The sequence below is a fragment of the Lutra lutra genome, chromosome 6, assembly GCF_902655055.1.
Source record: "Lutra lutra chromosome 6, mLutLut1.2, whole genome shotgun sequence".
Classification (NCBI taxonomy): domain Eukaryota; kingdom Metazoa; phylum Chordata; class Mammalia; order Carnivora; family Mustelidae; genus Lutra; species Lutra lutra.
Window position 1 is genome coordinate 61,533,512 of NC_062283.1, and position 138,233 is coordinate 61,671,744.

Genomic DNA, 138,233 nt, shown 5'->3' on the forward strand with positions numbered 1-138,233 from the left:
CACCAGCCTGTGCCCCGAGTTTTTCTGGCCAGGCCCAGCCAGTCCTGTCACCCTCAGCCCTGGCTTATGTCTTTCTCCCTCAGGTCCCTGGCACAGTGGTAGGGTGAAAAGGGCTGATCCAGCTGCACCCCTGCCCTCTCCCCATTCCCCACTCTATTTGAGACTGTCCCTTGTCCCAGACTCCCTCCTCCTTATTCTAGGCCACAAGCCGCCCCACCACCTCACATTCGGTCGACTCTCCCCAGCCTGTGTCCATCTGTGTTTGGCTTGGCTTGGCTGTTTGTCACCAGCACCTGCCTTATATCTGTGCATTCTCATTTTGTTCCTGACTCTGTGTCCATGGCCTCGTGGCAGGGCTGGGACTAGGGAGAGGCCAATGAGGCACTTGCCTGCATTGCAAATTTTAAGGGGACACCAAAAAATTTAGAGATCAAGATAAATAATATTTTACTGAGATTTTTTTAAAAAAATCAAAGTAGGGGCGCCTGGGTGGCTCAGTGGATTAAGCCGCTGCCTTCGGCTCAGGTCATGATCTCAGGGTTCTGGGATCGAGCCCCACATCGGGCTCTCTGCTCAGCAGGGAGTCTGCTTCCTCTCTCTCTCTCTCTCTCTGCCTGCTTGTGATCTCTCTCTCAGTCAAATAAATAAATAAAATCTTAAAAAAAAAATCAAAGTAAATGCAAAAAAGTGATATGATGAACAAAACACCCACATTTAAAATAAAGACAGGATCCAGCCGTCTCAGGACCAGACTCGTCTCACTTCCCTCACTTTCCTGGTGGGTGTGTACTCGAGGGTGAGAATGAGGGTCAGGGTCCAAGACTTGAGGTTCACTCCGTCCGGGCTTGGTCTTCCCAGCGTAATTTCCCAGAACTCTGCCTCTACCTTTTGCTCCGGGCATGTCTCTTACCTGGAGGCATCTGTATATGGTTGGGGGGGGGGTGCAGCGGGGGTGAAGGAGTTGGGGGGTGACCTCCAATGTCCGTTAAAAGCATCCGCTCCGCGGGAAACCGCAGAGCCGGACCCCGCGTATATCCCCACCCCAACCCAATTAGGGACCCTAACCCCACCTCTCTCCGCCCGTCCCCGCGGGGCGCGTGGGAACCGCGCAGCCCCCGCCCCACCGCCCAGCGGCCGCCTCTGCTCCCCGCGCACCTGCCGGATATGCAGGAGGAGGACGGAAACCCCACCCCACCCCTGTCCCCGTCCTGGCCCTCTCACCTCGGGGCTGGGGCCATGGCGGGAGCTCGCAGCCCGCACTGGGTCTAACCGGTCTCCAATGTCGCTGCCGGAGGGAGAGGGGCCGCAACTGGTTACGCCGGCGCCCGCCCCGCGCTCGGTGACCCGCTCTGTCCCGCCCCGCGCCGCTCCGGAGCGAGGAGCGCTTTGGGAGGCCGGCGGCATGGAAGGCCGGGATCAGACTGCAGAGAAGGTGCTCGTGACCCCGGAGGGGAACGGCGTTAGGGGACCACGAGCTGGAACCCCCTTCATTTCGCCCCTTCCCCCAGGTGGCCTTCCCGAGAGGGTCGAGCACGTGCACTGGCTTTGGTGGACCCCTGGAGGAAGCAGATGGTGCCAAAGGGTGGCTGGGCTGGGGTTTGGCGGAAAGCCCCTCGGGGCTGGGGGAGAATGGGCGCGGCGCGCGGTTCTGGCCTCGCTTCCCCCCCCCTCCCCCTGGGCCGAGCTTCTGAACGGTGCGGGCTCGGGATGGGGGTTCTGAAAGAGGCCCACATCCCTCATTTCCCCACTCTGAACCTACAGCCCAAGACTCCTGGAGGGAGGGAGGACTATTGTTTGGGAACAATAAGCAAATTATCCGGAGGCTGAGTGCAAATGAATCTGACAACTCTTGTTTGACCCCTTAGGAGCTGCTCTTTGGGGAGGCGGAAATAATGGGGCGAAGGCCTCTGGACACTTCCACCCCACTCCATCTCTTCAGGGACACAGTGCCCCTCGGAGGAAGCATTTCTACACTGCTCCCCTGGGTGGCTGCCCGTGGGGTCTCTTAGCAAACAAATCTCCCTCTTCCCACACCACTGGGTGAGAAGAATCTCCAAACTGACTCAGGAACTTGGCGTTCTTCTCCTTACCTTGAGCTGGCCAGCCAGACCTCCAAATCGGACCCAAGACTGCTGGGTCACAGTGTGACATACTGACTGAAGTTACACAAGAGAAACAACCTTCACGAGATGAGGACTGCGGGACAATGGGATAGGAAGCAAAAGGAACTCTTAAGTGGTTTCCCCACCCCACCCCCCCCGCCCCCTCTCCACCTCCTCCCCCACCCTCTGGCCACCTTAGACTCTCTCCCTAGGTAGGAGCCTAGGAACTGCGTGGGTGACAGGACTTTCAATGGCATCCCAAGAACTCCAATCAACAAATGTTTATTGAGCACCTGCTGCATGCTGGGCCTTGGGGCAAGACTGCCTCCCTAGGCAACCAAGGTCCTATTTAAGGTAAATCCTGAGTCTGGAAGACAAACCGTCTGGGTTAAAATCTTGCCTCTCAAATACATTGTCATTTTTGCCTGTGTAAGCCCTGTCCCTCCCTGGATCTCATGTCACCATTTGAGGCTGGGGGAGGAGAGTCACTTCCTCCATTCCCTAGAACCAGATGTGAGTAGGAAAGGTGTCCTTGGAGGAGGAATTCAGGGAGGGGGTAATGATCAGTTTTATGCCCGCTAGATGCTGGGTATCCTTGCAGTCATTCCTGCTGGCAGTGGGGAGGCATTGCCGGTCAGACCCTTCTTGTGCTCAGTACCCCCCCGCACCGTGTCTTCCGCACACTGGGTAGGCTGCGCTGTGTGACGGTGCTGGGACTATCATGCTCCAAAAGAAGGGCTTTCGATGATACAGCCAATGTCAGGGATCGCGGCCTCATTTGAGGGGAGCTAGCCTCTCCCGCCTCTCCTGGTCGGCCACTCTGGAGGCCTCCTCCGCGTCAGGTGGGTGTCTCTGGCTGAGGATGAACAACACACAGCCCAGCAAAGCCTCGCGAACATCCTGTGAGCCTAGGCGGCGGGCCAGTTGGCGCAGCAGGGGCAGGAAGTGCCGGCGGGCCAGGCGGGCAGCAGGCAGCAGCAGGCGGGACAGCAGCGTTCGCAGCAGCAGTGGGAGCAGTGGAGCGGGCATGGCTGGGTCAGTGACTGTGAAGGCAATCCAGACTCTAGGCTTGCCCCTTTCCTGCTCCAACCTCGCCTGGCGTAAAACTTGGGGTTTGCAGGCTCCCCCCTATGCCACTACCCTTATGCTCCCCTCCACCTCGATTTATGGGTCATTTCGGCTTTCCAGAGGCCCTTTCTCTTAGCAAGGTAGCTGGGGCAGGAGGATTCTTACCACAGCGCCGATGAAGACACCAAGCCAAGGGGAGAGTAAAGTTGAGACTAGGACTTAGAGTTTGCCCTTCCCAGCCTCCAGGGGCTCCTACTGTTCACTAGATTTCCACCCCCCCAACTCCTTTAGCCAGTCTCCTTCCATCCCCCACCCCATTCACACCCTCAGGCTCCCTGGCATTCCCCAACTCTTCTCAATCCTGTAGGATTTCTTCCATCCCCGGGCAATTGTAAGTTTTCTTCTGAGGCCCCCTGATCCACCCTGACCTGACACTTACAACCCCCCCAATCCCGCACACCCACCGATCAGCAGTAGCTCTCACCAGTCAGAACCGTGGTTCAGAATGAATCTCTGGCTGAATTTGCCTGCAGGGACACTGCTGTGTCACCGGACACTACAAGACTGCCCCCACTGAGCTCAGTCCCACCCTAGGATAGCTGGCCTGGGTGGGGGGAGCCACGAAGAGACAGCTGTGTTCTGGCTCCTGGTATATTGAGGGGCGGAGGCAGCTAGGCTGGAAGAAGTGGAAGGAACAGATGCAGGAATTCTTCCCGCTGGGTACAGAACCCAGACTGCACTTTCTAAGGGTATGACCTTAGGCACATGGATTCTTCTGGTTTCTAGTCCCATCTGTTAACTCACTCTATTAACTCAGTAAGTGGGAGTTAACGGGCAGAGGGAACCGGAATGGAGCGATGTGAGAGACCCACTTGCCCAAACCACAGAAGCAGGAAGGCTGCAGGCTAGAGACTCTGGCCAAGAGGGGCCTGCACAGGTAGAACAGGACCTGTGGGCTGTCTCCTGCGGGTAGAGGAGTGGGGTCACCGTCCATCGGGTAGCTGGGCCCAGTTGGACACAGCAGGGTGGCACTCCCACTCAGGTCAGGAAGAGGGAGACCCATTTTAGGACCCTCTTTACCCACTTTTGCCCCAAGATTAAGTGAAGTACCCAGAGATATCTTGATACAGAGACAGCCTGGGTTGGTTTTGTTTTTAAATACCTCGTCCTCCTACTTCCTAAAATGGGTCTACTTTTGGCCTTTCTGGACTCAGAAGAGATAATGGCCATCAAAGGGTTTTGGAAGCTTCACATCCTTGAGAATAACATTTATCCACATCCCACCGCCAGTCTCCATTAGTACCATGACTTGTCTAAAACTGTCAAAGACCTTGAAGAAAAAAAACAAATAACAAACATGCCTGTCCCACTTCTGCCTGGAGGAAGCAGGGGAGAGGAGCTAGAGCACAGATTTATTGACATAGTGTTCCTCTCCTTCCGGGTGCTTCCCTAGCAGATGTGTTGGCCATGGGCCATCCCTGGAGCATGGGCGGGACATACACTGAGTCTGCACATGTGCCAATCCTGTGAATTCATTGCCATTATTATAACCATCGTAAAGATGAGGATACTGAGGTCCAGAGTGGTAAACCAACGTACCCAGAGTCATGCAGCAGATAAATGAACGGCATGATCTCCACCCAGACCTGCCCCTCCCTCAGGCCTTCTGATCTCTCTAAGTGGCAACTGCCACTTTCTAGTTCCTCTGGCCAAAATCTTGGACGTTCTCTTGACTTCTCTCTTCCCATCATGGTTCACTACCCATATTAGTAAATCCTGGTAACTACTTTCAAAATATTCAGAATCTCACTACCTCACTGATGTCGCCATGACTGCTCTTGTCTGAGCATTCATCATTCCTCACCTGAGTTATTGTAGTAGCCTGTTAACTGGGGTTCCCATTTCCCCTTTCCACACCTGTTTCTCTTTTCCGTATAGAGACCAGAATGGTCTTTATGAAACATGAATCACATCCTGCCTTCCTTCTGCATAAACTATCCAGGGGCTCCCATCTCACTCAGAGTTAAAGCCAAAGCCTTTCATGATGACCTACAAGGCCTTGGTGGTCTGACCTCCCTTAGCATTCTGACTCAACTTCTATCCTATCTCTGTCATTCTGCTCCAGCCACACTGGATTCTTTGCTTTTCCTTAACTCTGTCAGATATATTTTCTTTTTCTTTTTAAAGGATTTTATTTATTTATTTATTTATTTGACAGACAGAGATCACAAGTAGGCAGAGAGGCAGGCAGAGAGCTGGGGTGGGGGGGAAGCAAGCTCTCTGCTGAGCAGAGAACCCGATGCTGGACTCAATCCCAGGACCCTGAGATCATGACCTGAGCAGAGGGCAGAGGCTTTAACCCACTGAGCTACCGAGGCGCCCCTGTGTCAGATATATTTTCTGCCTCAGGGCCTTTGCACCTACTGTTGCTCCTTTGCACAAAGCTCTTTCTCCAGGTATTCACCTGGCTCTACCTCTTACCTCCTTAAGTCTTTGCCCATATGTTACCTATCCTCCTGTTTAAAATTATACTCCTCCACCCCATCTCCTCTGTCTCCTCCCCATCCAAACCTGTTTTACTTATCTCCACAGCAAGTCATTATCTGACATGCTATATATTTTATTTTACTTCCTTGTCTTGTTGCTTAACTGCCTCCCCCACAAGACTGTAGGGACTTACCTCTGTTTTAACTGCTGCCGTGTCCTCAGTGCTTAGCAATAAGCAATGTAAGAATAGATCAGTAGAGGTTCTGTGATGTGACCCAGACTCAGGTCTGCTTGTCCAGAGCCTGTGCGGCAGATCCCCAGAGCTCCATTGATCTGAATACACTCCTAAGATGTGAGAACCGTACTTGCTATAACAGCTAGAGAGCCTTTGGGAGAGGGGGAACCGGCCATAGGAACCCAAGGAAGAGGAAGTCAGACCTCAGTGGTTCCCTCTGCGACCCCCTGAAGTGTGTAATTTTGAGGGCACCATGGAGTCCCAACCAAGCACTGGTTCACATAAGCCACTGCTGTGACCCCTCCAACCTCAGTTTCCACAGCTGTGAGATCCCTGGACCCTGGACCTGGAGCCTGAGGCTTGCCCCATCCCCCATCCTCCATCCCTACCCCCCCTCCCCCACCCCAGCAGAGTGAGGGGATACAGGGCCTGGGCTAGTGAGGCAAGTAAGGGAAACAGGATGTTGTCTCTGTAACAATGGGGAACCCCGCAGGGGGCGGGGAGCAGCTGCCTCCACCTGGGCGGGTCTAGTCACAGTTTACTGTCAACCCCCTTATCCCCCTGGGATTAACTCCCCCGTCCACCTCCTTCCCACTCTCCCCTGGATTAATCCTTCCCCACACCCGTCAGCCTGCCCCAGACATTTTCCCCAAGGTAGAAAACCAACGGCTCTGCTAAGGATTTCCTCAGTCTTTCCTGGAAAGATAACCATCCTCTCTGGCAACAGAGCCGGCACAGAGCAATTCCTTCTAGTTCCTGATTTAGCCTATGTAATGGATCCTGCCTGCACCACCCTGACCTCTACCCCCCACCCTCTGCTGCTGGGGAGAGGCCAGCAACTTTGAGGAAATTGGCCAAACCTCCTGTTCCTTAAAGTCGATTTAAAAAAAAAAAAAAAAAAAAGGATCTGAGTGCCAACTTGTGAACCTGAGGCCTGTGGACTGGACAGTATGTGACCTCTGCAGTCCTCCTCCCTGCTCCTCTTCCCAAGACCCTCAGGGCCATCTAGGAGTGTTCTGGAGAACCCCCGCCCCCCGCAATTAGGTGTCCATTACTGGGCCATCCATGTCAACAGCAAGCACTGGAGTGCAAGCAAGTGTGTGCCAGGCCTGTGCAAGGCACGGAGGACACGGAACAGATACACTGAGAGTCAGCAGTTAGTGTGCCAGACAGGCAGCAGGGCCGGGGGTGAGAGCTGCCATATAGCTAAGGGCTTTGGTGGGTGTGTGTAAAGATTTTATTTTTATTTGACAGCAAGAGAGAGCGAGAGCAGGAACAGGAGCAGGGGGAGTGGGAGAGGGAAAGCAGGCTTCCTGCTGAGCAGGGAGCCCGATGTAGGGCTCAAACCCAGGACCCTGGGATCATGACCTGAGCCAAAGGCAGATGCTTAAAGACTGAGCCATCCAGGTGCCCCCCCCCTTTAAAAAGTAATCTCTACACCCAATGTGGGGCTTGAACTCACAACCCCAAGAATAAGAGTCACATGCTCCACCCACTGAGCCACACAGGCGCCCCAGGAAAAGACTGTTCACTGAACAAGTGGGGATAGCAATAACACCCTCTAGGAGCTGTGCTGTATGGTGGTCCTTTTCTCTAATGTGGGACTTACCATAACTCCTGCCTCTGACAGGATCAAGACATGGGAAATTACTAGGTCCAGGGCTGATTCCTAGAAGGGATCCAGTAGACAAAGAGTATCCTTCCTTTCATCCTTTGGTTTTACCTCTGAGTATACCCTGTGTCTGAGGCCAGCCAGTGGGCTGCTCCTTGAAGGCCTGCTGTGACGCACCCTGATGCCCATGACCAGCCCCTGAGAGTGGATGTGGCTCAATGAAAGCTTGAAAAATTAATGGAGGCCTGGGTCCCCTTGAGGCCCCTGGCTCTGTCAGGTTTCAGTGTCCTATTGTCCCCTCTCGGGGATCAGCCTTGGCCTGGAGCCCTTCCCATTTGTGGGAAGTTGAGAGCAGTGTTGACCCCTGCACAAGGAGCTCTGAAAAGAAGCCAGGGAGGCCTCCTCAATGGCGGGGGTGCTGAGGGCACAGTTGTGGAGGCCAAAGTTGTAGAATTGGGAGTTCAGCCGTATTCTCTGACACAGCTCCTCTCGGCTGGTGACGATAGTCCCTCAACTATCTGAGTGGAGCTGTGGTGAGGGTCAGAGGCCTGGATATGGTGACAGCTCAGAGAACATTCTGGGAACTTGCAGCTCCTCCGAGGTGAGAGGTCAGGCCCTTGGGAGGGACAGTCCCATACCAAAGACCACCGTTCCCTGCCCACCAATTCCAGGCAATGATAGACCCCTGAACAGGCAACTGGGTAGGAGAACACATACTAGACTTGCTTACCAAGCATGAAGAAGTGGGCAGGGAGTTGGGTGTCGCCTGAAGAGTAATTAGAGCTGACAGGTGGGGCCCTACCCTATCTGCAAGAACAGTTGCTGTGGCCTGGGAGAAGGGGGCCCTGTACAGAATGCAGAAGAGAAGAGCCTGTAGAGAATGCAGCCCATTGTCCCCACCGAAACAACTGTCGTTCTCCTCAGACTCCGCTGATAGGACCTGAGGTGGGAAATGTGAGCTCTACCCCCAGCTGACAAGGCCTCACGGGGAAGTCAGTTGTTGGGGCAGGACAGCTGCTGCCTGGACGGTGGGAAGGAGGAGTGTGGACCCCGAGGCAGGAGTAGGAGGTGAGGAAGGACGTGCATGGCATATTTGATGTGGGAAGGGAGAGTGGCAAACCCCACAAACCCCAGGAGTAAATCTAACAAGGATAGAGCAAGACCCTAGAGGTGAATGCAGCACAATTTTTACAGAGGGACCAAAAAAAGAAGACTGAAATATATGCATTAATGTGCCAAGGTAATAACGGTCAGGAAAGTGTCATGTTAGACAAATGTTAGTTCTCTCCCAAATTAATTGGAAACTCAATTGATTCCAATTAAGATCCCAAAAGTGTTGATCTCTTCCCTTTCTGGAATTGAGCAAGCCGATCAAAAAATTTATATGAAAGAAAAAAGGACCCAGAATAGTCAAGTCAATCTGAGAAGAAAAAGAAGAGATAATACCAAGTGTGACCAATCTGATAATACGAGAATTACAACGGAGTGACAAAACACAAAAATCGACACAGTGACAAAGGAGCAGAATAGAGAATTTATTTTTTATAATTAAATTCTCAGGGTGGAGTTTCTGGTCAGAAGAGGAGGGGCAGGGTGAGAGAATACAGGGTTGGAAATGGGTCTGGGACAGTTGTCCATCCATGAGGGGGAAGGTAAATTTTGATCCTCTGGATGAACCAACTATAAATGTGTGGGGTAATTGGTTAGCTTAGGTGGTAGAAAATGCAACTCTATTTTTTTTTAAAGATTTTATTTATTCATCTGAGAGAGAGAGAGAGAGCACAAGCAGGGGGAGAGGCAGAGGGAGAGGGAGAGGGAGAAGTACACTCCCCACTGAACTGGGAGCCCGACATGGGCTCTATCCCAGGACCTGGAGATCACCACCCTAGCCAAAGGCAGACGCCCAACTATCTGAGCTACCCAAGTGCCCTGGGCCTGCAACTCTTGATTTCAGGGTGGTGAGTTCAAGCCCCACACTGGGTGTGGAGACTACTCAAAAATAAAATCTTTGAAAACAAACAAACTTATTCCGGTGGCATTAGAGATCTGAAAGTAACGCTCTGTAATATAGGAGCTGATCTTTAGGAATTTGGGATAGTAGAAGAGTATAAAGAAAGTGAGAAGGCAGTCCCTCACAGACTGGGGAAGACTTTTGCAACCCACATAACTGAAAAAGATTTAGTATCAGTCATAAAGTACCTTTTTTTTTTTAAGGTTTTATTTATTTATTTATTTGAGAGAGCAGGAGCAGAAGGGGCAGAGGGAGAGGGAGCGAGAGAATCCTAAGCAGACTCTGAGCTGAGTGTGGAACCCGGCATGGGGCTCAATACCGCAAACCTGAGATCAGACCTGAGCTGAAACCAAGAGCTGGGTGCCCTGCTAACCGAGCCACCCAAGTGCCCCAACAGATTTTCACTGTGGAAGAAACAGCTTTTTATTGGAAGAACATGCCATCTAGGACTTTCGTAACTAAAGAGGCAAAGTCCGTGTCTGGCTTCAAAGGTCCAAAGGACAGACTGATTCACTTGTTAGGGGCTAATGTAGCTGGTGACTTCGGGGTGAAGCCAATGCTTATTTACTATTATGAAAATTCTAGGACCCTTCAGAATTCTGCTGGCTCCACTTTACAAGTGGAACAAAGCCTGGATGATAACACATCTGTTTAAAACAGTTTAATACTGTGAATATTTTAAGCCCATTGTTGAGATCTACTGCTCAGGAAAAAAGATTCCTTTCAAAATAGTGCTGCTCATTGCCAAGGCACCTGGTCATCCAGGAGCTCTGATAGAGGCGGACAAGGTTAATGTGTTCATGATTGCTGACACAACATCTACTTTGCAGCCCTGGGATCGAAGAGTCACTTTAACTTTCAAGTCTTAGTATTTAAGACTTAGTATTTAAGACCCCATGGGGTGTGGGGGTGTGCGCATCTGGGTGGCTCAGTTGTTAGGCGTCTGCCTTTGCCTCAGGTCATGATCCCAGAGTCCTGGAATTGAGTCCCGCATTGAGCTCCAGGCTCAGTGGGGAGTCTGCTTTTCCCTGTCCCCCTGTCTCTCCCCCTGCTTATACTCTTTCTCTCTTTCTGTCTCAAATGAATAAATAAAATCTTTAAAAAAATACATTTCACGGGTGTCTGGGTGGCTCAGTTGTTAGGCGTCTACCTTTGGTTCAGGTCATGATCCCAGGGTCCTGGCATCGAGCCCCACATCAGGCTCTCTGCTCAGCAGAGTCTGCTTCTCCCTCTCCTTCTGCCCTTCCCCCCAACACACTCTCTCTCTGTCTCTCTATCTCTCTCTCGTGTTCTCTCTGTCAACTAAATAAATAAAATCTTTTTTTTTTTAAAGGGCATTTTTTTTTTAAAGATTTTATTTATTTATTTGACAGAGATCACAAGTAGGCGGAGAGGCAGGCAGAGAGAGAGGAGGAAGCAGACTCCCCACTGAGCAGAGAGCCCGATGCAGGGCTCGATCTCAGGACCCTGAGACTATGACCTGAGCTGAAGGCAGAGGCTTTAACCCACTGAGCCACCCAGGAGCCCCTAAATAAATAAAATCTTTTAACAAATCAACATTAATAGGAGTTTGGAAGAATTTGATTCCAACCTTCATGGATGACTTTGAAAGTTTCAAGATTTCAATGGAGGAAATAACTGCACATGGGGTGGAAATAGCAAGAGAACTAGAATCAGAAGTGGAGCCTGAAGATGGGACTTGCTGCCGTCTCATGATGAAACTTGAACCAATGAGGAGTTGCTTCTTATGGGCAAACACAGAAAGTGGTTTGTTTGTTTGTTTCTTTCTTCCTTCCTTTTTAAAAGATTTTATTTATTTATTTATTTGACAGAGAGAGAGAGATCACAAGTAGGCAGAGAGGCAGGCAGAGAGAGAGGGGGAAGCAGGTTCCCTGCTGAGTGGAGAGACTGATGCTCTCCCAGGACCCTGGGATCCCAGGACCCTGGGATCATGACCTGAGCTGAAGGTAGAGGCTTAACTGACTGAGCCATGCAGGTGCCCCAGAAAGTGGTTTCTTGATATAGAAACTGCTCCTGGTGAAGATGCTATGTAGATGTGGAAATGACCACAAAGGATTTAGAATATTCCATAAACCCAGTTGAGAAAGCTGCAACAGGATGTGAGAGGACTGACTCCAATTTTGGAAGAAGTCCTGCAGTGGGTAAAATGCTATCACAGCATCATGTGCTGCAGAGAAATCATTCGCAAAAGTAAGAGTCAGTTGATGTGGCAAACTTGACCTTTCTTTTAAGAAACTGCCTCAAGGGCGCCTGTGTGGCTCAGTGGGTTAAGTGTCTGATCCCTGGTCCTGGGATTGAGCCCTGAGTAGGGCTCTGTGCTCAGCCAGGAATCTGCTTCTCCTTCTTCCTCTTCCTCTGCTGCTGCCCGTGCTCCTGCTTACTCTCTCTCTCAAATAAATAAATAAAATCTTTTTAAAAAAGTAGTTTTTAATGAAGATATGCACTTTGTTTTTTTTAGGCAAATGCTTTTGCACACTCACAAGACAACAGTATAGTGCAAACATAACTTTTAGACGCACCGGGAAGCCAAAAATTCATCGGACCCACTTTACCGCAATGCGTGTTTTATTACAGTGACCCTGAACTAAACCCGCAATATCTCTAAGGTACGCCTGTATTGGTCTCTCCAACCTCTTATCCTTTTCCTCTGGGTCTCTCTAACTCTCTTCATCTTTTTCTCTCTCTTTCCCTCCCTGCCTCCGACAGATTTCTGGATCCCCAGAAGTAAAGGCGGTGTAAGCCGGCAGATAGGGAACATGATGCTAGGAGGCAGGCCTCTGGCTTCCGGCTGTTCTTCCGGGGAGAGGGTGGGGGAGGGGCGCATCCTCTTTTCTACATTCAGTTTGTCCTTGGCTGTCCAGAAATGGTCCCTTTCAGCCCTCCCTCCTTTCTGTGGCCCCCATAGGCTGGAATTGGTGTTTCAGGCCAGGGATAAGGCTGGCATCAGGGGAGTGGTCAGAGGACAGGTCAAGGAGGGAGACCAGACCTCTACCTGTGTGAGGGGACCTTGCCATGTCACCCCCAAGGCCATCCAGGGGAGCATGGCCTGTGCCCTGAGTCACAGACCCAGAAGGAATATCAGTGGCCACCAAACCTTTATCTCTCTTCTTCTGCCCTTTGTGAATCCAAGTGGAGAGCCCCCACCCAGGCTGGCCTCTTCCCTCCCTGCTCTTGCCCCCGTCTCTCTCTCGGTAGTAAATTCTGAAAATATGGGGGAAGGGACTGGAAACTCAGCCAAAAGGGGCTTGGAAGACCTGCCGTGGTGGTTTTGGGGACCAAACATCTTCAGTAGCACTGAAGGTAACTTCATGTAAGTTATAGCGAAACAGGTGCCGTTAAACTCTGTGTAGTTAACTCAGAGGTATTTATTCTATTTGAAGCTGATTGACAGAAAATATGGGCCTGGTTCTTTTCTATGCTTTAAACATGTTGTTATTCTTGGGATAGATAAATAGATATCAACACAAAGATCAACGTACAGAATTACCATTAGAGTTAGAATCGTTCCAGGAGAGAGAGTGGTTTTATTCAAAGAGGGCAGCACTCTGACCAAATAATACAGCTGTATTATATATTATTCAACAGAGACGCAGTGGTGATGGTTAAGCAAATAGGCTCTGCCCCAGGGTTCAAATCCCAGCTCTCTTCCACCTCCAATGTGGAATCTTAGGCAAATGAATCATTAATTGCTCCGTGCCTCAGTTTACCTTTCTTTGAAATGAAGCTGATTTGGGATGAAAAGGCGTTACTAGGGGTGCCTGAGTGGCTCAGTGGGTTAAGCCTCTGCCTTCAGCTCAGGTGATGGTCTTGGGGTCCAGGGATCGAGCCCCGCATCGGGCTCTCTGCTCAGCAGGGAGCTGCTTCCCCCTCAGCAGGGAGCTGCTTCCCCCTCTCTCTCTGCTTGCCTCTCTGCCTACTTGTGATCTCTCTCTCTGTCAAATAAATAAATAAAATTTTTTTAAAAAGGCATTAATACCAGTGAGATACTAGAACGGTGCTGTAAGGACCTATTTAGAAACCATCCCTGCTCCCCTCCCCCCAGGGGATTTACTTGGAGACAAGTCCCGGAAACCAGCTATAGGTAACAAAGCCCAGATACAAAGGTGGGTCAGGCCAGGTGGAGACATCCGATCAGTGGGGGGATGCATACTATCTCCCTGGTTACCAAGGAGTATGGGCGCAGCCCTTTGGGTGCCAATCCCAATCAAGGTGTAATAGGCTGGTTCAAATGTCTACTAGGGTCCATTGTAACTCAATTGGTCACCTAGCATCACTGTGGAGTTTCCTGTGTATGTTACAATCTCATTGGCCACCTGTGCACATGGCCTTTGCCCTTAAAAGCTAGTCTGTGAAACAGAGAAGGGTCGCCCTCTCTTGTAAGAGGTGCGTCCCTGAACGTTCGGTTAGATTCTTGATGCTTGGTGCGAAATAAAGCTTTGCTTGACCTTCGCTTTGTATCAGTCTCGCTCCTTTAATCATGGACCCATTATTGGGGCATAACATATGGGTCCTCCGTCCGGGATTAAACAACGAGAACTGAGCCAGCATCAGAATTTCTGGGAAAAGCCTCGAGGTAAGATCTCACAGATTTTACTCTGGGATCCACCGATCTCCAGGTGCTCTGTGAGATCGGTTGGTCTGTCTGGGTGGAGCTCCGGGTATAGCCCACCGGGCTAAAGCCAGACGCGGCCATGTTCCCCAGGGCTGGAGAGGATGCGGGGAAGCCCCTTCCCTCCACTGGTAGATCACCAGGGGGTTCGAGTCCCCCTAGACAGGGGGTTCGAGTCCCCCTAGACAGTTAGGGGGTTCAAGTCCCCATAGGCAGTCAGGGGGTTCGAGTCCCCCTAGGCAGTCACCTAGGCGGTCAGGGGGTTCAAGTCCCCCGAAGTGGTCACTGGGGGTTCGAGTCCCCCTAGGCAGCCAGGGGGTTCGAGTCCCCCGAAGTGGTCACTGGGGGTTCGAGTCCCCCTAGGCGGCCAGGGGGTTCGAGTCCCCCGAAGTGGTCACTGGGGGTTCGAGTCCCCCTAGGCGGCCAGGGGGTTCGAGTCCCCCGAAGTGGTCACTGGGGGTTCGAGTCCCCCTAGGCGGCCAGGGGGTTCGAGTCCCCCGAAGTGGTCACTGGGGGTTCGAGTCCCCCTAGGCGGCCAGGGGGTTCGAGTCCCCCTGGACAGCCAGAAGATCAAAAGTCCCCACCGGTGGCGCGTTCTGGGTAAGAACTGCTGGGCCTGCGGTTGTCTTCGTCTTGTCTTTTTGTTGTCTGCTGTGCTGCTTGTTGTGTTTGAAGGAATGAGGCAAACAGAGAGTAAGGGAACTCTGACCCTTAATGGCTATAACTGGAGCCAACTGGGGTTAGTCTAACTCGAGACAGAGACTTTAAAGAATATTCCCAAGCAGCTGCCGAAACAACTTTGTTTTGGGGACATTCCTTGCCCTCTCTGGCCCGACGGAGACTGCCTAGCCCCTCCCCCTTGCTGGAGAGCATGGTGTGGGCTCCTCTCTTGGAGCTGATGAGCCCTGGAACTGGGAACCCTTCCTCTGCCTCCTGGTGGCACTTTTTTTCTGTTCTTCACTGTTGGGAAACAAGAAGAGCGCCCCCTGGACCTAACACCCCCCACTCCGGATCTTCCCACCCGGGTCTCAGGTAAACATTCGAAACGGAGTGGGCCCAGGTGGAACGTAAATCTGTATATGAACTAAGTTAAGTTTGTTGGGTTAATTAAGATAAACATGTCTTTTGAGTTAACAGTAGTAAATGCGAAACTTCAGAGTTTTTACTTAAGGTAAAAAAAAATCTGTTAAAATCTGTTGAAATCTGTTAACAAAGAGATGACTAGAACTGATGGCTAATTGTCTGTCTCAAAGTTTTAATGGGTAGTTGTTAAAGTAGCTTTCAAAGTCTTTGCTAACCTGAAACTTCAACCAAATGGGATAAAATGCTAGAGCGCTGGTTGCTGGAACTAGGTTTGTGCTTTTGAAATCTGTTGGTAAACATGTTTTGTGCTTAACTGATTGATAAATTTGCCATCTAAAGAATTCTGTTGTAACAGTTCACAATTGATTTATATTTAATCTTCAGTAGAGGTTAAGGTAATTCTAAGGGTACAAAATTCTGCTAAGTGTAATAAAGCCTGATGGAAATAAGGGAAACAACTCTGTAGAAAAGTAGGAAATAAGTAAAAAGGAAAGACACTGGTATAGAAAAGCTGGTTTTCTCTCTGTTTAAAAATGCAAAGTTTTCTTCCGTTAATTGAAATGTAAATGGTTTGCCTGCCCAGAGTTGTAAATGAGATCTCTTTGGCTCATAAGTCTTCCTTGATATGTTAAGTTACTGATAAACCTTGGGTTGCATTTGGGTAAATGCTGTAATTATTCTAGAGTCTCTATACATTTCCTAAAATTGTAATGTTTCGATAAGGGTCTTCACTTGTTATTTAACCATATCTGTTCTGAGTTTTTTCATTTGTAATTGTTTTAGTTCTCTTGTAAGATGAATTCTGCCTTAAAGGAAATTCATATGGGAAGACTTTCAGGACAAATACAGGTCTTTGATATGTTAAAATCCTGGGAACTGAAATGGGTAAAGATTTACAGAAGTCAGGGCTACATTCGGACTAAACCAGAATTCGTAACATGGGAACTAGATGAACTGAAAGGTTGTAATGTTGTGTCTCTTAATGTTTTAAACATGACTGGTTCTGTAATGTTTGCTCCTCTAGACTAGGGAACCTTTTCATAAGTTACCTGTAACTTATAGAGATGTAAAGGTGTTCATTTGTAAACAAATCAAGGCATTCAACTTTTCTCTCTATCTGAACCCTCTGAAACCAAAAGGGCTCAATAAGTATTCTTCCTTGGCAATCAGTCATTTGCATAAGTTCAATAAGAATCTGTTCTCCTTGTAACAGGACAGCATTGGACACTGGTTATTTTACCAAGGCTTTGACTGGAATGTCATAATTTTTTTAAAGATTATTTATTTATTTATTTGGCAGATAGAGATCACAAGTAGGCAGAGAGGCAGGCAGAGAGAGAGGAGGAAGCAGGCTCCCTGCTGAGCAGAGAGCCCAATGCGGGGCTCGATCCCAAAACCCCGGGACCATGACCTGAGCCGAAGGCAGAGGCTTCAACCCACTGAGCCACCCAGGCACCCCTGGAATGTCATATTTGAAAAGACTCAGATATGACCAGCTTAAAGGAACTAAGGTTGACTTTGTAAAACCTGGAGCCGTAAAGCCCTTTGGAACTGTTGGCCTGATACCTTGCTTACAGAGTTCCCAGCAGCCTCACCAGGTGAGTAAAGAATGTCACTCCCTGGTAGGAGGAGGAGCCTTAGATTACTTTGGGCACCTCAGGAAGAGGAATTCACCCAAATCGACAGGTATTACAGGCATGTCTAATGGCAACTACGTGGCTTGGCTTCTGGCCTGGAGAGGCTACTAAAAGTTCAACCTAGAGATTCCTTATAAAAAGTTCTAGCAAAGCAGATTCTAAAAGATCTATATGATTACTCACTGTTCTTGCTGAGCTTATGTAAATAATTAGGCCAAGTTTGTTAAAACTGGACTTGTTTTTCAAATGAATTAGTCCTGATTTTATCTCTGGAAGTGGTTATTTTAGAGAGAAAAATTATGTTTTAATAACATGGCTTTATGGGTGTTAAATTCTAGATTAGATTGTTATTGAATGTTTGTTTACCTAAGCTAGACAACTTAAGGTAAACTTCAGAGAAGTTGCACGATAACTCATGTAAACGATCTTGCTTTTGCCAGTCAGTCAGCCCCAGATATAAGGAGGAAACTTCAGAAAATTGAAGGATTTGAAAGGAAGAATCTGACTGAGTTAGTGGGAATAGTAGAAAATTAGTAAGCCAAATACATCAGGGCACTCATTTGGGGACACGCAAGTTTAAAGAGCTTATGGGCAAGCAGTTTTAGGTTTCTAAATTAGGGCGTATGGCTCAAGATACGGTTGATAGATGTGTTCAATGTCAGGCGGTAAATGCGGAAAGAACTAGAATGGGAAGAGAGAAAAGAGAAAGAGGTTGCTATAGCAGAAATGACTGCTCAGTCTGTACTCCAGTCACTGCAGGCATTACAGTCTGTCTTAAAAGAGCCCATACAGGGATCCGGACTGCCCACACGGGGACAGAATCGAAGTGGAGCCACATCCTCGCCAACCCAGGGACTTAGTTTGGATGCGCTGCCTCCAAGTGGGAGGCTTGGAGCCTCGCTGGAAGGGACCGTTTACTGTCATCCCGACCACCCCCATGGCAATAAAAGTAGAAGGCATCAGGGCCTGGATTCACGCAGGTCATGTCAAATGAGCCGAGGACGAGAACACCCCCCAGAGGTGGATGCCGAGAACACCCCCCAGAGGTGGATGCCGCTGCCAATGGACCCAGCCGATCCATGGACTAAAACTAAGACTCAAAAAACAATGAGTTCATTAAATTCCTTGTTGGCCCTGTTGTTAAGATATAGGCGGGAGGTATAAGCAATTGCTAATAAAAAAGGGGGGGCTTAACTTACTGTTTGTGGCAGCCATTAAAAGGAGGGTATAGAACTGGCTAAAAAGTCAAAGATTTGACTAGTCTCCAAAGAAAAGGGGGGAATGTAAGGACCTATTTAGAAACCGTCCCTGCTCCCCTCCCCCCAGGGGATTTACTTGGAGACAAGTCCCGGAAACCAGCTTTAGGTAACAAAGCCCAGATACAAAGGTGGGTCAGGCCAGGTGGAGACATCTGATCAGTGGGGGGATGCATACTGTCTCCCTGGTTACCAAGGAGTATGAGCCCCACCCTTTGGGCGCCAATCCCAATCAAGGTGTAATAGGCTGGTTCAAATGTCTACTAGGGTCCATTGTAACTCAGTTGGTCACCTAGCATCACTGTGGAGTTTCCTGTGTGTGTTACAATCTCATTGGCCACCTGTGCATGGCCAGGCCCGACCGCATGGCCTTTGCCCTTAAAAGCTAGTCTGTGAAACAGAGAAGGGTCGCCCTCTCTTGTGAGAGGTGCATCCCTGAACGTTCGGTTAGATTCTTGATGCTTGGCGTGAAATAAAGCTTTGCTTGACCTTCGCTTTGTATCAGTCTCGCTCCTTTAATCATGGACCCATTATTGGGACATAACAGGTGCCTGCCCGGTAAATGGTATTAGATATTAGATATTAGGTTTTAGGTATTAGATATTAGAACGGTGTCTGCTCAGTGAACGGTAGTACTGTTTTTTATGACCTACCCACATCTTATTTTCATTCATCATGTTGCCATTTGCAAAGTATTATGATTCATGTATGTGGTCCTTATAATCTTCTCCTTAATGTTCTCTTCTCTAGACAGATGAAAGAACTAAGGTTCAGAGAGGACCTCTGTAAGAGTCTGAAAAAGGTGGCAGGAAGACAGCAGAGGGAGAGGAGTTTGCACATCAAACGCAGGAGGGTTCCAATTCCAACCAGGCCACACTGGCCCTACAGGAGGCACCTTAGGTGGAAAACTTCGAATGCTCCAAATGGGGAGTGATCACGTTGGCTGGGAAACCCATTCTTTCCTTAGTCAACAAACATAGTTAGTGTTCCTGCACTTGAAATACGTCAATGAAAGATAGCCCTGCCCACCCCACCTCCAGGGTTTCAGTAGGGGAGACAAAGGATAAACAGGAAATCACAATAGGGATTGACAATTGTGTGCGAGGGAAAGTGCCTGGCACCTTATGAGGCCAGGGCACCCAGCCAGCATGGAGCAGGGTGTGTGTGGAACTTCTCAGAGGCGGCCTCCTTCACATTCCACAGAACTTCAAGTTGAGGCCTGGAGGAGTGGCAGGTTTGGGGTAGGGTGTGGATTGGAGGTGGGGGTGGAGCTTCAGAGAGGGGTCAAGAGGAAAAGGAGGGGGGGAACATTTGATAAAAACTGGGCAGAGGATGGGCAGAGTGTGACACACATTCGTGGGAGGCCTGCAGGAGATAGCGGGAACAAAGTCCAGGTGAGGAAGAGCTTGACCAGAGAGAGAGGCCAAAGAATGAGGTGACTTCAGGAAACGTTTGGTGTTTGCAGGGTGTGGGCTGGAAACAGTGCTTGGGCGAGTCTTGGCCCTCCTGACTGGAAAGTGGGATCTTTCTGGGGGATAGGCTGATGAGCCCAAGTTTCCAGTAAGGTGAAGGTGCTTCTGAAGACCCATGAGATGTAGAGTCTGACTTCTCTGGTAGGAGTGCTGGCAGCAGCCAAGCTTAGGCAGGGCAGGGCAATGTGGGGGAGGGAGGTCCAGGAGAGAGGTTTGCTGCAGTGGGCATGGGCAGGAGGGGCAGCCCCTACCCTATGGAGATGGAATAAGCAGAAGAAACCCGAGAGGTGTGAAAGTGCAGGGATAATCAGTTCCCAGAGGGACTGGGTAGATTCTAGAAGTTTCTATCATGAATAAATACACACTCAGAGGCCTTGAGAAGCAGGAAGAGGTTATCCTGGGAGGTAGACTCACAGGTGAAGGTTGGTTTTCTTCTGTATGCTTTTCTCTATTTTCCGTGTTCTAGTGAGACTGTATAACCTGGGAAGCCAGACCAAGGACACGGTAAAAGTTATTAACACCCAAGAGGAGTCCTCAGTATAGAGCCAGACATCACCAAGAGGTCAGATGTCACCAGAAAGAATGAGGAACTAGACGGGCTTTGGAATGGGGCTCTGACAGGGAGCATGTGGCCTGAGGAAAGCAGTACTGCCAGAGGGAAGGGGGAGGTGAGGTCCACGTGGCAGGCATGAAGAAATCCCAGGGAAAGACAAATGACAGGTAAAGGGGAATATTTGCAGCCCCTATGGCAGACAAAGGCAAATCTCCCTAAAATAGATATAGCTCCTAAAAAATTTTTAAAAAAAATTTTATTTATTTATTTGACAGAGATCACAAGTAGGCAGAGAGGCAGGCAGAGAGAGAGAGAGGGGAAGCAGGCTCCCTGCTGAGCAGAGAGCCGATGTGGAGCTCCATCCTAGACTCTAGGATCATGACCTGAGCCGAAGGCAGTTGCTTAACAGCTGAGCCACCCAGGCACCCCCAAAATTAACTATTTTAGAAAAATTTTAGATTTACAGAAAAATTATGGAGATAGTACAGAGAATTTCTGTATCCACCATATCCATCTTCCCCTATAAGTAACATCTTACCTGAGTAAGATGTTTCTTACATCTTTACTTACAAATGTTTATTATAATTAAGGGCCAATATTGATACATTAGTATTGACTAAAACCCATACTTTGTTCAGATTTCCTTAGTTTTTACCAAATATTCCTTTTCTGTGCCAGGATCCCATCCAGGTTACCACATTATGCTTAGCTATCTTTTTCCCTTAGACTCCCCTTGGCTGTGACCGTTTCTCAGACTTTCCTTGTTTTTGATGACCTTGATTGTTCTGAGGAATACTGGGCGGGTGTTTTGTAAAATGTCCCTCTAGTGGGATTTGTTTGATGTTTTTCTCACAACTAGACTGGAGTTGTTGGGTTTTGGGGAAAGAAAGCACACAGTTAAAATGCCATTCTCATCACATCACATCAAGGGTACATGCTATCAACATGACTTATTACCGTTGATGTGGACCTTGATCAGCTGTCTGAAGCGGTGTTTGTCATGTTTCTTTTCTCTCACTTTTCATACTGTCCTTTTTAAGTAAATATTGTAGTTATTTATTTGAGAGCAAGACACAGAGCATGGCTGTGGGGGGAGGGGCAGAGGGAGAGGGTCTAGAGAGGGGATCCCAAGCAGACTTCACACCCACCGTGGAGCCTGGTGTGGGGCTCGATCTTATGATCCTGAGATCATGACCTGAGCCGAAATCAAGAGTCAGATGCTTAACTGACTGAGCCACTCAGGCATCCCTAAAAATTATATTTTTAAGTAATCTCTACATCCAACGTGGGGCTCAAACTCACAACCTCAAGACTGAGCACATATGCTGTACGGACTGAGCCAGCCAGGCATCCCCATACTGTCCTCTTTGGAAGGAAGTCACCAGGTACGACCCACTTGAGGTGTGGGGAATTATTTTCCACCTTTGACATACTTTCATCATTGTGGGTTTTTTGCTCTTGCTTTGAGCATTTCCTTACTTTCTGGCAAAAGATGCTCAGGGCTCATCTTAGACCTCTCCTGCAGCAGCCCTAGAATCAGACATTTCTCCAACAAGCCCCAGTTCTGTTTATTGGAGCTTGGCATTACAGACCACGTGTTGGGTACTTGGTGTGTTCAGTGCTACTGGAGAGTCATTGCTTTGGGTCCTCTCAGTTTCCAGAGTGAGGAAATGCATTTATGTATACTGACCCTCATATGTACATATATCTATAAATACATTGTATATAATCATCTTTATCTATATTAAGCTGAACATGAATTCATATTGCCAACTCCAAGTCTAGTTTATGGCCATATAGGAATATTTAGCTTCTTCCCCTGGGTTATCTGTAATATCCCAAAGAACTAGATTTTTTAAGTGAAAAAAAGACAGTGCAGACTGATGAGTATAATTAGCTACTTTTGTGCAGAGGGCGGAGAAATAAGAATGTATCTTTGTATTTGCATAGAGAAACTCCAAAAGGTTGTATAGAGATCTACTGAGAGAATAGAAAGTGTACATTCACACGGGAGCTTGCACCCAAGTGTTCATAGCTGCATTGTTCATAATAGTGGGTTTGATGGTTTTACAACAATGTGAATGTATGTAATGTCACTGGACTGGACTTAAAAATGGTTAAGATTGGGGGGGGGGTTGTCCCTGGCTGGTGCAGTCCTTTAAACATCCAGCTGAGGTCATGACCTTAGGATTGTGGGATTAAACCCCTCATCAGGTTCCACACCAGGCAAGGAGCCTGCTTGGGATTCTCTCCCTTTCCCTCTGCCCCCTACCTGCCTCTCAAATTTAAACAAATAAAATCTTTAAAAAGATAGCTAAGATGGGAAATTTTACATTCTATTAAAACCATCATTTAAAAATGTACAAAAAAACTATTGTGTTCATTTTGCTTTACTATTTTCCCCTCAGAATGTTTTCAGGATCTTCTAGCTGTTTCTGTGTGGCCTCCCATCCACTGCTTCTAACTGCTGCATATAATCCATGGTTTTTGTAGCACATTTTATTTTATTTCTTTTTAATTTTTAAAAAAATGTTAAAATATTTTATTTATTTATTTAATAGAGAGAGAGAGAGAGAGAGAGAGCACGAGAAGGGGAGGGGTAGAGAGAGAAGCAGACTCTCTGACGAACAGGGACCCTGAGGCAGGGCTTATGTCCACGGATCCTAAGATCATGACCTGAGCAGAAGGCAGACGCTTAACCAACTGAGCCACCCAGTGCTCCAAACAGTTTGTGTGTGTGTGTGTGTATTTTATATATATATATATATATATATATATATATATATATATATATTTATATAAAATATAAAATATATATAAGTAGATTTACTGTGGTGATCATTTCATTATATATATATATATACATAATATACATAATATATATACACATAATATACATTATATATATATATATATGTATATATATATATATATATATATAATGAAATGATCACCACAGTAAATCTACTTAACATCCATCACCATACATAGTCACACAGTTTCCTTCTTGTGCTGAGAACTTTTAGGAACTGTTCTCCTTGCAGGGTGCCTGGCTGGCTCAGGCTGTGGAGCATGTGACTCTTGATCTTGGGGTTGTGAGCTCGAGCCCCACGTTGGGTGTAGAGATTACTTAAAAACAAAATTTTTTAGGGGCGCCTGGGTGGCTCGGTTGGTTGGGCAACTGCCTTCAGCTTGCGTCATGATCCTGGAGTCCCGGGATCAAGTCCCGGGTTGGGCTCCCTGCTCGGCAGGGAGTCTGCTTCTCCCGCTGACCTCTCTCCTCTCATGCTCTCTCTCTCTCTCTCTCAAATAAGTAAATTTAAAAAAATCTTAAAAAAAAAAATCTTTTAAAAAAAGAGCTATTCTCCTAGCAACTTTCAAACCTATGATACAGTATTATTAACTATGGTCATGATGTCGTGCATAACATCCCCATGACGTATTCATTTTATAACTGGGCATTTGTACCTTTTAGACCCCTGTCACCAATTCTGCCCAACCCCTATCCCCACCTCTTATAACCACCAATTGGTTCTTTATATCTTTGAGGTGGGGTTTTTGGTTTTTTTTTTTGCCTTTTTGTTTTGTTTTTAGATTCTGCATATTAGTGAGATCCCATAGTATTTATCTGTTGTCGTCTGACTTGTCTCACTTAGCATCATGCCCTCAGAGTCCATCCACGTGGTTGCACATGGCACACTTGAGACCCCATTTTCTCAGAAACTGAGGACGAAGCTATGGTGATATTCTGAGGGACCTGAGAAGTTGGGCTGAGGGTTTGCCTTGGATGTGGCCTCATCTTTCCAGAAAAATGGGAGGCCAGGGAGGGGGTTCTGAAGGAAATGGGGGCAGCAGCTGTGGAGAATGGCGGTTAGTCATCAAAGTGTGAGGTCTAGATTGTCGCACAGCCTCAGTTGAGACCACCCAGCATGAGCTGTGCGGGTTGCAGGCAGCAGGGGCCAGGGCTTCCCCAGCAGGACCCTAGTACCCCATGCTCTGAAGAGAGAAAGCTACCCACACTGAAGGCCGGAAGAGAAGAGCAGGAAGTGTGGTGACATATCCTCAAAAGACAGCGAGGACAGAGTGGGAATGGTGTTCTGGGGTGTTAGGCGGAGGGAGGAGGCAGATGAAGATGCATACTGGGCAGCTGTCATATGGCAGAACTCTGGGTTTGGGGAGGGCTCACATGACAATCCAGGTGAGTAACACTCCCTTTGGTTTTTCACACAAATTACAATGGGGCTCCTTGGAATCTACGTGTGGTGATGGTGAGTTTAGGCCTGGGGAGTGCTGACTGCATGCCAAGCACCGAGCACACTTTCATCTCAGTTGTCTGCATGACACCCCCTGAGAGAGCCACTGTCGCCCCTGTTAAAAGAAAAACCACAGGCCCAAAATGGAGTCACTTAGGTTAAGGCCCCACATCAGCAAATCCAGACCTGACACCTAACCTTATTGCAGTTTTGACCCCTCCCAGGAATGTGACCTCTAAGTAGTCAACCTAGAATTTCCTGCGCAGCACTAGGAAATTTACAGATAGACCCATTCCATTTCCCTTGCCTAAAACAATACACTCTGCTAATTACTTCCTTTTTCGGCTTCCTCTCTGCCTTTACAAACCTTTCATTTTCTATAGCTGGATGGAGCCTTTTTTTGTTTGTTAGTTGGGATGCTGCCCGATTCATGAGTTGTTCAATAAAGCCAATGTGATCACTTCAACTGCTGTTTAACAGATTTGGTGGTCGTTGCAGATTGAAGAAGACTGCTGATAGGCATGGTGTCTGCGAACCCCTTTTTGAGTTCACTGTCTTTCTCACCATTTCTGAAGGCCATGGGTAAGTCTCTTTCAGTTGGGAGCTGGGCTCTCTTGGCGATGAGCTCTGGATCTAATTGGTTTCCAGTCCAGGGCTTAGTGGATCAGCTTGAGCTGACAGGTGGTTCCAACTGAAACCAGAGGCCCTAGCCCTTGGTTCAGTCTGCAGGTCCTCGGTTGTTTGGAACTTCTTGCCCCAGGTCCAATCGGAGATCCCCAAGTCTGCCTGTGGAGTTGCTGGTGGTGCACAGGGCCTTGCTACAGGCCTGTATGCAGTGTTGTCTAAACCCCAGCCCTTGCTTCTGTCCTCAGATGCCATGCTGGGAGCTGCTGGTGACCGCCATTGTCCATTTGTTTGGAATCCATCTGCATTCCCATTGTTTAAGGTCTGCAGGTCCAGTCCTCTGCCCAGTCCCTAGTTCTCTGGGTACTGCTGGTGTCCACAGTCTGTTTCTTCAGTTTCTCTTGGTTTCTGTTAATGGGCTCCTGGGGTCAAGGCTCATGCTTTGGGGGTCTTGGAGGCCAATAAGCCACAGAAATTGGTGGGCATGTGGCGAATGCTTCAGAGTTGTTAGAGCACATGCCACCTGACCCAAAGATCCCTGTGTCAGGACAAGTTGGTCACAGAATGGGTTAGATCGGCACTAACCGCCAACCTCAAGAGACTTCCCGTGCAATGAGGTGACACAGTGTGAACCACGACAGAACCCCAACTCCACGGGGCATCTTTCTAAGGGACTAATCTGGCTTCGAGAAATCCAAAGGCTAAACTGAAAAACAAAACAAAACAACATAATAGAAAGAAGTAAATAAATAATGAAGGTGGACTCCTTCACTTCTTTCTTTCTTTTTTTAAAAGATTTTATTTATTTTTTTGAAAGAGAGAAACACAGTGACAGAGAGAACACAAGCAGGGGGAGTGGGAGAGGGAGAAGCAGGCAGCCCGATGCAGGGCTCGATCCCAGGACCCTGGGATCCTGACCTAAGCCAAAGCAGACGCTTAACGACTGCACCATCCGGGCGCCCTGGATCCTTCATTTCTAGAGAGTCCAGTGTACCACCTTCCAGGGAATCTGCTTATTTTTTGTCTAAGAACTACCATTCCGGAAGCTATAAATATCTACAAAAATGGCAATCTTTCTAAGCATGATTTGTGTCCTGAAGAACTTGGCTTTGTAACTGCCGGGTAGGGGGCCCCCCAAAGAAGGCTGGATGGAAATGCGAGTTGCACCTCATTTACAACTTGAACATGGCTGGACAGAAACGTGGGCTAACCTCCATTTGTGGCTAGGGCCTTAGCAAACTGCTAGCAGCCCTCAGGGGAATTACTGCCGAGAATTACAGTGGCCATTACGAAGAACATTCCAAACAGATAAGATCCTGTGAGCAATGCACATAAAAACAAAGGCTTCAAAATTGCAAAAATAGATTAATTGAAAGTTTCATTGCAAAAAAGCTGATAAAAAATTTAAAAGACTCAGAAGTCATACAAGTGACTGGAAGACTGTCATAATTCTTTTTTTTTTTTAAGGATTTTATTTATTTATTTGACAGAGATCACAAGTAGGCAGAGAGGCAGTCAGAGAGAGAGGAGGAAGCAGGCTCTCTAGCAGAGAGCCAGATGCAGGGCTTGATCCCCGGACCCTGAGATCATGACCCGAGCTGAAGGCAGAGGCTTTAACCCACTGAGCCACCCAGGCGCCCCAGACTGTCATAATTCTTATTTCTTCTGTCCTTTACTCGAATACTCATTCTAGTTATCCTCTGTCTGAACTGTCTTTACATGACTGTAGACAGAAGTCCACCAAGTTAATGACCTTACAGAGAGCCCCATATCTACCTTCAAGGAGCTCCCAACCCCCTCCCCTGACCCATGAGTCCCTTCCAGAACTGATGGGACTCAGGGATTTCCTGGTAAACTGCTACATTATTCTCTTAGGCAGCAAAGGGAAATCCAAAAAGCAAAACAAGACCAAACCTTGCCAAATTCTAGTAAATATTAGAGTTACACTCCTTCCTCTTTAAACCCCACTCATGAACTGATGAATCCCTAAACTCTTCCTCTGAAACTAATAATACACTATATGTGAATTAATTGAATTAAAAAAAAAACAAAATAAAACTTGGGGCACCTGGGTGGCTTAGTGGGTTGGGCCTCTGCCTTCAGCTCAGGTCATGACCTCAGTGTCCTGGGATCGAACCCTGCATCAGGCTCTCTGCTCAGCAGGGAGCCTGCTTTCCCCTCTCTCTCTGCCTGCCTCTCTGCCTACTTGTGATCTCTGTCAAGTAAATAAATAAACAAAATTTAAAAAACAAACAAACAAACAAAATAAAACCAAAAAACCTGCTTAGAACCTTCAGATGGGATCCTGGAAGAACTGATGAAAGCTGGCTAAAGACTTTTCTCTCAGCTAAATGTACCCAGAAACAAACAAACCTTCCAGTGTAGGTGAATGGCTGTATCAGTCCTCCGCACCCAGCTACAACCCAATTCTTTAGAAGAGGGAGTAAAGGCGACTGTCCCTAATCTTACAAATCTTTACAAAACTGAACATGGAGTTCTAGGGACAATTCAAAGTTCATCTATCACAAGTTCTTATCAGAAGTAGAACAAAAGGGAGAAAGACCATTTGAAATTTTGATGAATGAAAAGTCATGTGTTTTCTCCACAAATGTTAGTAGAAGCATCTTTAGCCATCCGAGCAGATGACCTTAACTTAGTCCATCTGCCAGAAAAACAGTTTGGATCCAACTGTTCTTTCATAAAGGAGGGCTTTGCATTTTCATACCCGTAATCATGGCTAAAAAATTTAAAACAACTATAACGTCTCTGTTTATACGTTTATTGTAGATGGGTGACATTTTCTGCCTCTGGATGGTATTGCTAGAATTGATTTGTAAAGACTTCTATTTAACTGGCTTAAAAATAAACACTTATAAATTAAGTATTTCTAAATCTCAGAAATATAATAGAAATTAATCCAAATGTTTTTCAGGTTCATGCAATCTGGGAAGATATTTGGTATTAAAGCTAAGTTGGCTTAATTAAAATAGACATATCTTTAAAGTTATTAGCATTAAATATAATACTTTTATCCTACCCAGGTTTACTAATCAAGTAAGATCATGCTATCTCTGTTCCAAAAGTTGTCAACAAGAAGAATAGCTTGGGACAATGGTTGATTTTATCTAATGTTTCCTGAAGTTTCTGCAGATAATCTAAACATAACTGTTAAGAAAAAATAAATTGGATAGATGTAAATAAGATAAAAATTTTTTAGATAAACTTTTAAAATAGTTTCCTCATGGGGCGCCAGGCTGGCTGGGTCGGAAGAGCATGTGACCCTTGATCTCAGGGTTGTGAGTTCGAGCCTCACACTGGGAGTAGAGATTACTGAATTAAAAAAAAAGTTTCCTCAAATCTTTTAAACATCTTCTTTGTCTTGTTTTTAAGTAGGCTCACACCCAACATGGGGCTGGAACTCACGACCCTGAGAACAAGAGCCACATGCTCCACTGACTGAGCCAGCCAGGCGCCCCTTCCTCAGGTCTTCTTGGTAACCTGATATCTTCAACTTTTGCTCAGTGAAGTGATGAGTTACGTTAAATTCACAGAATATCTAGATCATTTCCAAACAAGACAAAACACTGAAACGTTAATTATTGAATGCAGGCTTATCCTCTTTTGCTCCTTTTACAGAGGAACTAAAGATAATTGCATCTAGATTTGAGGAATTTGAGAAACAAGACAGAGGATCTTAGGGGAAGTGAGGGAAAAATGAAACAAGATGAAATCAGAGAGCGAAGCAAACCATAAGAAACTCTTAATCTCAGGAAACAAACTGAGGGTTGATGGAGGGGAGGGGGTAAGAGGGATGGGGTGGCTGGGGGATGGACATTGGGGAGGGTATGTGCTATGGTGAGCGGTGCGAATTGGGTAAGACTGATGCATCACAGACCTGTACCCCTGAAACAAATAATACATTATATGTTAATTTAAAAAAAAGATAACTGCATCTTAGTAAACATTTTTTATGCCATGTTGAGAAATTTTCTATTTAAAAAAACCATGTTTCTAGGGGTGCCTAGGTGGCCCAGTTGGTCAGGCATCTGACTCTTGGTTTTGGCTCAGGTCATGATCTCGGGGCTGTGGGATCAAGCCCCACCATGGGCTCCACGCTCAGCCCAGAGTCCGCTTGGGACTTTCTCTGCCCTTCCCCCTGCTCTATCTCTCTCTAAAATAAATGAATACATCTTAAAAAAATTTTTTTAAAAGCATGTTTCTAGAAGTCATAATAAGTATTTATAAGTCTGAAAATTCACAGCATTTTTTTTAAAGATTTTATTTATTTATTTGACAGACGGAGATCACAAGTAGGCAGAGAAGCAGGCTGAGAGAGAGGAGGAAGCAGCCTCCCTGCTGAGCAGAGAGCCCAATGTGGGGCTCGATCCCAGGACTCTGGGATCATGGCCTGAGCCGAAGGCAGAGGCTTTAACCCACTAAGCCACCAGGTGCCCCTCACAGCATTTTAAAAAAGATTTTATTTATTTATTTGTCAGAGAGAGTGCACAAGCAGGAGGAGCAGAAGGAGAAGCAGACTTCCTGCTGGGCAAGGAACCCAAAGTGGGGCTCGATCCCCTGGACCATGACCTGAGCCAAAGGCAGATGCTTAACCGACGGAGCCACCAAAGCTCCAGACATTTCAGAGTATATGTTAATGTAAACAGCAGTTCACAATCATTTACTTCTTAGTTAAGCTTTCTAAGGGTTAAGAATTCTAACCAATGCATGTGATTATAGCTACAAGAAATAATAAGGAGTTGGGGCGCCTGGGTGGCTCAGTGGGTTGAGCCGCTGCCTTCGGCTCAGGTCATGATCTCAGGGTCCTGGGATCGAGTCCCACATCGGGCTCTCTGCTCAGCAAGAAGCCTGCTTCCTTCTCTCTCTCTCTCTGCCTGCCTCTCCGTCTATTTGTGATCTCTCTCTGTCAAATAAATAAATAAAATCTTTAAAAAAAAAAAAAAGAAATAATAAGGAGCATCTCTGCATGCAAGAAAAGCAGAAAACAGGATGTGTGCTTTCAGTAAAAGAAGTTATGAGGAATGGAAATGCATTTTTGTAGATGGAAATTATAGTAATTTTGTCCCCAAATGAGGGTATTTAAAGAGGGAAAATATAGGACAAAATCTGAATGTAAAACAGAAAGAAAAAGAAAGTAGTAGATCTGTGGAAAAGGAATTTTTGAAAAGGAATTTTAATGTGTGATCAAGCTGGCGAAGATGAAAATGAACTTATTTAAAGATAAGTTTAGGACTGGGTGGCTCAGTCAGTTGAGCATCTGAATCTTGATTTCGGCTCAGGTCATGATCTCAGGGTTGTGAGATCAAAACCCACCTCTAGCTCCATGTTGAGCATGGAGCCTGCTTAAGATTCTCTCTCCCTCTCCCTCTGTCCCCCACCCCACCCCCGCACACGCTTTCTCTCTTTCTCTTTTTTTTTTAAAATTTTATTTTTTATAAACATATAATATATTTTTATCCCCAGGAGTACAGGTCTGTGAATCGCCAGGTTTACATACTTCACAGCACTCACCATAGCACATACCCTCCCCAATGTCCATAATCCCACCCCTCCTCTCCCAACCCCCCTCCCCCCATCAGCTCTCAGTTTGTTTTGTGAGATTAAGAGTCACTTATGGTTTGTCTCCCTCCCAATCCCATCTTGTTTCATTTACTCTTCTCCTACCCCCTTAACCCCCCATGTTGCATCTCCTCTCCCTCATATCAGGGAGATCATATGATAGTTGTCTTTCTCCGATTGACTTATTTCGCTAAGCATGATACCCTCTAGTTCCATCCACGTCGTCGCAAATGGCAAGATTTCATTTCTTTTGATGGCTGCATAGTATTCCATTGTGTATATATACCACATCTTCTTTATCCATTCGTCTGTTGATGGACATCTAGGTTCTTTCCATAGTTTGGCTATTGTAGACATTGCTGCTATAAACATTCGGGTGCACGTGCCCCTTCGGATCACTACGTTTGTATCTTTAGGGTAAATACCCAGCAGTGCAATTGCTGGTCTCTCTCTTTCTCTTAAAAAAAAATTAAAAAATGGGGGCACCTGGGTGGCTCAGTGGGTTAAAGCCTCTAGTTTCGGCTCAGGTCATGATCCCAGGGTCATGAGATTGAGCCCCACATCGGGCTCTCTGCTCAGCAGGGAGCCTGCTTCCCTTCCTCTCTCTTTTCCTGCCTCTCTGCCTACTTGTGATCTCTGTCAAATAAATAAATAAAATCTTAAAAAAAATTATACGAATTTCTATTTGGATACTCTATGCACATGTAAAAAAAATTAAAATGAGTTTTAATATCAAAAGTACACTGCTGCAAAATTAGCAGTTAGCATTTCTCAGGGCACGGGGCAGGTTCAGTGGAAAGAGCATGTGATCCTTGATCTCAGGGTTGTGAGTTCAAGATCACAGGGTCATGGGCTTGAGCCTCACATTGGGTTTAGAGATTACTAAAACAAACAAACAAACAAAAACCAAAAAAATCTAAAAAAAAAGGATAGTTTTCAGGGTGCGTGGCTCCTGGATGGCTCAGTCATTAAGCATCTGCCTTCAGCTCAGGTCATGATCCCTGAGTCCTGGGATGCAGACCCCACATCAGGCTCTCTGCTCAGCGGGAAGCCTGCTTCTCCCTCTCCCACTCCCTCTGCTTGTGTTCCCTCTCTTGCTGTGTCTCTTTCTGTCAAAGACATAAACAAAATCTTAAAAAAAAAAAAAGGATAGGGGTGCTTGGGTGGCTCAGTGGGTTAAAGCTTCTGCCTTCGGCTCAGGTCATGATCTCAGGGTCCTGGGATGGAGCCCCGCATCAGGCTCTCTGCTCAGCAAGGAGCCTGCTTCCCTTCCTCTCTCTCTGCCTGCCTCTCTGCCTGCTTGTGATCTCTGTCTGTCAAATAAATAAATAAAATCTTTAAAAACAAAAAAGGATAGTTTTCTAGATTATTGATCTGCTCACTCTTTCTTTTTAGATTACTGATCTGCTCTTGATAAGACATTGTAAATAAAGTTTTTTTTTCTTTACCTTTAATGTAATCTGCCTAGAAACACAAAGGTTCTGTTTGCCTTTATTGGATCTTTGATTATAAAAAAAGAAAAAACCTGAATCTTTTTAATGTTAAAAGAGCCAAAAAAATTTTTTTTAAAACTCTTTAACTGTCTGTATTTGCCTGCAGAGTCTTGTCACTTTGATAACTAGATAACTAAGTATTGTGAAAGTGACCTATGATTCTGTTTGATCAAGTGCTTTAAAACCTTTTGATATTTTTCGATGAACCTCCCCCAAATCAAATCCTAAATAGTTCTTTTGGCCTTGACCTAGCTTTGGGTTATTTCAGAAGTTTTCCAGAACACATCAAAGAATTTGTTCCCTCTCCTTTTAAAAAGGGAGATAGCAAACTAATTAGGTTTATTTGATATATTAAATTACATGGGGAGCACTGTCAAATAAGTAATACTAAGCCTTCTTTATATTATGTCTGTATACATGTTCCAGAAATTATGTAATATTCCTGGAAATCTGATGTGACCTAGTATAATGTCAGGGCTTGTAATTCTAACTACTATCTTAAAATGTATGTCCCCAAAATAACCACATGTCTTTGTCAATTGCATTACAATGAACTCTCATCAGATCTTTACCCAGGTCATTTTAAAGTCTTTTATCATTTATCAGTAGTTATTGCTGTACTCAGAGACTTCTACAAAATTTCCTGCAACTGTGCTTTATCTTCAGAGGAATTCGTGGAAGGGAATCTGACAAGCACTCTCAAATACAGATTTCTGAAAACGTTCCGATCATACAACTGAACTGGTAAGAACAAAGACTGCCCTTGAATGTCTTTGGAAGGGACTAAGGGCAGGTCCTCCTCACCAACCAGATGACAGCCAAACTTCAAGGGCTTAAACCTTGGATGTGCATCTTGGAGCTGGAGAAGGCTCCACCTGACATGGGTCCTACACAGCCCAGGAGACCACCCATCCATGTGACGAGGAAGAGAAGTAGCCACATCGAGGTAGACTGCTTCCTCCAAGTGGCCTGATCGAGACCTCACGCTTTAACTGAATAGGAAAACCTTTCTTCTTTTTCACTCCGGCACTGGCCTGGAAAGATGACATCATCAGTGTCTCTTGGGCCATTGCCGAGGGAGATAACCTTGGCCTTTCAGACTGCTGGATTTGACATCCAAAACTCCTTATCTGTCCATTCACCCCGCCACTTTAGTGAAAGTGGTTTGGGCCCTGTCGGGTTTGTCGTTTGTCTTTGGTAGTTATCACTGTCCGTGGGCCAATGAATGTTTAGAAGTCTGGGACACAGCCAGGCAATGCCTCTCAGGGTTTCTCACCTCACTGGGCCCCCAACTTTTTACAAGTGGAATTAGACATCTCATTGGTTGACTCTCTGGATTTACATCTTCCAGTTAGAAAAGACCTACTAGGAGACATTCACAACTCAGGATTTGCTCCCTTTGACAGAGCCATACTTTCCTGGTTAGGAGGAAACATAAATAAGAATATGATCGGGGGCGCCTGGGTGGCTCAGTGGGTTAAGCCGCTGCCTTCGGCTCAGGTCATGATCCCAGGTCCTGGGTTCGAGCCCCACATCGGGCTTTCTGCTCAGCAGGGAGCCTGCTTCCTCCTCTCTCTCTGCCTGCCTCTCTGCTTACTTGTGATTTCTCTCTGTCAAATAAATAAATAAAATCTTTAAAAAAAAAAAAAAAAAAGAATATGATCGGGGTGTCTGTGGGGGCTCCGTTGGTTAGGCGTCTGTCTTCGTCTTGGGGTCTGGGGATCGAGCTCCCCATCGGGCTCCCGGCTCAGTGGAGAGCCTGTTTCTCCAGCTCCCTCTGCTGCTCCCCCTGCTTGTGCTCTCTCTCCCTTTCAAATAAATAAATAAAATCTGGAAAAAAAAAAATATGATCAGAAACCTCTCCTTAACTCTTAAAGGAGTTAACCCTTAACTCCTTAACTCTCCTTAACTCTTAACTCCTTAACTTTTACTCACTAAGACAATAGCGGCCCGACAAATCCTTCCAGCTCTCCAGACGAAACTGTTCTTTACAGTAGGATAGCCTCCGAGCAAAGAGGTGTCTGAGCTGTGGCCAACCCCACTTGCTGCACCGGGATTGACTCTTCTGGGGAAGTTGAAACTCAAGGGCACAAGATAGAGGGGTGTCCCTTTGACTTATTTGATTCTCATTGGTTTGGGTCTGAAGTGTACTCCAGACATTAGGAATTATCCTATTTATAATAATCACAATAACCTCCCTGGTGCATTGTGCTCTCTCTAAAGCTTTAAATGCGTGTTCCCAGCTGCTGACCACCCAGCATGTGATCTCCTGAAGATTGGACTGTCAGAAAAAGGAGAGGACAATGAGCTTAAAAATTATGAACTTTGGGACACCAGTTGACTCAGTCGGTGGAGTGTGCAACTTTTTTTTTTTAAGCATGAGATTCTTGGGGCGCCTAGGTGGCTCAGTGGGTTAAAGCCTCTGCCTTCGGCTCAGGTCATGATCCCAGGGTCTTGGGATCGAGCCCCGCATCGGGCTCTCTGCTCTGTGGGGAGTCTTCTTCGTCCTCTTTCTTTGCCTGCCTCTCTGCCTACTTGTGATCTCTGTCTGTCAAATAAATAAATAAAATCTTAAAAAAAAAAAAAAGCATGAGATTCTTGATGTCTGGGTTCTGAGTTCAAGCCCTATGCTGGGTGTAGAGATTAATTAAAAACAATTGTGAACCTGAAGTTGTAACCTATGACTAACCATAGTCGTAGAATGCCTTACATTTTGATCACCTGTCTCAGTTAAGCCTAGAATCTAATCAAAAGGAGATATTGCTAAAAAGAAAATCACAGGCCCCACATGGAGTCACTTATGTTAAGTCCCCACATCAGCAAACCAAGACTTAATACCTAACCTCTTTGTCATTTCAATCCCCCCAGGAGTGACGTCTAACCAGTCAACCTGGAAGTCCCTGAGCAGCACTAGGAAATTTACAGATAGGCGCCTCCTGTGCCCCTTAGAAGGGAGACCTTACCTAAAACAATACCCTCTTCGCTGGTAATTCCCTCCCCTTCCCCTCCTCTCTGCCTTAACAAACCTTTCTTTTCTACAGCTGCACAGAGCTTTTTTCTGTTTGCTAGGTGAGATGCTGTTGGATTCATGAACTGTTCATAAAGCCAATTTGATTTTTTAAATTACTTAGTGAAATTTTTATTAACGTCGCCAGTCCACAGTTGAGGAAAAGGAAACTGTCAGAGAAATAAAACGAGTTGCCGAAAATCACCCAGACCAAAGTTGGCAGCATCTCGCGCTAGGGCAAGGAACAAGAGGTGGGGTCAGCATCTTGCCAGGCGTCCCAGAACCCGCTGGGACTCCCCAGAACCTCTCCAAACCTCAAAGAACCTGCTAGTTTCCAGGCTACCCCAAATGATCCCTGCCCTGCCCCCTTTCTTGGTTCCTTAGAGAGCAACTCTGGGGAGAAAAGGTGGCAAAAGATGGGGCGCAGGAACCCAACTTTAAGAGGCTCCTTAAGAGAGCGTGACCTCTCAGACAAGATTTGTAGGGAGCAGAGGAAGGAAGAGGGGTGTGGCCTGTGGAGATGATTTCTGGGAAGTGGTGGGAGCAGCAGGGGAGGGAGAGGGTGGCTGACTCAGTTTCATCTTTGAGGACACAAAGGAAGCAGGGAGCAGGGCTGGTGCAGAGAAATCAATCACTGGATGGCCTGGGCCAAGGGTTGGGGGTGGGTGTTGGAATCCCAGCCCCCAGCTAAGCATAAGAGGGGTGGGTGGATGTCCGTGCAAATGGAAAGAAGCCTCAGTGCAGGGCTGCAAGAGGAATTTGAAGCCAGCGCCGCACCCTCCCCCTACCCAGGACAAAAGTGCACACAGACACAGGAAGGGTCTAGATACGTTTAAGGTCAACAGGTCCCCAAGCCTAAGGGGATCTGGAGGCAGTCTCTGTCCAAGAGGCTAAAAAGCTTGCAAACACAGGACCGGGTGCCCAGGCCAGAGATACCAGAGGGAAAACCATGGAAAGATCTGGAAGGATAGTTGGATGATGTGTAGTTGAGGGGGTGTTGTAGGTGGTCTGGGCTTCTCACTGCAAGGAGTGGCTGGAGGCTGGGGGAGGGGGGATCTGGGGTAGAGACTCCAAGGTCCTTGATCCTTCCTGCCAGGGCAGTAGTTTGGCAGGCAGCAAGTCTCTAAGCATAAAAATTATTTGAAACAGAACACCTTTCAGGCAGGAAGGAACTCACATGTTGCCACAATTCTCGACCCTATGGGCCTCATACCCAGGAGGGTTGGTTCATTTCTACCATCAGCTGGCTGGTGTGGGTGTTAGATTTTTGACCTTTCAGATGCCCACACTAACACCTTTGCAGGCCCCAAAAGAAGAGAAGAGGTTAGGCCCTGTGGGTCCCTAACTTTGCCCAGTGCTGTCTCCCCTGATGTTGCCCCTTGGTACCCTGCTCCGTACAGTCAGCTGGGAGGGCCTGCTGTGCTTTTAGCAACCCTGGGACCGCACATAAAGCTGTCAACAGCGCCCTCTAGTTTCGTGACAGTCCTGCCTTCTTCCCTGGAAGTAGGGTGACACCCTGAGAGCTCCTGGGGCCCCTCTTTGGGGCTGGGGAAGTGATTTCCACCCCTGCCCGGAATTCTCTGGCATAGGTACATGGAGACACAGAAGCCAGTGGCATGGACTGTTTATTATAATAACGTTCCCCACGTGAGGCAGAGAAGAGGGGGGCTGTGCCAGGAGGGATAGTCAGCAGGTAGATGTGAGCAGGAAAGTGTGGAGAGCCTCCACAGCCACTAGGGAAGTGACAATCTTGGTAAAATATACTCAGGGAGAGAGATAGAGAGGGAGGGAGATGGGGGAATCCAGCCACCAGAAGCAGGCTGGGGAGGAAGGGAAACACGATGGGCTGGGAAGGTGGATGCTGGAGGGCTTGGCGCTGGAGAAAACCTCGGCATCCGGGGCCACTAGCTGGAGCCCATTCCATCAGCAGAGACCGCAGAGCCCAGAGCAACAAGGAGGCCCCTGCTCTGGGGCCAGAAGTCCCACAGTGGTGGGATGCTGGGGGTGGTGGGAGCCAGGCTCCTCGGGGATCCTCTATCCCCACATGGTGGTCTGCAGCCACTATGGGGAGAAAAGCAGATCCAAGGATGGGAGGGGGCATGGGCAGGATGGCTGGGGGAGCCATGAGTTGGGGGTGGGTGCCAGAAGATCCCTTCCATGTACCTGGTTCAGATTCAAGCGAATATAGCCAGTATTCTCAGGGTCCATGGATAGAAAGTATGCTGTTTCACAGAGGAGGCGAGGGGAGGGGTTTGGGAGCTGAGTCTTTGGTTGGTAAGACCCATTTCCCAAGAGGCAGGATGAAAGGGAGGAAGAAGCTGTTCTTTGCTGCTTCCCAGGTAACCCTTTGCCCGGAAAGGGATTAAGGAGAACATCTCATGGCCTTGCCATGAGCCATATGCAAACCCCTATATTCAGGACCTCCACCCTAGGAGGGCAATACTATTGTTGCCCACATTTTATAGATGAGAACAGAGGACAGAGGCACAGAGACATAAATGACTTGCTCAAGGCACAGAGCCACCAACTGGCGGAGCTGGGATTTGAACCCATATCATCAGTGCTCTTAAGATGGCGTGGTCTGGGAGCCCTGCTACTCGTGTGGGTGTGTAGGAGGTGGCCCTTGGTCCTTAGCCCAGGTTGGGGAGCGGGCAGAGGACTGACTCACTGAACATGGCCTTCAGCCTCAGGAAACAGCTGATGAAGCTGTCAAAATCCACAATCATGTCGTCGTTTGCGTACCTGGCCACCAGCACCTGCGTCACCTTGTTATTCAGTTTGATGCCTGGGAGGGAGGGGAGTGCGGAGGGGGAGTCCAGCCCTCTGGCTGCTGCTTCCTCCCTCCTTGCCCCCAAACCCTCTCCTGATCCCCTGCTAACCTGCCTTCTCGAGTGCCAAGCGCATCTCATAGGAGTTCAAGGTGCCCGAGTTGTCCTCGTCACACTCTCGGAAGATGTCCTGAAGGGACGGACAGGTGAGGTCAGGCCGTGTGCATGGAGGGGCGGTGGAAATAATGAATTTCTTTAGAACAGGTAACCTACAAGGGCTGCCCAAGACCCAGGGCTGCCTGCCTGGGCCCACTCCCTGAGTGCCCAATCTCGTGACTGTAGGGGACATCTGGCAAGGAGAGAGGGTTGGAACCCGAGTCAGTGTTCTGAAAGACCCACTCCCAACTGGGCCCTCCGCATGTACCCTTTAAGCTAGCTGATGCCTGGGTTATACTGGTTGTTAAATATTCTGACTGGCCAGTACACCAACACTTCAACAGACCTTGCCCTGTTGCCCCACATGAGCTCCTTGCTCGCTGGGGAGCCTCCTTCTCCCTCTCCCTCTGCCTTCCTGCCTGCCACTCCCCCTGCTTGTGCTCTCTCCCTCACTGTTCAAATAAATAAAATCTTAAAAAGAAAAAAGAAAAATGATCCTGTCCTGTCCTGTGTATGCGTGTGTCTAGTTGGGGGCTCCTGTTCTAGCATCATCCTTACTGATCCCATCGCTCTTGAGGACCTCCCTTTCTGCCCACCATAAACTACCCTTTCAATTTTTTTTTTACCGTCCATTTCTTTTCTTTTCTTTTTTAAAAAAGATTTATTTATTTATTTATTTATTTATTTATTTATTTATTTGACAGACAGAGATCACAAGTAGGCAGAGAGGCAGGCAGAGAGAGAAAGGAGGAAGCAGGCTCTCCGCGGAGCAGAGACCCCGATGCGGGGCTCAATCCCAGGACCCTGGGGTCATGACCCAAGCCGAAGGCAGAGGCTTTAACCCACTGAGCCACCCAGGCACCCCTTACCGTCCATTTCTTGATTTTTTTCCACAGGATCTGGAACTCGGGAAGCCCCAGCTTGCCAGAGCCATCTTTCTGGGGGGTGGTCAAGGATGCCAGTGGAGGGAGAAAAGAGGGAAACTTGGGGCCGGGGAAGTAGAGGGGCTCTCTGAGTGGGGGGCAGTGAGACCAGGGGTTCCTGTGCGAGTACAAGCCAGAATGGGCTTCTTTTGCTACCTCAGAGCCGAATCCCCAGCAGGAAGGAGGACATGGATGGCCAGAGAGGGGCCACCTCTTGGGGGCCAAGCTTGGGGGTGGGGGTCAGGGGTGGGAGACCGCTGGATGAGAAGATACATCCATGAGGTTGACCATACAGCGGCACACGTCTAAGCCGAAGCCCTCGGTCCTGAAGTTTCTGACTGTGAGGGAGGGAAGGGGCGGGAAGACAGAAGGGGTGAGCGGGGCATTGCAGGGGATGCAGGGAGTGGTCGAGGTGAGGAGGAAGCTGCAGGGAAAAGTTGTGAGTGGGGGCTGGTGGTTGGAAGACTCACGTTTGGTGACCACCTTGTTGAGTAGCTTCTGTAGCTCATACATGCCTATCTCCTTGTCCTAGGAAGGGGGACAGTAAACCTCTACTCTGACACCTTTACCCTGGGCTCCTCCTTCGGGCACCCAGCCCTCAGCCTCTCACCTCCCCTCCTGCCACTATCTCAAACAAACGTAGGAAGTCCGGATCTATGTCCTTCTCAGAGAATTTCTCCTGCAGGGAAAGGAGTGGGAAAGGAATCCATTCCAGAAAGTTCCTTCACACTCCCCAGGTGCTTCCTCTCCTCCCTCCACCCCACAGTATCCTCTCACCTCCTGGAGTAGCTCAGCATAGTTGGTTTCATCCAGTTCCCTGAGCAAAAGTGAAGGAAGCCTTGGAAGTTATCCAGGATCAGGGAGACAGGGATTTTAGTGGGGGTGGTCATGAGGAGGTCATGTCATGTATCTGAAGCAATGTGGAACAGGCTGCATGGGATCCGGGTTCTGATTCTGGTTTGCTCCCAGCTGGGACTCCCCACTCGTTGTGCCTCAGTTTCCCTGACTTAAAATAGGGGTGGAGTTGGGGAGGACCGGATGACTGCTCCCTAAGGGTGACATCCTGGAGCTCTCAGGCAGGTGGTCTTGGAGCACCAAGGTAGGGCTCCTCACCAGGACTCGCTGTGCTTCTCTGTGAAGACCCGAAGCAGGAAGTCAGCATCCTTGTGGGGCTCAAAGGTGGAGGGAATGATGACATATTCCCCTGGAGGCAGCCGGAGATGTCTGGTCACCTCCCGTGAGTTAGTGAAGATCTCCGAGAAGCCGTGGTCCTGATACTTGATGAAGAAGTCCTTCTTCAAGCGAAAATCCTGGATGTTCTGAAACTATATGAGCCTTGGAGGTGGGTACAGGGCTGGCATGGGAGGGTAAGGAGAGGCGGATCCCAAAAGTGAAGCTGCACTGGGCACAGTTTGTGGGAGGTGTCGCCACAAACTGACCAGTCCTGGACACCACCCAACTGGCAGGCAATCCCAGGAAGATCCCCTGCCCCAACTCCCACCTGGGGCCCCAGGGCACTGGACTCCTAACCCAGTGGCCCCCAGTGGCCCTGAGAGCCCTTGGCTGAATTCCACCCTTTGCCAGAGGTGGGGCAGTGCCTGCCCAGAATCAAGCCCCACGTCTTCTGTACCTCCTTTGGGACCTAGGAAGTGAAGAGAGAGAGAGGTCGAACCCCAGGATGGTGAAGGTGAAGGGGCTCAGGCCGGTAGAAGCCAGAGTGTGTATGTGTGTGTGTGTGTGTGTGTGTGTGTGTGTGTGTGTGTGTTGGGGGAAGTTAAGGGCACTGGGACACTGGTGGTGGGGTGGGGCATGGGCTTGAATAGCTCAGAGTCCTAGTGTTAATACTGATATAGTCCCTAAGTTTGGAAGAGCAAGGTACAGTTTATACAGAGGAAAAAGGAGAGCACTTTCCTAAACGCAAGCATTTTCCACAGAACACTCCTACCCTGCAGGAAGCTCATAGGTGATTACTAAAATTGAGCATTGAACATAGTTCTGTAAAAAGGTGGGTTAGACGAAGATAAATGGGTTGTTCTCCTATAGGGATGACGAGAGCCTTTAACACGCTGATGCCCTATACATCTCTGGGTGGGAAGCAGAGAATATAGCCTTTCCCGAAGGACCACGTCTAACCTTGGAAATATCTGGAGGAATGTCTGATGTCTGTTAACCTGGTGGGTTCACAGCCTAGAAGGAGGGCAAGACTTGCGTCTACGTTTGTTCACTACTGCCCCAGTGGAGACTGAACTGGGCCCTGGCACATAGCGGGGGCTCCATAACTATTTGAACAAATGGTCATTTATAGGGTTTTGCAAAGTATGATTTTGGAAACATTGTAAGGGATTTGTCTTGGCTGCTGGAGTCAGTGCTCGGTGTGGGGTATCTGGGGGAGACTCGGGGATGGTGCAGAAAAGGCTCAGAGGGTCTGGGAATCAGGACACAGGCTCTGGGGTGTCAGAACACAGCCTTGGGGGTGCAAACTTGGGCAAGAAACCTCATCCCTGACGCTCCATTTCCTTCCTTGTTCCTATTTGTAAGGCCTTTGGAAGGGTGTTGCAGGGGTGAGGCCAGGAGAAGGAGCAATACTGGCTGGAAGACCCGCCGGAATGCCCACCTCATAGATGACAAAGCCGATGGTCTGCAGCTGGGCTCCCCGGGGCCGCGCCTGTCGCCAGTTCTTCTGCATAAGGGCCACCAGGCAGGTGCACATGGCTTGGTCGTCCTCTGGGTTGTCCTCGTCATCCTCCTCAGGGAGAGAGATCCTAAACTGGGGGTTGCTCCAGAATGTGTCTGTGAACGAAGCAGGTCAGCATGGCTCTGCCCTTCCCTGGGGTGGACGGGCTGCCCAATCCCGGGCCTGCCTCCTCGACAGAGCCGGGTGGGTCTGTGGGGCCCCTGTGTCCACTCACACACCTGGGTGGTTCCTACAGCCCCCCGCGGTGCTGCCGCGCCGCCAACTGCCCTCATAGAAGGTGGTGTGCCAACAGGTCTTGTAGTCCCCGGAGAGGGCATCGGGCGTCAGGTGGCAGATCTCCAGCAGCGTGAAATTGTCCAGGAAGTCTTTGTAGGACATCCTGTTGGGGGGGGGGGCACAGGGGGCGATGGCTGGAGCCTGCGGCATCTCCATACCCATAGGGCCCCCCGCCCCCGCCCAAGGAGCCTCTCCATCAAAGGCACAGGTGGGAGGGTGGCAGAGGAAAGGAAGGAACAGGACAGGGGGGCAGAAGGAAGCCCACCCCAAGCTGTACTGACCAGAACTCCCCGTCCTCCTTCCGGAGCAGGAGCTGGTTCTGGAGGTCCGGAGACACACTTTCCCACTCCCTGGCGCTGGAGCAGAGACAGGCAATGGAGGGACAGGGCAGGGCTAAGGAGGCATTTGGTCCCCCCCAAGGAATTCCTCCACCCCTGAATGCCTGCTTTGTGGGTCTCCTGAGTTGAATGGAGAATCTCCTGGGGAGGGCTTGGCCAGTTTGTCAGTGGCGCTGTCTCGCTTTGCCCCTCACCCCTGATAGCGCTGGTCAGGGACACTTACTTGTCACTCCAGGCTCCATTCCACTCGATCCGGCCCCAGGGATTCCGGACCCGAATCAGGGTTTCTGCCCGGCCTTGGTACCAGACCTGATGGGAGGATGTGGCCCAAGGTCAAGGACCTCAGGCAGGAGAGATTCTCTGCCTTCTCCTGGGTCTCAGGGGAGGGTGTGCTTGGCAGACTCACATCCTGTATGCCGGTTACGGAATAAGCATGCCCTCTCACCAGCATCTTCTGGGTCAAGGTCTCCAACTCGCTATTGCTGGTGACCTGCAGAATAGAGAAGAAGAGGAAGTCAGGATCCGGTCAGAGGCACGGAGGCCCACAAAGAGATGTGAGCATTCTTGGGGTTCAGTTTTTTAAAAGATTTTATTTGAGAGAGAGAGCATGAGCAGGGGGAGGGGCAGAGGAAGAGGGAGCAAGGAGCTGAGCAAGGAGCATGATGCAGGACTTGATCTCAGGACCCCAGGATGATGACCTGAGCCAAAGGCAGATGCTTAACTGACTGAGCCATCCAGGTGCCCTGGGATTCAGTTTTTTTTTTTTTTTTTTAAATTAACCTGGTATTTGCAAAGAATTGTAGATTCCCAAGCAGTTGTAAGAAATAATCCAGGGAGGGGCACCTGGCTGGCTCAGCCAGTATAGCAGGCGACTCTTGGTCTTGGGGTCATGAGTTCAAGCCCCGCACTGGGCAGGAAGCCTACCTTAAAAAAGAAACAATCCAGAGAGATCCTGCGCATCCTGTATCCAGTCCCCCCGCAACCCCCCATGGTAACATTTGGCAAACCTATAGTACAATATCAACACCGGGATGCTGTATTACAATACCGTAATATGTCAGTCTTCTACAAATGTCCCCACTCTTGCCAGTAGTCCTTTGTGTATGCTCTGTGCAATTGTACCACGTGGGTAGTACCCTGCCCCACAAGCAGGGTCCCACTGCGGGACCATCGCAGCACCGGACATGTCCTCTGTGCTGCCCTCTTATGACCATGCCTGCCTCTTCTGGCTACGCTCCTCCCTGCCCTCTCACAATGGCTCATCTGTTCTCCGCTTCCATTTTATTTTTTTTAAATTTTATTTTATATTTATTTATTTATTCAGTTTGGAGATAGAGAGCGTGTAAGTGCGGGGGCAGGGGGAGAGGAGTGGAGGGAGAGAATCTTCAAGTAGATCCCCAACCCCTGCTGAGCGTGAACCTGAGCCTGGCAGATCCTAGAATCTGAGATCTTGACCTGAGCCAAAATCCAGAGTCAGACATTCAAATGATGGAGCCACGCAGGCGCCCTGTTCTCCATTTTAAAAACATTTTGTCATTTTGGGACACCTGGCTGGCTCAGTTGGTGGAGTGTGCGACTCTCGGCCTTGGGGTTCTGAGTTTGAACCCCATGTTGGGTGCAGAGATTAATTAAAAATAATATCTTTTAAAAAAATTTATTTATTTATTTGACAGAGAGAGACACAGTGAGAAAGGGAACACAGGCAGGGGGAGTGAGAGAGGGAGAAGCAGGCTTCCCCCTGAGCAGGGAGCCCGACGTAGGGCTCATCCCAGGGCACTGGGATCATGACCCAAGCTGAAAGCTTAATGACTGAGCCACCCAGGCACCCTCAAAAAAAAATCTTAAAAGGGGTGCCTGGGTGGTTCAGTCGGCTAAATGTCTGACTCTTGATTTCGGTTCAGGTCATGATCTCAGGGTGGTGAGGTCGAGCCCAAGTCAGGCTCTGTGATGAGTGTGGAGCCCACTTGGGATTCTCTCTCTCTCTCTCTCTGTGTGTGTCTCTAAATAATAATAATAATAAATAATAAAATCTTTAAAAAAATTTGTCATTTCAAGACCATTAGGGAAATGGAATCATACAGCGTGGAACTCTCTTAGATTTTTTCATTCAGCATAATTCCCGTGGGATTCATCCACGTCGTTGCATGTATCAATATTTCATTTTCTCTTATTGCTGAGTCATGGCCTATGGCATAGGTGCACCACAGTTTAATGATTCACTCATCGAAGGACATCTAGACTGTTCCCAGTTTCTGACCACGATGAATAAAGCCACTGTGAACATTTGTGTGTGGAATTTTGTGTGGACATAAGTCTTCATTTCTCTGGGATAAAAGCCCAAGAATGCCAACTGTGGGGTCATAAGGGTGCAGTCTGGGTTCATTTATTTATTTGAATAAATATTTGCTGGGCGTGTATAGTATGCCAAGCAGCACCCTGAGTCCCGGCATACAGCAGTGAATGAGACAAGTCACTGCCATCACTGACTGAAACAGCCAGGAGAAGATAGACTGTGAATAACGACATTGATAAGTAAGACCATGACAGAGCACCATAAATGTTGAGGAGAAAATAAAAACAAAGTAGAGAGCAAATGAGGTTAGGAGCAACTGATTTAGATTTGGAGATGGAGAAGAGAAGCCAAAGAAGGGGCATTTGAACTGAAATGTAAATGAGAAGGAGCTAGTCATGCAGCTCCCTGTGGGAAAGACCCTTCTAGGTGAAAGCCACAGCAGGTGCAAAGGCCCTGAGGCAAGACCAGGTATGGCTTACTTCAATGGAGCAGCCCATGAGGGAGGATCGCTCGATGGCCTTCCTGAGCATCCTCAGCAGGTTCCGAGGGGGCTTCTGGAGTTGGAGGCTATAGGTCACACCCCCCGTGAAGTCCTCAAAGCCCTCCACGGTGTTGCCCCCCGACAGCGCTTCATAAGACCCGTTCAGCCTGTGGGCACAGAGAGGGCACTTTTGTGCTCCCGGATAGAGAGGTCAGCTTGGGCATGGGAGGGTGAGGGGAGGGAAGGAAGGGATGCCCTGACCTCCGTTTGCTTTTTTCCCTGATTCCAGTTGCCCCCCTAGCTGCCAGCTCTCAGGGCAGGCTTGGAGGCATGCCCAGCTTGGGACACTCACTTGGCATATGCCTTCTCCAGCAGGGCGCTCCAGAACTCAGTGCGCTCGGCGGAATGCACGAACACCAACTTGCCATTCTTTGTGGGCAGCCGGTCGTCCACCACCACGTCCACCCACTGCCCAAACTGCCAAATCTGTGGGCAGCAAGGTGGACCTCAGTGGGGCTTAAGGCATCTGTCTGCCCAGGCCTTCCTCCAAGCACAGGCATGCACCCCCTCCCACACACCCCCACACCCCCACTCCCACTCCCCCCACGCACACACCCACCCCCACATCCCCCACTCTCCCCCCTGGGCGCGCACGCGCACACACGCACACGCCTTGTATAAAAACTGTGTTACACGAGCACCTCCTGGTGGCCAGGATCAGGGACACGCCTGAGGCAGACAGCCCACTCCCCAGAATGGCTGAGGGGTGTGGGAAAGGCAATGAAAAGCCTGAAGCTTGCCCCCAGCCTCATCTCCAGTTTCTGTAGGGGCCTCCCGAGAGACACCACCCGCATTTTGACCTTGGGCTTCAGGATTTCTGAGGTTTTAAAAAAACTCTTGTGATTCTCAGAAACATTTTTGTGATGTGAGGAATTTGTCCACATGTCACTAAACTTAAGGAGCAGATTACAAAAATATGTGACCCTGACTGACTGTTGACTCCCAGTGTCATATACACAACACACATAAACACGCACATGCACACACACTTCTACCAAGAGAAAGAGACAGAGAGACAGAGAGGGAGAGAAAGAGAGAGAGAGAGAGAAGCAGGAGAAGGAGAGCCACAAACTGATAACAATTATTTTCTTTCTGGGCTTAAAAAAATCAGCTTACATGATTTCTTTAGTGAGCAGACATTTCTCTAATAATTAGACAAAAGCCCACCCTAACAAATGTCATTTTTCAAAAAGAAAAGAAAGGTAAATTCCAAGGACATATCATTCTTCTTCTTCCTCCCTCCCCTTTTTTTGTCTGTCTGTCTCTCTCACACACACACCACAAAACAACTCCGGCTTTCAAATCATCCTTCACCTGAAAATGGAAAATGCCAGCATAGTTTTTCCTGAAGCTCTGCCCCCTGGGTACCACACGATACAGCAGTTTGGGGCATGTGGTAAGGGAACCAATGGCAGCCAGCAGCCAGCAGTCCCCTGGAAAGACAGGAAGGGGGTTGCCTCTCAAGCCCTCCCATAGGTGAGTGTGGGTCCCAGAATCCAAACCCTAAAGGAGCAGGAACAGCCTCTGTGGCCCCTCCCCTACAGAGATGCACCTCTTTTGACCTTCCCCCTGAGGAATGTTCAGGAAGGAATCTAGCAGGGAGAAACTGGGCTGAAGCGACAGGCTCTGGGGGCAGGGTGGCGGGGGGGGGGGTTGTGTGTGAGCCTTTTTACCTTTCCTATTAGGTAACAGATTCACAAATTAGAGCCACATACTTTGGTTTTTGGATTTGTGGAGGAGATATTTGGCCTTCGTCTTGCTCCTTACCCTGAGATCTGCGGATATCTGCTTTGTGGAGACAGCCAGTATTCTCCCATCCCTTGAACAAATCCAGTCATCTTCCCCCTACTACCTGCCTTCTACTTCTACTCTATGATTACATTGGTGTAATAATCAAGAAACCACTCCCTGATGTCACCCACTTAATACTGGAGACCCAAGCAGCTTAGTCTGTACCCCGGCTGGGTCCCTGGGGCTAGGCGTTGATGGGGGCTAGCAGCGGTATCCCTAGGCCAAGGTCATCTATTGAACTCTCTCTTTTGGGTACCTCAGACCTTGCTGGGTGGGGCTGTGGGCACGGTGGTACCCTGAGTGAGTGTTCCAGGCCAGGCTGAGGCCACGGGTACTGGGAAAGCATCTGTGATTACCAATGGCCTCCTGGCTGCCTGAGGTAACCTTGGTGAGGGGAGGCAGAAGGTGGGGAGGGAAGGTTATGGGTACTCCAATCCTCCATTGCCAAAAGGACACATAACCAGGAAGAAGCCGGTTCTCCTCCCACAGCCCAGTGAGCCACAGAGGCAGACATGGGGCCCAGGGTTTCCTTGGCTTCCTCCCTGCCCACAATCTGTCCTTTTCTCTGCCACAGATTCGACAGAACTCAGGCTCTGGTCTTACCCCTGGAGAAACAAGGAGAATTTGGAGGAACCCTTCCTGAGGGAGGAAGCTATCCCTTGGGGCTGTCATAGGAACCTGTGGGAGAGTGGGCTGAGGAAGCCAGTGCTCCTTTATTTGATACATCAGACTGAGGAACTCCTGGCACCTGCAGTGGCTTAAAAGTATGTCCACAAGCTCTTTGACAATCCTCCCCTCAGGAGGCGGAGCCTAATTCCTTCCCCTTGAGTGAGGAGTGAGGGTCAGATTTCCAGCTTGCTTCAAACAAATGGAATATGGTGGAGGTGACCTGAGTGTTCTCCTGAGAGGAGGCTGCAAAAGGCATGATGGTGTCCTCTCTGTTCTCTCTCGGATCACTCTGTCTGGGGCAACAGCTAACAAGTTGTGCAGACACTCAGATGGTCCTAAAGGGAAGCCTGATATCTTGACTGTAGCCTCATGAGAAACTCTGAGCCAGACCCAACCTGGTATGTTCCTCACAAATTATGAGGTGATAGATGTTTGTCATTGCTTTAAATCACTAAGTCTGGGGGCAACTGATTGTTTAGCAATGGGTAACTAACAGACCACCCAGCTTACTCTCAGACCCAGACAGCAGCAGGAGGGACTGGAATTGCCATTGCACCAGGGGGAACAGGGAGAATATTCCTGACAGTCTTGCTATCCTCTTCAGAGTGGAAGGGGAAGAGAGATCATCTGAATCTAGGGGCCCCAGCTCCCCAGCCTCAAAAGACACCCTGGCACACCCCACTACCTCAGCCATCTTCCTCATTTCACCCCTTCCTTCCACACTAGTTTTCTTGCTCCCCACTCACCAAGTACGCCTTGGCACACATCTGTTGGACTGAGCCCGTTCACGATGAAGTGAGGAGTGCTTGTGATTTGCTGTGGTGAAGGAATAAAGATTTTAGGGGGTCCAGGACAACCCCTCCCAACCTCCCTTTCACCATTCCTGGGGAACGACGTCCACCTCCAAGTTCTAGGGGAAAACATGGCACCTGAGGGGGAAGGCCACAGGACCAGCTTGGCAGAGTTGTAGGACGTGACAGCAAAGGTTAGTGAGTGACTTTCCCAGGGGTTCTCTGAGAGGTTTGGCTTAAGCATAGCCAGAACTGTCCCCAGGCCTGATCCAGGGTCAGGATAGGAGGTCGGGGGACCAGAAATATCGAAGTGATGGGGGGGTCGTGACAAACAGCCTTCCCACTCTGACGAGCAGTCCCTGCCTCCCCTCCCAGTACCCACACAAGGCCGCTGCCAGGAGATGTTCTGCACATTTTTGGAGCTGGGGCCCAGATCGTTGAAGCCCAGGGAACTGGGTTCGGCGGGGAAAAAGGAGTCCTCGAACAGTTCCCCCCTCCTCAGACAGGCTGCTTGCAGGTCCTCATAATTCTGGTTGTTGAAGTTCTCGGCATTGTGGTGTTGGCCTACGCCCTTGGCCCTGAGCCGGTTCTGACTTATGTGGGCCGCCATTCCTTGATCCGTGAAAATGGACTCTGGTTCACAATGAAAAGACAGTTAGCTCAGTTCAAAAATGGACAAGGGGTCTGGATAGATAGTTTCTCTGAAGAAGATATAAAAAAATGCTCGACACCGTTAGTCGCCAGGCGAAATACAAACGTATCACAATGTTCCTCCACTTTGCACCCTCTAGGATGCCTGTAATAAAAAGGACTGATAATAATGAGAGTCGGCGAGGGTGTGGAGAAACTGGAACCTTCATCCATTGCTGGTGGGAATATAAATGGTGAAGCCATTTTGAAAAATAGCCTGGCCATCCCTCAAATAGTTAAACATAGGATCCTGACCCCAGAACCCAGCGATTCCTCCTCTAGGTATATACCCAAGAGAAAGGAGAATGTATGTCCCTATAAAACACTTGTACACAGATGGTCGTGGCATTATTCGCAAGAGCCAAAAAGCAGGAAGGAGACCCCAAGCGTCCATCAGTTGATAAATGCCCCAGTAAGACGAGAAACACACATACAACGGAATATCATTCATACAAGGATATCATTCAAAAAGAAATGAGTTGCTGGGGCACCTGGGGTGCTCAGTCAGTTAGGGTCCACCTCTTGATTTTGGCTCAGGTCATGGTCTCAAGTCATGAGGACTCTGCACTGAGCGTGGAGCCTGCTTGAGCTTCTCTCCTCCTTCTCCCTCTGCCCCTCACCCCACTTGCGTGTGTGCGTGTGTGCATGTGTGTGCATGTGTGTGCATGTGTGCGCACGCGCGTTCTCTCTCTCAAAAAGAAGATCTGAAGTACTGATCCGTGCTACAACATACATGAATCTCAGAAACATGGTGCTAAGTGACAGAAGGCAGTGACAAAGAACCACATACTACATGATTCCATTTATGTAAACTGCTCCAAATAGGCCAGTCTATATAGAGACAGAGAGTAGTGGAAGGATGGGGTCTGAGTTAAACAGAACCCAGTTGGTGCTGCAGTATGGGAGGCATCCAGAGTGGGGAAAAGAAGGGGCAGCTCCAGGGAGGGGCGGGAGGGTTCTAGGCTGTCTAGTGGGGAGACCCAGATTGAGCCCACAGAGGGCTGAGTTCCACAGAGGCAAGAGCAGGGGGTCTCCGTGATTCGCCGTCCCTCGAGTTGGCAGACAAGGAGAAGAGTTGCACTAGCAAAGCTACAGCACTGGGCACCTGCTCTGTGCAAGGCACACCAGCCTCCAGAAAGATCCATGGAATATTCTCAGTGACCGAAAGAGGAAGCAGGGGCCCGGAGGTCAAGGAGCATGCCCAAGGTCACGGGTGAGGGTTGTGCGTGGGATGCAGTCTGAGTGCAGACCCCAGAAGAGGCCTGTGACCTTTCCCTGACAATCCCTCTGGAGGGAGGTGCCTCTCCTCCCTGGGAAGTCCCGTGGACTACCACCATCTTCCCGTCTTCATCCACTAAGGGGATTAAGAGCCGGTGGCAAAACTTCTCTGATGCCCCTTGACTCTTCCTACGACCCCAAACAAGCACACCCGTTCTCCAGTCTCATAGCGGTGTCTCCTGGGGACTTCCCTAGGTCCAGGAATGCCCCTGTGGTCTCTCATTGTGATCCTGACAAACCCAAACCAGGCTGCCACCGAGAGGCCCAGCAACTTCGAGCTCAGGCAGCCGTTTCTCCACTGCCCTGAACCACTTCTGCCTCAGTGCCTCTGCCTGGAATCATTTCTGCTTCCACGCACACATCTTGTCCACTGGGAAAGTCCTGTGGTGCCTTGTAGGCCCTGATCAATGCCACCTCCTCAGGGAAGCCCTCCCCTAATCTACCCACACAGAGTTTGGGGCTGCCCTCGCATCTAGCACTTTCCTTTCTTGGGACACCCATCGCTACCGGCTCAGAGTTGGCTTGTCTGTGACCCCCCAAGGTGGAGGAGGGGGCTCCTCTGTCCACCACTGGGTTCCCTCTCTCTCACATAGTACCTGGCCCCAGCAGGGACGCAGACATACTTTCAGTGGATGGATGAATGAATGAATGAATGGGTGGATGCCTTGCATTGCACTCTAGTGATTTTTCATCTGTGTTTGCAATCTGTGTTTCATTTGTGTTTTCTCTCTCCTGCCCTGCCCCCTAGTCCCCGTCCTGCTCTGGTCCATGATGGAGTAGACGTTGGCAGACATATATTTATTATTACTTATTTATTTGTCTCTTTCCCTGGAATGAAACCTTGTGAGGACAGGGATTTCTGTCTGTTTGCTGCTGCACTGAGCACATAGGAGGTGCTCAGCAGATGTTTTAAATGACGTGCCCCAGCACTCCTAGAAGGGAGGAGGGTCATGCATGTCAGTTTCTCCCTGTGAAGGGATAGATGGGTTCCTCCCTGGGACTCTCCATTCCATTAGGGAGAGTCTCCTATCCCCCCAGATGCTCGGTAAATGGTGTGCTCTACAGACCTCAACCCAGCACTGCCCAGAGGCCACGACTGGGCTGGGGACCAAAAAGAGCTCACCTCAGCCCAGGGAAGCTGGAGCATTGGTGTAGGCCATGAGCAAAGGCCCTGGCCCCCACATAAAGGCTCCTCGGGGGTCCACTTGGGGTCCCTGGGGCCTGTAGACTCCTGGTCTCCACTGAGAAAAGTTCACTGGCCTTCAGGATTAGGGTGAGTTTGCTGGATGGACTTGGGATCCTGCCCTTTGCTTCTTCTACGGAGCCTATGGTTTGTGATGAGACGATAATAGGAGTTTCCCCCAGTTGTAGAAGGGACTAGCACTTACAGAGCTGTTATAAAAATACTAGGACTGCCTGCAAAACCTGGTTCTAAATTATTTCCATGCGTTAACTCCGGGAAGCCCCATGGCAACAACCCCAAAGGCTGGGTTTGTTATTGTTCTGTCTCCCTGCTAGGGAGGGAAGAACCAAGGCCCTGAGAAGTTGAACTTGTTCAAGGCTGCACGCCTGGTGTGCAGCAGTCAGGCAGGGGCAGACCTAGGCAGGCTGCTCCGAGCTCCTACCCGTCACTCGTGGCCTCACCAGGAGGGAGCCGTGGTGCAGGGGCTGAGGCTGGACTGGAAGGGATGGGGGGTCCCTCCCTTCCTCCTAGGTCTTTGTTCAGTCCCTTCCCCTCCCTCAGGCTGGATAAGGTCTTGGAAAAAGGGTCTGGAAGGCAGCTGATTCCTCTTTAGCAGAGCTGGTGCCCTGGGCTGCACTGAACCGGGGTGAGTAGCTGTGTGACTACGGGCGAGTTGCATTATGTCTCGGAGCCTTGATTTCCTCATCTGCATACAGAGGCTGCTGTGTTCTACCATGAAGGGTGTTTCCGGATGAAATGATGCAAGCTACGTGAACTGGCCTTCAGCAGGTGCTCAGAAAATTTTGGTTGCCTTTCCCCCAGGGACCTGGCTGGGGAACTAGTATTTCTTGAGTTCCTACTGGGATCATACAGCAGCCCCCCTCCCTCCTAGGACTCAGTGATCCCAAGGAGGGAAGAACGTGTTGGGATCATCAGTGTGTGTGTCTGTCTCGGCGTGAGCTCCCTAGAGCAAACCATAACTCATTGCGTCCACCTTTGAGGAGCATTTATTCTGTGCTGGGCCCTGAGGAGTCAGAAGTGAACACTCACTCGCGGGGAGCTCTGAGAGGACCCTCCCAGACTATCCCCCTTCATGGTTAGCTTCACAGCGGGCTGTAGAGGCAAGGAGGAGGGGCCGGGGAGAGAGGCCACTCAGATGGGTGGGATAACTGGGAGGTTCTTGGTGGGGAGTGATGGCCCCCTTTTTTCTGAAGGGCCCCTGAGGGTGGGGTGCACCAGAAATTCCTGGTTCTGGAAGATTCAAGGTTGGGGGCAAGGAAGGGGTTGTGTGCAGCTGGAATCTGGGCATTCTTCCCCTTTCCTCTCCCTTTCGTCCCACCCTCTCTCTCCCCATCCAGGCCCTCTGGCTTTCTCTTAGAAATAGTAGAGGAGCTCCTTCCCCATTCCCTCAGGACGGGGGTGAAAATGAATAAAGGGCTGTGTTGGGCAACAGGGGAATAAGTGACTCATGTCTTTGCTCAAAGAACAGGGGGTACCTGGGTGGCTCAGGCGTTAAGCGGCTGCCTTGGGCTGAGGTCATGATCCCAGGGTCCTGGTATCGAGCCCCACATCGGGCTCCCTGCTTGGCGGGAAGCCTACTTCTCCCTCTCCCATTCCCCCTGCTTGTGTTACCTCTCTTGCTGTGTCTCTCTCTGTCAAATAAATAAAAATCTTAAAAAAAAAAAAAAAAAAGAACAGGGGAAGACTTGGAAAGAGGCCTGTGGGGGACAAACCTTAGAGCCCCCTTCAGGTGAAGCGGGTCCAGAGAGGCTCACTGCAGAACATCCCAGAAGGGGGATGAGGATCAGAACTGGTCTTGTTTCATCACCTGGTCCTTACCCCGTGTCGCCAGCAGAGAAGGGATGACTGTCCCATGTGACCTAGGTCTACCCCAGGGCCCACCCAGAGGCCTTAGGGCTAGAGATCCCCAACCTGGGAGATCACACCTCCAGCGAATGAACATTCGGCATTTTCTAGAGACATATTTGGTTGGCATAACTGGGGAAGGGGGGTGCTCCTGGCATCGGGTGGGTAGAGGCTGGCGAGGCTGCTACCATGCTCAGGACAGCCCCATGACAGAGTTATACCGCCCCAAATGCCAGGTGCCCAGTGAGAGACCTTGGTTAAGTGAGGGGCCCAAGGGCATCCACATAGTGGGATGAACCACTCTGTGCTCTTCCACCACCCGGGCCGCCTCAGGGAGGCCTCTGACTTGGCTGCCTCTGGGAGTGACTGTGCCGGCCTCTGCTCAGGGTCCAGAAGGACCCCGGAGGGGCTGGTGTCCAAGAAAACTGGAGAACCTCAGAGGGCAGACCAAGGCTGTGAAGGTTAAATCTCAGCTTCCTCATCCCTCTGGAGCCCTCCGTCCCCTGGTCACCACTGACCCCAAGGAGTCATTTCTCACTGTCCTGCCTCCAAACTCTGCCTCTGCTGGCTGGGCCTGAACACGCTGCTCAGCTGGCTGATGGGGGGAGGGGAGGCACGTGTGTGCACGTGTACCCGCGCGCGCGCGCACTCACATACACACTCCACCACAGTCATCACCAATAATGTCTCCAGAGAGGGTGACAGACCTGAGCCCTGTCAGGTGGCCTAGGGACGTGGGCAAGCTGAGACAGACAAGGCTGACAGTGGGAAGGACAGACAGATGGCCATGTGTGACGAGGAAGGTCTCTGCCCCAGGTGTGTATCATGTTTCCCTTGCAGGCGGGGAGTCGTCCCTGAGGGCAGGGGCTCTGCGGCTTCCCTACCAGACGGAGGCCTGCAGTTTTGGGGACAGCTGAGTTTCTAAAGCTGGCCGGAAAGAAAGATATTGTCTAGACTTCTCAGGGGACCTCTGGAGAGCGAGGACTGCCTTTGGTCTTCTCTTTGGGCCAGGCCCACACTTCCAGGGCCCGGGAAAGATGGTGATGGCCCAAGAAGCCAGGACCTGGGGTGCCCCTTAGCAGAAGCCAGCTGCCCCCCCCCCCCCAACGGGCTGGGTGAGGTGCAGGGCTGGGCCCTTCTGCTGGCTGGGACTGGCTGCCCCCCGCCACTTAGCCCCCACCCCACAGAACAGTCCAACTCTGCTGAGCATCCCGTTCCCCAGTACTGTCTCCCTCAGGCCCTGAGGTCAGGTCCCCAGGCCTGCCTCCAGAGTCCTGGTCCTGTGGCCTTCTTAGGGTCTGGTCTTTTTTGGACTAAGAGGCCCACTTTTCTGGGCCGGGGAGAGGTTCTCTCTGTTCTCTGAGTTTTAGTTTTCTCATGGCTGCTGGGGCTTCCCTCATACAAGCCTTTCTCCCAGGCCGCTATGAGAGTGGGGTGACTGGTCCCTCTTCTCTCCCTGACTCCAGCCTGTCAGTGGAGATAGGAGGAAGGGCTCCTGTGTGTCTGGCCACCAGCAGGGTGTATGAGGAAGAGGCCCATCTGGTCCTAGGGAGCATCCAGTCTGATGGAGGGTCACCCTCCAGGGAGCACAGCCCTTCCCCAGGGGTAGGCCCTTGTCTACAGAGGTACAGGAGGGGTAAAAGGCCCATCAGCACCTACCTGGGGAGTACAGCATGATGGTGGCTAGCGTGGGGCTTGACAGTTGAAGGTTCTGGAGGGAGGGGGAGGAGAACCCCCACCCCCACCCAGAACTCTCCAATTGCAGTGGGAGTCCTAGGGCAGTGGCATATTCTAATAGCTGCCTTCCCCTTCTGTCTTCCTTCTCCCTGTCCGCCACAGGCTGGCGAGGTCAGCAACCTAGCCTCTTTTGATCTGCCTGGTCCTCCCTCACCAGTCCAAGGGCCCTCTCCCTGAGGGGACAGGAGTCCCAGCACCCCTATCCGGGGACACCTCTACCAGGCTGGCTGTCCTCACTGTACTCCATGCAGGACGAGTCTTAGTCCCCCTCTTTCAGCCCAAGGCTTCTAGGAAGGGATTGTCCCTGACACCCCAACTTGACCCTTTTATCCTAAGAGCTTCTTCATTTCCAAAAGGCACCTTCCCACTGACACGGCACTCTCCCTGTGTGGCTCTGTATCTTCACACAGCCTCCTCTGTGTCTTTCCTCTTCTCATACCGACACCAGCTATATTGGATCAGGGACCCACCCTATTCTAGCATGACTTCATCTCAACTATTTACTTCTGCAGGGACCGCATTTCCAAACAAGGTCCCAAGCCGAGGTACTGAGAATTAGGATTTCAACATATCTTTGTTGGGGGGGGGGCACAATTCAACCTATAACACTCTCCTTGGTATGGCCAGGCCACTGGCTGGCTGTCACATCTGTCCAGGAGAAAGCGCGAACTCTCTGACCTGAGAAACCCGTCCTATAGTATAGGGTAGGGCCATTGAGGGTGGGGACTGTCAAGGTCATCTGGGTGAACTTCTGCCACCCTGGCGGAATGTTGGCCACAGAGCAGATGCTCAGGCCACTGAATGGAGTCACCGAGTCTTGTCTCAAGCCAACTTTGGACAAGTCCTCTCCACCCCACTTTCTGGGTCTCAACTTCCTCATCTCTAAGAACATTAATTACAGTTAATTAAGTTCTTATTATGTGCTCAACACTGGTCTAAGAACTTTCTGCTTATTTAATCCTTAAAACAGCTCCAGGACATGGTATCATTTATCCTCACATTACAGAGGAGAAAGGTGAGGGCCAGAGGTGACATAATAAGAAATATGTCCTTGGTCTCTGCTCCTGGTTCCTGACACAGAGCTCCTAAACCCTTGGAATTTCGTGAGAGATAACTGCATCTTTTGTTCTAATGAGGTTATTCCTGGAGGACTTCGGGCTAGCCTCGGGATGGGGCTGGTGGCCAGGGATACCAAGCCCTGATTAAAAGCCTAGAACTTTCAGCCCCACTCCTCATTCTCCAGGGAGGGGAGAGGGGCTGGAGATGAAGTTAATAAGCAATCATGCCCATATGAGGAAGCCTCCAGAAGCATCCCTAAATATGGGGTCTAGAGAGCTTCTGGGTTAATAAACACATTTATGGGGGCACCTGGGTGGCTCAGTGGGTTAAAGCCTCTGCCTTCAGCTCAGGTCATGATCCCAGGGTCCTGGGATCGAGCCCCGCATCGGGCTCTCTGCTCAGCATGGAGCCTGCTTCCTCCTCTCTCTCTCTGCCTGCCTCTCTGCCTACTTGTGATCTCTGTCTGTTAAATAAATAAATAAAATCTTTAAAAAAAAATAAAAAAAATAAACACATTTATGCACTGGGAGGGTGGTGTACCCCCACACCACAGGGACGAAAGTGACTGTGCTTGGGACCCTCCTGATCTCACTCTATGTCTTTCCTCCTCTGGCTATTCATCGGTATCCTTTAACACATCCTTTTCCTAGAAACTCAGGGATGTGTTTCCCAGAGTTCTGTGTGTTGTCATAGCCCATTGCAAAACCTGACAGAGGGTCGTGAGAGCCTTGATTTCAATCCAGGTGACAGCCTGGGACTCATGATGGGCATGTGCAGTGGGGGCAGTCTTGTGGGATGGAGCTCTTGTGGGATCTGATGCTGATTCCAGCTGGACAGTGTCAGAACTGAGTGGAATCATCGCACACCCAGCTGGTGCCTGGAGAGCTGGAGAACTGGTTGGTGTGGGAAAAGCCCCCTTTCCCTCATTTGGTGTTGGACTATTTTGTGTGTGAGGACAGTAGTTTTCCTGTTCAGAAGGTATGGTACAACTTGGCCAAAGTCACCCAGCTGGTAAGTGGCGGAGCTGGGATTTGAACCTAAATCCTCCGCTCTTGTCCATTATCTTCTGTTGGCCTCAGCTGTAAAGGGAGGAAGAGACATCGACTTTGGGGTTCCCTGCCGCCTCCCTCCTCCTTCCCCGATTCCACTGATACCCACTGAGATCCTTTCCAGCACTCAGCGTGGAGCTGGACATTCAATCCTGGTTCAGGAAATGTGCATCAAATGAGCATGCTAAAATTCCCCCTTTCCATTCTTTTTTTTTTTTTTTTAAGATTTTGTTTATTTATTTGACACAGAGAGAAAGACACAGCAAGAGAGGGAACACCAGCAGGGGGAGTGGGAGAGAGAGTAGCAGGCTCCCCACTGAGCAGGGAGCCCGATGATGGGCTCCATCCCAGAACCCCAGCATCATGACCTGAGCCGAAGGCAGATGCTTAACGACTGAGCCATCCAGGTACCCCTAATTTCCCCTTTCTGACTTGGGTTCCACCAGTGCCAGCTAGCCCTTACCTGGGTTCCCACCCCTCCCTGTCTGTTCGCTGCCCCTTAACCCAGTTCCCCAGGGTTATTTGCCCTTCTGAACTTTTCCATCTGACCTGAGGAAGGGTCACCTTACTGCCCACACCTTATTCCCCCCCTCAGAGCTGGTGATAGAATGTTTCCGGTTTAATCCAATGACCTTGGGGGAAGGCCTTTGGTACCACGCTGGTCGTTTTGGCCTTAATAATTGTGGGGTCTTGTCATTCCTCCCTCTTTGAATGTCAACTCTCTTGACTGAACAGTCAGAAGTTTGAGTGGGTTTCATGGAGGGATCAAGGGCCAGACTGCTGTTTGCACCCTCTGGGGCCTGTTTGTACCCTCTGGGGCCTGTTTGTTGTGTGTGCTCCCTGCTCCAAATTCACAGCCAGTTTCTGCCCACCCACCGGCTGGCACTCTGGGGACTCTGCCTGCAGGTCCATATCTCACAAGACTGTGGGTCTCTCCTGGGGGGCATGGGCGGTTCAGATGGTTAGGTATCTGCCTCTGGCTTAGGTTATGTTCTCAGGGTCCTGGGATTGAGCCCCGTGTGGCCTCAGGGTTCCTGGCTCAGCTGGGGGGGGGGGGGTCTGCTGTTCTCTCTCCCTCTGCCCCTCCCCCTGCTCTTGCTCTCACTCTGTCTCAGATGAACAAATAAAATCTTAAAAAAAAAAAAAAAAAAAGGCTGTGGCTCTGTTGTACATGTGAAAGCTGAGGCCTAGACGGAGCTGCCCACAGCTACCCACCAGGGAACACGGGCCTTCCAAGCCACGTGTGTCAGGTAGAGGGCATCTCTCCGCAAGCTGGGGTGGGCGAACCCTGCACACCATGCACCTCCCACCCCTTGTCAGTGCATGGGCGATCTTTGACAGGCTCTGTGCCATGTTTTTTTTTTTTTTTTTTTTTTTTTAAGATATTTTATTTATTTGACAGACAGAGATCACAAGTAGGCAGAGAGGCAGGTAGAGAGAGAGAGAAGCAGGCTCCCTGCCGAGCAGAGTGCCCAGTGTGGGGCTTGATCCCAGGACCCTGAGATCATGATCTGAGCTGAAGGCAGAGGCTTTAACCCACTGAGCCACTCAGGCGCCCCTCTGTGCCATGTTTGCTGTCCCTGCTGTTGGTCATTTCTGGTTGCCTGTCTGCAAGCCTTTGTGATATCTTTTTTTCTCTTCCCCCTCCTATTCCTGCCCCTGGGGTCTCTTTTTCCTCCTCTGGGAGTTCCTTGACTCCCTTTCTTCTCTGGGTCCTGCTGATGGGTGGTGGGTGATGGGTGGGCAGGGTGCTTCAGAGACTTTCGAGCCACTTGGTCTTACTCCTTGGTTTTATTTTTTTATTTTTTTTTTAAGATTTTTTTTTTTAAATTTATTTATTTGTCAGAGAGAGAGAGGGAGAGAGCAAGCACAGGCAGACAGAATGGCAGGCAGAGGCAGAGGGAGAAGCAGGCTCCCTGACGAGCAAGGAGCCCGATATGGGACTCGATCCCAGGACGCTGGGATCAGGACCTGAGCCGAAGGCAGCTGCTTAACCAACTGAGCCACCCAGGCGTCCCTACTCCTTGGTTTTATTGATGAGCAGATGGGTGCGGACAGGAGGGGTGGCCTTCCCCTGGTTGCACAGTGCTGTAGTGGCAGAGCTGGGACTGGAGTTCCTGGCTCTTGGGAGACCCACTGGACATGCAGGAGACACTGTGTGTGGCCACGTGGCTGGGAGGGCCTCTGGGGGATGGGCTAGAGTGGCTACAGAAAATTTTTTACAGAGGGTGGATTACAGTTGGGTCTGGGACTGGGCAAGATTTGGCTGGGTAGGAGACTTGTCCAGCAGGAGGCTTCTCGAGGCCTCAGGCACTCCTGCGGGGGAAGGGACAGAAGGGTGGCGGGGCCTGGCTCACTGAGATGCTCAGAAGGGCTTTTCCCAAGACTCCTTCCAGGCAGGTAATCTTGGACAAACCCCATAGCTACCTGCCCGAGCCTCCATAAGAAGAGGGAAACCGCACTCACTTTGTAGGTACTATTAATGATCATAGCATTAATTAGAGTTGACGTTTATTGGGTGTTTTCCATGGGCCAGGCGCTGGGCCAAGTGGGCACTTGCATATCTTATCTCATGTAATCCTCACAGCAAACCCATCCCTGACCCTAGAGCCAACTCCCTGAGGAGTAAATGCCTTAGAACACATAATACAGCCACTTAGCATAATTCCAGAAACGTAACACCTGCTCAAGAAGTTGTAGCAACAATGACAACAAATAATATTGTTTGGTAGATTACTCCCGCCCCATTTTCTTGCCTCTCCCCTTGGGAACCACCTGCCGAGTCTTCTAGAAGTAGCCCTCCTGGGATCTTCCTCCTCCAGGAAGCCATCTTCCTGGACCAGTGGAGAACCTGTGGTTTTGCCAGGCCTTTCTCCCTGAATGTCCATCCCATTTGTGTGGCTTTTGGGGATTCAGAAAGTGGGTTTATGTCCCTGTGAGCAGTCCCACCATTTCCTCAGGGCAGGGAGTAGCGTTGGGACTCAGGGCTGATACCGGATGGGGGTGCCAGTGTGGCCGCAGCAGGCCCCTCCTGCCCGAGGCTCCCCTTAAGTCTCCTGGGCCTGTTCTCTCCTCTCCCTGGAGAAACTGAGGTCCCGCACCAGAAGTCTCTGCCCAGGCACTGGACAAGTCCTCCAGATATGGAGCAGGGTGCTTAGTCCCCAGCCCATGTGCCCAGGGCAGCAGCAAAATCAGACACCTGCCTCAGAGCTTTTCTTTTCATTTTTATTTTAAAGGAAAAAAAAAAAAAAAAAAACCAGTGCAAAAACCCATTTTCCAGTGTCAGCCATGCCCACCCCCCACCCCTAGGTCGCCTCCCTGACTGGGGGCCTGACTCTTCCTCCCACTCTGCAGCCCCTCCCCCTCATGCAAGCCACACGGGGCTGGAGGCTCCACTTCCCTGGAGTGCCAGATCCCAGGGGGGCTCACGAGGGAGGAAAGAACTGTGGGGGGGCAGCCCCTGATCTGCCTGGGCCACGCCCCCAGGTCTCCAGCCACGGCACCAGGTACCCCTCTTGGCTCTCAATAACCCTTTCCTGACCACACTACTAGCGTGGGGGGGCACCGATCTGGGGGAACCCTGTCTGCACCCTTCTTTGCCCCGGGTCCGGCTCGGGGCTCTTCTCACTGAGGTTGGGGGTTCCCTCCCTCCCTCCATGGTGGGGGAGAGTGGTGAGATCCCCAGGTTTAAATACCTTAATGAAAGCAGGGGATGAGGGATGAAGGGGCTTTAGATCTAATAAATTATTAGCGGGTTTTTTTTTTTTTAGTGTCCGTGGGGGGCGGGTGGGGTGGGGGCAGGGCGTGGCCTCCAGGGCCCCTCCCTCCCCTTACTGGTGAATCTCATTCTCTATGAGGCTGTCCTCATAAGACTGGAAGTCTGTGTCCGTGAGGCCATCAGGCGGCATCAGCAGCTCCTCATCTTGGGATGAGGACAACGGGGGCTCATCCCCCGAGCTCCCAGGACCCCCATCCCCATCCCCGTCCACCTCCGAGTCCTGCAGCACCTGAGCGATGTATTTCTGAAGGGGGAAAGGAGTAGAAGTTGAGGGTGGACAGCTGTTCCCCATGGCGAGGGACCAATGGGGGTCTCAGGGTCTCTGGAGAGCAGGACAGTGAGACTCCCAGAGGGAGATGTGGGCAGCCCCGTCAGTGAAGCCAGATCTCTCCCTGCCCCTGGGGGCTGGAACAGGCTTCACTTCCTGGAGGACTAGCGGGACCCCTGGTTTTGGGCAGAGCCTCAGTCAGCAACTCCTCCCCCCACCCCCCTCACCCCCCTCTGCCAAGATGAATCTGGGTACTCACCGCAGATTTGGGGACAGCAGCAGCAGTGGGGGGCCGTCCATTGCTTCTGGGGTCCACAGCATCTGTCTCTGTGTGCTCAATCTTGAGGGGTCCAGAATGAGTCAGGGAGTGGGGAGCCGTCCTTGCCCTCAGTTGCCATCATGACCTCATGCCTTCCTGATCCCCTTGCTGCCCCACCCTCAGCTCCCACCCAGCCCCCTGCTCCCCTGCACCCCCTTGAGCTTCTGCCCTCAGCCATCCCCTGCCCCCCTCACCCCACACCTTGTAGTTGTGGGCACTGAGGTATTTGAAGTGTCCGAAGCAGACGTGGCAGAGACAGATGACGATGGTGATGACCAGGACCACGAATGTGAACATGGACGTGGGGGCTAGGAACCCTGGTGGGGGGGATGCAAAGGATGGGGCTGCTACCTCTCCTCTGGGCACCCCCTCCCGGGGGCCCACCACCCCACTTTGGCTACCTTCTGAATGCAGTCCTGCATTCCTACGTGCCGTGCCATGGCCTGACCTGGCTTCTCCTGGGCTCCTTGCCTGCAGCCCTTGGCCACCATGGGCTCTCCCATGGCTTGCTCTGCTTCACTCTGGATGGCACCCTCCCCCACCGTGCCCTGCCGCCCCACGGGGCAGTGTGTGTGTGGGGCGGCCCTCACCGGTGCGCATGGTGGAGAAGAAGAGCAGCCAGAAGAGGCAGAGGATGGGTGCGGCCACCACCTGGTTCACAGCCCCTGAGTGGATCTTCTTGTCCAGCTTGGCCGGCAGGTACGCGTAGTAGAGATTGTACCTGTCTACCAGGTGTTTCAGCAGCATATACATGAGCCCTGGGGGAAGCCACACGGGCTCTGACCTCGGAACCAGTGCCGCAGGGCCTCTGTGTGTTCGTCCCAGCTCGTCCTAGTCCTTCCCAGACGGCTGAGAGGCTGGCCTCCCTCCTCCTGTCCCAGCCCCAGTCTGGGACAGAGCCCCAAGCCCATCGCAGGAGCACACAGTGTCCCCTTCCTCAGGCTCCCTGCCTCCTTCCACGGCCCCTCACTGAAAATCCTACTGTTAGAAGTCAGTTCTTTGGGTCAATGAGCTTCTTCTTGAAACCCTTAATTTTCTTTTTTTTTCCTACCCTGTCCCTACACAGAGGAGTATAAATTAGGTGGTAAGTTTTGTTTTCCTGGGGCCTGAGGGAACGGGAACTTTTGAAAGGATGAGGAGGTTAGTTTGGGAGTTTGGAGCCTTCGATAACCAGGGAGAGTGGTTAAGGGGTAGGGTATGATGAGGCAGATAGCGGAGGGAACTAGTAGGGTGACAGGTGCAGAGAAACTGCTAGATTTCAGAAGGAAGAGCTGCTTAGTCTGAGGTGCACAGCTCAGCTACCACGGGGTACCTCTGTGAGCAGCAAGAGCCCAGCCCCGCCCTGGACTCCAAAGGTCATTTCTGAGTTTATGGGACTGTCTCCAAGTGTAGCAGCGGACTCCGTGTAGGAGTGTGAGTGTGTGCATGTGTGGGAACACCACTAGGGACATGTGATGTATGTCTGAGTATGTCAGCTGAGTGAAGACACTTGGTGTGGATGAGTATGGCCATGTCGGGGTGACTCTGCCCAGGGGCCTGGCACACCAGCTGGGGCCAGCCTGAGCTGAGATGGCTTTCCCCCTCCACCCCCCCAGGCCGGGACCCAGACTGAGGCAGGGACCGGGCGGGAGGCTCGAGGGGCCGGTCTCCCAGCCGGGGCCCTGTCCACTCGGGGTGGCCTGCCTTACTAGAGTGAAGCAGGTGAGGTCCTGGGTCCCCCCGAGCAGGGCCCAGGTCCCGGCGCGGCGGTGCCTACCGAAGGGCACGATGATGGGGCAGGTGATACTGTAGGTCATGACCACCGTGAAGACGCACATCATCCAGGCGTAGGCTGCGCCAAACTGGAACTCGTAGGCCTGATGCTGGGGGGGAGAGGGGTAGGAGGGTGGCTCAGGGAGGGAGGGACAGGCTAGAAGGGCGCAGGGAGGGAGGGAGGGAGGGACAGGCTAAAAGGGCGCAGGGCAGGTAGAAGGGGACAGGGGGCTAGGAACGAAGCCGTGGGGAAAAAGAACCTAATATCCAGGGTGCGGCAGGGCGAAGCAGATGGAAAGAGGGGCTGAGGGGGAGTTCAGGGCGGGTACAGTGATGGGCCATGGGTTGAGGGGCGGGGGACCTTTGAGAGATCAGGGGCTGGCAGGTGGCTAAGCCTGGGGGATGGGATGCCCAGGGCCCTCGTGTGGGGTTAGGGTGCAAAGACCCTAGGTCTAGGGACCCGGACCTCCCCAACTCCCATCAGAACACTAGACTGTCAGGACTGGCTGGGTTATCTATGTTGATCCATTGCTGCACATATGGGAAAACTGAGGCTCCAGATAGGAAGGGGATATCCCAGGGCCACGGAACTGGGTCCCCCAAGTTCCAGCACCCCTGTGCCCCCCACACCCTAGCATGGCCGCCACTGTTTCAGACTGGGCCCACCAGGGGGCGCTGCGTGGGCCGCTGCGGCCCTAGGCGGCCGTACCCGCTTCACGTTGCGCCTCTCAGCGGCAGAGCGCGCCAGGCAGAGCCGGATCATGTACATGAGCAGGCCTGGGATGCGCAGCAGGTCCATGGCGTTGCCGATAAAGGCGGAGGCAATGACGTAGTTCACGAAGAAAGCGCCGTTGTCGGGCAGGAACACGCACCTGCGGGCACCAAGTGCTCCAGCGCTGCCCTCTTGGGCGACCCAGCGAATGCCTGCCCACGGCCAGCATGCCAGCACGCCACACCTCCGCCCCCCGACGCGCCTTCCTTCGTGGGGACACCCCAGCTGAGCCCGCAAGCACCCATGCCCCGGTGCCCCCCAGAGCATGAGCCCCAGGGCAGACGGCAGACTGTCCACAGACACGTCCAACACCCTCGGTGTGAGTGGATCCAACCCAAGGGTGTGAGCCCGGAGGTGCCCCGAGAACTTGTGCCCTATAAAGACCATGAAGAGTGCTCCGGACTCCTAAGACCACCAATGATCAGGGTATGACTGCCTGAGATCCCCACAAAGGTCATGAGACCCTAAAAGACCCTAAGAGTGTGAGCCCTAAGAATACCCAGAATGTACCCCCTTAGACCTTAAATTAAGGCACAGTTACCCCCAGAGTGTGTGCCTCAGACACCTCCAGAATGCAAGCTCCACAGACCCTTCCTCAGAGATCTCCAGGGTGGAGAGTCCCAGTACCTTGGTCAAAGCCTGTGACACACCAAGTGTGAGCCCAAGATTTTTACAGATGGCTTATAGCAAGACCCCTCAACCTTGTGCCTATATATACAGTAATGGTACGTGGCCCTCCATCCCCTCACCCCCAAACAGCCTCCTAGGGCTCCCCAGAAAAGGTACCCCATAAGGAACTCCACAGTCACACTTCTGGATAAGAGCCTGAAACTTCAGAGGTCTTCCCATGACTTGTGTCCCATAAACCCCCGAAGTATGAGCCCCATAGTTCCCCATAAATACTCTGGAGTTGTGAGCCCAAGATTTCCACAGATATTTAAAAGTGTAGGCTCCAAGGACCTTCAGGGGTACCCCCAAGTCATTCCCAAATTATGACCAAGATCCCACTACAGATGTCTCCTGTGTGAAATTTGACTGCTAGAGTTAATCAGAGAATACAAGCTCTACAGGCTGTCACAGAAATCCCCCAGGGTGGGTTCCAGAGCCCCAAATATACCTTGAAGGTACCCTCTACATGGTTTCCCAGAGAATAAGCCCCAACACAGACCCCAGGGACATCTCCCACGTCTTATACCTGAGTGCTGTGGTGTCATCTTGGGATAACTCTGCCCTGCCATCTGAGCTCCCTACCCCCACCTCCGGTGTGTCTTAGGCATATACCCCACCCCCGGTCCTTTTCCCTGGGAGCCCAGGTCACTCACTCAAACCGAATAGCTGCCTCAGCCAAGAATTTCTTGTCAAAGAGCCAGCGGAAGAAGAGGTCCAGGCTGGAGAGGAGTAGAGAGGTGTGGTGGGGGGTTGGAACGGCTCAGAACACCAGGGGAGATGGAGTCTAGTCCATGAGCCTCTGGGGATGCCCCCTAGACATGGCTCCCCCAGCTCTGTGAGGGAAGTGGGAGCCTGAACTGCTCCCCTTGCTCATCCTGCCCCTCCCCATCATCCCCAGCTCCCATTCCGTCCTCTGCAACCCACCTGCTCAGTCCCAGCGAGGGCAGGAGCAGCACCATGAAGATGAGAAAGGTGTAGCACTTGTGCATGGTGGTCCTGTTCTCCCCAGAGCTGGGGCAGGGGGGCACAAGGGCAGAGGTCAAGTGAACCAGCACCCCCTGCCCCAGACCTGCTCCCCCCAGCCAGTATGGTATCTGCTGGGATGGGTGCCTCCCAAGTGTGAGATGCTGGCCAGCCTCCCTTCCCTGGCAGCTCTGGGACTGCCTGGGGCAGGGAGACCACAGGGGAGAGAGCTTCCCAGCAGGGATGGCCAGACACCTAGGAGGCCCAGAGCGCAGGGCATGTGTGTGGTGTCTCACCGTGTCCAGTGAGCTTCGAAGAAGGCCGAGTAGTAGACGATGGTGGGGAGCAGAGCCGAGAAGCACCACAGCAGCAGGGTGGGGAAGAACTGAGTGATGATGGGGTTCTGCGGTGGAGCACAGAGGGACATTTCAGGCGTGGGCTGTCTAGCAGGCCCCTGTTTAGCGTGCTTGGCTTACCTGCCCCCTCTCCCTCTAAGCCCCAGGCCCCATGGCTCTTGGGGCCCTGTGGCAGAAATCCAGAACACTGCAGGGCCAGAGCGAGGGTGGGGGCTGGGCTCACGAATACCACTGCAGGGGTAGTTACTGTCATGGTTAGCATTGGCTGAGTACCTCCTAAGTGCTGGGCACTGATCACGGGCTTTATGTGTATGGATCTTCCCAACAATGCTATAGGCCCATTTTACAGATGAGCAAACTAAGGCAAAAAGAGACTCAGTAGGTTACCCAGCTAAGTGAGCAGTGGCGTGGGGATAGGAACCCAGGCCAACTGGGTCTGGTGTATTTTGCTCTTACCACTCAGGAATTTTCAAACTGTCTGACTTTGGACTTTGAGGCTCCAAGAAGGTATGCTGTGTGTGTGGTAGGAGGAGCGAGGGAGGAGATGGTGGAAATAACCCCTCACTCTATGGCCATCTGAGCAGCCTTGCTTTCCACACTGGGGTTCACCTAAGAGTCCTTTTGATAAGGGCATCAGAATCTAAGCTCGGAAGCCAGTAGAAGTCTGAACCTCTGTTCTTCTGTTGGAGAGACGGGGTTGGCGGGGGGCGGGGGGATGAGGAGAAGGAGACTTGTCCGAGGTCACACTGTCTGTTAAAACTGGCCTGGGCTCACTCTCTTCTCTGGTATCTTTCTAGGGCTGTGCAAACCCAAGGTGTCTCTCGGGGGAAGGTGGCAAGGGCATTCCCAGAGGGCTCTGCAGCCTGTGGCACAGGGAGCTCTTGATGGGGCTGGGTTGGCTAAGCAGAACCGGAGCTAGCCCGGACCAGAGGGCATTCTGGCTTCCCCCTCCACCCCCCGCAAAGAGGGCTCCGAGGCCTGGTATCTGTGTCTCGGGACCCAGCACAGAGGGGGTGGTATGGGGCCTGGGTCTCACATTGAGGTACTCCACAGGCTTGGTGACATTGAACTTGTCCATCGTGGTAATGATGATGGCAGGGGTGGTGAGGAAGAAGAGGAGGATGAAGAGGACGACATTGATGACCAGGCAGCGCAGCCACCAGATGAAGCCTCGAATGGAGAGGTGCTCCCTGGAAGGCAGATGTGAGGTCATTCTAGGGATACCCCAGCCCTGCCTCCCTTCCCCTGTCCCTGCTGCAGCCACCAGGCTGCATGAAGCCTGTCCCGGCTGCCCTGCAGTGCTCACCAGTAGATGTTCTGGGGGTCGGGGGCATAGGACACAGTCCAGTTGGAGATGTGCAGGGACTCGCTGCAGGATGAGGCCCGCGGCTCCCCACGGCAGGTGCAGCCCTGGCACTTACACACATTGAAGTCCTTGAGGATGCTGGGGGAGGGGCGCTGGTTATTGCCAAGGGCTGGTCATGAGCTCGGGGACCCAGGAGCCCCGCTAGTCCCCAGGGCACCAGGATGGGGATGGGCCGCAGGACAGGGGCTCACATGGCGGTGATGGTCTCATTGTGGAAGGTGACGAAGGCCATGCCAAGAGGCTTCTCGTTCACCTTCTCCTTCTCCCGCTTGTAATCCTCCTTCAGCTTCTGCTCCAGCTTTGTGTAGTACTCGATGGCCTCCACCTGCCAAGGGCAAGCGAGCCAGGGGGACGGGGGGCTCTGGTCAGAGAGCCAGACTGCTCCCCGGCATGCTTGGTGGCACTGACCCGGGCCTTACTCCAGGCCAGGCGCTGCTCTAGCCTTTCTATGCGTTAACTCATGTAACCTTCACGGCAATCTGGAGGTGGGTAGCTCCATCTTACAGAGGAGGAGACTGAGGCACAGAGCAGTCGAGAAACTTCACTGAAAGCCACAGAGTCAGTAAATACGCACAAGGCTGTTCTCTTGGCTGAGCCCTTCTGATTTGGGGTTTGTAAACCTGGGTCACTCCATGGATGGGGACGAACCCAATAGGGGAACCGGGGCTTCAAAGACTGTAGGGACAGGTGGGGCCCTGAGGGGAGGGCTGCACTCTGCTCCCAGTCCCGGGCCCCCCAACCCTACCCCACCTTGGGGCCTAGCCTGCTCTGGGAGTCTGTTTACCTTTGGCCGGTTATGTGCAAGGCCCGTGTGTGTGCGTGTTCTTGGGGTCAGGGGACCCAAGTTTGGAATGTGTCCATCTCTACTGTGGCTGGTTTTCCCGGGATCTGTCCACCTCCTCCCCATACCCAGCTGGAGCTCTGGGAGCCCGGGGTCACATCGTACCTGTTCACAGCCTCGTACCACGCAGCAGCAGAGGTGGCCGCAGGGTTTGGGGTTGATCATGGTGGGGACATTCTCCTTGCTCTGGAGGTTTGTGAAGTAGAGTTTCCCCCGCTCGGCCTTCTTCCTGTGAGACCCAGGTGCCCAGTCACCCACTGGCCCAACTGGGGCCATGAATGGCAGGGAGGGCAGGTAGGGAGCTCAGCTCAGGGGTCATCTATGTCCACTCCCTAAGGACAGGGATGAGCTTACAATCGGATCAGCTTAGAACACATGGTTCAGATACGCCTCTATTCAAGGGTCTTCCCACCCATCCCTTAAGGGCCAGAAATTCTATGATTTGGCCTGAGTTTCTTATACTGCAGCTGAAGAACGCTGTGTCCTCAGATTAAAATCACATGCCCTGGGAACCACCTGGAAGGGAAGCTGGGTCCCCGTGGGACAGCCAGGATGCCCCCTGCAAAAGGCAGGGGCCCCTCCTGTGCCATCCCCCCCATTACCTCTCGGCATCGAGGAACATAAGACGAGCTACGTTGTAACATGGGCGAGCTTCAAGAACCGTGCAGTTGGGATATGCCTCCCTGAAACACAGTCCACCATCATCGTCTGTAGGGACCCCGCCCACCTGCCTGCCGCCATACATCAGGCCTGGGCCAACAGCTTAGACCTAATAGCTGCTCAGTAAACACGTGCTGAATGAATGGATCTATGAGACGGTCATTCCCTCATGCTCACCCCCTCGATCCCCCAAGCCCCAATCAGGACCACAGTCTCCCCCACTCCTGCTTAAAGGCTGGCCACTAAATTTAATCAGAGTCTGCTTCTTAAACAAAACCACAAGCTGACCCCTGAAACAGATAAGCTGAACTCTGAGCTCCCCACGGACACCCATCAGGTCTGGTACGAAATACACAGTACGTGTACAGCACCCATGTGCTGAAAGGATGCCTGGTTCTCGGGGTTTACTTCCTCACTGCAGGCAGGATCCTGTCAGAGTCCCCCCAGCCCACCCCGCTGGAAACAGCACCCCTTCCTGACTCCTTCACTCTGTCCCTCTCCCTGCTTTGGTTTTCTTCTCGGCGCCTACCCCTGCTTGACGCCATGTCTGTCACTAGTTTGTTTATTATGTGCCTCGCCCACTGGGATAGGAGGTGAGGGAAGAGGCTGCTTCTTTTTTTTGGATACTGCTGAAACCCCAGCCTGACTCCAGCGCAGGCGCACCGCAGGAACTCAGTAAGCATGGGTTGTTAAAGGCTTACCAATCCGAGCCAACAGCTGAGTCCAACAGGACAGTAATATTCAGATGTCACCTAATTCTGAGCACACGCTGTTCTTAATCCTGACCCAGACTGCCCCCTAATGCTGATCACGGCTCGGACTCCAGATAGGATCCCAAGTCGCTCTTGTACTGACAGAGGATGATCTAATTTTGACCGCTGTTCTGTAACTTCTGGGAGGGCAGGGCCTGTTTCTAATTTGTTTACGAGTGGGGTATAGAAGGTGACAAGACAGGTGTGTTGAATGAATGGGTATCCATCCGCTACTGCTGATCACAAACCACTCATGGTGGGCTGCCAAGGGGTCTGCAATCTGACCCTGGCCAGACATTGCCTCCCAGTCCAGTTCTGATCCAAAACAACTGACTTTCGATCCAGGCCACTTAATGGTGGATCTAGACCTCTTGAAGTCCTGATCCTGATCACCAAGGTCCCTTATCAAGGCCAGTGGCCAACTCCTAATTCTGGCCACAGACCGACCTCAGACCAAACTCTCATCAGACCCTGCACCAGCTCCTAAGGCCCACTTTCCCCAGGGGAACCCCCGAGAGCTTAATGACCTTTCATTCATTTTTATGGCCCCAAGGCCCACCGCAGTGCTTTGGCCTGGCATCATCTGAGAAAGTCTGCTGAGTGTACAGGTGACTGTATGACAGGATCCCTAACCCTGTCCACACACTGTCCCAGTCACACAGCACTCCTGGAGGAGGGTATTCTCCTCCCCACAAGATAGAGCCTCAGAGCTGGAAAGAGCCTGGGCAAACATGCACACCTGGGCTCCCTCAGTATCCACAAAGGCCAAGGAGCTCCTTCCTCCTGGTCTGCACACAAACCTCAGAATGTCACATTGAAGTCTGAAGCCACACACCTCAAAGGGCCCACGGACCCTGAGTCAACAACCCATAACCCAGTTCAAGCTGGGTGGGGATGGCAGGGGAGGGGATAGGACCCCATTTTTCTCACTTTTCAAGTATTTCTTGTATTTCCCCTGTTCTGGCAGGTGCCTCTCACCCAGCCCAAGTGCTGGAATACCCTGGACTCATGTCATTTTCCCGTGGTCTCACCTCCATCCCTGCACCAGCCCCAGACCTCAGTGCGAGGGCAGGAGGAGTCTAAGGGGCTGAATGGTGAAGAAGGGCCCTCAGGATCTGGGGTTGGGGGTAGGAGTGGCCACTCACTCAAAATGCTTCTTGATCTTTTCTGACTCTGCATATTTGGAGATTCCGTTGATGAAAAGAGTCCGCTTCACCTGGGGTGAGAGGGGAGTGGGTCTGCCTTCCGGAGGAGGAGGTTCGAGAATGGGCCAGGAGGGTGTGGGGAACAAGGAGCTGAAGGGTGGGAGGAGGCCTTCGAGATAAGCCAGGTCCCAGGGCAAGCCAGGAGAGTGTATCTCATTGAAATCAGGCATCGAGCTTAATGAAAGAGCCATCTGGCCTCTTGCTCCCAAGCAGTCATTGGGGGAGAGGAAAAGGGGGCTGGCTCTCTTGACCCTCAGGCCGTAAGGGCCCGGTGCCATGGCTGGCCTGGTGACGAATGCACAGTGTTTGTCACTACCACAGCATCCCCACAGCTGTTTCCTGGGGGCCAGGCACAGCACAGGTGCTTTCCATGGGTCCATCCACTTCCCCTTCCCTCCGACCTCAGGAAGGTTCTGTTGTCCCATTTTACAGACAGGGAAGCTGAGGCTTGGGGAGGTCACTTAATGTGGATAGGGGCTCTCGAGCTGCAGGGCCAGGATGGGAACCCAGGTGGCCTCCTCCTAGCACAGACACCCCTTAGGGCTGAGGCAAGCAAGGAGGATGGAAGGGAAGAGGCTGGGGTGGGGCAGGCTGGGGCTCTGCTCCACTCACCAGGTCATCCTCCTTGTAGCGCATCTTGGAGGTGTGTCTCCGCATGCTGTAGACGGTGAGCAGCAGGTACAGGAAGGCGAAGGAGGTGTGTAGCCATAGCAGGTTGTTACTGGGAAGGCAGAGGGGGACAAGGAGCCACTGGGGATGGCAATGCACTCAGATAGCCCCCAAGCTCCCGCTGTGAATTCAGCCCTGGTACGGGGCCCCCCACCTGCTCCAGGTCTTTGGGCATGGACCCCCTCCCGGGGCAGGCCCCACACTCCATGTTGTCCAGGCCCCAAGATTATTCCACTACAGCTGAAATGGCCCTAAGAGGTCATCTGTTGTTGCCCTGCCCACTGGCTACACTGCCTCCCACCCCAACTGCCTGCTGCCATCTTTCCTTGGCCGGCAGTCACAGAGCTACTTCTGGGTCTGGTCATTCCTGGGGCTCCCCGACAGACCTCCACCTCCTCTGTCTCCAGTCCAAATCCTCGGGGTCCCACAGCCTTGTCGGTAGCCTCAGCCACCACTCCCTACTGTGTGGCCCCTTGCACCCCTCCCTGTCATAGCTAGACTTCGGTGCAGACCTTGACCTCCCTGACCGGCTTCCCACCTTACCCTGATTTCAGGTTGGCAATGGTGGTTCTCCCAAAGCTGTAGGCATTGTTCTCTGGGGAGCGGGTAAGAAGAGGGAGAGGATGATGCTGGGGTCAGAACATGGGTCCTCTTGCCCCCGATCCTTTGCTCCCACCACCCCTATCCTGGCCCTCACTGACCCAGCAGGTCCCCTGAGAAGTTGACAGGCAGCACGATGCCCACAGAGAGGACACCCACGACGACCAGTAGCCCGATGATGTGCCGCTGGAAGGACAGGTAGTGCACGGCATCACCCCCACATTTGTCCCGGATCTCATCATCCCTGCAGGTGAGGGGCGGCAGAGGACCTAGGTGAGGCCCGGGGCAGCCGAGGGGTCACAGCTTGCCTGCCTTGCCCACCCCCACCTCATGTCCCCCCAGCCCCTGCTGGTCTGGCACCACTGTGGGGGTGGGGTGGGGTCTCTGGGCCCCCTATCTTTTGGGAAGGGAGTGGGGAGAAAGGGAGAGGGAAGGGGAAGGAAGGGAGAAGAAGACAGAGAGAAGAGAGGAATAGAGGGGCGATGGGGAAGGCTGCAGAGAGAGGAAGACAGGGTGAGAGATGTGAAGCAGAAGGGTATGGAAAGGGCAGGTGAGGAGGGAGAGAGGCAGGTTGGTGGGAGAGGTAGAAACAGGAGGGAGGACCTGGGTTGGGGCCACAGTGGTGCCTTATGGGTGCTGGAGAAGCACAGGCGTGGGGCACCGGGGTAGGGGCCCTGGGGCCCGGGCCGGGGCGGTGGCGGTGCTGACCTGTCCAGGCCTCCTGCCTCTCTCAGTGCTCACTGCCTGCCTGCTGCACTCGGGCTCCATCTCCTGACTTCTGGATACTGGCTCCTGCCTGTTGCTGGCTGCTCCCAGCCTGCCTGCTGCCCCCACCCGCTGGCTGCACGAGGCTCTGAGGTGGGGGGGCTCCAGCCTCTGCCCTCGGGGCGGGGTGGCAGGGGCTGGGACAGCTGCGGGCAGAGTGGGCCCACCAGGCAGGGGGCACACAGGAGATGGGGTGGGGATAAGGTGAGGCGAGCTCGGGGGACAACGGAGGCCAGGACCCCAGGGCCTGGCCTCCTGGAGTAGGGAGCAGGCGGCTGGGCTGGCTGGGAGCACTAAAGGCCCTCAAAGCTGCTGGCGGCTGGACTTTGTGGGGAAATGACAGGTTCTCAAGTTTCTCTCTCTCCTTAGAGTCTGAAGACTGTTCACTTACTTTATCCTGAAGATGGCTGTCAGCCAGGAACAGAAACCCTAGGGGACAGAGGGCTATCAGCTGGAGTCCCTACCCCTCCAACCCGAACCCCCCTCCCCCCTCGAATCCCAGCCACCCCATGCTCGTGACCACCTCTGGGCTGTGGCCCACCTTGGCACAACTTCCACAACCTCCCTCCCCTCCCCCCAAAAGGAGTGCATCCCAGAGGGCAAGAGGGAAGGTGCCAGCCCTCAAAGGAGAAAAGGACTAAGGGCAAACTGAGCTATCTGTGGATCTTGTGCCCAGAGCTGTACATCCCTGCAAAAAGCCAATGGGGCAGCGCCAACTGAGGAAGGCCTGAAGCTGTGTGGGTCAGGGGAGGGACAGGTGGGACTCAGGGTTCTAGCAAGGGCAGTGGGGACCTCCAGACCTGTAGCTAACAAGTGTTTGTAACATGGCTGCCCACAGCAGAGGGGCGGGCCAAACTGCCTGAGTTCCTGCCGCCTTTCTTCCAGCACACCCCAGCGGGATGGGACCCCGCATCCCTGTGAGCTGCAGTTCCTACCCTCAAGCCCCCAGGCCTGCCTTTAGCCAGAAACTCCCCCCGCCCCGACAGCAGGCTGGGGACACATGGGGGATGCCAGATGGAAAGAATCCTCCCCCACCTTCCTCCTAGTAGAAAGGCTGGACTTAACCCAGGATCGCGGAGAGAGGCGCCTTCCAGCTAAGAGGCAGGGCGGCTCCCTGTAGCAGACATCACTTGAGTTTGGGGACCATCCAGACACCTCTCGGTGGGCAGGGGTGATACCTTTGCTTTGCCACTCACCAGCAGGAGTCCAACTCAGGAGGCTGACTGGCTTCTTCTACTGTGGCTGCTATAAGAGCTGCTGTCCCCAGGGCCCCCAGCCCAAGCTGGACTGACCAGGGCCATCCTGGGGCCTAAAGATTAGAGTTCCGTCTAGGACCCCCATGCTGGCCGAGTGACAGGGGCCAGGCAGGTAACGCCTAAGCGCTGGGCCTGACGTGAATGAAGGTCTGGGGACTGCTGAGAATCCCCAGGTACATGCCTCGTCCACAGGGGCCTCTGTCACTCAGCTATGACCCACAACTGGCCCCATCCTGCTGAGGGCCACCAGGCCACTAGCCTGCCATCTCTGAGCAACACGAAGTCTATGTTTGCTCGATGGACCAGAAAGGCTGTTGTTACTTCTAAAACCCCAAGGGAAAAGGGGTCCTTAGAATTAATCAGGGGGTGGGGGACAGGCACAGAGTTCTATGTGGGACAAAATTCGGGATGTGTGATGCTAGGCTGGTGCTAGCTTGGGGGTCACCATGGAGCACAGAGCCAGGAGTTCCAAGTCTGGGTGGGTTTCCTGCAGCTCTTAGACAAGCGTTACCCTTGCTGAGGAGAAGGTCACATTCCATAGGTCCTTGACCCTGCACCACTGGAGGCCAAGGCTTCTGAGCCTCCCACCCTGGAGGAGGAACAGGAGGTGAACAGGTCTGGGGGAGGGCACTCACATTGTCTCTTTGGTCAAAGTCGACGGAGCTGGAGACAGATGTGAGACGCTCATACCGGTCATGACTGTCCCCGTGCATAGCTGAGGCCACACTGGGGGTTGGGGAGGTGAGAGATCAGAGAGCCTGGTGAGTCTGAGCTCCTGGGGAGCAGGGTTGAAGTGGGGGGCTCCCACTCCAGGTCTCCAGGGGCTAGACAAGGCACAGAAAGCGCAGAGGCTGAAGCGGGGAGGAATGACTGCCTTCTCCCTGCCTCTTTGCTTCAGGAGGCCTGGGGGGTACCAGCGCAGGGTAGTGAGCAGGGAGGACAGTGTCTTCACCGTTACCCCCGAAGTAACAATGTGAGCAGCCCCTGCAGTTCTGGAGCTGACCAGCAGGGGGCGGGATGCGGGGGCAAGAGAGCCAATATTATGCACCGGGCAATGGGGAGCTGAAGGAAAGGATGGACTAGGAGAGCCCCAGAAGGGCTAGGGGTATTGGGGGCTGGGGGATGTTCCCCAGGTGGGCCCCTACCCTCCCCTTTTCCTGACCCCAGCAGCTGCCGAAACTCCAACGCCAGTCCTATAGGCAGAGACAATGATGTGACCTGAAAGGCCAGACTTGGGGCTCCATGGAAAGCCCCCCTCCCAGGCCTCCAGAAGGGGTGAGCAGGGAACCCTGAAATACGAAGAACTAGTTAGAGGATGGCAAGCCACTGGTGACACCCCCTCTTGTCTCTGTGACCAACAGGTGAGTGTACTGTAAGTTCCCTGGAGGACTGCCCCTCCAGCCCAGTCACCAGGAGAGCAGGGCACACAGGGAGGGGCTTCTCTCAGGCTGAAAGCCAGACGGGAAGATGGGGGAGTGAGGCAGAGACAAGTTGGGGAGCCCCCTGCTCTGCAAAGCACACCGCCTGCATTAACCTGAAACACGAGCCTGCAGAGGAGAAAACTGCAAAGAGAAACCAGTAACTTGGCAGGAAGAGAAGAGAAGCATGAGAGAAGAAAAGAGAAAGCTGGTTTAGTGGGGATGAGGGGGCAGGTGCCCCACATACTATTCCTGTTCCACTCGCTCCCTCTCCTGCCGCCGCCGACGCCTGGGGACAGAGAACAGACAGGGTTAACAGGGGTGGTGGGGGAGGGTCCCCAGGGACTGGCAAAGGACAGAGGCCCAGGCCCTCATGTCCCCCATGTCCATTCTGGGACTGGTCCCTCTTCATCCCCCCAACAAAGGGGGATGAGAGAGGGCTGGCTCTTATCCCTGAGAAGTAAGTGTGTGTGTGTGCATGTGTGTGTGTGTGTGTGTGTGTACAGGTAAGGGAGAGTCCCAGAGTCTTACCTGTCTGCATCTGTCACCAAGGCCAGCCGCCCGTAGTCCCAAGCCACCTTCCGGAGGATGGAGAACAAGAACAGCAGTGCCTGAGGGCAGAGGGAATGGTTGGCAGGCAGACAAACTGTCTACCCACTGGACTAGCCAGGAGAGCAAGGGCGGAGGGACTGGGATTTTGTCTTAGAAAGGGATGACCCTGGCTTGGGTGGACGGTCAGGGGCTAGGCTCGTGCTGGGTGATGCGGACCCCTCCCGCAGTTAAGCCTGGGGAGTCAGAGTGAGGTAGAGTGGTTAGGGTAGCAGGTGTTAGTGAGCTTTGTACAGGGTGTGGATGCCAAGTGTGGGGTTGGCGGGGGGATAGTGTGTGGGCACTCACAAGGAAGCACATGAAGTCAAGAGCCAGCACGGTGGGGACACCCCCAAAGGGAAGGCCCTGCAGGACGGTGCTGCGGATTCGGGCACTGTAGCAGTAGTCCTTGGGGTTGCTGTTGTTGAGGGCCGTGGTGCCCAGAGTGGCCAGAAGGAAGGGCAGCATGGCTGCTACCGCATGGTCCTCCTGGGCAGAAAGAACAGGGGTCAGCTGGGCTTGTCCCTGATCCCCATCATGGCTCCCTGCCGGGAGTGAGGGCAGATCCACCAGGCAGCCTGGGTGGGTGGAAGCGCTGGCTTCCAGAGATAAGGGCCTGGGGAGGGGAGAGTTGAGTCACATGGATTTACCTTCATTGGCTGTAAGGCTGTGACCCCACCCTGGGTCTGGGGAACTTGGCCCAGATTTGGACTGGGGAGACTGGTTTTTCTAAACTGGAAGTTGTGAGTCTCTAATGTCTGCCTCCCACCACCTCCACACACACACACACACACACACACACACACACGCTCACACTCACATGTTTGCTTTCTCTTTTTCTCTGTCCCTGGAAAACTGAGTATGAGGGAAGATGGGGGAAGTCTTAGGCCTGAGGATTCAAGCCTAGGAGGATGGGTCAGGAGCCAGCTAGCTTCTCCTGATCTTTTCTTCCAACCTCTTAGAAAAATGGCATGGTTTCATCTGCTTAGAGTTTTCAACTCTGTTAATCACTTTCTCAATACAATTGGCTTAAAAAAAAGAGAGAAAGAAAAAGAAAAAGATGTTTAGCTTCCAAGCTGGTCCACTGTGCTCAGAGTAGGGACCTAAAGATGGGGTCAGAGTGGGAAGTCAGTGAAAGAGTAGGGCTTCTGGGTTTGTGTGATCTGCCTGGTCCCAGTCACTCCTGCTGACTCTCGTTGCTTTCCCCCTGCCTTGGAAGCAGCTACACCCACCTTCCGGCCAGCTTCCTCACCTCTTCAATTATCTCAGCACAGGGGTCACCTGAGTGGTGTGAGGACTACAACTCCCAGAGCGCCCTGCTCTTGCCTCTGGAGTAGAGCAGCCTGGGAACACCTGCCCTCCAGCAAGCTTTTCCATTGGCAAAGGGAGAGAGAGAGTGGGCGGGGCCTCTTCCCCCGCCCAAGCGCCCTGCTGCCAGGGTACTACCCTCCGTCCACGATCCCCACCCCTGCGCGGCTGTCCAGCCTTCTGTGGTCTGGGTGGATGGGGCAGGGGAGAAGGAGGGAAGGGCCAGCCAGCCCGGATACCTGGGTTCTAGGAGTGCCTGGGGACGAAGCCTAGCAGGGCTCTGGGGAGGCTCCTAGGGTGGAGGAGAAGTGTGGCCGAGGCACTGCTGCCCCTCCCGCGTCCTATTGGGGGGCCCCTGGGGACCCCTTTTGCTGACAACACTGAAACTCTGCCTTGAGGGGGGCTCCCCAGGGAAGAGAGGAAACCAGACAAAGAGAGAGAACAACAAACCTAGAATCAGTGACAGTAACTCTGGGAGCAAGCATCCTCCAGCCCCCTGGGTGGGGGGGAGGCGGGACTCAGAGGGTTTCTCCTGCCCACTGATCCCTGGTTTTCCCCAGCCTCTTCCTAACACTTCAATTACAGGGCAAGAGTCAACAGCTCTCGCATGGAGGGGGAAGCTGTAGTTGTTTATATGTTTCACTTGGTCCCAGGGAGTCTCTGGAAAGCCTATGTTAGGAAGGCTAAGGTAGTACCTGCCTGATGTGTTATGCCTCCCTCTTCCCTGCCAGCTCAAGTTGCCTTAAAAAACCCCAAACCAAAAAACCCCAAAACTCCATTAATTCAGTGATTGCAACAGGCACCAAGTGCCCACTGTTTCAAGAATAATACATATGTGTTTTATTTAATCCTTGACAATCCTGAGTTGGATATTATTACCATTTTAAGATAAGGGCACAGGGGCTTAGAGAGATTAAGTAACTTTCCCTAAGTCACACTGCTAATAAAACAACGGGGTTGGGGTGCCTGGGTGGCTCAGTTGGTTAATAGGCTGCTTTTGGCTCAGGTCATGATCCCGGGATCCTGAGACCCAGCCCCACGTGGGATTCCTTATTGACCAGGGAGCCTGCTTCTCTCCTGCCTGCCATTCCCCCTGCTTGTGCTTGCTCTCTGTCTCTCTCGCTTACTCTCTCTGTGTCAGATAAATAAATCTTTAAAAAGAAAAAGATGGGGTTCAAACCTACATCAACCTCTTTTTAAAGCTAGAACAGTGTTCAGGGCACCAAGCTCTTCTGATGTGCCTAGAGCAGGGCTCTGCATAACATGGAAGCTTTGTACATGCCCATTAAATGTTCTCCAGCTAGAAAACACCAGAGCACTGAGGCAATGTGTACGTTCAGGTGTGTACACATGTGGAATGTGTGTGTGTGTGTGTGTGTGTGTAGGGGGAGGTAGGTGACTGATCTCTAAGTTGGGATGTGGGTGGGGGTGTGTCTGGGAGCCTGGGTATGTAAACATAAGATGCATAGAACGCTGGGGCACTATGGTTAAAGGTGAGGTTAAAGGCAGGTAGAGGTAGCTTGGGTCTGTGGTAGTTGGGGGCCCTCTGCAGGAGCAGCTCCCCTCCCTAACTCCCAGCTCTAATGTACTCTGGCAATCAAGATAGATTCTACTGTTTCCCTAACTCCAAGGCTCCACCAGGCCAGAATGTAATGGGTACAAACCCCTGGCACCCCCTGCCCCGCAACACTAGTCCTCTCCACACCAAAGGAACGTGGAACATTCTGGGAGCTTTTAAGGGGACCTCATAGGGTGGGTGAAGGTCCAGGCAGATGCTAAGTAACTGAAATGACCATATCCATCTGCTGCCTCCTTCTTTACAGTCACAAAGCCCTCTCCCCTCCACAAACGCATTGATCTTACACAGCCTCCCAAACCTAAGGAAGGCAGGGCACACTTGCTGGATCAGATCACTATCACCCACTTTACAGGGGAGGAAGCAGGGACCCACGGAACAGAAGCAACCCACAAGAGGTCACAGGGCAGGTAAAGGGTAGAGCCAGAGCTGGTGGCTTTTCAGGTGGACTGGGTTCTTCCTCCGAGTTCCAAACTGTGGGGGTTGTGGGGCGGGGTTGCTGGGCTGAAGTTCACCTAGAGCAGCTGCTCAAAGCTTTTAGTGAGAGTAGCTGATTGGAGGAAAGAGACTGAGGCCCAATATCGGGGGGGCAGGGAGGAGTTGGGGGGGACAGTTCATCCACTCAGCCAGCTGTATCCCAGAATTTTTCTAGTCTGACACTGAGGCTTTAGCTGGCAGTGTGTAGAGGGTGGTAGAAGATTTTATTTCCAGCTATTGAAAGGTTGTTATTTTACCATTAAGAAGTTTGTGCGCTGTGAGGGTGGGGAAGTTGTAAGTTAAAAGCTTTTTCCTTCCAGATTTATTTGGGAAGATTTCATTTAGGGCCTGTGCTCCTAGGAAGGCGGTGTGGTCTGAAGGGAGGAAAAGACAATGGAGGCCCACTCTGCTACTATGTAACCTGGGCATCAGTCTTCCAAAGTGTAGCAAAGATGTATTAATATCCTTGCCTCACCCCACCTCCAACTTCACAGGGAAGGGTAAAAAGTATCACTGAGTGAGGATAAAAGCAGTAGGAAAAGGATGTATTATCAAATGTTTGTTTTACTGATTTTGTGCCAGGTACTGTTCTAAGTGCTTTACACGTGTTATCTCATTTCCTGGCCATCAGGACCCAGAGAAGATACTGAGGTACAGAGAAGGTACACAATTTGCCCAATGTCACACAGCCAGTCTGTCACAGATCCGGATATGGACCCAGGTAGCCTGGCTTAAGTATATGCTCTTGGCCACTGCATTTTGCTGCCCTGGCCAACAGAGCAGCTTCTACGGGGGCCTGGGAGTTGGGGGCCACGGAGTGCCTGCTACAGCTCTGGAGAAATGCCACATCCTATTTCTGTTTGCCCTCCTTCTTGCCTGCTGTGAGACCCTCCACTCAGACCTTGCGTTTGTGATTCCAGGTTCTGAGAGAAGTGCAGAAGACAGGTGGCAGAGCCTGAGGGCTAAGAGTTCAGGCTCTAGGATGAGACAGATCTGGCTGCTGACCTGGGAAAATACATTTCACCACCCTCGGCCTCAGTTTCTTCATCTGAAAATAGGAATAATAATTCAGTTGTGTGGTTTTTTTGAGAACTAAACAAGATGACTTATGTAAAGCTCTTAATACAGTTCAAGGCATGTGATAGATTCTAAAAAAAATCAGCTAATGTTATTGATAAAGAGAGGCATAAAAGGGTTAGTTTGGTGGAGGAAACTGGTAAAAATAAAAACAAAGGAAAACAGACTTTAATGATAGAGCCCCTCGGTCAGGATGGGCTTCTTTTTTAGACCCAAGGGCTTATATGGCCATTCAGGACTCTGCCACTAAGTGGCAGGGAGTGGCCCCAAACTCTTCAAACATACCGAATCCATTTGCAGCAGGCCAGAAAGCTGGGGGGTACGGGAGAGTGATGTTATGCCAGGATGGGTCAGGAGTTCAGAGAAGAGAACCTGTTATTGATCAGCCGCCAGGCAGGGCGCCAGGTTCTTTACCTGTTATCTAGTTGATCCCTATGATAGATCATGTAAGGAGGTGGTAGTAAACACACTTTTAAATTAAAATTAAGGTTCAGACAGGTTAAGTAACTTGTCAAGGTCACACAGCTAAAGAATGGCAGAGCTGGAATTTGAACTGAGGTCTCTAAGAAGCCGTTATCATTGGAGAGAACTCGCAGGATGTCCGAAAGGGGATTAGCCAGCCTAGCTACCTTTAGCTACCCACCACCTGCCTTCTGCCTTGCCACATCTCCACCTACCCACCCATAGGCCAAGACTGAGTTGGATGAACCAACAGCAGGTCCCAGCATGTGCCACCTGGAGCAAGCCAGGGCCTGGACCCTCTGGTGCCCTGGAGGACAGTCATGCTGCTAGCACACTAGGGCTGGAAGCCTGGTAGACACTCCCACTCCTCTCCTCACATGCACCTGGGAGGCAAGACTGAGGGTCTATCCTCAAGAGGGGTTGGGCACAGCCACATTTTTCCTGGACTGACCCAGGGAAAGGCTAGAGAGTAGTACTGGGTAGAGAAGCTGGGACTCTCCTGTCCCCCCAGGGAAGTGGAGGGCTGAGCGGCCAGACCTCCCCCCAGGGGACCCAAGCAGGTGGCAGCACAGAGCCCCAAGGGCAGCCGGCCCCTCTGACCTCTCCTCTCCACTTCCCAAGCGACCTTCTCTTCAGAGGAATAAGGCGCCAAATCTTTGGGACTGTCCTCTCTAGTCGGTCAAGAAGGCCAGGAGGGACAAAGCGCGCCCCCTCCCCCCAACGGGGCCTTTGACCCACTCCTGGTTCCGTCTGAAACCTCTCCCCACCGCACCCTCCAACGCAGGCCCGGGCGGCTCATGAATGAACTGCACTGTGTGGGGCGCAAGGAGAGGACACGCTCCCGGGGCCAGTCGCCTCCCCAGCCCGCGACCTGTCCCCAGACGGGCCGGGGGCAGCGGCCGGCCTCACGCCAGCTCCCGCGAACCCTGCCCTTGTCCGAGCCCAAACCCGTGCCCGGGTCGGCTTCTGGGGTACTCAGCTCCGGAAACAGGAGAAAAGATAAAAGAGACCGAGGGCACTGGACTTGGCGACCCTGGAATCTAAAACTCGGGGGCGGGGGCGGCAGGTTCCCCACAGCGGCGGCAGGCTGATGGGGGCGCAGCTGGAACCCTGGAGGGGCACGCGGGGGACGCGCACCTGGATCGGGCAGGTGGGAGAAGAGTGGCGCTAGGGGGCCGGGGGCGGGGGGTCCCACCCCTCGGGATCTCCCCAGGGGTGGGGACAAACGGCGGTGAACATCTGGACCTTCGGGCAGGGTTCGGAGGACTCGCATTTGGCTCAGAATGGTGCGGGGATGGGGGCAGCGCGCGGCACCACTGGGTCCCGCGGGCCCGGGCACCTCTGGGTCCTGCACAGGTTGAAGGGAGGGGACACGCAGCTGAGTCCGGGGTTTTCTTTGGGTGGTGGTAGGATCCTCAAAGAAAAGAGAAGGGGCTGGGGAAGGGTCGCGTACTCACCCCCAGGCGTAGACTCGGCTCCGGGTTGGAGCCCCGGGTTGGGGCGGGGCGGGGCTGGGGGAGGGGGAGGGGGAGTCGCTGGGCGGCTCGAGCTCCGGGCTCCTGCGGCGGCCGCGGCAGTGTCTGGGGGAGGGGGAACGGGAGGAGGGAGGGGGAATGAGGAGGGGCGGGGCCGCGCAGGTCCCACCCCCCACGCCGGCGCACGCTAGGCGCGCGCGCACTCTCAGATCGCTACTCGCCCGTCTGGGTCGGGCGCGCAGGTGCAGTGAGGAGGCTGCGTGGGGGGAGAAGGCGGCGCTGGGCCAGGGAGGCCCGCGGCGGGATATTCTCGGGCGGCGAGAGCGGTATGGCAGGGTGGCCGGGGGGAATGGGCGTCACGCTCCTTTTTCTCTGCTCTCTTTCTTCCCTGCAGTAGGGAAGTTGCAGTTCCCGGGGTGGGTGGGGAGAAGTTGGAGTGGGAGGTTACTGGGCCCCTTGGGGGCAGAGGGGCGGCCGCTGATCCCGACCCTCTCCTCCCAGCCCCCAAGGGCAGCGGGGAGCCCCGCGACCCCCCGCCTGCACTCACCTGCCTTCCCGGGGTTCTGGGGCCGGCCTGGGGAGGGGTGGACTGCGGTCCAGCCTTTGCGAGGTGGCCTCAGCCGGTCGCCCTGCCGTGGCTCCTCGAGTTTGTCTACTTCTGTCGTCTTTTCTGTTTCCTAGCCTCGGTCTTCAGATGACTTTGTGACTCGTTTGCCAGGAGCTTCTGTGGTCTGGAGAATGAGTCCACTGCTTTCACTGTCATGCCAATGAGTGGCTCCTCTGGCTGCAGGGGGTTCCCAGGTTTCTCATTTCACCAGAGGCTGCATCAGCCAGGGACTAAGACTGGAAAGATGAAGATTTTGAGAGGGAAAGAAAGAGAGAGGGACAGACATGTGTGTGCATACTTCTTTGTAGCACCCACAGAGATCACAAAGGCACGCAGAGTACCAACTTGTTCATTGAATTTAGGGTTCCTGGAAGGCTCTCTTCTTCAGGCTTGAAGGGGGTTGGTCTGGGGACAAAAAGGAGGTATTGCTTTCCATAGTGGGCCCTAAATGAACTTTGCCATCCTAAGAGATTGGATGGACTGAATTTATAAATAGGTTAACAAAAGAGCATGTGGATGGGGAACCTTTGGGTTACTTAGGAAAAGCTGGGATATTGGGAGCTACTTAAACCCTGGCTGCTGGACAGAGAAAGGACACTGCCTACCTGGTTGTGTTTGGTTCTTGTGATTGGTCATTGTCTCTGCTGTCTGCTTTTTTTTTTTTTTTTTAAAGATTTTATATTTATTTGACAGAGAGAGATCACAAGCAGGCAGAGCGGCAGGCAGAGAGACAGGAGGAAGCAGGCTCCCTGCTGAGCAGAGAGCCCGATGCGGGACTCGATCCCAGGACTCCGAGATCATGACCCGAGCCGAAGGCAGCGGCTTAACCCACTGAGCCACCCAGGTGCCCCTGCTGTCTGCTTTTAAAAGGGTTTATTAGTAGCTTGTGGAATGCAACTGTGAGGTTTGATTTATTGCAGTGCAAACTGAACTCCCATTCAAACTGAGTCCCATTGGATAGCTGGAATCCAGTTTAGTGGATCACGGCCATCATTAAAAAAAAAAAAAAGATAACAGAGTGCGTTGTACTTAATAAGACCAAGTATTGTTTCTTTTTTTTTTTTTTTTTTTAAAGATTTTATTTATTTATTTGTCATAGAGAGAGAAGCGAGAGTGAGCACAGGCAGACAGAGTGGCAGGCAGAGGCAGAGGGAGAAGCAGGCTCCCTGCCAAGCAAGGAGCCCGATGTGGGACTCGATCCCAGGACGCTGGGATCATGACCTGAGCCGAAGGCAGCTGCTTAACCAACTGAGCCACCCAGGCGTCCCCCAAGTATTGTTTCTTGATGCTTGCTTCAGGTATACATATGTATGTGAATGTGTTAGGTGTTATACCATGTGTGTTTTTGGTGTATCACAGAAAACTTAGAAATGCATTGGGTCTTCCATATCCTCCTGTTTGCCTTCTTGCTTTCTTCAGTCTAAGTGTTCAGTCATTTAAAATTGTATAGAAGGACTCAGCACACTAGGAACATACAGTAAAGAACAGGGGGTGTCTCTTTTTTTAGGGAGGTACTGCCCAAGAAGAAAGATAGTTTACTCTTCACTCATGGAAATACATGGAATTGAAGAACAAGTATTTTGTTGGAGTGGGAAGTGGGTTGGCTTACTTAGGAAGGATAGAAAGGAGGATGGGGTGAAATTATCGTTGGTAGACTCCGTGGTGGGAAAAGTCATAGTAGATTTGGATTCTGGGAGTTGTTTTGGGTAGGAACAAGCAGTTGAGGTGAACAGGGATCTGCCCTGTTTTTTTTGTTTTTACTTTTCTTAGATGGAATTGGCCATTCAACCCTTAGAGCTTCTTGGATGTATATTTCCTGTGGAACTTTTTGCATATTGTGTTGATTTTGTGGTGGTTAAGCTGGTGTGATCCACTGCCAATAGCATTTATGATGGAAGTGGGTCACTACAAGGTCTTTCTTTCTTTCTTTTTTAAAGATTTTATTTATTTGACAGAGAGAGAGATCACAAGTAGGCAGAGAGCAGGCGGGGGGGTGGGGGGAAGCAGGCTCCCTGCTGAGCAGAGAGCCTGATGCGGGGCTCGATCCCAGGACCTTGAGATCATGACCTGGGCCGAAGGCAGAGGCTTAACCCACTGAGCCACCCAGGCGCCCCTACAAGGTATTTCTTATGTAATACTATTTTTTAATCTGAACATGTGGGGGATTCCTGGTATATTTCTGCCTGTGCCTGATTAAGATGACTACATATTAACAGACAGAAAGAAGAGGGAACTTTTCAAAAAGCCTGAAATAAATTGAATCAAACATATTGTGAAATCCATGAAGAAACAGTGGGCAAAATATTTTATTATTGTTTCTGAATATCAGGGATAAAAACCTTGGCATGGAGGTCATTTTTCAGGTGGTACTCTGCTGGGCACTGAATGGGATTAGACTCACCTGAACAGTTAGAGTCTTAGATGATGTAATAGTCCTTTTAAGCCTGTCTTGTCCCATTTTTGTGTTGGGGGACCCACATAAAATGTCTGTGGGGGACTTGGAGCCCCCAAAGGTCTCTTTTTGAGGGTCTCAAAAATCAGGTTCCAAGTTAGCCTTTATTTTAGAGGCTGATGGTTTGTTTTGGGTTGTAGCTCACCCTGGTGCGATTGTACATGTGTATTAGCAGTGACAGCAGGTTTGTAAGAGAGGACTGATACAGAGTCCGACAGTGTTGCTGTGGGTCAGATAATATGCTTTCTTGTTAAGAAAGGCACCAGGCAGCTTATTTATTAGTGAAACACAACTCAGAGTGGGAAAGTCCTCCTGTCAGAACTTTCTAAAAATCATTTGTGTCTTTAGAAGAGGGAAGGAGCACTTCGCTACATCTACTTTAACACGTGAAAAATAATTTTAGGAGTGAGGGATCTTTATTTTTATTTATTTTTAAGGTGGGAGAGAGTGAGTGAGAGAGAGCACGAGCAAGGGAAGGGGCAGAGAGGGAGGGAGAAGCAGACACCCTGCCGAGCAGGGAGCCCAAGTGGATGTGGGGGGAGTTGGGGGGGAACCTGGATCCTCCTGATCTTGACCTGAGCTGAAGACAGAGCTTAAATGACCAAGCCACCAGGTTCCCCTGGAGTGAGGGATCTTTAAAAATATACCCGTGGGGCTACCCTGAGAATCAGGGAGTGAGGCTCTTCTTCCTGGTCAACATCTGGGAAACAAACTGCTTATGCTGCAGACCTAGTCCCTACTGGTTAGTTCAGGGAGGGATTCCCCACTTGAAGACAACCCCTTTCATGAGGGAAGCCAAAGCATTTTCATTTGCATGTATCTTTGCTCTTCCCTTGGACCCCTGCTTGACAGAGAGTTGCTGAGGTCCTAAAGAATGGGGGTGGAAGAGATCTGCTTTTCATCAGCAGCATCCAGGGGCTCTCCTAGGATTTTCCTTTTCTCTACTGCCCACCTGCCATCTCCATAAACATGGCTCCTTGCCAGTGGCCCAGTAGAGGTACTAATGGGAAGGAAATGTGTATGTGATTAAGTAGAAGTTAACTTTGCCTTGTATAGTTTCTGAGTTTGACCATGCATAGATTGCTACAAACTTATTTCCGGCACTGGGGGTGTTGGCACACCTGTGAGGTAGGGTTGGAGGGGGAGCAAAGCTCTAGAACAGATACAGTCCACACATTGAAAAACCAATTTGAGTAATTGAGGACTGGCATTGTATATTAAAGAATTACTATTTAAGATATTTTGTAACAAGGTGGAGCATAGGTAAATAAACAAGCATGGGACAAGAACCCTGGAAACATTTTATTTTTGTGAATCAAATTGAGAAATGGGGTCCTCACTGGTAACCTTGGTAGAAAGAGCCCACTGTGCTGTGCTGGGATGCTTTGCTTATTGATAGTGATGCTGTGAAAACTGACACTTTGGCAGGTGAATCAGATCAGTTTCAGCTTTGGTCCTAGGCTGGCCTGGGTATAGTGCAGATATTTATTGGAAAGACACAGGCACCTGGGTGGCTCAGTCAGTTAAGCGTTGGACTCTAGGTTTTGGCTCTCGGCCATGATATCAGGGTCCTGGGTTTGAGCCCCGTATGGGGCTCCCAGCTCAACGGGGGAGGGGGTCCTGGCTTGAGATTCTCTCCCTCTGCCCCTTCTCCTCCCTCGCACATGCACACTCTCTCAACATTTATCCTTAAAAAAAAAAAAAAAAAAAAACCAACCTTTCTATGTGGGTGGGGGATTGGCTAGATGGGTATTAAAGAAGGCACTTGTGATGAGCACTGGGTGTTGTGTGTAGGTGATGAATCACTGAATTCTACTCCAGAAACCTATATTGCCCTGTATGTTAACTAAGTAAAATTTAATTTAGAAAAAAAAAAAAAAGCTTTTTAATTCCTGAGTTTTAAGATTCGACAGAGGAGAAAGAGAGCTTACACTCTGTGTGGCATATTTGTTTCTGTGAAGTTTATTGTGGTTAAAGGAGCCCTCTTAGCTGTGTAGGGTGCAACAGAAACAGACTTCTGACCTTGGACAGTCAACAGGTTGGTTAACATTTTGGACTTCATTTCTTCATCTGCAAAATGGTGTTTTCTTGAGCCCCCAGAACTATTCAAAACCTTTAGCAGATTCAGCCCCTTGTAGACTGTTGCTGTTTGTTATTTTTCTGGAGGTTTCTGTTGGGTGCTCATGAAAAGAGTCGTCCAGGGGTGCCTGGCGGGCTCAGTCAGTAGAGCATGCAACTCTTGATCTTGCGGTTGTGAGTTTGAGCCCTACTTTGGGTGTAGACATTACTTAAAAATAAAATCTTGGGGCGCCTGGGTGGCTCAGTCGGCTAAGGGTCTGCCTTCCGCTCAGGTCATGATCCCAGGGCTGTGGGATGGAGCCCTACCTTGGGCTCCCTGCTCAGCAGGAAGCCTGCTTCTCCCTCTCCCACTCCCCCTGCTTGTATTTCCTCTCTCGCTGTGTCTCTTTGTCAAATAAATAAAGTCTTAAAAAATAAATGAATAAAATCTTTAAAAAGAAAAAAAAGAAGGGAGTCATCCAACAAAATGATCTATGAAAGTACTTCAAGAATTGTAACATGTTCTACTTGTGTGAGGTTAAAAAAAAATCCTAAAACTTCCTAAAAGAGACTAATTGTACAACAAAACAATAATGAGGTTTTTTTTTTTAAATGTTATTTATTTATTTGACTGAGAGACAGTGAGAGAGGGAATCAACCAGGGGGAGCGGGAGAGGGAGAAGCAGGCTTCCTACCGAGCAGGGAGCCTGATTGCAGAACTCGATCCAAGGACCCTGAGATCATGACCCAGGGCAGGTGCCTAAGGACTGAACCACCCAGGTGCCCTCAGTAATGAGTTTTTTTTTTTTTTTGTAGCTTTTTTTTTTTTTTTTTAAGATTTTATTTATTTATTTGAGAGAGAGCATGAGCGAGGAGAAGGTCAGAGAGAGAAGCAGACTCCCTGTGGACCTGGGAGCCCGATGCGGGACTCGATCCCGGGACTCCAGGATCATGACCTGAGCCGAAGGCAGTCGTCCAACCAACTGAGCCACCCAGGCGTCCCAGTAATGAGTTTTTAAGCAGCAAATAAGAGTACTTATTGGTACAGAAAGATTGGGGCAACACCTGCAGGGGATGGAAGGGGCTGTGTCTGCATGATAGGGCAGAGGGTCAGGGAGTGCCTTTTTTGATTCCTGGAAGCTGGTAGGCTTGTTTTTCTCTCCTTTGATTAAGAAGGACACTTGTATCCTTACCCTAGGTGTTTTTCCTTTTTGTGATTCGGCCCTGTATTTGTATGGCATTTCTTTTCAGTTATTGACAATGTCCTTTGAACATGCCTTTGTGATTGTGCCGAACTTTTAATTTTTTTTTTTTTTTTTTTTTTTGTTTTTTTTTGTTTCTTTGGAGCCCATCTCTTGAGAGGCCTTTAAAAATGTACATGACATGTCAGGCACTTAAAGATGGAAACAGTGAATCCACAAACAATGAATCCACATAAGGTGGAAACAATGAATACATGCAGGAAGTATGCCATTTTGCTGATCCTTGCTCTGCTTTCTACAAAGCAATAGAGATATAGACTCTGTCTGCTTTTCCAGCTCAGTCTCTGTGTATTAAAATTCATTAAACACGAGTTCCCTGTGTCTAGGAGGCTTCCCCAAGTTACTAAGAGCCTGAAGACCACCAGCCCCCTATCACGGAGCCTCTCTGGAGCTGGGGCATGAATTGCAATTGCAGGTTGAATTGTATTCATTTAACAGATACTTAGTAAGCTCCATTCGTGTGCATTGTGCTGAGTCCTCTGAGTGTGCAGCACGGAGCCCTGCAGGCCTGGTCCCTGCTGTCACCTATTGTATTTCCCGTGGGACCTGTAAGGTGGGACCTTCCAGTGGGGCCTATTAAGTGTCAAGTAAAACACTCATCTGTGTGTCCCTGAAACTTACAGCCCTCCCTGGCCAAAATGGAAGGGATATCTTAAAGCTAAACCAGGTTGGAAAGTGAGCATAATTCTTGGATTGGGTTAAGTAATCTCTTTCATTCCCTCCCTCCCTCCTACTTCTATTGCTTCCCCTTCCCCCTCTCTGGAGAGGTTGTGATTCATACTCTAAACCTGAAGGGCAGTACTTGGTGCCGACCGGGAAGTGGCATGAAAAGCCATCTCTGGCACTGGAGTCTTCAGAATACCCGGCCTCTGAGTGAGAGTGTTGTGGAGGAGGAAATATCATGGGGGTTAGTTTCCTGTGCAAACACAAGGCTCAGAATGACATTGCTTGTGAAACCAAGCATTATATATAGACTGCTCTGAAGTGAATCAGGGCCTGTGTCTGCTGATGGATTTATGCTGGGAAATAACATCAAGGTCAGTCAGAGTGGCTTTGAAGTAAATTGCTGCCTCCGTTCCCCTGGCCCAATCCAAACCAGTTATTTCGTGGTGGGATTAGGGCTTTTCCGCAGTGGGCATTGTAGGCACCAGGCCCAGGAGATCATTCCAGGGGCTTGTAAATATGGCATGGGCTAATCCTCCCATGGCTGGTACCACGATTCTCCTAAAGTATGTTTGCATGTGATGTCCTGGTTCCTGGTAACAGAGATAAGAGCTCAGCAGGGTCCGGCTTTCCTTCTGTGTAGAGCCATGAGTGAGGTAGATCTTTTTCTGTTGACTGTCGCATTTATTTTATTCAACAGATTTTCTTTGCATTCCTACTCTGTCAGGACCTGCTGGGATGGGAATGGAGGGGACCACAGATTTTTGTTGTTGTTTTACGAAAGAGGGACATGGGGCACCTGGGTGGCTCAGTTGGTTAAGCATCTGTCTTCGGCTCAGGTCATAATCCCAGCATCCTGGGATCAACCCCCCTCCCCGCCCCCGCATTGAGCTCCTTGCTCTGTGGGGAGCCTGCTTCTCCCTCTCCCTCTGCCTGCTGCTCCCCCTGCTTGTGCTTGTTCACTCTCTCTGTCAAACAAATAAATAAAATCTTTAAAAAAGAAAAAAAGGGACATGTATACAGTAAGTGAATATATTTGGTTTTTCTGTTCTTTCATGTTCATGGGAATGCTTATTGCTGTCCATTTGATGTCTTAAGTCCTTTGGGTGTGGAGGTCACTATCAGATCCACTAAGGAGCTAGGGAAAAGTCTGGATTGGACCTTGTCTTGTGAAAATGGTAGTACCCCTGGAGAAGTGAGTGTATTGCTCCTGTGTCTGAAGGTAGTACACAGAATCCTCATGATCTGAGTCTCTATGATCTCTGAATTCCAGTGTGAGATCAGGTGCCAGGTTACCAAGACCTCTGGCTCCTGAGTTTTGGCAAATGAGTAGCAAGAATTAGGATATTAAGGGTTATCAGCCTTATCTGAAAAAAAGTATCCAAATGTATGCAGTTGACTGGGTTTGGATAGTGAACATTGGAGCTGTGAGAGTTCCTCTGGCCTGGGATCCCCAGATGTCCTCAGTGTGCAGGTGGTGTAACTGTAGTTTTACACGAGGCTTCCTGGGGGAGACGTGTTGGGTGTCCTTAGATTTAGCTGGGAGGAGACGGGCATAGGTTGTGGGGGTGGCTTGTGAACAAGGCACGGAGAAGAGGTCTGGGTTTGGGTTTGTGCCCAGGCTGCCCAGCAGATTTTAGAGAGGTGCCTTGAATCGTGGGTTTGTTGTACCCAAGTTGGGAAAGTTCTGGGAAGCCCCCAGCACTTCAGCAGTCCTTGGCTAACGGAAGTGTTATTGAGGAAGAGGTGCAGCCTGGAGAGGCAGGGTGTTGCCGTTCTCGGAGAGAGAATGTGGGTGGGTGGTGCTGGGCTAATCTTGAGGGTTCTGTGGAGGAGCTGAGGAGCCTCTTTTCTCCCTGGGAATGAGAACAAGGGCCCACCAGCGTCAGATGGGAAAGCTTGGCTGAGATTGGAGGTCACTGTAGCCTGGGGGAGACAGACTGCTTTTCACAACCCCCCCCCCCCCTTTTTTTCTTTCTAAGGGCGATCTTTAGTTATTGCTCCGAGCGTGGAGCTTTTCTTGCCACCTACACTACACATTGTGCTCAAAACTTAAATCGGATTAAAGTGAGTAATTTTCACCTGGTGTTTATACATTTCGGTTGACTCAGCAAGTGTTGAGTTGGGCATGAGAAAAATGTGCCTGTGATTATCAGTGATGGAACAAGGATGATTTCACAGTTGGAAAAATATTAATATTTAAAGTTAAACCGTGGGGTGCCTGAGTGGCTCAGTGGGTTAAGCTGCTGCCTTCAGCTCGGGTCATGGTCTCAGGGTCCTGGGATCGAGTCCCGAATCGGGCTCTCTGCTCAGCGGGGAGCCTGCTTCCCTCCCTCTCTCTCTGCCTGCCTCTCTGTCTACTTGTGATCTCTCTCTGTCAAATAAATAAAATCTTTAAAAAAAAAAATAAAGTTAAACCGTGTTAGTTGTTGAGTAAGCGCATGGGTTCAGGAAACTGAGTACTGGGGTGCAAATTTCAACTTTGTCACTCTTGGCTGTGTGACCGTGGGTGAATTCTCTAATCTCAGTGGTTAGAAAATTACCCCTCATGTATAAAATGAGGCTAATACTAATGCCTGGTTCCTAGAGGTTTTTGTGAGGCTTAAATGAGATGGTAACATAAGGTACTTAGTCTAGTGCCAGATGTGTTACAACTCTCGAGCTAAATTTTCATAAAGAAAACAGAAGCATCCAGGTGACCCATGAAGCTGCTTCTGGCCCTCAGCCCCCTGCGTGACATGAGCTTTGAATGGCAGAGTGAAGCTGTAAGGTGCGGGGGGAGACCCTTGGGCCGAGGCCGGGCCCAGTTCTGGTTCTGGGTCTGCCCCAGTTTTGGTTCTGTGGCTAGCCATGGGTCACACAAGTCACGTCATCTCTCTGTATCTCTGTTTCCTCATCTGTGAGACAAGATGGGATGGAATGGGTGCCAATGATGGCAACGGAGATAGCCAGTAGGTACTGTGTGCCAGGCACTGTGCTGCGTGCTTTGCTCAGTTTATCCTGTGACCAGCTGTGAGTAGGTGTTGCAGATGGGGAAACCGAAGCTCAGAGTTCTTTGTCCAGGGTCACCTAGCTAGCTATAAAGGTAAAGCTGGCCTCATCTGATAGTCTTTGATTCAGTGTGTTAGGTGTTAATAGTTCTATAAGTTCACTGCCTTCTTTTGCATTTAACTTTCTGATTAATTTTGGCCAGTGCTTTCTGGGTTGTCTTAAGAAAAAGACTGGAGACTAAGCTTATGGTTTGACTCTAAATTGTAGTTAATAAGCATTTCTGGAGTGTCTGCATATTTCTTTGGAAGTAAATAATGGCTCCCCCTCCCACTCTTATTAAGTAAAATCTTATCTAAGGTGCTTTGAACTTAGGTGAGGGAAGACTGTGTGTGAATACTGCAGTGGTAGAGGCCTTTCTCAGCAGATTTCTCCATGAGGCCCTCTGCAGCCGAACATTTGGATAGAACAGGCGTGTCTTGCCACTGGAATTGCCAGCTGGTTGTAGGGTTTTCTTCAACATGCCCCTAACTGGGAGTTGTAGGCCACTGGGCTTGCTGGATGTGTTGGTGCTAGGGAGACGCAGCGTTGGGCTTCTGCAAGTTGGAGGCCCTGGTGTTGGGTCAGTGTTTGCCCTTTTAGCTCCAACTTGCTCTCCCAAATTCCACTTTCAGCTGCAGTGTGGGGCACGTAGTTTTTCCATGTTCTGTTGTTGTTTGGGAGACTGACCCAAATGGAGGCTTTGGTCAGTGACTTAGTGGGAGTATCTTTTGGCTCTCCTTGGCTAGCCCTGAGGTACCCAGGCATTCTGGCTCTTACATTTGGGGAAAGGCGACATGGTGACATGACAACGCAGCCGATGCTCAGGTAGTCTACCTGGGGGGTGAGGGTGGGGGTAAAAGCTCCAGTTTCAGGAGGCACATGAGTGTTAGCAGCAGCACTAGCTTGCAAGCTTTTTCCTCTGTGGAGGACTTGGGGAGGGGTCAGTGTCGGGTATGTACCCCAGAATTCCTGCTTTCTTCCTGCCTGTGGAAGTGATGTAACCAGGAAGGCATCCTCCCTGCTATTGTAGCAAGAGCTGCTGCGGGCCATTCCAGCTCTCTGACCCCAGGTAGAATATGAGTCAGCAGAACTGTAGCTGGAGTTCCCTCTGATCATCTGCTTATCTTTTAACCACTAAGATTTATATTTAGTGACTAATGATCTTATGCTAGAAGTACCATCTCCCACACAAGTCCCCGGCAGGCTGGCTCTGAGTAAGGACACTGACTTAGAAATAAACCTTTTCCCCCTCTTTCCTGCAGGATTTGCCATGGCTTTCTGTGCTGGGCTCTGGGGCCCCTTCACCCATGTAAGCAGAGCTCTCAGCCAGCGCAGTTTCAGGTAAATTTCCCATTCAGTTCTTAAAGCTTTGTCTCTGAGTAAGCCTACCATCAGGGCCGGGTATTATGTGACTAGAAAGGGAGTGGGAACTCAGAGGAGCGGGCTTGGCTTCTGGGAAAGCTAAACAAGCCAGAGCAGCTGGGGTTTGGTTGTGGTGGGTAAGAGGATTGGTAAGGATGTGACCTTGCTATTGGAGGTAGGGTAGGGAATGGCCCAAAGTAGAGGAAACTTCTGTCCTTGCCGGATTCTTGTAGTGACTCCAACGTCTCTCGACCCTGTCATTCCCCCAGTGCATGAAAACCTTCTCTTTTAAAAATGGAATCTTGTTTTAAAATGTTACATGCATATTACCAAAACTCAGGCATGATAGAAGTATGACAGCCTCCCCTCCTTTTAGATGCTAAGCCAGGACACAGAGCACGGGTGCCTTATTGTTGGCAAACATGCCTCCTGGCCCCATTCGTGGACTCCCTGGCATTTACTGAGCACTGCGCCTAGGGTTGGTCATAGATGAATAAGAATTGCTTCCTGTCCTCAAAGAGTCTTCACAGTTGGCCACAGGAGCAAACTTGGAAACAAATAAATCTGAGGAAATGTGACCAGTATAATAATAGAGGTCTGTACGGTGCTTTGGATGGCCTGAGACAGGAGCTGCTAATGGAGGAGGAGGAAGGGAGAACAGAGGCAGCCTTCCCAGAAGGGAAGTGGGAGCAGGCCCTGTCCAGGCCTCCAGGGAGGGCTGAGAGGTGTGGCGTGCCTGAAGGGCACAGACCACTCTGACCGCTCTGTGGTCAGTGGTAAGAGATTGTGACCCTCAGATGGCAGGTAAGTGGAGGCGAGGTTGTCAGCAGTGTAGACAGTGGAGGACCACTGAATAGTTCTAAGGGGAGTGGTCTCAGTTTTATGTTCTTTTTTTTTTTTTTTTGACAGAGACAGGGAGAGAGAACACAAGCAGAGGGAGTGGGAGAGGGAGAAGCAGGCTTCCCGCTGAGCAGGGAGCCTGATGCAGGGCTCGATCCCAGGACCCTGGGATCATGACCTGAGCCGAAGACAGATGCTTAACGACTAAGCCACCCTGGTGCCCCTCAGTTTTATGTTCTAAAAGAGAGCTCTTGGCTGGCAATGTGAGGCACATGGAACCAGTTTGGACACTAACAGTCTTGGTGTAAGAGAGAAAGCTGCCAAACTGCGGAAGTGTTGGTGGGGGCAGGGAGAGGACTGAGGGGCTTCACAGGTATTATCATAGGATTTGGCAGCCAGGACGTTGATGGAGAGAGAGGGTTATGGCTTAGGAGCTGGAGAAGCCATTAGCTAAATAAATGCAGCAGCACGGGGAGGTTTGCAAGGGGAGATGATGAGGTCAGTGTGGGATCTAGTGAGTGTGCAGTATCAGTGGGACATGTTGTGGGAAGCTTAGACTGGAAAGGCAGGGCTAGAATAGAGGAGAGAAATGAGGCTGGAGATGGAATTTACTAGTTGGAAGCAAAGGGAATCAATAAAACTGCCCCAGAGTAGGCCTGTGGAATGTGAGGGGAGAGCCCAGGGTTACCCTGCAGAATGCTAGCACTTAAGGTGTTCACATCAGGAAAACAGAAATCCCTGTTATCAGATGCTTAATAATAGCTTATCTGCCTTTAATAGGTACACTTTATTTGTTTTTTTAAGGATTTTATTTATTTGAGAGAGAACGTGAGAGGGGGAGGGTCAGAGGGAAAAGCAGACTCCCTGCTGAGCAGGGAACCTGATGTGGGTCTCTGTCCTGGGACTCCGGGACCCTGACCTGAGCCAAAGGCAGCTGCTTAACCAACTGAGCCACCCAGGCTCCCTAATAGGTACACTTAAAAAAAAAAAAGTCCATTCTAGTGGGGAAAAATGCATTGAGACAAAAGATCGTTACCTCAACTTATTTCTGGTTTCTTCTTTTATGTCAGGGGTCTCCCTTGGCAAACCTATTCATTCATATTGTCTGGTTCCCAGCAACACATTGATGGGAAATTTGGGAATCAGTACATTCTGGGGGAACAGGTTTTACAGGCTAGGCAATGGATGAGGCCTGGCCCATAAAAAAGTCCCCTAATGCTCAGAGTTCTTTTGGATACCAGAGGCTTTCAGTTAGGCTGCCATGAAGTTCATTGTAACAGAAAATTGGGTTCCATTTAAAACCCCACCAGGGGTGCCTTATGGTCCTGGGATCAAGCCCCACATAGGCCTCTCTGCTCAGCGGGGAGCCTGCTTCTCCTTCTCTCTCTGCCTGCCTCTCTGCCTACTTGTGATCTCTCTGTCAAATAAATAAATAAAATCTTTAAAACAAAAATAAAAACAAAACCCTCCAAATCGAGATGTTGACCCAGCAGCAGGAACTTTTGACTGTGAGGAAACTGTCTTGGGCACAGAGAAGTATTCACAAGCACCCAACTTTCTGTCAGGGCCCTGGGTTTTGCTCTGTCAGTGCTTTTTTGCTAATGTGTGATCTCTCCCAGGCCTTGCCCTCAGAAGCCTCTGCACCCTGACCAGGAGAGATGCAGACCTCAGACTTTTTTTCTCTTTCCTCAGCACCACTGGGAGCCTCAGTGCAATTCAGAAGATGACGCGGGTCCGTGTGGTGGACAACAGTGCCCTGGGGAATACCCCATACCATCGCCCTCCTCGTTGCATCCATGTCTATAACAAGAATGGGGTGGGCAAGGTGGGCGACCGGATACTGCTGGCCATCAAGGGACAGAAGAAAAAGGCCCTCATTGTGGGGCATCGCATGCCCGGTCCCCCGATGACTCCTAGGTTTGACTCCAACAATGTGGTCCTTATTGAGGACAATGGGAACCCTGTGGGGACCCGAATTAAGACACCCATCCCCAGCGGCCTACGCCAAAGGGAAGGTGAATTTTCCAAGGTGCTGGCCATTGCTCAGACCTTTGTGTGAGCAGGGCTCAGGCCGCTGGCTGCGGTAGGAATCATGGGAGGGAACTCAGGGCCCGTGGCTGGGGAACAGTGTCCAGTGAAAAAATAAACCATTTCATGTATGTTTCCTCCTGAGCTTTTTGGGATGTAGTCATGAGGTAAATGGCACTGAAGCAATTAAAAGGCTGCCGACTCTTGTCACACCGATGGCATGAGGTAGCCTGCGAGCTCATCCAGGATTATCAAACTCTGGAAAATGGAGGTACAAACCAAATGCCAGTTCCTAAATGTGAAGTTGGACTCTGTCACCTTCTAACCATGCGAGCTTTTTTATTTTCTATTTTAATTTCTTGCCATTCAGAGTATCCTCTTTCTGTGTCTGAGGGCTTGAGATATTAAATGGGTATGAAGATTACAGGTTAGCACGAATAAGGGCAGAGGGACTCATTTCATTTGGTGGAACATTGCCTTCCAGCTTCTCTGGAGCCAAGGCAGTGATCCTTTCTCTGCTGTGAAGTACTCTCTACTAGGGACCAGAACACTCTTGTGTGTTCAGCAGTGGAAAGCTGTTTCCCTGGACTGCTGGGTAAATGGATTAGCCTTTCTCTTTTGCAGATGACCTGATCTTGGGCCTGTGTAGGTGAGTCTATTTATTTGTCCATCTGGGGGAGACTTGGGGGCTCCTGTAGTTCCTTTAATGAGATCACATCAACTCATTTATAAATCCTTTATTCATTTGGGGCGCCTGGGTGGCTCAGTGTGTTAAGCCTCTGTGTTCGGCTCAGGTCAGGTCTTAGGGTCCTAAGATCAAGCCCCACATCGGGCTCTCTGCTCAGCAGGGAGCCTGCTTCCCCCTCTCTCTCTGCCTGCCTCTCTGCCTACTTGTGATCGCTCTCTTTGTCAAATAAATAAATAAATAATCTTAAAAAAAAAAATCTTTTATTCATTCAGAATATCCTGTGTATGTTCCAGTGGCCTCTGAGAGGCAGAGTAGCATAATGATTAAGAACACAGGCTCTGTAGCCAGACTGCCTGGGTTTGAATCCTGACTCCCACCACTTACCACTTACTGATTTCGGGCAAGTTTTTTAACTTCTCTGTCCCTCTGGTTCCTCCTCTGTAAAATGGGGATATAATAATGGCACTACTTGGTAGGAATGATGCTTAGTATCTCTCAGCGCCTGGCAGTAATAAGCACTCAGGAGGTATTAGCTAATTTCTGTTATTACTCTGCATGCGCTAGCCCCGAAGAATAGTGGAGAATGCAAGTAGATAAGGTCCTTGCCCTCTTGGAGCTTATAGTGTTCCCAGGGAAAATCAACTCAGATCGCCCAAGTACTCAGATGCACATCTTCAAGTGGGAAAGTGCCTGTGATAGCAGGATAGCAGAATTAGACTTTTTTTTTCTGAGGGATTGGAGGCAACTTCCCCCAGAAAGGGTTGCATTGGCTGCTTTCTGAGGAATGAATAGAAGTGACAGAAGCATACTGGTGACCTGGGGCTGGGGAGGAGTATAGACCAGAAAGCGGAAGAGGGAAAATGTGAGGGTGTTGGAAATGTCCTCAATCTAGATCTAGGCAGGAGTTATGGGAGTATATACATCTGTAAAGAATTACTGAGCTGTACACCTGAGTGCTCTCTGTGTACCTTATACCTTAGCAAAAATAAATGGATAGGCATTAGTTAGGCAAGAGAGGAGGGAAAAATATTCCAGGCAGAGGGAAGAGCATGTGCAAAAACCCTGTGGCAGCAGTGAATGGGATATATACCAGGGACTTGAAGAAGCCAGTGTGGCTGGAGCAGGGTGAGTGAGCTGGAGCATGGTGTAGGATGAGGGGAGGAGAGGAGCAGGGCCAGGCTGTGCAGGGTCTTGTAAGCCCCAGGCAGCTTTCCTAGTCCTGAGGGCATTGGCATACTATTGTGGGGTATTTGGCATGTGGGGTAGAGGTGGTGAGAGAGGACATCTGCTTAGATTTGCTCTGTGGACAGAGGCCAAGGGAGGCCAGAATGGGTAGCATAGGCTTTGCAGCAGACCCTGTGAAGATGAGGACGAGTTGGATGGGGGTGGTGGTGAGGGAGGGGAGTAGAAGCCTTTAGGAGGTGCAGTTCCCTGGGCTTGGTAGTGCATATAGATGGTGGGGAAGGCCAGGAATGGGTCCCAAGTTTCTGGCTTCCATGCGTGGATGGTTGGTCCTACCAGGCATCGAGGGGGTAGGGCCCTAGGAGAGGTTTGGGTGGGGCAGGGAGCAGTTGGGGGCCTCTGGATGGGGGTGCCTTTGAGACTTCCAAGAGGTATCAAGTAGGTAGCTGGCTGCAAATGATCTCATAATTGGAGCAGCATTTAGTATCTGTTTTTTTTTTTTTTTAAGATTTTATTTATTTGACAGACAGAGATCACAGGTAGGCAGAGAGGCAGCCAGAGAGAGAGAGAGAGGAGGAAGCAGGCTCTCCACTGAGCAGAGAGCCCGATGCGGGGCTCGATCCCAGGACCCTGAGATCATGACCTGAGCTGAAGGCAGAGGCTTTAACCCACTGAGCCACCCAGGTGCCCCTAGTATCTGTTTTGAAAGTATTTATGTATCTGTCTCTTTTTGGGTCCCTCCTAGCCCTTAGGTTTGGTAGGCACTGGTCTGTGTTTTAGATGAGGAGCTGAGTTTCCGAGGTAATGTAATTTCACGGGGTCTTAAAACTAATAGGTGGTAAAGCTGGCCTTGAAGTCAAACCCTGGGACTTAAAACCGAGGGGTCTTCCCACAACATTATGGGGTCTGTCTTTTTGAGGTTGATGAGTCCTCTCCACCTTGAATTGATTGTCTAGCTGTGATCGTAGAAGAGAATTTGAGTTTTCTGAAGACGGTGGGTACCCCCCCAGGGCCTGTTGCCTGCTAAGTCCTGGCTGCAAGGAAGCGAGGGCTAGTAGTTTTCTTTCTTCCCGGTTGAGGAGGGTGCTGCTCCCCCTACTCCAGGTTCATCCGCCTAAGCTTGAGTCAAGAGAGCCTGGGTGCTTCAGGAGCTAACGTCTTTCTCCATCTGGCCCTCTGGAAGGGCTGCTGGAGTCTGGCTGGCCTGCTCTGCTGCAGCGGCTGACTGTGGCTGAGGAGGAGGACTCCCACCCATACCAGGATCTCCTTTGTCAGTGGTGAGTGTCTCTCCAGCTGCAGTGGCTGGTACTTAGCAAGCTCCTCGTTTCTCAGCTTTCCAGGTTGCTTCCCAAAGGTTCAGGGGGAAGAGACCCTTGTCCTGGAAAGGAAGGCACAATTGTGATTCTCAGCCAGGCACCACCTGCTCAAGGGCTGGGCCTTTGCTCTTTCCTGAGCTGTCCCTTGCATCTTGGGTCACTTGCCTTCTGGGGTCAAGGCTCACTCCTTCCTGTGCCTTTACTCAACATACAGCGTGTGGATCCTTTCAAGAGCGTGCGGGGTCCTGCCTCTCTGCTGCATTTTCTGAGCCACCCATGCCACTGAGGCTTACCCACGTCTTTCAAATGACTGTCCTCACTGTCCCCCCTCTGTCTTCCATGGGGTTAAACACCCCTCCCAAGGTGTTCTCTGCTGACCACTGGAAGACTGTGGTTTCCACAAAGCAGAATGGCTGGAGCCTGCTCTCCATCTATGACGCAGGCCTTCCCAGCGCACAGCCCAGAATAGCCTCAGCTTTGCTGCTTTTCCAGCTGCCCTATCACTTTGCAAACTGGGATCTAATTTGCTGTCCACCCTCCCCACCCCAGTGTCACAACCAGTACCACTTTCTTTGCTCATGAAATATTTATAATCACAGATTATGTTTCCTTATGAGTCTAAGCTGGCTTTTTGTTTTTTCCCTTCCGCACCCTTAAGAAGCTGCCCCTGACAGGTCAGAGCGCTGTGTGTCTCTCGGTTCATAGGCTTCACCGCCATGTCGCCTGTGGTGTCTGACTCTACCTGTAGCTTTACTCTCTCTGCTTTGGCAGTGCCACAGAAATGTGGTGGAGGGGTTAGTAGGTCCGTGGTTGTAGCTGGGAGGCCTGAGTGCCCGGTGGGCGTGTGCTGCTGCCTAGTTGTGTTGGGCAAGCCACAACCTCAGTGGAGTTGCACGGGGGCTGAGTGCTTAGGAGACCCAGCTGGTGGGGGGTGGGGGGCTCTGGAGTAGTCCAGGCATGCTTCTGGCTGCAGCCCTTGCCCCAGCCACTTTGAAGGACGTGCTTTTGGCTGCAGGTGGGGCCTGGCCAAAGAATGTGCAGAGATCATCCTGTTACCACCAACGTTCTTGGAAGACAGGCCGAGCCCCTGTGCAGGGTGGCCTCTTCCTAGGTGAGAGGCAGGTCCCTCCTGAGACTCCAGCCCAGCCTGGCTTTAGCAAGGGCGGGCAGTGAGAGTCAGTCTGTCAGGAGGCGGAATTCATCTGAGGCCTGCCTCCTGTGTCTGAGGGGCGGGGAGGAGCCCCAGCGTGCACCTCCCGTGGGGCACATGGGCTCAGGCCTTGCCTGGGCACAGGCTCCTTGGCTTCCCTGCTCCGTCCCCTCATTGCCTTCCTTGGCCTCTTCTTGTGCTCTCACATTCTTTCTCAACAACTGAGAGTTCTTGGTTTTGAAGAAAATTGCAGGGTACTGGAATCAAATGATGAACTTAAATTCCAATCTGTCCTGGCAACTGTTCCTTCTTTCTTTCCTCTGATTTTGTAATTCAGTTTTCAACAGCAAGCTATGGGACTCTGTTTTATTCTCTCCTACCTGGAGGATGGGTATAGATCACAGTTCAGCTCCCCTCAGCATTTTGGACACTCGCCCAAGTGTTTTCCCAGATGTTAGTCATGTTCCAAATTATTTGGACTTTGCGGGTTCACAGTGGTCCTGAGTTTGCTTCTCAGTTTTCAGCATCAAGCGAATGTCTTTATGATGTCTTCTTTTTTTGTCTTTATGATTTTTTAAAGGCAGTCGTTTCCAGCCAGATTCGGGAACAGCGATACCTATTGTCATTTGCTTGATACTATGACAGGCTATCTCATAAGACAGACCACAAGCTTTTTTTTTTTTTTTAAGATTTTATTTATTTGACAGCGATCACAAGTAGGCAGAGATGCAGGCAGAGAGAGAGGAGGAAGCAGGCTCCCTGCTAAGCAGAGCCCGATGTGGGACTCGATCCCAGGACCCTGAGATCATGACCTGAGCCGAAGGCAGAGGCTTAACCCAGTGAACCACCCAGGTGCCCCCACCTTTTTAAATGAAAGTGACCTTAAACATTTTGGGAATTTCACAAGAACTCTTAAATAATCGGGATACCCCTGGATATTATGAAACCTTGATTGGCAATTGATTTTAGGACAGATGTTTACCTGTCAAATAGAAGCAACTCTTGGCCAACTGGGACTGATGATCCAGTGTGGGATCAGAGCCATCCTCCCTGCTTCCCACTCCTGCTTTGGGCTCCCTGGAAATTTGTAGCACTCCCAAAGGCAGGAGGGCCCCAGTGCTAGCACAGGAACAGGAGAGACAGAGATCTCTCCCCCATGCTGGCCTTTTCCAGGGACGCTGCTCCAGGCCTGTGCCACCCCATATCCACAGGCCAGTGCAGTGCCCTTCCTGTCCCCCATTGGCCCCGTTCTTAGCTTCGGTAATGCCCTGGTTTGCTGCTAGCTCTGCTTAAAGGTTTACTGGTAAAGGAGAATGAAACCCTTGCTTGAAATGAGGTTTTGGGGTTGTCTGGGGATTTTGTGTCTCCAGGCTTGTCACCCAAATATCCAAACAATTGAGAATTAGTTACTCAGTCCTCAGACTTTGCCACAGATGTTCTGTCTGTCCCACAGGCTTCCCTTTGTACTTAATTAAGTTGGTTTTTGGTAGGTAACTTGCAGAGACAGTCTTTATGTACATGTCTTTTCTCCCTTTTGTTCCATGTAAAAGTTAATTTTAGTCTGACTACTCCCTTTATTTATAAGATCATGTGTTTATGTTTTTAAAAAGCCTGATGCCAAAGTATTTAGGACTGAAGTGCCTTGATATTTGCAAAAGATTAATTGATGAATCTAAATGAGTATACGGCAATCATACTATTCTTTTTTTTTAAAAGATCTTATTTATTTGAGAGAGACCGAGAGAGCACAGACAGAGAGGGAGAAGCAGACTCCCCACTGAGCAGAAAACCTGATGCAGGACCCCAAGGTCCTGATCCCAGGACCCCAAGATCATGACCTGAGCTGAAGGCAGAGGCTTAACCAACTGAGTCACCCATGTGCCCCTCTTTTAATTTATTTTAGGGTTGATGTTTTCAAAATAATGATAGGGATAAAAGAAATAAAAGGAAATTATTGTCTTTTTTTTTTTTTCCTCTTCTTTTCTTTTTTTTTTTTTAAATTCTGATGATCAGACCTGTGTTGGAAACATGCTCCCATGCTCCCACTGGTCTGCACCCAGCCTGGGCCTCTGCGCCTGTGGCTTGGTGCTGGCTGATGGGGACCAGACGGTTCAGACAGCAGGAGCTGGACCTGTTCGGTCCACTCGCTGCTGCCCACCCTCCGGCTTTTGGCTGGGCCTTTCTCACTGCACTTCCCCTGTCCCCATGGCCTGGGCTTGGTTTGTTTTCTTTCCTTTCTCCAGGAATGTGGTGGTAGTGTTTCTAGCTCTATTCTATCATTTGGCACATAGTAGATATGCAGTAAGTGTTGAATTAATAAATTCTATTTAATTTCGTGGTGAGTGTTTTTTTTTTTAAAGATTTTATTTATTTGACAGAGATCACAAGTAGGCAGAGAGGCAGGAAGGGGGGGGGGGGAAGCAGGCACCCCTGCTGAGCAGAGAGCCCGATGCGGGGCTCGATCCCAGGACCCTGGGATCATGACCTGAGCCGAAGGCAAAGGCTTAACCCACTGAGCCACCCAGGCGCCCCGTGAGTGGTTTTTTTTTGGAAGCAGTCAGCAGTCCTCAGGCTCAGGCAGGGCACAGAGAATGGAAAAGAAGGAGGAAGAGACACATGTGACAGTGACAGTGTGCCCCTGTAAGTTGGCTTCAGCATTAAGTGCCAGGGCTGCTGTTTGCTTCTTATTGACAGAGCTCTTCCCCCTTCCTCCATCTAATTCCTCCACCGTCCCCACCCGGAAAGATGCTGAATAAACACGCTTCTTACTAAAGGTGAATTTCTAAATTTTCACCATGTTTAGGAGAAAAGAAAGTTGTGCAAGGGAGAAGGCAGTGGTGCTTAGGGACGTTTGTCGCTATCCGGAGGTTTTGGTGATTGTTACAGCTGGGGGTGGCATCAAGTGGGTAGAGCCCAGGGCCAGGGCTCGACCTGCCACGATGTACAGGGCAGCATGCGCAACACAGAGCATCCGGCCCCTCATGTCCACAGTGCCCAGGACAGGAAGCCCGGAGGCAAGACGAACTGTGTGTGAGGGGACAGAGGACATCTGGGAGTCAGAGTCAACCATCAGTCCCTAAATAATGGTGTTGAAATAACACTCTAACATAATAATGCTAACACTGAAATCCATGAAACTCTGTATTGACCACGGTTTATTTGCCCTTTTGTCCTGGCTTGAGCCCTAAAGGTAGAGTAGCAGCTAATGGGGAATTTAGGAGGGCTGCAGCTTCCCAAAGGGTTGAAAAATAGCCAACAGAGTCGGCCATCAGAGGACTAGGTACCGGGCTTGCGGACTGTGGACAGAGGGTCACGGACCACATGAGGGCTGTGGGCTGGGGTTGTGGGCAAGGCTGTGGGTTGGGCTCAGCCATTGCTCATGGGTTGGGTCATGGAGGCCAGTCACTTTGCTCAGAGCTTTGTCTTCTGCCCCTGCCCCCATTCTCCCAAGACCATCTTAGTGGTAGTACTCACGGCCTTCTTAGCTTACAAATCTCACAACCTTGGACTCCCTTTTGGTTTGCCCTGCATTCCCTGTCCGTTCGTAGTTTTCACAGAGTGCTGTCCATTCTCCCGCTATAGAGTGGCACCCTTCCTCCAGCCCGGGGCCCAGCACAGTGCCACCACGGTGCTGCCTGCTGCCTGCTGCCGGGTTTTGTGACAATCCAGCTGCCCACCAGACCCAGCTCTCCCAGCTCTCAGTATAGACATCACATCAGTATAGACATCAGCCTGGTGTCTGAAAGCTGATTTTGTGCCAGGTACTTTACACATTCTGTCCCAAGTAGTCCTTGTGATGACACCATGTGGCCATTGTGCCTGATATGCAAGTGAGCAAACCCAGGCTGGTGGCAGGCCGGGATTGGAAGTCAGGTCTGCCTGACCTCATAGCTCCTCTTGCTGCTGCACTGACCCAGAGTGGAAATCTTTCTTGGTACCGTGCCCTCCCTCAGCTGTTAAAAGTCTTGCGGAAGCATCAGCTGGATGGCCACTGTGGACACCCAGGGTTGCTTCCAGTTTTCTCTGAGGTCAGTTGCTTCCAGCCAGCCAAGGGTGGCGCTTCCCACTGGAGGCCTGCTCCCTGCCTAACTTATCGGCACTGTTTCCTGTGCCTCGCAACTTGAGCTTCAACTCCAGCCAAGGAAGTGGGCCTCCTCCTGCACTCTGCGCCCAGCTGAGCGTGGGCTCCCTGAGACTGGCGTCTGGTCTTGCTCACCGTGCAGTTCTCAGCACCCAGTACCAAGTGGGTTCTCAGTGTTTGCTGAATGGTTTTCCAAACAAGGAACGCAGGTCTTTCCCTGCCCCGATGAAAGGCAGCTTCTCCCCCTCCGAACCCATTCCCACCTGGAAAAGCCAGACCAAGGAAGTCTTGTAGAGGCCGGCTAACCAGCCCCACTCAGCAGGTCCTGCCAAGTGTGCACACTTGTACTTCGCTTCCCCAGCCCCTCCTGCCCATCTGCTGCCTGTATGCCCAGGGAAGCTGGGTAGGCCCACAGTTGTGCCTTTGCTCATGTTCGGCTTGGAATGTCCTTTTCTCCTGGAGATGTGATCAGTCATCGTATAGAGCCCTGCTCAAACAGCTCATCCATTAAATTCTGATCACTGACATTTATTGAGCCCTGGACCAGACATCTTAATTTGCCTCTCAGGGTCCCTCTTGCCCCTTTCTGCCTAGTTCTGTCCCAGAGGCTAACGTATAGCGACTGTGTTGGGGGTCTCCCATGCCCTCTGACTTCCAGATGGGTTTGGCCAGGGGGAAGCCCCAGCAAGAGTTCACAGGACAGGAGGAAAGAGAGCGTACGGGAAACTGTGCTGTCCCCATCCCCCTCGCTCAGTCCCCTCTTCCTGTAGCTCTGCCACACTCCTTCCTAGAGCTGTCCCCTGGGGCGCTGTGGAGCCCACTGTGCTGCCTACACTTTTTAAAAGATTTTATTTATTTGAGATAGAGTGAGAGAGACAGCACAAGCAGGGGAGAGGGAGAAGCAGGCTCCCCACTGAGCAGGGAGCCTGACGCGGGGCTCGATCCCATGACCCTGAGATCATGACCTGAGCTGATGGCAGACACTTAACCGCCTGAGCCACCCAGGCATCCCTGACTACACCTTTGTTAAACTCTTCAGATGAACTTGCTGGAGTGGTCCACTTGCGCTCTGCTAGGACCCTGCTGGAAACGGACATGGACCGTGTGAACCCAGATGGCGAACGATGGTCCCTGGCCTGGAGAAGCTCCTGGGAGGTGATGGGGTCAGTTCATTCTGTGGGAAGGTATCCGGAAGTGTCTGCCTCAGCAGCTGTCAGCCTGGGAGACCCAGAAACACTTGCTGAGGAGATTCCTGGAAGCCGGAAGATTAGTCAGTCAAGTGACATTCTAAAGTGGGCGTGCCTTTCATCCCAGCCAAAGGCACAGATGTGACACTTGAGTCAGGTGGATCTCGACCTGCCAACAGTTTGGGGGTCCTAGAGGCTGGCAGGGCTACACCCGACCTTCTGACTGCCTGGGTTTAAATACTTCAAGGCTCTTCATCCCAGATTGCATTTGTCAAGATGGGCAAGGCTGCTGTGCAGAGGACCCCTCTAACGGCTGGTGGGAGGGCCAGGCAGGTGGCAGGGAAATCTCTAAGTTCAAGAGATGGTAAGAGCAGTAGGGTAGGGCAAGGCAGGGATGAAGGATGGGAGTCAGGACATTCTTGGGGGGAAATCGGTCGTTAGCAGTTTGAGACAGTTTGGCATAGGGGAGTCATATCGGGAGATAGGGCTGGCGTCCAGAAACTCAAGATAGCACAACCGGGGCTGTATGGGGATAGGTTATCAAGGGCTGAGCTTTGCCTCCAAAGGAAGTGTGTGGTGGGAAAGAGTGAAGGAGCGTGGGGGCAGGGAGGGGAGGAGTTGAGCATGGGGCAGGCTTCAGGCTGTGCTTGTGGAGGGGAGCATAGCCAGCTCTGGGTGACTGGCAGTGGCCTGAGCCAAGGCAGGGAGGGGAAGGTGCCTGCTTCATCCCTGATACGGCTGGGGCCTGTGGGAGGCCAGGTCTAACTGCCTGTGGCTGGGGATGTGAGGCTTGAAGCTGCCCTCCGAGTCACTTTCCCAAAATAAAGTACATCCATGATCCTGAACCTTGTGTCTTAAACCTGCTGGGCCACCCGACTGTGGAACTAGCCCAAGGGTGGAATGGGCAGGATCTGGTGAACATTTGGAAGTGGAAGGAGGTGAGGGTGCCTTCTAGGTTTGCAAGCTTTGTAGGGGCTGATGGGACCCGAGGAGAGGAGAGGAGAGGAGAGGGGGAAGGGAGCTCTTTTCTGGCTGGCGAGTTGCAAGTGTGTGGGGGACACTAAACACAAGGTCGGGGAGAGAACAGAGTGGAAGGTTGCAGAGGCATCAGGATGCACGTGGTTCCCCAGGGAGAGAGGAAGGGGAGAGAGGGGCTGGCTGCCAGGGCACAGCCCTGGAGAGCTCTGGTGTTTAAGAGGTGGCTGGGCAGGAGATCAAGAAGTGGGAGGGAGGGAGGATGGTGGGGGAGTGGAATACTGGCGGTGCAGAGGTGCGGTGTGAGGAGGAAGCTGTCACTCCCATCCCATGGGGCAGGGGCCCCTAGAAGTGAGGTCTGCAGAGGGATGGGTGGCGTGAGTGCCTGGCTGTCACTGGCGGAGAGTGAGGGCAGAAGCAGCTTGTGGTGGGGCGAGGATGGATGAGGGCAAGCAGACAGTCATGAAGAGTGTGGAGGACTTCTTCAAGAAGCTTGTCTGATAGGAGAGGACCGAGAGAGGGCAGCAAGAGGAATGCTTTAAAAGGCTGGGAGAAATTGGAGCAGTTTGTACACCCGTGGGTTCTCCTTCTTGCTGGGAGCGGGTCTTCGGTAAGAAGATGCTAGCATATGTAAAAATCACCAGCAAGTGGAGGCCAACCTCAAAAATTCCCTGAGCAGACAAAACCAGGTTAGTCACACGAGCCAAGCTTAATTTAGCTTATTTTGCACGACCAGCTTGACCTGGGTCATATCTTGCTTATGCCTCTGGAAATCACAAGCAAAACTGAAACTTTCCCCAAGGTTGATATGAGGTAACACTGACTAATTCCCTGTCATTTAAGGAAACTCTGTTATAACCAATCACTGCGCAGAATAGACAGCTTCCTCACCATATAAACTGCTTTAAAACAATATACTGGAGCCTTATTCCATGTTTAGGTTTGAGTGCCGAATGTGGCTTTGCAGACTGGCATTTTGGTGTGTGCAGAATGAATTTGTATTACTTACTGCTTGGGTGATTCACTGGTTTTACTTCTGTGATTGTGGAACTTTTGCTACCTGTAAGAACTAGGGAGTCCTGTCATCAGTGCTGGAAGACCCATTCATTATTAGCACAGCCTGCGTTTCACCCTGAAGGCCCTCTGATGGCATCTAGGCCTGAGGAAGGGGACCTCCCGGGAGGAAAGTTGAACAAAGCTGCCAGAGGGAGAGCCAGGGCCCTGGGTGGAGGGGCACTGAGGCCCCAGGAGGGGTGGATTTGGGGATCCATCCCTCTAACTTAGACCAGACATTGATGTGATGGGACAAGTGACCAGCTGTTGGTGCCTGAGCGCCTTGTGAATGTAGGAGGGTGCCTTTGTGGCCTTGGGGACATGTGGGTGTTGCTTGAGGCTTAAGGCCATTGCAATCACATTGAGCAAACCCTCCCTGCCTGCCAGCCCTCTTCCAAGCATTTGGTACATTGATACTATCTTGTCTTCCCAAAGCCTCGGGAGGTAAATGATCAGTCAGTCTTCCTGGGCTGTGACCCCTGCTGCAGAGGTAGAGCCTGAAACTTGGATGTGGGAGAGTGACTGTCTCAGGTCCCAGGTCCAAGAACTGGTGGAACTGGGGTGCTCTGCCACTGCAGTTGCTGCTGATGTGGGGAGGCCCCAACAGAGGGAACAGGTGGCAGGCTGTGTGCTCGGGGAGGTCAGTCCGCGTGTAGGAGCGGGCCTGCAGCACCTTGCAGGGTTCACTCCTGAAGGCCTTAGGAGGGGGAGGCTGCCCCCAGAGAGCTAGGGGTGGGAAAGGTGGGGATCAGCTGTCCAGAAGGAGGGAGAGGGCTGAGGAGGAGAAAGGGTTGTCAGTGTACTAGGGCGCTGGGCCCCTGTGGTCTCCTGCTTATGCACTAGAGGGGTCTGCCCAGTATGGCTCCATGGGCATGTGACAGGGTCAGGGTCAGGGCAGGGGGAGAAGGTGGCCGTGGACATCCTGGGTCAGGGTCTGCAGGGCCCCCTCTCTCCCACTGGGTTTGTGGCCCCAGGAAAGAGTTGACTTCCCCACTTCCACTCTGGGTCTTGAACACACTTCTGTTCCTGGGTGCCACGCTTGGGGCCGTGCCTGTGGAATTACTGCAGGGGGTAGGGACAGTGCTGCCACAGTTCAACACGGCTTGAACCCATCTGTCCTGCATTTGTCCCTTGCAAGCTCCTCAAAGACGGGAGCAGTGTCTGGTGATGGTGTCTTTGTTTCTTCAGCCTGGAAGATCCTCCAGGGAAGGGGCTGGGGCTCCTGCCTCTGAGGAAACCCTGGCCCCCCATTGTGGTCTCCGTCTCTCCAGCACATGTGGACACACTAACACACATGCACTCACACTCCCTTGCACGCACACACACGTACACTACTTCGGTCTGAGGGCAGGGTCTGTCAGGTGGCGTCGCTCTGCTGTGGCTCACAGAGGCAGGGCTGGGACTCTGCTCACAGTGTTTCTCATTTGTCCACAGCAGATTTAGGATCCCAGCCCAAGGGGATAGCAGGCTCTGGGTGGGCCTTGGTCCCTGCCCTTGAGAGGGTCCCAGTTGTCTAAGGATCTTGGCCAGAAGTAAGGAGGCCAAGGGCAGGGACACAGAGCAGCGCCTATCGCTGCTTCATTCTCTCCACAGCTATCCTACAAGGTAGGTGTGACTTCACTTTGTAAAGTGGAAACTGAGGCTTGTGTTAAGCAGGAGCCCACGGCGAGGGGAGGTGCCAGGATCTGGGCCAGGTCTGGCTGCAAAGGTCGTCTCAGCAGTAGGTGGGACCCTTGTTGGCAAAACCTCTGGGCGGAAGAGGCTTTATGCTGCCCACCTTGCCCTCTTGAGCACGTAACGCGATGATCTGTAAAGGTGCACAGTTCACGCCTGTGGGTGTGTCTTAGCTTTTATGAGGCCCTCTGAACACCAGAAAACCTGTGAGGGTTGTGTCCCCTCTCCCTAGAATCGTCCGTACACACAGGCACGCATAGGTAAGTTGGGGTATGACTTCAGGGGTTCGAGGCCCTCAAGGCCTCCAGTCCCCCCAGGCTGAGAACTCCCCTCAGGTGTGTTAGTGAGCCGGGTGACCGACAAGAAGATGGTGTGTCCCTGCCCCATACAGGTCTCCTGCCACAGTGTCCAAGTGTGTTCCTTTCGGCCCCATTTTTGATAATGAAACCTGGGAATAATTTGAACAGCCATGGGGTAGAGGTAGGGGGATTTGATCAGTAAAGCCCATCCAGGCACAGTGGTTCCGAGGAAGGATGGCATAGGTGTGAAGAGATGTAGCTCTCCAAGACATATTGTTGAGTGGGGAAAAGCATGTTGAAGGTTGATATATGCATACATCATTTATGTAAAATAAAAGCATGCAAAATATCACTTATTTCTGCACATGTGGAAAATGTGTATTGAATGCCCAGAGAAAGGACTGGGACCGTATCCCACAGGGACCTGGGCACTTCCCAGTCCCCTGGCAGTCCCAGAGGTGGAGGCCTGGGGTCTTATCCCAGGAAGCATCCATGGATTGGGTGAGAGCTGGCTGTGCGATTGCATCAGACTTGGTCATGGTGTAACCTGGCAGTTCATTCCCTGAATCTTCAGGCAGGGCCGAAGGCTCATGGGCAAAGGCACTCATGGCAGGATTGTCAAGGGGGGGAGTTGGAGGGAACCTGGATGCCTGGCACCCCAAGAACGGGGATGTAAATGGTACCCACCAGGGACTAGCCACATGGATGGGTTTTAAAAACATGGTACTGAGGGAATAAAGTAAGAATTACATGAGGTTCTAAGCACCAGTTTTGAAAAATACATGCACCTGTTTTGCAAGAATGCATTCAAGTGGGGCGGGTGGGATGAGGAGTGGGCATAAGAGCGAGAGGAAGACAAAGAGTGAGCGGTGAATTCAGTTTCCCGGGGGTAGGCGAGGAGGGAGGCAGGTCAAACCGTCATTTCTATGCGTATCATGACATCTAGTGGGCACAAGGGCTCCCAGCTCTCTGATCCCAGAACCTGCACTGTGAATATTTCCCAGGACAGCCCAGCAGGGGGTGGTGTGAGGGGAGGGTTGGGGGTATAGGGTAGAGGGGGGTGTGGGATGAGGGTGTAGGGGGGTGGGGGGAGGCTGCTTGGAGGGGCCCCTCTGCAGAGGGACAGGGACAGGCTGGCTGAGGTTTGCTATGGGCAGGTCCAGGGGTGGGGGGCGGGCTCTCCACTGATGCTGGGGTGAGGGAAGCTTCAGACAGGCTGAGCTCCTCACCACCCACTGTGGCAGGCAGGGGCGCAGGAAGGCCCAGAAGCCAAATCCCTGAATGCCTACCTCAGTCCTGGCAGGAATCATCTGGCAGGGTCTTCAAGAAAGCAAAGAGGGAAGAAGATGGGCCTGGAGTCTGTGGGCATGGACAGAAAGCTCTGGGTGAATGGGGTCACTGGCAGCAGGGTCTGGGACCGTTGGCTAGGAATGGACAAATGGACCCAGGCTAGGCAGGGAATGGGGAGGGGTGAATGAAGTGGGGTATTGGGGTGAGGCCCTACAAAATTCCTTCCTTACCTACTGCTTGGTCTCCTCTGTTCTCCCAAATACCCAGCAGACAGGTTGCAGAGGTCATGTGTGAGCAGGTTAAGTCTGCCCCAGCCAGGGAAGTAGGGAGAGGGGTGGGTACCAGCAGTGCCAGGGATCTCTAGGGTTTGAGGGGCCCTACCCTGCTCTACCTTCCTCTGCAGTTCACTACTTACCACTGCCCTACTTCTTCCACTCTTCTCCATCAGACTCTGTCCCCTCCTCTATGTTAGCCACCCATTTCCCCCATCCCCAGGCTCTCCTGCCTCTGCACCAGAGCTCTCTTCCTAAGGCATAGAACAGCTTGGCTTCTCATGGCTTGGGAGTCAATTTGGACATCCTTGCTAGGCACTCAAGTCCCTCATAATCTGGACCAACCTGCCTCCTCACACTTGTCTTCCATGCTCTGCAACTGCATTGCTTCTCATCCCCCAAACAGACCTGTGCTCCCAGCCTCCAGCCTCCCACTTCTCTGCCTCGTAAAGTCCTCCTCATCCTTAAAGGCCCAGTCCATCTGTTGGCACCTCCGCAAAGACTTTCCTGGTGAATTGGCCACCCTCCTGCCCCTGTCATTAAATCAGCTGTCATTAATCCCTTTCCAGTGACTGCATTTTGAAATACCTCTGTTCCTATCTGGTGGGTAGGGGAAAGAAGTGTACATTCTGGCCACGGACTGCATGGAGGAATCTCGCTTGGCCACTCACTAGCTGTGTGACCATGGGCAAGTTAATTCACCTCTCTGAACCTTAGAATTTTTTTTTTTTTTTAAGGATTTTAAAAAATTTGTCAGAGAGCACAAGCAGGCAGAGTGGCAGGCGGAGAGAGAGAGAAGCAGGGACAGGGAGCCCAAAGTGGGACTCCATCCCAGGATGCTGGGATCATGACCTGACCCGAAGGCAGTAGCTTAACCGACTGAGCCACCCAGGTGTCCCTGAGCCTTAGTATTCTTATTGGCTAAAGACAGGTGAAGCTCTCATTACACAACCCAGATTCCTCACCTCAGTCTGCAAGGCCTTGCCTGACCTGTTTCCGACCCCTGTCTGGTGGCTCACCATGCTCCAGGCACACAGTCTCTCCCCCACTGCCTCACTCTTCATTCTCAAACGTACCAAGTCCTTTCTTGCCTCCTCGCCCCCGTACTTGCTGTTCCCTACCTGGGATGCTTTTCCTTCTCCTCTACCTCATTTCTAATGTCACCTCTGCAACCACCCCCTTAAATCACCGGCTCTACACCATCCCACTTTCTGTGTATTTCCCCCAATTTAGAACTTTCCTACCTTTTTGGGGCACCTGGGTGTCTTAGTCCCTTAAGCAGCTGCCTTCTGCTCAGGTCATGATCCCAGAGTCATGCCGGGCTCCTGCTTCTTCCTCCCCACCCCTACTCCCCTGTGCCACTCTTACTCTCTCTTGCTATCTTTGTCTCTGTCTCTCAAATAAATAAAATCATTAAGAAATTGTTTAAAGAGGGACGCCTGGGTGGCTCAGTTGGTTGAGCAGCTGCCTTCGACTCGGGTCGTGATCCCAGCTTCCTGGGATCGAGTCCCACATCGGGCTCCTTGCTCGGAGGGGAGTCTGCTTCTCCCTCTGCCTCTGCCTGCCTCTCTGTCTGCCTGTGCTCCCTCGCTCTGACAAATAGATAAATAAAATCTTTAAACAACAACAAAAAAAATTGTTTAAAGAATTTTCCTACCTTTTTTTTTTTAAGATTTATTTATTTATTTATTTGACAGAGAGATAACAAGTAGGCAGAGAGGAAGGCAGAGAGAGAGGGGGAAGCAGGCTCTCCGCTGAGCAGAGAGCCCCATGTGGGGCTCAATCCCAGGACCCTGGGATCATGACCCGAGCCGAAGGCAGAGGCTTCAATCCACTGAGCCACCCAGGCACCCCAAGAATTTTCCTACTTTTTGACTTGATTGTCAGCTCTCCAGCTCTTGAGGATGAAGATTTTGTCTCTGGGATTATGGACAATGACCAGACTTGAGCCATTAGCTCTGGCTGCACCTGTTCCACTGGCTCCTGGGGGAGCTCCTCAGGGCAGGGTGTGTGTTTCTGTCATGATTGTCTTCTTAGCACAGAGCACCAGGGCTGGCCCAGAGTCAGCGCTTAGTCCACATTTGCTGTCTGTCTGCCCATCCTTGTTCTCCCTTCTTTTCTCTTCACAACTCCTCATGGTCTCCTGATGGCTTCTAGTGCACGCTGGGCTGAGCTTCCTGGAGCCTGGAGGCTTCCAGAGCAGGAATGTCTCCCAGGTGGCCTTCTTATGTTGCTTCCAAGCCCAAATCAAGATATGCAGTGAGGAGTTGGGGGTACACTCTGCCTGTAGAATTGGAGGCCTTGGCTATGCCCTCAGGATCACTCCAAGTGGTAGGACAGTGACCTAGAATGGTCTGGTCTAACCTGAGAGGCTTGGAGTGGGCTAAGAGGTCCCAGTGATGACCCTGGGCCCGTTCCAGGTGGAAGAACTTGGGCTGTGAATTGCTCAGGATGAGTGGGTTCCGTATAATCTAATGAAGCTTCACTTGGTTCACAGGAAAATTGGTTCCTGAATATGGCTTGTCCCTTCTTTTTTTTTTTTTTTTTTTGACAGAGAGATCACAAGTAGGCAGAGAGGCAGGCAGAGAGAGAGGAAGGGAAGCAGGCTCCCTGCTGAGCAGAGAGCCCGATGTGGGGCTCGATCCCAGGACTCCGGGATCATGACCTGAGCTGAAGGCAGAGGTTTTAACCCACTGAGCCACCCAGGCGCCCCTGGCTTGTCCCTTCTTAAGCCAAACTAAAGGTCTGGTGAATGGGAGGTGTCATGGCTCCCCCTTCACCATTGGAGAATAGGTCTCTGGTGCCGGGATGCAGGGAGCAGTGTCTTGGTAAGCAGAGGCTGGTCAGTGAGGATGTGGCAATCAGCCTGGGATCAGTCTGCCGCTGGGGGGACCAGGGGCTGGAGAGAGCCCCCCGCAGGCAGGGATGGACCCCAAGGGCCCCACTGTCCTCCCACCCACAGAGCAAGTGAGGCAGGATTCACCCTCTGCCAAAAGAGGGAGACTTGAGGGACAGGTCAGGCAGGGCCGTCTCCTCAGATTTGAGGATTTACCAATAGAATTTCAAAAAAGTCATTTTGGGAACTGATGTAAGGGTTGCTAGCCTCTTATTTTGTCAAATAAGGACATGGGATAATTTAAAAATTTAATTTCTTATGACTACATCCTAAAAAATGAGCACTGAGGCCCCTGGATGGCTCATTTGGTTAAGGGTCTGACTCTTGGTTTCCTCCCAGGTTGTGATCTCAGAGTCATGGGTTCGAGCCCTGCTTCGGGCACTGTACTCAGCACTGGAATCTGCTTGTCCCTCTCCCTCTGCTCCTCCTTCTTTCTCTCACTCTTTCAAATGAATAAATACAAGTCTTTTAAAAAATGAAAATTTTAATCCAAAGAAATAATTCTCTTTCTGCGGAAAGGTTTATAGGCATTCTTACACTGACATTTTGGGCTGTGGACAGCTGAAATCATGGTTAGGGACCAGCTCTTGGGAATTGTTGGCTTAGGTATTTGGGTGTGTGTGTGTGTGTGTGTGTGTGTGTGTGTGTGTGTGTGTGTGTGTAGGAAAATGTTCTGGAAACAGGTGGCTGCCCAAGTGGTGTGTTTGGAGGGAAAAGGGAGTCTTCCCGCATCCCAAATGTTTCTTGGATGAATCCAGAAATTCTTTACTTGCCCATATCCACTTTCTGTAGATTCATTAGTTTTCTATTTGGTATTTGTAAATATCCCTGGGGCAGGATTTGGCAGGGAACAAAGAAACCCTGGACAAGTGTGGCCGTGTATGTGTGTGCAACCTCTGGGAAGGTGCTTGTCCAGATGAAATCTCGCCGGGATCCACGTCGAGGGCTGTGTGGATGAAAAAAGAGAGGGAGGAGAGGGAGCCACTTTTCCCGAGCTCTCGCTGGGTGTCAGGTAAGGTATTTGGGGCTTTTCCCCCTGTGCGAACTCACTGAATTCTCCCAGCAACATGCAGAGCTGCTGCTGCTTTAAAAAAAAATTTATTGTCATTATTTTTTTAAGGTGTTTTTTTTTTTTTTTTAAAGATTTATGCATTTATTTTAGAGAAAGAGAGAGGGTGGGGGTAGGGAGCAGAGGGAGAGAGAATCCCAAGCAGACTCCATGCTCAATGCGGAGCCTGATGCGGGGCTCAATCCCATGACCCTGAGATAGTGACCTGAGCTGAAACCAGGAGCTGGACACTCCACCTACTGAGCCACCTGGGTGCCCTGAACTGCTTGTTTGTATTTCCATTTTCCAGATGAGGAAATTGAGGCCTGGGAAGGCACTGTGGACATCCAAGATCACAGGCCATGGTGGAGTCAGTATTTATATCCAGGCTGCCTGAACTCAAGGCCAGAGCCTCTATTTCTCCAGCGGGCCGAGGGAAGAAATGTTTAAAATCAACTCGAGTCCAAAATTTGTCAACATAGCGTCTGACAGGTGTGTGTTTTATTTGTTCTTTCTGTCCTGAGACACTGCTGCTAACTCGGGACCCCCCCCCCCCCCGCCCCCGGACTTTGGAGAGAAGGGTCAATTACTGGTCTGGCCAGGCCCTGCCCTTAAACCTCCCTGTTCCTCCTGCCCCAACTGCCGACAAGTGCCTCTTTACTCTCCGTGTCTACGAATTTGCCTGTTGTGCACATTTCATGCAAAATGGCATCTACAGCATGTGGCCTTCTGTGCTTGGCTGCTTTGGCTTGGAGTGGTGTTTGCAAGGTTCGTCCGCACGCATCAGCACGTTTTTCCTGTTTATGGCTGAATAGTATTCCGCCACGTGGATATACCACATTCTGTTTCTCTGTCGGTGGACGGATGTTGAGGTGGTTTGCACCTTTTAGCCATTGTGAATTGTGCCGCTATGACGTTCTTGTGCAAGTGTCGTCTGAACACCTGTTCTCACAGCTTTTGGTATGCACGAGGAGTGGAACCGTGGGGATCATATGGCGAGGCTATGTTTAGCTTACTGAGGGACCGCCAGACCGTTTCCACAGCAGCTGCATCGTTCTCTGCTCTCAGCAGCAGCGGGTGAGGGTTCCAATTTCCCCACCTCCTGGCCAACCCTGGTTATTTTCCTTTTATAGTCATCCTAGTGGGTGTGAAATGGTATCTCACTGTGGTTTTTGATCACGTTTTCTTAACGAATAATGACATGAATCATCTTTGCCCTTAACTCTTTGGGAGGCCTCCAGCAGGCCCTTTGCCCGGCTGCATGCCTCAGTTTCTTCATGTCTAGAGCAGGATACCACCTAGGGTTGCTGTAAGGGTGAAATGAGTGACTCATGCAAAGAACTTAGCACCTGTGCCAGACATGCGGCGGGGACTCTCGAGACTGCTGTCAGGCCGCCCCAGTCCCACCCTGGCTCAGGTGATGGAGGAGCTGCTGCCCCGGGAACCCTCTTGGCTGGGACTCTACGGGGTGCTTTGAGCTGTTGCCCTCTGCCTGGCCATCTGCCCCTCTCTGCCTCCACCATTCTGCTCTCCTCAGGGGTCTGTGATCCTTCAGAGACTGGGCTGGGACTGGTTTCCAGTGAACCAAGAAGATATTTCTGGAGTGTAGCAGATCCCCGGAGGCCCTTTTTCCATTTCTGTGCCCTGTCCCTGGCCTGTGTGTATTTTCCCTTCTGTGGGCTCTCTCTCTCCAGACTGCACTCAGCTGCTAGACCATACTGGAAGTATCTGGAAGTTTGCACCCTCCCCCACATAGTGGCCCTTAGCCAACAACAGAGATGCAGGTGACGGAGGGCTCAGCTCCCTTGCCTGGCATGGGTGTAATGTGTAATAACCCTGAGGTGTAATGTGTACCCCAGAGTCTCCTGCAAGACAGGCTGAAGCCAGCCTCTGCACCCTGGCTGGCCCACCCTGCTTCCCCCCAGTCACTTCAGTGTCCCCTGGGAGCACTGCCTTAGGAAAACACTGAGCTGGGAATCCCCATCTCAGGATCTGCTTCTGGGGACCTTGACCTAAAACCTGGAGTACCTACTGTGTTCCAAGCCCTGGAATGCTGAGGTAGATAGCATTCATCAAAATGCTGTGATAGACAGTGATAAACGAGATGTGGTTCCTTCCCCTGAGGAGTCATAATGCTAACGGCCCATGTGGTGCACCTACTGTGTGCCAAACCCTGTTGGGGCGCCTGGGTGGCTAAGCATCTGACTCTGTTTTTTTTTGTTTTGTTTTGTTTTGTTTTTTTAGGATTTTTATTTATTTATTTGACAGAGATCACAAGAAGGCAGAGAGGCAGGCAGGGAGAGAGGAAGAGAAGCAGGCTCCCCGCTGAGCAGAGAGCCCGATGCGGGGCTCGATTCCCGGACCCTGAGATCATGACCTGAGCCAAAGGCAGAGGCTTTAACCCACTGAGCCACCCAGGCACCCCAAGCATTTGACTCTTGATTTCAGCTCGGGTCATGGTCTCAGGGTCATGGGATTGAGGCATGCATCAGGCTCTGCGCTCAGCATGGAGTCTGCTTGGGCTTTTCTCTCTCCCTCTCCCTCTGCCTCTCCCCCTGCTCATGCTCTCTCTCTTTCCAAATAAGTAAAATTAAAAACAAAAAACCCTGTAACCCTCTGTGCAGGGGATGGTATTATCATCACCACTTCACAGATGAGCAAACTGAGACCCAGAGGTTAGTAATACGTGGTTTGGCATTGCACAGCTTGCAAGTGGCAGCACTCACCTGGAGCACCGGCATGTGGGCCCCGAAAGCCATGCTCCTGACCCACCCCTGCACTGTGTGTTCTCCATAGAGGCCCAAGCCTCAGGGGGGTATTGGGGAGGCAGCGCGCCAGCTGCTCTCATTCAGTAGAGGGCAGAGCTTCTGCTGGGCCGCGCTGTGACTGGTGGTGAGGGTCCTTCGCAAGTGATTTGTTAGTGATCTTGGTTAACTTCCTGTGACTGGTTTGATTTTTTAAAAGATTTTATTTACTTATTTGAGAGAGAGCGCCCATGAGTCGGGGAGAGGCAGGGGGAGAGGCAGAGAGAGAGGGAGAAGCAGGCTCCCTGGTGAGTAGGGAACCTGACACAGGGCTCCACATGGGGCTCGATCCTGGGACCTGGGGATCATGGCCTGAGCCGAAGGCAGATGCTTCACTAAAGGAGCCACCCAGGTGCCCCACTGTGACTGATTTTAATTAGGAAGAAAAACCAAGTAGATTCAAGCCCATCTCTCTGATACAGTCACTCCCTATTCACTTTCCTTCTACTGCACTTTCCAAAGCAAGAGATGGGGGAGGTCCTGCACCAGCAGTGCAGGCTATATGAGGAGGAGACCCCATCCCATGGGTGGTGGTGTCGACAGGTCTCCATGCCATCTGGTCTCCTGGGAGCTGGGGCCTCAGGCTCATGTGGATGGAGGAGGTGTGGCAGCCCCTTTGTGATAACCCCCGCCTCTTCCATCAGTAACCACCAGACCCTTGGAAAATCAGAAGTACTATCTCAGGAGAAGCCAGGCTGTGACTCTCAGGGAGTGGACTGGGTGGTTAAGAACACAGGCTCAAGACAGATTGCCTGGGATCAAAGCCTAGCTCTGCTCTTTATAAGCTGAGTGACTTTGGGAAAGTTACTTCATCACTGGATGCCTCAGTGTTCCCATCTGTGAAGTGGGGGCAATAATCACACTGGCCTCTTAGGATTGTTGTGAGAATCAGTTGAGATAATACATCTAAGGCAGACAGAACCCTGCCTTGCATGCAGCGGGAACTGTGCTAGTGTTGGCTGTTCTTGCTACTGTCATAAGAGGGGCGTCCAGGCCTGCTTAAGACTCCCGATGGCCCAGCAGTCCCTGATAGAGCCCCTGAGTCTGGACATGCTCTCCTAGATGGATGTCCCTGGGCCCCTCTGTATTCCTGGGGATGCAAGGGCAGGAGGAGAAAGGCTTCCTCCTCCCTCTTTCCCCAGCCCTCCCCTCTCTGGCTTGCATCTCACCCATGCAGGGCTCCTGGTGATTCTGAGTCAGAGTCCTGAGCAATGGAACTGGGGGCTGAAAGCGATGGTCCCAGGGACACCACCCCAACTCTGGACAAGGCCACTCTTTCTGTCAGCCTACAGGCCTCATAGTGAGTGAGGGAGAAGCTGGCTCAGCGTCCCGCCCCTGTGACTAAGTGAGCTGTGCCACTGCATGACTGTGTGACCATAGCCTGCCCCTTCCTCTTGTCCTGGTGACAGAATGATCATTTATGAACCATTACCGCATTTAATCCTCAAACTCTGGTGATTCTGGTCCTCATCAGATAGGCCTGGAGGCAGAAGCAGCAAGAGGTGAGTAACCACAGTAAGGACTGAGAGACATGGTTAGGGAGGGGCTGGGCGAGCAGAGATACCCTTCCTCCCATGATAACTGGACTCACAGGGGGCATTTTCTCTATTCCAGGCAGGTGCTGCTAAGGGGAGGAACCTAGGCCACAAGCAGGTAGAGCCAGTTCCAGAACCAAGTCTGATTACATGGGGTACCTGTACCCAACCCTTGGGCCTCAGGGATGAGGGCCAGTTCCAGGGGCTCAGCCCTCAGTGCCAGGACCATGCCTCTGTCCCATGCGTGACTCCTGGCCAGGCAGGCAGGATGAGAAGACGCAGGAAAGCCTTGGCCACCCAGAGGGCAGGGGGCTCTGTCTTCCCTATCAGACTGGGGGCTCCCTAAGTTCAGGGACTAGTCTCTGCAAATAAATGATAGATTCTCTTACTGGGACCATTGTCTGTTTCTAAGTTTCTTTTCTTTCTTTCTTTCTTTCTTTCTTTCTTTTTTTTTTTTTTTTTAAAGATTTTATTTATTTATTTGACAGACAGAAATCACAAGTAGGCAGAGAGGCGGGCAGAGAGAGAGGAGGAAGCAGGCTCCCTGCTGAGCAGAGAGCCCGATGTGGGGCTTGATCCCAGGACCCTGGGACCATGACCTGAGCCGAAGGCTTTAACCCACTGAGCCTCCCAGGCACCCCTGTTTCCACGTTTCTTTTAGAGAGACTTGCAAATACACATAGAAGTAGAGAACAAAGCATAACGAACTAGCGTACCCGCCTCACCAGACTCAGCAGCAAACAATTCGAGGCCAATCTGGTTTCACCAACCCCCTCCCCACTCCTCCTGCTCCCACCTGGAGATGATTTTGAAGCATGCCTCAGGCTGCATATCGTTTTACAGATTTTTCTGAATGTGCGTCCAAAGGTAAAGACTCTGCTTCAGGAAAAGGACAAAAATCCCTTAATTACAGAGATGTTTGTGAAGGCAAGGACTCACCTCTGGTTTCCTCCCTGTGGCTGGCTCAGGGGAGCCCCATGGCCCTGGGTTTGAGGTTCCTTCTGCTTCCACTTCCAGGGCATGAAAGATGCCCAGGCTGGGTGGACTCTGAGTGTGGGGTGGATTGACCTTGGCCAAGACCCTTGTCTGCCAGTGGAGGGTGGGGACAACCTCTGGGGGCAGCCCAGCTCTGACCTGCCTGCCAGGGGCTCCTGGCCTCACCTGTGGTCTGCGTGGAGGACTTTGGGACTCTTCCCCTTTGTGGCCCCCAGCAGCAGTTAGCGGGCAACCCTGGCCCATCTTCTGTGTTTATACCTTTCTTCCCTTCATAGTGTGGATGCAGCTCTTTCCAGTTGTACCTTTCCTGCCCACGGGCATTGCTATTTCGAACAACAACAACAACAACAAAACAACTTTGGTGAACGTTTGTGTTCCTTGTGTTATCATTTTCACTCAACACTGTTTTAAAATCTAGCCTTGGTGCTCCAAACTGCTGTTCCGTATCCCATGAGGTGCAGTCCCACAAATTTCTGCTCCCTCCGTGGGAACGAGCTGTGGAGCTCCCCGGGTCTGGCATGTGGGGACCTGGCTGAGACTCCCGGCATGCAGTCATGAGTGGCGCTGCTGGGTCACAGGGGACCTCATGTTTCATCTGACGGAGCATGGCCAACCTGAGTCCATAGCGCACTGCTTAGCCTACACCCGCCTGTGTGATGGGCTCCGGGGTCCCCACGTCCCCGCCCTTGCTGGGCTTTTTCCAGCTCTCTCATTTTTGCCCATCCTTTGGAGGTAAGCGAAGCCTGGTGATTTTCAGCACCTCCCCTCACGCGTGTTTGCTTTTGGGGGTCTTATCTCCTTCCACTGCCCATCCATATCTCTTGTCCATTTGGGGGGTCGGCTTGCTGTCCTCTTGTTGCTCTGCAGAAGCCCATTCTATTGTCTGGTCTAGAAACTAAGCCTTTGCGGGTTCTGACATGGCCAGCATCTACCATCACTCTGTCATCCTCGGCCACTTTGAAATCTAACTCCTCTCCTTCCTGCTGGCCGTCCAGCTCCTTGCTGAGTGGATGGCACAGGTGAGGCCCTTCTCACATCTCTGCCCTTTTGGTAAATGCCAGGCATCTGGGACAGGGTACATCCTGCACCAGGAAGTTGCTCTTAGCATGGGGCTCAGGCACAGGGGTGGGAAGGACTGGCCAGAACAGGACAGCAGCTGCCCCAGAGTCCTGTCCCTACTTTTTGGGTGCCCTTGCCCCTGATAGATCTGGGTCCAACTGATTCCTTCATCCACACTTCCCAGCACTAGGCTGGGATATGACGTTGGCCCTTGGCTCTCCAACTTGACTGAGACCCCGCCACTGCCTCAGCCCAGTGGAGAGAAAAAAAAAAAAACATCCACTGACCACAGAGGTGGCTCAGTAGAAGCCTCAGAGAGCAGGCACTCAGGAACACAACTTGGACCACTGCCATAGCTGGTCAGGGAGGGCTTCTCAGAGGAGGTGCCTTTGGTCTGGTCTTTGGAGGAAACATGAGGATTCTGCAGGCCTCAGCAAGGTCTTGGTTAAAGCCCTGAGTGGGAATGGGAATGGACCTTTTTGTCTTTATCTCCCGGGAGTTTGATTTCTAAGTCTTTCCCTTTCATGGAAATGAGTGGTCTTTGCCTCTGGCTTCTTCTTCTGAACATGGGCCAGGGTGACCACAAGGGAAAGGAGGTTGGCTTGGGGGTTAGCCGATCTGCCTTCTCAGAGTGACCTTGGGCCAGTTCCTTCTCTCTGGACCTAGGCCCCCTCATGTGAATGAGGAGGGCCCGGGGTGGAGAGGACTCTCCCAGGACACTTCAGAATCCCCCATGGGCAAGGGCACTGAGGGTTGTCTGCCCCAGGTCTAAAGCCCCAGGACCTCCCTGGTCTCTCGACTCTGTAATCTTCCTTTCTACCAGACCCAGTGCAGGCTTGATTTCTTTTTCAGGGTTTGCTCTCAGAGCCTTTTGGATTTTCCTTGCAATAGAGCCTGTGAGTTGGACAGATCCTGTGTGTTAGGCTATAGGCTCGGTGTTTTACTTCATTTACTTCTCACAAGTCTGTGAGGTGGGTACTATGATACCAAGGGGCTCAGAGAGAGTAGGCTACCTGCCCAAGGGCATCCAGCTTATAAGCGGCAGGATAAAGGAGTCCATTTCCTCCGTCTATGCCCCCATGGGTGCTCTCTTCCCTAAATTCCAGCTGCCCTTGTAGCATTCCCTGGCCAGGCACCTTCTATACTTCTAGTGGATTCCAAAGCTTGATCTCACACAGACACCTCCACCTTTCCCACATTTACCCCTAGTTTCCCCTCTGATAACCCAGCAGCCTCCACTGAGCCACGGGGATCCCCGAGGCTCTCCATTAGGCTCTAGCCCTGCAGTGCACGCTAGCCCCAGGGAGGGGCTTGGAGGGGGAGTGCTCTGGACCTCACATCCTCCGGGTCACTCACTTCCCTGAGGTTGAACAGGCTGAGCCATGGAGGAGGTCACGCTCAAGGGCCAAGCAGGGCTGGGGATCTGGGCCCTGGCAGCTGACCAGGCTGAAGGTATGTGCTTGTCCTGCTGGAAGCTACTGGGTTATCAGAGGGGAGTGAATGGGCTGGGACACTCCGTCTCCTAGGACGTGCAGGGACTCATGCCACCTGGGTGTGTGTGTGCATGCGTGTGCACGTGCTAGCTGTGCTCGCCCCCCTGCTGCAGCCCTGGCTCCCTAGGAGGGGTGCTGGGAGTTCTAGGTCCAACACTTGACTCCCCTGCATCTAACAAATTCAGCAGAGTGTCTGGGACATAGCAGGCCTTGGACTCATCTGCTCTACCATTTTTTTTTTTTAAAGATTTTATTTATTTATTTGACAGACAGAGATCACATGTAGGCAGACAGGCAGGCAGAGAGAGAGAGAGAGAGAGAGAGAGAGAGAGAGGAGGAAGCAGGCTCCCTGCGGAGCAGAGAGCCTGATGCCGGACTCGATCCCAGGACCCTGAGATCATGACCTGAGCCGAAGGCAGAGGCTTAACCCACTGAGCCACCCAGGCGCCCCTGCTCTACCATTTTTATATTTAGGAGCCTAAGTCACATTTTCTTCTCTCCTGGGCAAAGCCCCTCTCCCACATTTGAACCCTAGTCGGGGGAGGGCTGGGAGTGAGGGTGTGAGGTGGGTGTTGGGCTGGAAGCATGGCTACCCAGGCTGTGTCCTGAAGCACCCCCCCCCACCCCGCAGCTGCAAAGGGGTTCTGCCTCTGGGCCTCAGCTGCCTCCAATGAGCAGGGCCAACGACTCCTACGGCGGTCGCTCGGAGTCTGAAACAAACACCAGGGTGTGTCTGTGGTGTGTAAGTGCCGCGGCATAAATGTGTGGTGGTGCTGCTGGCTGGGATCTTCACTTCCACTTAGCACTGTGCTAGGCCCAGGAAGGGTGATCCGCAGATTCCCCCGCCCCACCCAAAAGTCCCACTTGATTTGTTAAGGCCTTAGCCCAGCTCACTCCCCAGCCTCCCAGTGGCTGGTGCTGGGCTGGGCACAGTACCTAGTGCCTGCAAACTCCTGCTCTCAGGGGCTCTTAGGAGAGCCTACAGCTAGAACAGAGGCATATGTAGGTTCTCTGTGATGGGTGGTGGGGGGGAGGCAGGAGAGGGGAGGACATCCTTTGGGAGGTCACAGCTGGGTGTGTGTGTTGGCTAACACCACCAGCCCCTTATGGAGCAGCCTGGAAGGCTTCCTGGAGGAATCAGTTTTGAATCTCAGTGTGGGAGCCCCTGGTCCCAGCCATCACTGGCTCGTGGACTGGTATGCACCTGCCCCTGTTTGCCCAACCATGCCCAGCCCAGGACCCTGGAGAGCAGGAGGGAAGGGTGCCCAGCTGTGGGGGCAGAGCGTGGGAGCAGGTTTCCGTTCTTGCTGGCTCATGTGGGTAGACTCTGGGGAAGCTGGAGCTTCTAGGTATGGTTCTGATGCTATGCAACTTGGCCTATTCTAATCTCTTAGACCCCATTTCCTCCCCTGCAAATATGTGGTTAGCAGAGGTGATCACCCAGACCCTCAGGAACTCTGGGTCTGTTGGTAGTGACTCGGGCCAGCCCAACCCAAGACCTTGTGCCCTGGAATGAGCCGGGAGTAGGGGAAACTTCTCTTTGTAACAGCCACCTCCTGGAGGGCTGTTTAGGGGCTGGGAAATACCCCCAGCAAAATTCAGTCCCTGGTGTCTGCCCCCTCCACCCCCCTATCCTCCTGCCACATTTTGTCCCCTCAGCGTTACATTCCACAGAAGAAAGTGATCCTGCACTCAAGGCCTGAGGATTATGGGCCAGAGAGCAGCCTGTGTTGTCCTGGGAACACTCACGTAGCCCTTTCCCACAGGTACCTTCCTCCCCCCACCAAAGGCTGGGGTTGGGGGTTGGTCCCCGCACACCCCAGCCTGAAGGAGCACTGGGGCGTCTAGGCTAGGGGGCCGATCAGTCTTTTCTTCCCTCCCTGGGGGTCAGCGATCCAGGGTGGGGTGAACTGGGTTGAGCTCCCAGGAGGTGGCTGGGGGCTAGGTCCTGGGGTCTCCACATGCCTGGGCTTCCCTGCCCCCTCACTTCTGCCCTGACCCCCCCTTCCCAGGCTGAAGCCCCCCTATCCCTACTAAGCTGGGGATTTCCGCAGGCTGAGCCAACCGCCTGACCCTAATTATGGCCCCTTCATCCTGTTGGGGTTAAGCTCCCAGTGGCCTTCACTGCCCCCACCACAGAGGCGAGGCCTGGGGTCAGAGATTCAGGAGGCTCAAGCCTGGTGGGCCCCCTCTGGCATGAGCTGGTGGCCAATCTTCTCCCTGGGGGCCTCAGAGGGTGAGTTGATGCCTTGTCCTGGGGGTCTGGGTGGACAAGCTAAGATGTCCCGAGAATGCTGGGAAAGGAAGGTGCCGGTTCTCTGGAGAGCCATCAGGATGGGGGTGGGGGGTGGGTAGTCCTGGGGAGCTGACCTCTGGAGAGCAGGGGAGTCTGAAGATGGGAAACTCCCAGAGGCCCCATTTGCAACCCTGGCTTCATTTAAAATCACATAGAAAGATTTTTTAAAAAATACCCATACCTCAGCCCCACTCCTCCTGACATTGATTTCATCAGCCAGGGCCGGGGCAAGCCCTGACGTTTTACAAATTCTCCCCAGGTGATTCTCTTGTACAGCCAGTTTGAGAAGGCCCTTGAAGGAGGTCACTCCACTTGTTGGGCAAGGCTGGGTTGGAACTTGGCATTTCTAACCCTCTGGCAGGCCACTTCCTCTTGGCCTCCTCTGTCGCCTGGAGGCTTACCGCTATCCCATTCATTTCATCATTCAGGTCCTTCTGAGCTGTGCGACCCTGAGCAAGTTGCTTAGCTTTGCTGTGCCTGACTTCTCGGCTGCAGTCATAGGCCCTAGCAATAAGAATTGAGTGAGATGGTGCCTGTAAGGGCCCAGCAGCTCTTGAGGGAAGATTAAATGTTATCCTGCCTTCTGCCTTCTGCCCGCAGCCAGGGCAGGGTCTGGGCAGAAGTTTCCTTGATCATCCCGCCCATCAGGCAGGTACAAGTGTCAGAGCTCTCTCAGGTGGAGTGGGGAGTGGCTGTCTGGAGGTCCCCTGAGCCCTGAAAGGGAGGTGTGAGGTGGAGGGAAAGTGCTGGGAAGAATGGCTCCCTCACCCACCTGATCTCATGCTTTTTCCTACTGGAGGGTGTCTCCGGTAAGGGGCCTGCAGCTACAGGAATGGCCGCCAGGTGTCACCCTCAGCTCATGCTTGAAGTGAAGGCAGTGTAGAAAGAGAAAAAGGAGTTGGGTAGAGAACAGGATATCCCCCCCCCCCCCCCCCCCCCCCCCCCCCCCCCCCCCGGCTCCAGGAGTGGGTGAGCTTGGAGAGGGCCCTGGATGGTGGGATGGCTGTTAATTTCTGCAGAAAGGTGTTGTGTAAAGGCTCATTTGTCTGCCTTCAGACATGCTGACAGCAAATCCCAATTCAACAGGTTCTTTATGGGGCACCTGCTGCATACATAGAGTAAGAATTTTACTGAACACCTACTATGTGCGGACTCCGTACACAGTTGGCCTTTCAATATTCACAACAACCCTTACAGTTAGTCCAATTATTAGTTATATATAAGGAAACAGAGGCTCATACTGGTTTTGTTATGTTACAGATAAGAAAACAGAGGCTCATACTGGTTTTGTGTTGAGCCCAAGGTCACCCAGTTGGACAAGGACTGAGGCCTATCTGGAGCCTAAATTGTTTCTCCTACCTGGGTTAACTCACAGAGAGTTCTAGAATAGGAAACCCGTAGCAGGCTTCCCATTGGGTCGGGAGAGGATGTGGCAGATGGCCCTGCTGTCTGGCTTTGCTGATTGGTAGCCAGTGAGGAGCTCAGACAGACCAGGCTGCCAGCAGGCCAAGGAAGGAGCCAAGCTCGCTGGGGTGGCTGAGCTGGGGTTGGGATTCGTTCTCGGTGCTGGGCACGGGCAGGTTGCAGACAAAGAAGCAACCCCACCCCAGAGTTATTTCAGTTTGCTTTTCCTTTTTAAAAGATTTGACTTATCTATTTTAGAGAGAGAAAGAGCAAGGGTGCATGGGGGGAGGGGCAGAGAGGGAGAGAGAATCTGAAGCTGACTCTGCGCTGAGCACAGAGCCTGATGAGGGGTGTGATCCCACAAACGTGAAATCGTGACCTGAGCCAAAACCAAGAGTCTGATGCTTAACTGACTGAGCCATCCAGGAGCCCCTATTTCAGTTCTCTTCCCTGTCAATTCCAGAGGCACACTTAATTCATACAACACCCTGTCCCTGCCTCCTGCCCTCTGCTGGGCTCTGTATTGACCACTTATCAGGACAGATACTAAGAGGGACAAGACAAGTCATCCCCCACCTGCAGCCACTCCACCTGAAGCCTAGAACAGTGGTTTCCAAGGAGTTTGTGATCATGCCCTCTAACAATTAAAAAAATTATTGCATATGCATTAGTAATATAAACACATTGTTATATTTACCTTATAAATCACACCCCCACTAAGTGAAAAGCTGAAATTAAAAAAAAAAAAAGATGTCCTATTATTTTCCTCCTGTACCTCTGTACCTTCCCCCCAACACACAGCACTTCAGACCTACCTGTTCCAGGAGATGAGAGGGTAGAGTTGGCCCAACCCGGCTCAGTGTGGATGTGTGGTCAGTGTTCAGAACATCCTTGCCCACCCCTTCATGGCCCAGAAAGGGACGGGAAAACTTCAGGGACAGCAGGTGGGAGTGTGGGCAGACAAGAAGCCACATCTGGGAGGGATCAGGATAATCCAGGCAAGAAGCAGGTTTTTATTTTCAATCGTGATGCTGAGAATGTTATAATGCTTTTTTTTTTTTTTTTTTTAAATGTTATAATGCTTTTTAAACTGTCCCAGGACATACAGAGCCGGGACACTGAGTCCCAGGTGGTATCTGATTTCATGTACTTTAGGTAGTTCTGTTCCATTTCCAACAGTTCAAACCACCCCCCCCTCACACCCCTCACCTCACACCCCACTTCCCAGAGGTTGGGGAGCATTCAACCTACTACACACACTTGGGACAGGAAGGAGAGAGCCCATGGGGGTGGCACTCAGGGGCCGCTTTCTTTGGGGCTTTGTCCTCCACTGCCCCTCCTGGGTTGCAGGCTCCGTGTCCCCCTTGCCTAGGTAAATCCTCATGTGGGGCCCAACACTTGGGGGCCCCATGAATAGGGTTTGCAGGAGAAGAGGGGCAAGAGGCTGCATTTGGGATACAGAAGGGAGCCCCTCTAGAAGGCCCCCTTACTCAAGAGAAGTCTTAAGAGAAGCCCCCTCCCTCCTCCCCCCGGTGCTGGAGAAGGCCCAGAGGGCCTGTGAAGGCATCTGTCTGCCCCTGAGGGTGGCTGCCAGGCGGGCAGCCATTATGGCAGGTCTGGGTGCCTTTGTGAGCAGCGGCTGGGTGTCTGCTTCTGCAGTCACTGGGCTCTTGTTCTGCGGGGTGAGGGGTGTGGGGGTGAGGGCACATACGTGACGCAGGGCACGAACAGCCTCACCTACCAACCGTATTCCTGCCAGGTACAACCAACCACTGCGGCTGCCCGCCGTCCGCCTCCTCCCTTCCCTGGGCACGGCCAAGCCGGGGGGCAAATGACTTGGCGGGTACCTCCCCTCGCTTGGACCCACTGGTGCAGGGCGGGCTCACCTAGGGCACAGGCAGGACTCCCAGCTAGGTGGGTGCTCTGCCAACACCCCTTCCCGGCTCCCAGCCAGGACGACGGCGCGGGGAGGGGGGGCAGGGGAGGGTTAGTGAGGCAAGGGAGGGGGCGCAGGGCAGAGATAGGCCCCCTCCCCTCTCCGAGACGGGATGGGTAGAGCTGGGCAGAGGGGGCTGAAAGAAGGGGGAGCTGCTCTGTTTAGGGCCCAGGAAATGATTTCCATGCAAATGAGATGCAAACTCCTTAATGAGTTTGCAATTAGGAGAGGAGGCTGCCAGGCCCGGGCAGTGCCTGCGGGTTTTATGAATGGGCCTGCGTGGGGTGGGGGTGGCGGCGCGCCGGCCCGCCCCCACATTTCCCTGCTGAAGCGGCCGCGACATGCCGCGCCGCACGTTGCTGCCTCCCGGCCCCGCCGCGACCTGGCCCGCCACCAGCGGGTCAGCTGCTTCAGACGGGGCGCGGGAGGCTGTCGGCCAGAGTCCCCGCCACGCCACCCGCCTGCCGGCGACGCGTCGGCCCGACGACACGCCCCCTGGGGCCTGGGGCGCCGGGAGGGGGGGCTCTCAATGGCGCCCCTTTTCCCTGTTATTGGAATGGTTTCCTGAAGCAGGAGACAGTGAAATTAGCCTTCAGGCCCTGTTTCCCTCAGGATGGGCGGCACTGGGACGTCACTGGCCACAGGAGGGAGGTGTGCCCCTAACTTGGGAGGGGAACGACCTTGGGAGGAATAATAGTATATGAGAGAGGGCAGGAACGAGTTCCAATTCCAGAACCCCTTGCACCTCCCAGTCCTCATGTCTGTTCCCACCAGCCTCACCTCAAAAGGCCTGTTCCCACCACCCCACCCCAGGGCACCTGCTTTTTTTCTACAATGCCCCTCAGGTCTGATCTGGGCCTTGCTCAGACCCCGGGGGGCCAAAGAGTGAGTCTCCTGGGTGGGTGATTAGCTCTATTCAGAAAGGGATTCAGCAGAGTTTGAGAGTTGAGCCTTATTAGGCCACATACCCATCCCCTCCCCCACGCTTTCAGAGTAAATTAACTAATTACCTCCAATTAAAGCACCATGCTCTCTGTTCCCTCCTGGGCTTCAGTCCCCGCCCCTGGGAGTCCTCTTCACCCTGGCTGGGTCTGGAAGGGGGCCTGGTCATTAAGGTGGAAGCAATCAGTGAGCTGAGCAGGGGAAGGGAGGGGAGGTGGGGGAAGCCCACAGAGCCATTTACTTTTGGGGAGTGGTCCAGGCAGTCTGGTCCTCTGCCTTCCTTGGGGTCTTGGCACCTAGGCCCATGTGGGGTCTGTGAAGGTTGAGAGCAGGGGCCACCTTTGGAGGGAAGACCTGGGCCTGTGCAGATGCTGAGGCTCTGAGAGTAACCCTCCTCAGAGAAAGCAATTTCGGGGGCAGGTTCTAGGACCTGCCTGTTCTTGGTGGCACCTGTTGCCTCCCTCACACAACACACCTGGAGGGACTCCAGATGCCCAGAGGTCCATCCCGTCTTTCCTCCCTCTAGCCTCAGCTCCTCTGGCTTACAGCAGTGAGAACACACCTTCATCCTTTTCCTCCTGGCCTCTGTGGCCCGGAAGCCCAGGCCCTAGCACTAACTGGCCCGCAACCCCCTTACACCCCCCTTGTACCACGTGTGAGACGTGATGAGGAGGAGGCCTGGCAGCCAGAGGCAGAGAGATGGGTTGTTGACCTGGGCCTCACCTCTAGGGAAGCTGGTCTTTCCCGAGACAGACAGTACCACACCAGGCTGTGACTCAGGCTCCTACCCCACCTTGAGTCCCACTATGCCATGGATCTGGGCTTGGGCCATCCCTGTGTAGGGGATGGGGGTGGGGCACCGGTGGAGGCAAGATTTGTCAATTGCGGACTTCTTTCTGGGGTCACCTCTCCCAGACCCGGCAGGACGCTGAAGCCTTCAGAGTGAGTGGCTGTGTGAGCCATCCAGGGCAGGGGCAGGGCTCCACACACAGAAAAGGCTGCCCCTGGTGTCTCCTGAGCCTCCCTATGCCGGCTTGGCTTCCCCGCCGCTGTCTACTGAAAGCCGGCTCAAAACTCCCCAACTCCAGAAAGGCTTCAGCATGCCTTCCTTATTTGTGGCCAGTATGCCACTCTCAACTATCTCCTGGTTTTCACTTTTTTCTGTGACTCTTGTCCCCTTCTCCAAAACCTCCGCGAGGGGATCTGCCGGACTCTGTTCCTTCGTGCACTTCCCAGCGGCCAGCAGAGGGCGCCCCCAAAAGACGGAGGCACCCGGGAAGAAACAGACAATCTGCTTCCCTGGATCCAGGCACTGTGCAAAGTCCAGGCTTGGTTTGTGTAAAATGAAACTGACCCAGGATGCCTTCCTCGCTGGGATCTAGACTTAACCTGTCAGCAGAGTGCTAGAGGTTAGACTACAGGTTGAACCCAGTGGCTGCCTTGGAGATGAACCCAGGTGGCCTTGGGCAGGAAGGAGAGGATGAGGCGGACCCCTCCCAGCAGTTTTAATGGGGAAGGGGCACGGGAGATCGTCAGCTTTTCTTCCCTGAGCCTGGGAGAAGGGTTGGGAGGGGCTGCAGAAAATAGCTGTTGTCCCAACCCGTGGGAAGGGCGGCTGTGGATTTCAGGGCCACATTTGGATTCCTGGCAGGATGGGGAGCTGGTCAGTTTGGGATCTCCCTGGGATTTTAGATCCACCCCTTGGTGTCCTCCCACCATTACATTTCTGGGGAGTTCTTTACAAACAGGTGTAAAGGGCACAAACTGGATTCATGCCAGTCTAGGAGGGGCCCTCCTGACACTCATTCCTGTGGATGTGGCCCCAGGGCCCTGGGCAGCAGACTGCTCTTCTGGGCCATCAGACCTTTCTTCCAGCCTGTCCGAGTGTGCATGGTGAGATGCTGGCCTTCCTCTTTTGGAAATACTGGGAAATAGGCTCTGTGTCCATCCTGAACATTCTACTTCTTCCAGGGACATAATAGAGAGGAGAAGGGGAATGGGGCTCCAGTATCCTTTAGGTACCCCATGCCACGAAAGGTGGAATGGGGAAGGGCTTGTTTGGTCATCTCACACAAAAGCCTGGAAATGGGACTGGAAAGGGAAAAAGGGAGACAGGACACCAGGAACGGTTCTTTCTTGGGTTTGGGGTTTTGAGGACGGGACAACACAGAGAAAAACCCGGTGGGCTAGGTTCCAGGCCACCCAGGCACGGAACAGGGGGATGGCCGTAATGGTCCTTCAGGAGCGAACGATGGCGAAGTAGGGAGGTGAAGAGGGGAGCGTTGCGCCCACCCGGGGTCCCCCCAAGCCCCTCTCTCCCACCTCTCCCCAGCCCGGCCCGCCGCGGCCCCTCCTCCAGACCTGGGCGCCGCCTCCCCCTCCCCTCCTCCTCCCCCTCCCACCCGGCGCTGCAGCTGCTGCCGACGGACCATTCTGCACGTAGCGAATGGAGGAGACGCACAAGGGAGGCCTCAAGTGCGCGCGCGCGCGGGGGCCGGAGCGGCGCGGGCGGGGGAGCGGCTGCGAGCGCGCGTGCGCGTGCGGCGACGGTCCTGAGCGCGCGCGCTGAGCTCCGGAGCGCGCATCCTCTGAGCGTCGAGGTTAGGGATGCTCGGGTGGTTGGGACCCCTGCCGCTCCGGGTCCTCCCAGGACACTCTGTCCCCAGTCCGGGGAATCCCACCTTTACCCAGGCCCCTTTTCATCTTCCACCCCAATGGTACGGTCCTTTGCGCGTAGTAGGCGCTTCATGATGACGGGGTGCTCGAATTAATTTGCTCCCCCTCCTCATCCTCTGGGTCTCGGATCTACAGTCAGTTGGGTCCTGGGCTGGAAGGGGGTCTTGGGGTGGGTTCCTAGAGGGTTGAAAACTCTAGTTCCTTGGGGACTGGATTCATAAGCTTGTAGCCCTGCCTTTGTCCCAGTAGCTTTCAGCCTGGAGGCCCTCTCCCTCCCACTTGTCCGCACCTGAATCCAGGGCAGGCCCATAAGGCATCTAGAGGGCCTTCAAAAACGGCTGTCAAGGAAAAATGAATGAATGCTTTGACCTCTCTTTTTCTAAGATGGGGAACTCCCAAGGGCATGCCTTTCCCTGTCACCTCCTCCCACTGTATGTCACCTGCACAAATCCCACTCCCTGGGGTGTCCAGGATGGGACCGCTCTCAGCCCACACTGCTTGGCAAAGGTGTGGTGTGGTGAACACAGAGTCTGTGTCCTGACATCACCCAGGAGGGCAGGGAGGCCATGCCAGGCTGTGGCAGGCAGTGCTCATCCTTGAAGTGTCTGCTGAGTCCCAGGGGGCACCCTCCTCACCTCCTGAGCCTCTGATCTCAAGGGGCTGCTAAGTGGGTAGCTTGGGGGCTGCCCTTTCCTTTCTCTGTATCCTTATTTCACCCTCCCTGCTGCTCAGAGGCATGGGATGAGGCCTCTTAGGGCTGTGCAGGCTTTGGGCCAGGCAGGTGCAAGGTCTTGTGGAGGGCTGTCTGAATAAGATTGGTTCCCTTTTGGACCTCCTGTCACTGTGGTGGGGATGAGTAGAGGGGGACTGTTGAGTGGCATGTGGGGGTGAAGGTGGCTGAGGGTTCTATGTCACACATGTTCACTTGAACTTGCCCAAGTTTGATCTCACTGAGCCACAGTTTCCTGTCTAATGGGAATACAGCCTTCATCTAGTGGGGCTGTTGAGGATTAAAATGTAGTCTGCATCCAAATGCCTCATGTGTTGGAGACAAATGCTCAGTAAGAGCTAAATCTTTTTTATTATTATTGTGTGTAAAGTGACTGAAAGGCTGGGGACAGTTCCCTCAGCTGCATTTCCATGGATGGAGTGAATTCAAATCTTTGAGCTGGCAGCTCTTTGGAATTTAGAGGTGGGTTTTCAGAAAACTATAGCGGAACCAGTACTATGTCATCCTTCTGTCATCATCCAAGAATGAACAATTTCACATGCATTTTCCAAACATTAATATCTGAGACCTTAAAAAGATATTTGGGATGGAAATCACTAGTGGGTATTACACACTTTCCTGCCTTCTTAATCAGAGGTTACAGAACATGTGAGTCTTTATGACTCAAAAGTTGTGGTTACAAGTGTCCATCACTATTCTGGCTATGATACAGTGAAAACCCAAGGTCCTGTTTGGCCCCACACTAAAGGCCCTTTCCATGATGGCTACTTTTCATAGTTCTTGTGTCTGCTTTTTAGGATTCTTCATCACTTCATTAGCTTTCTTCCTATTAGCTGTCACTTCCACTCCCATCACTTTGTCTGCCTGCAGACCATCCCCCCACCTCATTTTTAACTTGTTTCTATTCTGCTCTGGGCTGAGAAATCAGAAAATCACATCTGTTAGAAGATGAGAAAAACAACATGATCTTTTGAACTTGACAAATTATATTAAAATTCATCTGGAAAAGTAAACATGCAAAAAGAGCTTGGAAAATTCTGAAAAAGAGACATTATAAGGGGCGACTAGTGTTACTAAAATGTTGTATAAAGCTCCAGTAATAAAACAGTTGGGTACTGGCACAGGAACAGACAGACAGATCAAAGGAACAGAATAGAGTCCAGACACACACCCGTGAACAAGTGGAAATTGAATATATGATGAACATTTTAGATCAGAGGAAAAAAAGATGAATTATAATCAAATTGGACAACTGGCTAGCTGTTTAGGAAAAAAAAAAAACCCAAACAGTTCTCTACTTTATTCATTATTCTGAAATAAGTCCCAGATGGACCAAATATTTAAATGTAAAAAGGAAATCATAAAATTACTAGAAGAAAATGTTTAATACAACTTTTAAAAAATGTATTTTTGGATTGAGGAAGGTATGACACAGAATATAGGAGTTATGAAGGGAAAGACTTTAAAAAAATGGCTCCATAAGAATATAAGATCTTAAAGTCTAAAGGCAAATAAACCAGAAAAAAAGATTTTCAATATCTATGACTGGTGAGTTCATATAGTCAATACAGAAAAGGACAGCAAATAGAAAAATGGGCAAAGCCCATGAACAGAAAAGGGAAGACTAATGGCCAATAAACAGGTAAAAATGTCCACCCTCAGTCAAAGTACAAAATAATCAAAATGAAGAAATAGTAAGATTCTCTTTTCCCAATGCAACTGGCGACCCAGAAATCCTCCGAGTTGGCAGGAAGGCAATCGTACCCGAGGAGAGGGTTGGCCATGCACATGAGAAGAATTCATTCACCAACCATTGGCTTAGGGGTTCCATCACTAGTAATTTATTGGACACACTATCACAGAAGTCACAAGTATTCCAAGTATACACACAACCGTATTCATTGCAATATTATTTCCAGATCTAAAAAATGGAAGAAATGTCAAGTCCATCATTAAGGCACTGATTAGCTATGTTATGGGGCACTCAAACACCAGAGTAAGAGGCAGGGGTTAGGGTGCCTGGGTGGCTCAGTGGATTAAAGCCTCTGTCTCTGGCTCAGGTCATGATCCCAGGGTGCTGGGATCGAGCCCTGCATTGGGCTCTCTGCTCAGTGGGGAGACTGCTTCCCTTCCTCTCTCTCTGCCTGCCTCTCTGCCTACTTGTGATCTCTGTCTGTCAAATAAATTAATAAAATCTTAAAAAAAAAAAAAAGGCAGGGGTTAAAATGAGGTTCGGGGTGCTTTGCTGGCTCAGTTGGTAGGGCATGTGACTCTTGTTCTTGGGGTTGTAAATGCAAGCCCCTACATTGGGTGCAGAGATTACTTAAAAAGAAAGTCTTAAAACTAAGGAATGAGGTCCAGCTTTAAGTGTCGATACTTGCTAAGTGTAAAAGCAAGGGGCAGGGGCGCCTGGGTGGCTCCATGGGTTAAGCCTCTGCCTTCAGCTCGGGTCATGATCTCAGGGTCGTGGGATTAAGCCCTGCATTAGGCTCTATGCTCAGCAGGGAGCCTGCTTACCCCTTTTCCTCTGCCTGCCTCTCTGCCTACTTGTGATCCCTCTCTCTCTCTCTCTGTCAAATAAATAAATAAAATCTTAAAAAAAAAGAAAAAGCAGGCCACCTGGGTGGCTCAGTGGGTTAAGCCTCTGCCTTCGGCTCAGGTCATGATCTCAGGGTCCTGGGATGGAGCCCCACATCGGGTTCTCTGCTCAGCAGGGAGCCTGCTTCCCCCTCTCTCTCTGCCTGCCTCTGCCTACTTGTGATCTCTGTCTGTCAAATAAATAAATAAAATCTTAAAAAAAAAAAGCAAGGGGCAGCACTTTGCTTAGAAGGTGTTAGTCAGCAAAGAGTACCCTGTTGGGCTGCATCAGCATCTTGCAAAAGCCAGTTAGAGACCCCAAATCTTGGGTGGCCTCTGAATGACTGGGTCAGGAACCCTGGGGCTGAGGCCCAGCAGTCTATTTTGCACGTTCTCAAAGGGATTCTGATGCCTGTTCACGTTTGAGAAGTACTGGAAAGGAGTAGGTCACTTTTGTGTAAAAATGGGATATAAATCTATCTGTCCTCTGCTTCAAAAATCTCAGGGATTGGGACGCCTGGGTGGCTCAGTTGGTTGGGCAGCTGCCTTTGGCTCAGGTCATGATCCCGGCGTCCTGGGATCGAGTCCCACATCGGGCTCCTTGATCATCGGGGAGCCTGCTTCTCCCTCTGCCTCTGCCTGCCATTCTGTCTGTCTGTGCTCGCTCTCTCTCCCTCTCTCTCTCTGACAAATAAATAAATAAAATCTTTAAAAAAAAAAAATCTCAGGGATTCACTCAGAGCCAATGGAGATGAACTTGTCACTTTTCATTTTTTTGCTTGTTTCTGAACTCTTCAGACATTTTCTCCTGAGAATATATTGCCTTGATTTTCTAAAAAAGTAGTTAATAAACAAGCTACCCCAAATGGAGACACGAAATGTGGTCTAAACACACAGTGGAATATTATTCAGCCTTAAAAAGGAGGAAATTCTGCCCCCTGCTACAATGTGAGCGAACCTTGAGGACGTAAGGCTAAGTGAAATCAGCCAGCCACAAAAGGGTGAAAAACTGTATGACTCCACTTTAATGAGGTACTGAAATCACAGAAACAGAAAGTAGAATGGTGGTTGCAGGGGTGGGGGTGGTGGCAGGAAGAATGAGAAGTTTCTTGGGTAGAGTTTTGGTTGGGGAAGATAAAAAGACTTCTGGAAAAGGATGGCGGTAATAGTTGCACAACAGTGTGAATCACTTTGTGCCACTGAACTGTGGACTTAAAAATGGTAAAAGTGGTGAATTTTATATTTTGTGTGTTTTACCACAATTGAAGAAAAAGAAAATGAAAAAAAGCTAACCGATCCCAAAGGTGTGTAAAGTAGGGATAGCAACTGAAGCCAGAGGGTCCTATGAGAGCGTCCCTCTAGAGTTTGAGGGTTGGGCTTGATGACAGCTCTTTCTGCTGCAGAGTGTGGGTTGTAGCAAGTCTTGGCATTTGATAAGAGAGAGACCATATCCTCACCCACACAATGGGGAGTAGACCTATCGATCTTGCTGCCTTGAGGGAAGGCACAGGCTGATGATAGGTACAGAGAGGAGAGTGGATTGTACGGAAGACGGAGAGGCCTGCTAGGTATTGGGCCATTGCCCTTTCCTTCTGTCTCTGCTGAGACCCTTCCATTGGCTGCCAGGTGGGGCATGGCTGGCTCTCCACGTGGGTCAGGGTTCTGCAGAGAGTGTGGTGAACCCAGTGGTCTAGAGGGAGATGGTTTGTAGGGGGTGAGGAGGGAAAGAGGGCAGGATGAGTAGAAACTGTCAGGGCAGGGCATGGGTTTTTTGGGGACAAGTTTGTGCTCAGATAT

General features: G+C 51.5%; 5 protein-coding genes and 2 long non-coding RNA genes across 17 annotated transcripts in view; 3 read left to right on the plus strand and 4 right to left on the minus strand.

The window, feature by feature from the left end:
* The window catches only part of SLC29A1 (solute carrier family 29 member 1 (Augustine blood group)), a 13,574-nt gene extending 12,334 nt beyond the window's left edge, over window positions 1–1,240 (minus strand). The window contains exon 1 of the mRNA XM_047733567.1: window positions 1,222–1,240. The gene's annotated coding sequence lies outside the window, so the exon portion shown is untranslated. The remainder of the gene's footprint in view (window positions 1–1,221) is intronic.
* A 1,262-nt stretch (window positions 1,241–2,502) lies between these two features.
* On the minus strand, window positions 2,503–7,584 carry MYMX (myomixer, myoblast fusion factor). 4 transcript variants are annotated; one of them, XM_047733575.1, is made up of 3 exons: window positions 7,502–7,584; window positions 3,655–4,694; window positions 2,503–3,145 (listed from the first exon to the last, which is right to left on the minus strand). In XM_047733575.1, the coding sequence occupies exon 3, from the start codon at window positions 3,129–3,131 to the stop codon at window positions 2,877–2,879; it is 255 nt and encodes an 84-aa protein (XP_047589531.1). In that variant the 5' UTR covers window positions 3,132–3,145; window positions 3,655–4,694; window positions 7,502–7,584; the 3' UTR covers window positions 2,503–2,876. The 4 variants fall into 4 exon arrangements, with proteins under 4 accessions (XP_047589531.1, XP_047589530.1, XP_047589529.1 ...); XM_047733574.1 differs by lacking the exon at window positions 7,502–7,584 and adding an exon at window positions 5,035–5,168; XM_047733573.1 differs by lacking the exon at window positions 7,502–7,584 and having other exon boundaries at window positions 3,655–5,168.
* Window positions 7,585–19,315: 11,731 nt separating this feature from the next.
* LOC125103032 (uncharacterized) lies at window positions 19,316–37,009 on the plus strand. Of its 2 annotated transcripts, XR_007128262.1 has the most exons (5): window positions 19,316–19,734; window positions 24,880–24,981; window positions 32,762–32,837; window positions 34,317–34,447; window positions 34,962–37,009. It is a non-coding gene; the product is annotated as an uncharacterized LOC125103032 (long non-coding RNA). The 2 variants fall into 2 exon arrangements; XR_007128261.1 differs by lacking the exon at window positions 34,962–37,009 and having other exon boundaries at window positions 19,320–19,734; window positions 34,317–34,496.
* Window positions 37,008–55,085, minus strand: CAPN11 (calpain 11). 3 transcript variants are annotated; one of them, XM_047734787.1, is made up of 22 exons: window positions 55,018–55,085; window positions 48,724–48,974; window positions 48,297–48,366; window positions 46,405–46,523; window positions 45,383–45,516; window positions 45,029–45,197; window positions 42,663–42,746; window positions 42,480–42,565; window positions 42,200–42,274; window positions 41,861–42,021; window positions 41,562–41,737; window positions 40,578–40,589; window positions 40,061–40,272; window positions 39,739–39,764; window positions 39,558–39,628; window positions 39,418–39,475; window positions 39,221–39,285; window positions 38,894–38,962; window positions 37,980–38,058; window positions 37,769–37,885; window positions 37,264–37,322; window positions 37,008–37,161 (listed from the first exon to the last, which is right to left on the minus strand). In XM_047734787.1, exons 1-22 carry the CDS (start codon window positions 55,031–55,033, stop codon window positions 37,135–37,137), a joined length of 2,136 nt encoding a protein of 711 aa, XP_047590743.1. In that variant the 5' UTR covers window positions 55,034–55,085; the 3' UTR covers window positions 37,008–37,134. The 3 variants fall into 3 exon arrangements, with proteins under 3 accessions (XP_047590743.1, XP_047590741.1, XP_047590742.1); XM_047734785.1 differs by having other exon boundaries at window positions 39,558–39,626; window positions 39,725–39,764; XM_047734786.1 differs by lacking the exon at window positions 40,578–40,589 and having other exon boundaries at window positions 39,558–39,626; window positions 39,725–39,764.
* A 5,329-nt stretch (window positions 55,086–60,414) lies between these two features.
* TMEM63B (transmembrane protein 63B) lies at window positions 60,415–83,269 on the minus strand. Of its 3 annotated transcripts, XM_047732810.1 has the most exons (25): window positions 83,123–83,269; window positions 82,558–82,680; window positions 76,510–76,689; window positions 76,144–76,223; window positions 75,860–75,901; window positions 74,830–74,920; window positions 73,330–73,367; window positions 72,275–72,417; window positions 72,117–72,168; window positions 71,517–71,625; window positions 70,845–70,915; window positions 68,890–68,970; window positions 68,393–68,516; window positions 67,638–67,771; window positions 67,387–67,524; window positions 67,117–67,270; window positions 66,021–66,127; window positions 65,686–65,772; window positions 65,415–65,480; window positions 64,030–64,192; window positions 63,325–63,430; window positions 62,159–62,326; window positions 61,770–61,885; window positions 61,509–61,589; window positions 60,415–61,225 (listed from the first exon to the last, which is right to left on the minus strand). In XM_047732810.1, the coding sequence occupies exons 3-25, from the start codon at window positions 76,666–76,668 to the stop codon at window positions 61,034–61,036; spliced, it is 2,502 nt and encodes an 833-aa protein (XP_047588766.1). In that variant the 5' UTR covers window positions 76,669–76,689; window positions 82,558–82,680; window positions 83,123–83,269; the 3' UTR covers window positions 60,415–61,033. The 3 variants fall into 3 exon arrangements, with proteins under 3 accessions (XP_047588766.1, XP_047588768.1, XP_047588767.1); XM_047732812.1 differs by lacking the exon at window positions 75,860–75,901; XM_047732811.1 differs by lacking the exon at window positions 82,558–82,680 and having other exon boundaries at window positions 83,123–83,142.
* Window positions 82,766–97,008, plus strand: MRPL14 (mitochondrial ribosomal protein L14). Of its 2 annotated transcripts, none has more exons than XM_047732813.1 (3): window positions 82,766–82,901; window positions 93,910–93,988; window positions 96,542–97,008. In XM_047732813.1, exons 2-3 carry the CDS (start codon window positions 93,918–93,920, stop codon window positions 96,906–96,908), a joined length of 438 nt encoding a protein of 145 aa, XP_047588769.1. In that variant the 5' UTR covers window positions 82,766–82,901; window positions 93,910–93,917; the 3' UTR covers window positions 96,909–97,008. The 2 variants fall into 2 exon arrangements, with proteins under 2 accessions (XP_047588769.1, XP_047588770.1); XM_047732814.1 differs by lacking the exon at window positions 82,766–82,901 and adding an exon at window positions 84,002–84,026.
* Window positions 97,009–103,908: 6,900 nt separating this feature from the next.
* On the plus strand, window positions 103,909–120,715 carry LOC125102100 (uncharacterized). 2 transcript variants are annotated; one of them, XR_007128031.1, is made up of 5 exons: window positions 103,909–104,974; window positions 106,334–106,457; window positions 116,299–116,480; window positions 119,970–120,294; window positions 120,407–120,715. It is a non-coding gene; the product is annotated as an uncharacterized LOC125102100 (long non-coding RNA). The 2 variants fall into 2 exon arrangements; XR_007128032.1 differs by lacking the exons at window positions 103,909–104,974; window positions 106,334–106,457 and adding an exon at window positions 115,465–115,952.
* Window positions 120,716–138,233: the final 17,518 nt, after the last annotated feature.

Excerpts from the sequence above, each read along its gene's own strand:
- MYMX (XM_047733575.1), bottom strand. The coding sequence starts at position 3,131 with ATGCCCGCTCCACTGCTCCCACTGCTGCTGCGAACGCTGCTGTCCCGC.
- MRPL14 (XM_047732813.1), top strand. The coding sequence starts at position 93,918 with ATGGCTTTCTGTGCTGGGCTCTGGGGCCCCTTCACCCATGTAAGCAGA. Across the intron at positions 93,989-96,541 it reads CTCAGCCAGCGCAGTTTCAG|CACCACTGGGAGCCTCAGTG; the intron begins GTAAATTTCCCA and ends CTCTTTCCTCAG.
- CAPN11 (XM_047734785.1), bottom strand. Across the intron at positions 42,022-42,199 it reads AAGGAGGACGGGGAGTTCTG|GATGTCCTACAAAGACTTCC; the intron begins GTCAGTACAGCT and ends CCCCCCCAACAG. Across the intron at positions 37,162-37,263 it reads TTCGCTTGAATCTGAACCAG|TGGCTGCAGACCACCATGTG; the intron begins GTACATGGAAGG and ends TTCTCCCCATAG.
- TMEM63B (XM_047732810.1), bottom strand. The coding sequence starts at position 76,668 with ATGCTGCCCTTCCTTCTGGCCACTCTGGGCACCACGGCCCTCAACAAC. Across the intron at positions 70,916-71,516 it reads GCTACAAGGAGGATGACCTG|GTGAAGCGGACTCTTTTCAT; the intron begins GTGAGTGGAGCA and ends CTCTCACCCCAG. Across the intron at positions 65,773-66,020 it reads TTCGAAGCTCACTGGACACG|CTCTGGGGAGAACAGGACCA; the intron begins GTGAGACACCAC and ends CCCCTGCCCCAG.